We start from the raw sequence: 144179 nt of genomic DNA, 5'->3' as shown, positions 1-144179 counted from the left end.
GTGTGTGTGTGTGTGTGTGTGTGTGTGTGTGTGTGTGTGTGTGTGTGTGTGTGGAGGGGCTAGGAATGCTCTCTCTCTCTCTGTCTCTCTCTCTCTCTCTCTCTCTCTCAAGCATGATTTGATCTTAAAGCTAACGAATTTTTCATCCATTCTACATTCCTGTCCACTGTTCACCACCTCTTATTTACTGAGTAGTGCTTCATCCACACACAAACACCTTTTAATGTGACGCCTTGTAATGTGACCACCATCTATGTTCAGAGTCAACATGCAACAACAACTCTCAGATGGCAGGTGGCAGCACTAGCAGTGGAGGGTATATAAAAAGTGCAGTTGTCCTAAGGCAGAAACAGAGCGATTTACCTGATGTTCAAAAGGGTCTAATCACTGGCTTTTGGGCCAAGGGTGGAGCCATTTCTGAAACAGCTAAGCCTGTACACTGTTTGCATGCCACTGTGGTAAAAGTATACTGTTTATGACAAAATGGCACTATCTAAAATTGACGTCAAGGTAACTGTGGTACACTACAGGTCATAGATGACAGGGATGCACTGACAGCTGCAGAAGTGTGTATGAGCACAGATTTGTACAAGAAAATAGATGTGCAACCACTGAGCAACTGATTACTCAGATGAACGAAAGGGCTACCAAAACAGTGTCTTCTCAACGGCCATTCAGCAAATGAATCTTGCTGCTTATGGGCCTCTGCAGCAGGCACCGGTTCATGCAGCCAAGGTGACTGCTGTCTATTGGCGACGAAGGCTTTAATTTGCACACCAATACTGCAAATGGAGGTCCACTTATGGTTATAGGTGGCATTTTCAGATAAATCATATTTTATGCTCCATCAGAAAGATGGTCATTGATGTGTATGATCAACAGAAGGGTCCAGTCCTGAGGAGGGAGTATCGTGGACTGGGGAAGTTGTCATGGCATTCCCAGGGTGACATCATTCTGGAAGGCACACTGGATCAACACAAGGTATGCATCTGTTCTCGGGGACCAAGTCCCTACATTCCTCATCTTGATGGCACCTATCAACAGGACAGTGCAACAGGTCACACAGCTGTGAGTGTGTGTGCATAGCTCGGAGAGCACCATGATGAATTTAACATACTCCTTTGGTTTCCAAACTCCCCCAATTTAAACCCAATCAAGAATCTGTGGACCATCTTGATCAAACTGTTTGCAACTTGGATCCTCAACTGAGTAACCTAACACAGCTGGCCACAGCACTGGATGATACCACACCCCTGTTGGCACCTTCCAGAACCTCACTGAGTCCATTCTTGCATGTCTGTGCTCCAAAAGATGCTTACTCACTCTTTTGATATGTGGTCACACTAATGCGACAGGATTGAGAATATTACAGGGCACCAGACAAACATACAGTTGCTCCAAATCCAGAGTGAGAAGCAGGTCAACAAAAGTTTCAGAAAAAAAGGACCGACGTAGAAAACCTTATGAACAGAATACTGTAAGCAGAAGTATTTACTTTAATGTGCACATAAACTGCAGGTCTCTCGAAATTGTGTCCAGGTTTTTCCATCATATAAAGTGTGACTGGATTTTAAAACAAATATACTCTTTCTCAAATGTCATATAATTCATTTTTAAGAAAGTCTCTGACAAATAAGTGATGTGACATCACTGCAAAATAGGGAACATGGTTCTAGCTCACACTATAGACAACTTGTGCCGGAACTTTAATGGTAATGCTGTACTTCCATCTATCAAAGGCTCTGCATTTGAAGCTCATCATTTCATACAAATGTATTTTTTTCAAATAGCTTTCCATTGTAAATTTATCTAACTCTACATATGATTTGATTTTGACACAGGGCTATAGCAAGCATACTGTTCATCAATTGCACAAAGATAGTGCTCAATGCTAATTTCAACACTCAACACTAATTTCAACACTATAACGCTATCATAACCACAACAGCACAGCCATTTACAATCTCTCTCTCTCTCTCTCTCTCTCTCTCTCTCTCTCTCTCTCACACACACACACACACACACACACACACACACACACACAGTATTTACATCACTTCACAATTTTATTTTTATCTGTTTCCATGGAAAACAATATATGCCTTAAACAGATGCATAATGTGGGCGTGAACATTCTGGCACAAGGCAGTACCAATGGTACTAATGACTGCTTGAAAAAGTAGCCTCAACAGCATTGTTGTTATTGAACATGGATGCCCTAAATTATAAAATGGTATCGAAGGTACTATTCCTGTTTTTTATGTAACATGTTTTCACTCTTTGTGAGTCTCCATCCTGGTATGTTTGCATTCACGTATCAGTTTATGCTTCAAGTGGTGGTGACAGTGTCACCTACTGGCCACAAAACCAGCTATCAACTGCCGTGTATTGTATGCCTACACAACTAAAAACTGAGGCGAGAGCATAATGAAAGTTTAAAGGATTTGCGAAATCAAAACAGATAGTTTCATGTTGAATGATGGTGTTTCTTGCTACTAATTCCATATCAGTTCTCATAGTCCATTTGAAATTAAAAAAGACCCAGTAGTAAAACAACTGTCATTACTATTTATCTAAGTTTTACTGAGAGATTAATTCTGTGGTGGCCTCCCTAATACGTTTCATTTCCAAAATGAAATGTGACTGTCAATCAAAAATTTCTCAATGTTCTAGCAACAAAGACCTCTGTGCACAGTGAGGTTCTCACGGATTTGACTGATATTTTAAAACCATCTACACAATTCTGTGGGTATCACAACATGCAGCCACAGTTCACTGAACAAAAATAATGATGAGAAACACTTCTCCAAAGAAGTAAAAAGAGCTGTTAATGAAAGGACTTGAACTTTTAACATACCAGCCACATAACCTCACCACTAAGCTACAAGGAAGTTTCAAAAATCAATGTTGTTACTAGTGCTTTAGTCTCCTACTGGATTGCAGGAAATTCATTTTTGTTTATTACTCATAAATGAGAGCCCACCAGTGTAAATGATTGCAGGGTGTCATATAATATGTGGGATCCTACACTACACAACTGCACATGTGGCTCCAGAAAGTCTACCACTATCCTGCGGACCTAGACTTTTAAGGGAAACAGTCCCAGGAGTTCGTACAATAAAAAGTCAATGTTGTTTTCACACACACACACACACACACACACACACACACACACACACACACACACACACACACACACACACACACAAAATTACCATTTTAAAGAAATTAAGACAAAGGGGAAGGCAGTTTCAAAGCACTGACAAACTGAAAAATTTGAAATGAAATTTGCCGCTTTTTGCTGATAGTTTCTGGTGATTTCCCACTATTATTTTTGCAAAAATTCTAAATTATTCTGACTGTTCATCTCACTGATTGAGAGAGAGGGTAGGGCAACTAACACTTTTGCTCTCCTGCGCACAACATTCAGCAATGTTGTTATTTTTCTAACTTCACTCCATTAAGTACTAAACCTTATCTTTCTCTGAGGAGTGAAAAGAGTATCTGGCTCTGCCCACAATGGGACAGGAATCACTTTGCGACTCATAAAAGTATTAATTTGTGACAACATAGCACAACAATCATTTTGCAGTGGCTACATGTGGAATGTTCTGTATTAGATCACCAAGACTGGAAGAGACCAAACAAATCCTGAGCATGCCAAAGTCGACTGACTTGTACTGATCCAAAACCACACAGCTCTTGCTCATCTGTTTGCATTTTAGAACACTTGTAATAAAGTTGCGGCAAAGTTCTTACCATATAGATATTAACCCACGCCTGTGCCAACTGAGTCAAAGTAGCATCATCATCCTTCTCCTGCATGACTTTTAATTCTTTTTGTGCAAGATCTGGGCGATCCATTTTTAGGTATATCTGCAGCATAAGTGCTGAGCTGAAAATGTGGAAACCATTATAAAAACAATATATCGTTCAGCTATAGTTAATTCTGAACACACTTCATTATTGCTTAAAACGCGCAAACTATTATAGAAAACAATCACTGAGTTACAGTTAATGATGAAAACATTTCGGTATTGCTTACCATTCCAAATGATCTGTATTATGCAAGATTCTCAGAGCTGAATCAAAGTTTTCTTCTTCATAATATATAGTTGCTGCTGATATTATGAAATTCACATTTTTGGGATCTATGTTGCCAGATGTTTGATCATCTAACTTTGTTACGATTGAAAGTCTGAAATGAAAACACAAGAAACACAGTAATCACATGGCCGAACTATACTTTCATAAATCTGTTGAGGGCACTAATACAAACCTTTTATGTTTGTCACTGAAGTATTCAGCAAGTACTTTCAGTGGCTGTAGTTCAGCAGGAGATGCTGCACTGATTTCATCGATAACAACACGATACTTCTTTTGCGCTATGTAAGCTCTGTACAAGAAGGAGTCACGCTCAGTCTGCAATGCTGGATTTGACACCTGTAATTTGGGCAGCAATAAATAATCATAATTAAGGAGACATAAACCACCACAATAAAGCTAACTGTTACAACACACTTCCTATTTTACAGAGAGAGAAAAAAAAGTGCTGCACTTTGTCTTTGGGGAGGTAGATGTAAAAGTTTTTAGATTAAAAAGCAATAAAAATAAATTAGTCGTTTTCAAGGTATTAACACTCCTTTCCTTCATTCGTATCTCTCCTGAGTCATTTGTTAGATCAGCTCCAATTTTCTCCAATACTTGTGTCTCTTATTCTTTCTTTTTCGTGCTTCTATTATCTGCCTCTCTTTCCCATGATACTGGGACAATCTAAGACTCTGATAACTACAAATGATATCACTACTTTTTATATCTATAACCCTGTTGCAGTTACATCTTTTATAAATTTGTCACTTTACTTACATCATAATGGACAAATATGTTTAGCAAGTTAATATTCCAATTAAAATACAGTCATTTCATTTGTTAGATAATTACTAAGTGAACGAAAATCCGGGGTTTGATATTAGCTTCTGGATTCACTTATTTGCCACAGTAAAGGTGTAACTTCATAAAAAGATAAGAAATTACATCAACTCACATGGCACCCTTCAACTTTGAAATACAAATTCCTTCATCAAAACACTAAAGGAGATTGGATGCGAATGTGGTGGTGGGGTGCACGACAGAGTTGTGTAGGGGATTACGTCACTCTAAAATTCAGGAGTAAGTAAGAAACACATCATTTTTTGTTTTCTCCAAAAAAATTCCTGCCCCGAGATACAGGCCTCCAAAGATGGCACTGTGAACACCATTCTGAAGACGCGAATTTCGGATTAAAAAAAAAAAAAAAATGCTGTATCTCTGTAACAGTTCTAGATATTTTGTTAGAGTTTTTTTTATTTGGAAGATAAATGCTTTATGATTACAATGGTTTCCTCCATTTGGACATATCTGTCAAAGTTCTTTTACTATCGCATTTTGAATTTTTTTTAAATTTACAGGAACATTTTTTATCAAAACTGTCAAACAAGAAAAGTTAGATTTTTTCTGTTGATTAGTACCATGTAGTACTATATTCTCTGTACAGGAGAGCTTTCACTTTTAAGTTGGACAGTTTTTTTTTTCCCCACTCGAGGGTAATGTATGTTTTCATTGAAGTTATTTCTTACTAATTTCTCTCTTACAATGTCTATTTCTATTGTCTTTGTTGCAGTTATCTCTTTTCACTTTCATGGTTGCAGTTATTTCTTACACTTTCTTGTAGTTTCTTGTCAGTTTCTTTGTCATGGTTGTTCATTGCAGGTTTCTGTATTGCAGTTGTTCAAGGCTAATTTGTGAAAAGGCTTCTAAGAAATCTGAGACCATCCAGTGAGTTTGTGTTTTCATGAGGAATTTGCAAGTTGACATAGTCGCAATGTGTTTTGTGAAAAGGACTATTCAAAATGTCTTCTGACTGGGGTCACAGGAGGGTGAAGTGTGCTGGCTATTTGCATATTGATAAAAGAGTGATATATATATGACAAACAAAGAAACAGACTTTGTTCAGGTTGGGAATAAGTGTTCTCATTTGAAGACTCTTTTCAAAGTGAAGATGTTCCCAGTGACAACTTTGTGTGTTCTAAATGTTTTGGCAGCATAACAACAATGTTAGTATCTGAACAAGATGAAGCCTCCAATGGTGCAAATTTTGCAACAACAGCGGAAGGATTAAATACTGTGCACCAGGCAACTACAGAGGTAGGTGTTAGTCATGTTAAGAAACCATGGTCAGTGAAATCGAACCACAAGCTATATCCCTCAAGAAAGTGCAGAAAAATTACTAAAGCTATGGATGAATACTACAGCAAAACTGACCACACTCTTCAAAGTAGAAATTTCATCTTCAGAAGAAAATGAACCACAGCACTCTTGCACTTCTTGCCAGGAATTTTACACAAATATCAATTCAGCTGTTGAATATTGGGCATCCACATGCAAAAAAGTGCAAGTTTTAACTATTATTCAAAAGATATTTTCAAAGAAAACAATTTTGAATCATGTTCCATCAGTATCAAAGTACATGGTAGACAACTCAAGAAATGAGAGGTCTGTAAAAGGAGTCTTTGGAAGATCGTCATTTTATATGGAAGATAAATACAACTGTACTCTCCAGAGCGGGGGAAAAAAAAAAAAAAAAAAAAAAAAAAAAAAAAAAAAAAAAAAAAAAATCCATAACTGTAACAGTTGATGGTCAAAAAGTTGTGACAGTGAAGAGGTACATGACTTTCAGTATTAAAGGAACTTTTACATTTTATAACAGCAACTCTAAAACTTCAAATATTGGAAGAGCAAAATTTTATGCACTACGACATAATATTAGTTCCACACTCACCCACGGATGCCTGTTTATGTGTGTACTATGCGAATTTTGGACTTTGTGTGGTAACTTTGAAAAACTTAATGGAGCATGTGACATATGACTCATTAGTAATCTGTGACATATGACTCATTAGTAATCTGTGACATAAAGCGATAGACTTGTTTGTTTCAACAATGTGGTGACTGCCCTGGAAAGGGAGGACTGTCTGTAAAGAAGTAGCAGATAACTGCAGAAATTACATATGTGACATGGGCCAAAAATGAACTAATTAAGAAAACTGTTGCCTTTGACAATTTCATTGCTGAGCTTGGTAAATGGTCAGTGAAAGCAGTAACACACCAACATCTGAAGAAACTGCAACAACACCACATTGCATACGTGAAAGGGTGTGTACAGACTGAAGAACTATGTTTAGCGCTTCACTGTGATTTTGCTTAGATCTGGTCTGTAGTTCTCCCACAAGAGGTACAAAGGTATCATAGGTGTAATGACCAGGTTTCAATTTTTACAGAATTGACATATTTTCAAAACAAGACCACAAGTGTTGCAGTTATGAATGATGACACAGGTCACAACTCAACACATGCTTTGCTAGCAATGTGCAAAATTCTTCAACTGCAAACAGGAGCAGAGAAGATCATCACTATTTATGATGGTGCTCCTAGTCATTTTATAAATGGTTACTAGCTGTTTGAATTGAGAAAGTTGCTTGTGCCCACTGACTGGGTATACAGTGCTACTGGTTACGGGCCTTGTGATGATGTAGGAGGCCTGCTGAAGCACCATGCTACAAACAATAATCTTTCCAGACCAAGTACAGTTGTGATTCACAATGCTCAGGATTTTATGAGAGTTGTGACATCTTACACATTCACAGCCCTCATTCTTTTGTCCAAAGAGGAAATCGAAGAATTCCGTCAGCAGAAAAAAGAAGAATGGTCCAAACAAACTATTCACATTAAAGGAATTCGGAAAACACATTTTTGGAGTCAAAGTGATGGCCGGACACTTACTGCGCGCACTTTAAAAGAGCAAGAAAGAAGAAATTTTGTTTGTTCGGCCAACACCTCAGGAACAGCAGGATAATATTCAGATTCACAACCTGAGAAGGGGGATGTTTGTGGCATGTGTACGTATGACTGTGACTGGTGGATTGCAGAGATTATCGACACCAGTTAACGATATTGTAGTGAACTATATGCTACCACATGGACCAGCTGCTGGATATAGGTTTCCAGCTGAAGGACAGCAACACCACCATGAGTGCTCACTTCCTGTTCACAATGTTTTGAAGACTGTAAGTGCTCCAGTTCCTGTTGGTTCAACAGGAAGGTATCACTATCAAAGGAAGATACTGAAGCAGTGAAAAACATATTTAGTTCATTGACTAGCTAATTTCAGTGCAAAACAGACTGCACAGAAGTTGTAAAACTTGAAACCTTTAAGTGTTTGGACCTTTCACATACATTTTAGAACCATTTAAAATGCTTGAAAAATGAGTCTCTTACTAAGCTTTTGAAACTAAAATTATGTTAAATAAGGCTAGGTTTTGATTCTTATGAGCCTGTTATGTGATAATGTGGTAATAAAACAGGTTCTATGTATGACAAACATTTCAATTGTTTATAAAACCTGTTCAATCTAAAAGTGGAAGTTCTCTTTTTCTGGGAATGTGGACTATATGGTTCTAATCAACAGAAAAAAATCAAAATTTTATGGATTGGCATTTTTGAAAAAAAAATCCATAAATTGTCAAAGAAGTTCAGAATGCTATATTGAAAGAACTTTGACAGATAAGTCCAAATGGAGGATTTCTTTGTAATCATAAAGCAATTATCTTTCAAATAAAAAAAATAATAAATCTAGAATTGTTCGAAAGATACAACATTTTAAATTTTTTTGCAAAATTTGCATCTTCAAAATGGTGTGCCTAGTGTCATCTTTAGAGGGCTGTATCTCGGAGCAGAAAGTTTTTTGGAGAAAACAAAAAAATGTGTGTTCCTTACTTAGACCTTCATTTCAACATACGCTAAATCCAATAACATCCAAGACTATGAAAGTAAGATTTTTTCCTAGTCTGCCTGAGTTGATATGGACTATGCCAAATGAACAGTAAAAGTTAGCACCAGTAAACCACAATCTGACAAAAAGGTCATCAATCTCACTTCATGGAAGCTACAGGAAAGTGACTGATTTAAATACTACAGTACTCTTTGATTTTGTTTGATACTTAACTTTTTTTCTCACTACTGTTAACTTTGCTAATAGGTGGATGCAAATGTTTTCCTCTTGCGAGTATTCTCTTGGAGCGTGCAAGTACAATTTTTCTACAAGTTAAATAGAATAAAAGCGTGATGTGTATTAAGAGATTTGATATACTGGAACGCTGGATTAATGATTATCAGAAAGAATTCTAATCACAGTGCAGTTACCAAGGTTTTATGAACCTGATAGCAAATCCACAATTTATGTAGGATTTAGTAAACAATGCAAGAAGGTGCCAATATACCAATGACATCAACGTGGTGAAGATAGGAACCTCAAGACATGACCAATAGATGACTTTTCACTAATCTTTTTATGGCAGTGGACAGTGTTGGTTTCTTGTGGTTGGTGAATATTTCTATTTTCTTGCTACACTAAATTGTAGATATTTGGATGTTACCTTTCTCCATCTGTTTTGTCACACTTGCTGAAAGACTGTTTGCATGCAGCCCGAGAACAATTCTGGATACATGAAACACACTACAGTCAGTGGTAATTATCCACATTTGAAAATGAGTATTTGATCTCCACTTGGTACAACCTGTTATTTTGGGGTTCTCCCTTAGGCTGCAATAGCTCAGGGCTGAGAGATATTTAGTGTAAGATTTAATATTAATGCAGAGTTCTCTTTGCTGTTATGTAATACCATAATGGTACTTTTAACGTGTGGTAACATAGATAGAAGGCCTCTAACGCCTTGTAATTAGTAAGACTATGCTCTCCCTCCCTGCGTCTCTGTGCGTGAGTGTTCTTTCTTTCAGAACGCAATTTGGGAGAACTGCATTTCCAGTGCAATGACACAATTTACGCTTCCATAATTTTTCTGTTGCAGGGGAAAAATGAAGACCGAAACTGAGGATGGCAGGGAAGGAGAGATACTAATTCACTAATCTATTCCAAACTTCATTTGTTAGTAATAGGCCTACCACAACAGCTAAGGAGATACAATAATTGTAACTAAACAATGGGTCAGTGAACTTACGTTATTTGGCGATTCTTTATTCAAGTTTGTTGATGTAAACAAATTCGAGGTAACGTGACAACGAACGTGTCATGAAAAAAAGCCATCAAGACAGTAAAACTCCAGTAGCACACACTGATAAAATTATGGTTTATAGTTATTTGCAATGTGGTCGGGGCGGTGGGTCGATCATATATTAAGTTACATGATTTTCTCAGGTTAAAGAAAACAAAGTCAGGTAAACAACCAGAAAAAGTCTATATTTGTTCTTACCTTAAGTTTCTGAGCTTCATTTATACACTGTTGATAGTTTCCAATGTAAAATGAATTTTTGACATCAAATAATTCGTCTACCTCTCCCTGCTGACGTGCCATTTCAAAACAAATCTCTCGTCACAGACGCTACGCCACCTCTCTGATGGAATCAAAGTATTTACAACATCGGAGCTATAATGGATTGCGATTAGGAAATACGGAAGCAACAACACTAGAACAGCATTTCCAGAACCAGTACTGGAGAGTTTTCTAACCACAATCGGTTTAGGAAATCCAGTAATGGAAGCCCCGGGTAAGTGCAGTGAGTGGAATCTTGTATATATGAAGTGCACCGTTCGAAAGCACTAAGGTGCATTCTCAGCAGCTGCAATCTTTTGAAAGACAATAGTCTGGATCACTTAGCCGTAATTACTCTACGACAACTGCGACAGGTAACTAGTGTTTCGGAATACTACCACTAGGGGGGAGTGGTGGAAGGAAAGTGGCGCAACAAAGTACAATCAAGTTGAACTTTTGTGGCATAAGAGAAATTGCTTTACTGAAAACTGAGAGTTCACACATGTAATTTCAGTATGGCACTAGCTCGGAAGGCACTTTTATTCTATGTTTGAAACTGGCTAAACTTCATCTAGTATAGTGGCTGTCAAACTTTTTTGCTCAAGAGCCAATAGTAACACTGAGGCAGTACCTCAGGCCACACATGTACCAGTCTTATTATTAATTAGTGTTGTTGTTGTGGTCTATAGTCCAAAGACTGGTCTGATGCAGCTCTCCATACTACTCTATCCTGTGCAAGCCTCTTCATCTCCAAGTAACTAGTGTACCCCACATTCTCCTAAATCTGCTTACTGTATTCACCTGTTGGGCTCTTTCTACCATTTTTACTCCTCCCCTCGCTTCCCTCCAGTACTAAACTGGTGATCCGTTCTTTTAGTTAGGTTGTACCACAAATTTCTCTTCTCCCCAGTTCTACTCGGGTACCTCCTCATTAGTTACGTGATCTACCCATCTAATCTTTAGCATTCTTCTGTAGCACCAAGTCTCAAAAGCTTGTCTAAACTGATTAAAGTCCATGTTTCATTTACACATATAGCTACACTCCATACAAATACTTTCAGAAAAGACTTGCTAACACTTAAATCTACTCTACTGGCCATTAAATTTGCTATACAACGAAGATGACAAGCCACAGACGCAAAATTCAACGGACAGGAAGAAGTAACTGTGATATGCAAATGATTAGCTTTTCAGAGCATTCACACAAGGTTGCCGCCGGTGGCGACATCTACAGCGTGCTGACATGAGGAAAGTTTCCAACCAATTTCTGATACACAAACAGCAGTTGACCGGCGTTGCCTGGTGAAACGTTGTTATGATGCCTCGTGTAAGGAGGAGAAATGTGTACCATCAAGTTTCCGACTCTGATAAAGGTGGGATTGTAGCCTGTCGCGATTGCGGTTTATCGTATCGCGACAACGCTGCTCGCGTTGGTCGACATCCAATGACTGTTAGCAGAATATGGAATCGGTGGGTTTAGGAGGGCAATACGGAACGCCGTGCTGGATCCCAACGGCCTCGTATCACTAGCAGTCGAGATGACAGGCATTTTAACCACATGGCTGTAACGGATCGTGCAGCCACGTCTCGATCCCTGAGTCGATAGATGGGTACATTTGCAAGACAACTATCATCTGCACGAGCAGTTCGACGACGTTTGCAGAAGCATGGATTGTCAGCTCGGAGATCATGGCTGCGGTTACCCTTGACGCTGCATCACAGACAGGAGCGCCTGAAATGATGTACTCAACGACGAACCTGGGTGCACGAATGGCAAAACATCATTTTTTCGAATAAATCCAGGTTCTGTTTACAGCATCATGAAGATCACATCCGCGTTTGGTGACATCGCGGTTAACGCACATTGGAAGCGTGTTTCGTCATCACCCTACTGGTGTATCACCCGGCGTGGTGGTATGAGGTGCCATTGGTTAGACGTCTCGGTCCCCTCTTGTTCGCATTCACGGCACTTTGAACGGTGTGCGTTACATTTCAGATATGTTACGACCCGTGGCTCTACTCTTCATTCGATCCCTGCGAAACCCTACATTTCAGGAGGATAGTGCACGACCGCATGTTATAGGTCCTGTACGGGCCTTTCAGGATACAGAAAATGTTCGACTGCTGCCCTGGCCAGCCCATTCTCCAGATCTCTTATCAATTGAAACGTCTGGTCAATGGTGGCCAAGCAACTGGCTCATCACAATAAGCCAGTCACTACTCTTGATGAACTGTGGTATAGTGTTGAAGCTGCATGGGCAGCTGTACCTGTACATGCCATCCAAGCTCTGTTCGACTCAATGCCCAGGCGTGGTTGTTCTGGGTACTGATTTCTCAGGATGTATGCACCCAAATTGCGTGGAAATGTAATCACATGTCAGTTCTAATATATTTGTCCAATGAATACCCGTTTATCATCTGCATTTCTTCTTGGTGTAGCAACTTTAATGGCCAGTAGTGTATATGCGATATTAAAAAATTTCTCCTCTTCAGAATACTTTTCTTGCCATTGCCACTCTATATTTATATCCTCGCTACTTTGGCCATCATCAGTTATTTTGGTTCCCAAATGGCAAAACTCTAATTCCCTCAGCATCACCTGACAATTCGACTACATTCCATTATTCTCGTTTCACTTATGTTAATGTTCATTTTAAGAAATTCCTGCAAGTTTGAGAGAAACTTCAGCAAACTGTAAGTAGTTGCAGAATGATGAGCTAAACTGTCTCCACTAACTTGTTAGTTAGTTATTTAGTTCACTGTTCCATGGATCATTTGCACAATAAATCATAATGATGTGAAACGAGTCATTTTACATTCACATCACAATTTATTTCGCAAATATGCCCATGTGCTAATCATGAACAAGTTTAATATTATTATTATTATTATTATTATTATTATTATTATTATTAAGTATACAGATATGACTTAGTAATTCTTTGTCACCACCTTTAACACATTACAATAATAGCAATTCTCCTGTGGAATAAAAAGAGTTGTCAAGAAGAAACTTTATCAGCTGGCTCTCCTGAACATTTTATATCACTGGTTAAGTGATCAAAATCTTTATATTAGTTATTGTGCACCCTTTTTAATGCTAAAGACCACCTTAATATGCGGTAATGAAGATAATTTTTCCTTCTGGTATTATAATTATGTACATAATTTTTCTTTTGAGTTGCAGTAAATTATTTACAACAAACACCATGAAGGAATAGATACACTGTGAAGCAGCAGTTATAATTCTAACTTCGTAATCAGATGTCTACAAAATGATCCTTGGTGCAAACCACATATTTTTATTGCAATGTGTTTTCAAGCAATTAAGACTTTCTTTCTTAAAGATGAGTTACTCCAGAATATTGAATGAAATATGCAAAATAAGTGATCTCACTCATTTCTCTTCCCAAGATTTTCAGTGATTCTCAGTGCGAACCTGGCTGAACTAAGTAGTTGTAGGATTTCCAAAATTTGCTTTTTCCTGTTTACATTCTCATGCCTATGGACACCTAAGAATTTTGAACTGTCCACACTATTATTTCCTCCTGTGTGGTACAGGTACCAGAAGTGTTGTACCCCGAGAAATGCAGAACTTAATATGCCATATCTTTTCAAAATTGAGGGTGAGATCATATGCTCAAAACCAGTCAATGATACTTTTAAGAACCTTGTTTAACATTCCTTCTGTTGCTGTATGTGTCGTCTGCAAAAAGAATGAATTCTGTTTCTTGTATATTAGATGGTATATACTTTTAAGAACCTTGTTTAACATTCCTTCTGTTGCTGTATGTGTCATCTGCAAAAAGAATGAATTCTGTTTCTTGTATATTAGATGGTATATACTTTATATGTATGAGGAACAATACAGTACCTAAAATCGAGACTTGGAGAATCACATATGTTATTTCTCCCAGTCAGAAGAATCTCCCTGATTACAGTGGTTGAATTACTATGTTCAATTTTCTGCATTCGTTTGGTTAGATAAGTCATTATCTATTGGTTGGCTGTACCATTAGTTCCATAAAAACTTCCGTTTATCTTGGAGAATATTGTGATTCACTCAAATGCTTTAGGCAGGTCATGGAAAATACTAAATGGCGCTATTTTGTTATTTAATACTTGTAAAATTTGGTGAATGAACATGTAAATGGCACTCTTTGTAGAGTAAGTTTTCTAAAATACAAGCTGTGATGTACGAGAATACTAATGTTACTCAGACAAAATACTATGCAGGAAGACATCACTTTCTCAAACATTTTGCTCAGCCTAGATTAGATTAGATCAGATTAATACTTGTTCCATAGATCATGAATACGACACTAGATGTCTGTACAATATATTACATTACACAAAATATTGCATGACACTAATGCTTAAGTTAGTTTTTTTCCCTCCCTTAATTTATGTCTAAAAATTCAGCCAATGAGTAGAAGGAGTTGTCATCTAGAAATTCTTTTAATTTTTTTAAAATGTTGGTTGACTATCTGTCAGGCTTTTGACGCTGTTTGGTAGGTGACCAAAGACTTTTATGGCAGCATAATTTACCCCCTTCTGTGCCAAAGTCAGATTTAACCCTGCATAGTGAAGATCATCCTACTTCTGCAGTTTGTGAAAACTTGCAGAAGTCGACTTGCTGCAGGTGTTTCCACAGCAAATAAATTGCAGAAGTAAGTTCCACAAGTAACTCACAACAGTTTACTTTCCAGTGAAATAGCCTATTCTACACAAGCTGGAGCCTTCAATAACACCACGCAGATGTAAAAAAAAAATTGTCACAGCCACAGTATGGTAGCCTCATTGCACTTTAAAAACAAAGCTGTTTTATTCTCTAATACTTAAAATTGTGTGTTTAACCCATAGACACAAGAACAAATCACTGATCATATGATTTACATATCCACAAATGCAATTTTAACAAAGAATCGGAAATTATGAACAACGTTAAGGGAACATTACGCTCAATGTGGAAATCAAGTACATTATATGAAAGGACATGTCATGTGCTCATACATAAACGCAGTACTATGATTACCACATGTGCACAAGAACGAATTAGTAATAACACTTCCATTTAAATGGGCAAGAATGGAATTTTAAGAAATGAAGACAATTATGTTACATTAAAACTTTATGTTCTGCAGCTGTGAAGTATAGTGCAAAATACATGGTACATACACACATAACATGTTTTCCAAGGCAAAAAATGTAAAACATGATGACATATTGCTATAATGTATTAAATACATTGCCAGAAAAAATTAGTACACCCTTTTAGAGGTTCCCAAATCGCTCAAGATTCATTGCTGCAATGGTGCATATGAAGTGATTACATTTACAGATCAATAGCACAAGGGTTTTTGAAATACGAGTTATCGACCAATGCTGAAACATCCTTCCATGCACAGCAATGCAGGCACTTACTCTAACATTCAGTCGATCATACAGATGGCGAATACTGACCTCAGCGAAGATCAGTTTGGATTCTGGAGAAATTTAGGAACATGCAAGGCAATATTGACCCTAAGACTCCCCACAGAAGATAGGTTAAGGAAAGGCAAATGTACATTTACAGGATTTGTAGACTTAGAGAAAGTTTTTGACAATGTTGACTGGAATACTCTCCTTCAAATTCTAAAGGATGCAGGTGTAAAATATAGGGACTGAAAGGCTATTTACAATTTGTGCAGAAAACCAGAGGGCAGTTATGAGAGTTGAGAGGCATGAAACGGAAGCAGTGGCTGAGAAGAGAGTGGGTTGGGGTTGGATTGTTTGGGGAAGCAGACCAGACAGCGAGGTCATTGGTCTCATCGGATTAGGGAAGGATGGGGAAGGAAGTCGGCCGTGCCCTTTGAAAGGAACCAGCCCGGCATTTGCCTGGAGCGATTTAGGGAAATGACGAAAAACCTGAATCAGGATGGCCGGACGCGGGATTGAACCATCGTCCTCCCAAATGCGAGTCCAGTGTCTAACCACTGGGCCACCTCCCTCGGTAGAAGAGAGTGACACAGGGTTATAGCCCCTGCCCAATGTTATTCAATCTGAATATTGAGCAAGCAGTAAAGGAACAACAAAAAATTGGAGTAGGAATTAAAGTCTAGGGAGCAAAAATAAAACCTTTAGGGTTCACTGATGACATTGTAAATCTGTCAGAGACAGTAACGGACTTGGAAGAACAGTTTAACAGAATGGACAATTTCTTCAAAGGAATCTCCTAAAAAAACGCCGAGTTTTCCCGTCATAGAATTCATATACTGCTCGAAAGATGGGAGAAAGTAGTAGCCAGTGACAACCAGTACTTTGAGTTGTAAATTTTTTTTAGTTTTTCACAATAAAGACACAAACTTCGAGATAAAACGACAGAGGAAAAGTTGTAGATGTAATGTATATTAAATATCGGGTTGCGCTTTTCGTCACAGGGTTATTTGGTAACCGTGATAGCGTTACTGAGATGTTTAGCAAACTCAACTGGCAGACTCTGCAAGAGAGGCGCTCTGCATCACGGTGTAGCTTGCTCGCCAGGTTTCGAGAGGGTGCGTTTCTGGATGAGGTATCGAATATACTGCTTCCCCCTACTTATACCCCCCCATGGAGATCACGAATGTAAAATTAGAGAGATTCGAGCGCGCATGGAGGCTTTCAGACAGTCGTTCTTCCCGCGAACCATACGCGACTGGAACAGAAAAGGGAGGTAATGACAGTGGCACGTAAAGTGCCCTCCGCACACACCGTTGGGTGGCTTGCGAAGTATGAATGTAGATGTAGATGTAGATGAAATAAATAGTACATGATTAATGAAGAATGATTGCAATTTGGACGAGATAATGCAAGTACCTAGGTGTAGGGATATGAAATGGAAGTTCAGATTTGGACAAAGAAAGTGAGAGGTCTTGATTTATTTTCGGAATATTATAAAATAACTATTAACATATGTGACAGATTTATTTTATTAGAATATACTATATGAATGCTGGAACACTGTTGCAGCTGTGGACCATTGATACAAAACTGATGATTATTGACTGTAATGTACCACAGAGCAAGGGAAATGCAGAAAAAACTAACATGTTGCACTGAACCACTGTGTAGTAGCTACTGATGAAGTTGATAGACATAGAATAAAATTTGAAATGTTGATAAAAAGTTTTTCCCCTATGTAACTCAAATAGCTTGTCCTCATCATGATCAGTTACCAGTAAAGAAACATACAGGCTGTTTTCAGGCGGCTTACATGTACTGAAATTCAACAGTTTCAGAAGATATGGCTGTTAACAAATCCTTGGGGTTGTGGATAGCCAGCTAAAATCCAAGCCATGGAATAAATTTTTGTTGCTACTATTTAGAAAGTAAGGAGACGAGAGATGATGGTATAAAGTCTATAATACCGCATTTTTCATCAATCTGTTTTACTGTGAGAATGTAACATTGTTGAAGGTGACCTATCTATCAATTGAGGCCATTAATCTTGGTGGCTTTGTCGATGCTACCTAAGAAGGACAGGTTTGTGCCAGCATCAAATTTCACTCTCTCCCTTCTTTTTCTTCATCACCAATAATACAAAACAACCTTACACTTACAAGCAGCTACACTAAACAGTCATGCTTTATGTATAGCACACCCACTTTTCAAAGGAAAGGTGTCTAATACAAATAAGTAAAGAAAGCATCTCTGATTTAGGCCACTTAAACCCTATCGATCAACAAAGCTATACTACGCTTCAATTTTCATTTCATATTTGTATTTGTATTTATGTTTTGTGCAGTAATTCATTTTTAAACCCTGAAGTAAACAGAAGAGGACTGTAAGTTTGACATGTATATCTGTATATCTGTGAGAGGTATCGTAGCTGCCAGAGGAAAGGTTCGATTTTAATACAGTTTTCTTTTTTTTTTCTTAAATATAAAAACTGGTGTAATCATGATGGTTCTTAACTATGTTCCATGAAAGTCTGTTCAGCTATTTAAATTTCATCAGCCAAACTCTTTATACATGCTACATGATACAGAAGAGCTACATCAAGTTATTTAGTACCAGATTACAGAGCTCAAAAAGAGCTAAAGAGAAGTGCATGAGATAATGTTTATCTTTTACAGTTGACCAACAATGACGATTTTCGCCAGTTTCACACCTACAAAGCAGTAAAAGGATGACTGTGACTTAGCTGCAAAAGATAAATATATGCTCTCCTGGAACTTTTGTACTTGTGTTTGAGGCCTACAATTCAGTACTAAATCAAAATATTTTACCCTAATAGTTTAGGTAGCCTATTGCAAGAGATCGCCAATGGCACCTCAATTATTTCCAACTAGATTTAGAATTATTGTCACTGCTTCCTGTTTACAGAGAGAATTCAGTTGTGGTTCGATTAAAGGGAGTGAACTTCAATTTCCTCTAGAGACTGAACTAAAATTTGTTGTTGTACTTTGCGTAACAGAACATTGGCCTGAAGAAGGAAAATTTAAAAATGTTGAGTCTACAAAAGTTTAGGTAGCTATTTCTGTAGAACTATACAGACTCATGGAGGAAGGTGTGTACACACAAATATATATATATATATATATATATATATATATATATATATATATATATATATATAAGAATAAAACAGATGTCGGTATGGATGGACCACTAGATGACATTGCAATAGGTCAAACTGATAGAAACTGCATTTTTAAAAATAGGTACCCATTCTTATTACATATTAGTATAGTACATAAATAAACATGAATGTTTGATTTGGAACATTTGTTTCACTTTGTGATGAATGACACTGTAATATTGTCACAAATGTAGCAATGCACCCGATAGCACTATGTGCAATTCATTACTTAAATTAGGTATGATAATACGATTATCCAGTCATAATAATTACACAGAAAGATAATCTTGTTAAAATGGGATGTTTAACAGTCACAGAAAGGATAGATATGTTGTTTATTTATGGCTATTGTGATCAAAATGCCCAACAAGCTTGTGTTATGTATGTTTATGGTATCCTGACAGACCAGAAGTATTCAGCAAAACAAGAAGACGCTACCAAGAACTGCAACAAATGAAGATGCCCAAATAAGTGTTTTAGCTGCAGCTCATTATGTGTGGGGATTTTAATATTAACTTCCTGAAAGAATGAAAACATAAAACTGATCTCCTTTTAACTTATAATTTAAAACCTAAAATAGAAGCAGCAACGTGGATAACAGCAACATTGATGCCAACCATTGACCAAATATTTACAAATATCCCATGTAAATACAGTACACAAACTTTCAATACAGGCTTCAAGGATCACAACACACAAATGACTTCTGTAGAACAAAAACACATTGTCAGCTTTCGGAACAGTCTGTATCAGCTGTTGTTAGCAGCTATAATCAACAAAACGTAAATTAATTTCTGTATTTCATAACTATGGAAGACAGGACAAAGTTTATAACATAGCATGTTACAAAGAAAATGTTTTATGCTGATATCGCTAAAGAAGAAGAAATTTCTGTGTGAAGTGTTAAAGCCAACAGAAAAGACCAGATGCTTATTTCAGGGGAGATAAGCATATCCTAAACAAAGTCATTAAAATGTCAAAGAAACTGAAAAATGAGAATTTTGTAAAAAGTGCTACAAACAAAACGAAGGCTATTAGGGACATAGTAAGAAAAGAAATAGGAAAAAATGTGAAGAATTCCACAATATTAACCTACTGGAAAACTCACCCAAAATATAATACCCAAAATCTTTTCAAATAAATGTAACTCCTACTTTAAGGAAGTAGCACAAAATCAAAATACATTCACCAAATGCTAGGAAAGAACAGGTTCCAAACCGTTTCAACAAGCGTCTTTTTTACATCCAATGGATGAGAAAGAAGTATCAAACGCCATTAGAGGACTAAAATCAAAATTCTCATCAGGCCTTGATAACATCCCTGATGAAATTTGTAAAGAAATGCTCTGTAGTTATAGCAAAACCCTCACTGTCTACCGGTTTTTTTCCTGGAACACTGAAAACAGTAAAAGTGAGTCTTCTGTTTAAAAAAGATCAAAGAACAGAGGTAAAAAACTACAGACAAATCTCTCTATTGTCTAGCTTTTATAAAATATTAGAAAAATATCCTATAAGAGGTTGGTTCGTTTTATATCAAAATCACAGCATGGTATCTGTAAACGTAGCCCCACAGAAACTGCCAGATTTGATTTTGTAAATGAAGCCCTGACCTCAGTGGACCATAAAGAGCACTTATCTGCTATAGATTTGGACATCACCAAAGTTGTTGATGTCATAAACCATAAACTACTACTCTCAAAATAGGTAACGTAGGTGTCAGGGGACTGCCCATAAATTACAGCTCTCAATATTGCGATTGTAGGTGTCAGGGGACTGGGACAGAAATGGATACAGTCATACCTGAACAACTGACAACAAATATTGGTGCTTAAATATTAAGAAAGAAACAATACACAAATGTATCAGTCAGGGAAACTGAATATTAAATTTGGCCTGCTCCAAGGTTCCATTCCACACCCAATCTCGTTCCTGCTGTTTATGAATGATGTAGAGTTAGCATCCTCTTCCCAGAAATGTACAAAATTTGCAGAAACCAACACTCTGATAAAAGGAAAGAATATAGATGGACTGGACAATGAAATCAAAGTATGCATGTTCCACATAACTGACTGCTTCTCCAGAAACAGTCTTATCATAAATATAGAAAAGAAAGTAGCTATGAATTTACATACTGCACAAAGGATACACCCTTCAAGCCCTATCATAATGTTACCTGGAAAACAATTAGAAACTGTAAATAGCACTAAATTTCTTGGACTATTGAGCCAAGAAAACATAAAGTGAGACAAGCTTCATCGATAAGAGATTAGGTACTACCTGCTATTGCCTGGGGCAGCTCACCTGTCAGCAGAAGTTACTTTATTGTCTAAAATAAGAATTATAAGGACTGTAGGAGATATGACTACTAGAAGCTCATGCAGGCCACTGTTTAAGAACCTACAAATTCTTCCACTACTTTGTTAATTCATTTTGGAAGTTACATGTTTCATTAAGAAAATAACGGACACTGAAGACCAGCTAGTACAAAAAATGAATTAGTTCATGAGTTCAATAGATGACAGAAAATGGAACTGCACAGTGAATATACAAAAACAAAACTTAGATAAGATGGGCCTTTACTAGTTCGGAAAAAACTTTACAACAAGTTACCACCACACATTAAGACACAAAAAGTTTAACGAATTTTAAACTGGCTGTAAAATATAACTTTTATATAAACTGTATTATACTGTTAATGAATATATACAATCTTAAAGTATTTAGAAGCTAGTGAAGCTAGCTGCTTCTAAAATCTGGATGAGTTCCTGTAGAATACTTCTCAGTAACACAATCAATGTTAGTGTATTTCGTATAAATTGTAAATATTTCCTAATCTTTAATATTGGTGTGTTGTGTGCAAATACAAAAGCTATAGTCATGAAGATGCCACAAAATTGTAAACATTACTCTACCATTTTAATTAATTGATTAACTGTTGTTCATTTTATAGGAAAAGTGTCATGATTTAATGTAAATTTGTTTGCTTTTACAAAAAAAATTGTAAGCTATGATTAATACAATGATGTAAAAATGGTAAAAATCCTCTTGCTGTTATAAGTGAGCCTTGCATGGCTCGTGTTCCCACCATCATGTATTTTACACCCTGTTTTTAATGTAGTTGCACCTTACTACATTAATTTAAATTACTACTGTCACTGAGTTGCTACTTTGCCTGACCGTGAGCGGCGTTAGCAGTGCGTATAGATATATCCCATCTCGTAATATCCTTTCTTGACTGCTATTACTTCCCAGTCATTGTCTGTTGTGGGCATTGCGTCTAGTTCAGGTGGAGAGTTTGGGTCTGCCAGTCAGTTGGAACATGTCTGGAGTGCAGTCCGGACCTGCCAGTCGGGGAGTTCCAATGCGGCAGAAGTGCAGTTGGGTTGGAGTAGTAGTGAGGTCTGCGCCGACATGGCTCGCCCTACCATTGCCGCCACGCATCACTTGAGCCGAGCTATGGTCTTGGTGGATCGTCGGTCGGTCGTCCTACCAGACGACACGTTTGGCTCGCAGATCGTTCATGAATCGGCTGTGTGTGTGTGTGTGTGTGTGTGTGTGTGCATCGACTCCAGATTTGTCTTTGTGTGTGCTTAGTTACTATTGGGTATCGTTCAGGTTTTCGTGCAAGTGTTTGTCGGATTGTGTGTGTAGTTGGACGACTATTTTAGATATTGTTGGCATTCTGAGCGAAGTCGGTCGTTTATTGCGGAAGAGGGAAGTTATCTCCTCACGGTGCAGTCGGCTGCGTCTGGTGGCAGCCCCTGTACAGTGTCGGAGCGTGTGTGGAGCTGCCTGATCGCTACGAGCTTCGTGGTCGTGGTTCACCGACTCAGGACGTCAAAGTTGAGTAGTGGTTTCAACTACCCAAGCCACGACCATTCATGTTGTGGTTGTTCGTTTTGGTGGTTTGCTCTTGGGGAGGTTTTCCTGTGAGCAACACCGAGTGTTTCTGCTGTTGAAATTTAGCCACCATTTGGTGCTATTAGCTATTTTCGTTGACTACAATTCGAGTGCAGCAGTGGAATTTTCTACCTTGTGGCCGTTAGTGTTCTGGTTACCTGCCCTGGGCACTGATGTAAATTTAGGTAGTGTTTATTGGGCGAACTTAACTATATTACCGTGTTTCAAATTCAAGTGTACCAGCGGAATTTTCTGCCTAATTACTGTTAGTGTTGCGGTTACCTGTCCTGGCCACTAACGTAATTTCAGCCAGTGTCCTTTCCTCACCTAGTCGCTGTCCAACATGGTGTGTAATTTTGACAGCTAATACATACTCAATTATGGATTATCACGTTTGTAACCTTCTCCGTTTGAATTGTCATGTATTGATTGATGGGAAACAAGTCGTCTCGGTTGGTCGGTCATGGCTGTTGCATGGTTGGCTTCCATCAGGTCAAGTGTAATTGGGCTCACCACCTGTCTTGCCTGAGTCAATGAGGGCAGACCGACCTCCCTGGAGGCGTCTGAGCGCCGCCGTCTTTATTGTCCTTCCCTCCTGTTTAATGATCTGTTTTCAGCTACTTAAAATTTAAAGCTTATTGATATTTTTCATTTTTTTCTTAAAAATTTTGCAAAATTACTTCTTAAATTTTTCTTTCAAGCTTAAACATTGCGGCCTTCTGCCTTTAAAAGATAATGGTAAGTATTTTAAAAATTTGAAACTTAATTGTGTCCTTCAGCCATTGGTAATGCGCCTTGCATATGTTTGTTCTATCAATTTTGTGTTGATATTTTTTAAAAATTGTTTTATTGCTATTAAGAAATTGGATTTTTATCTTATTGATTTGTAAAGATTTCTTGTTTGAAGGCCTTCAGCCTTGAAAGAGTTGCATTCGGTAAAGGTCTGGCTATGTGCCGCTTTGGTTGTAAAAGTATCATTAAATTGCAGTAAATTACAGTTAGAAGATGAAACTGACCCCAACCTGTTTGGCCCTTTCCACAATCCTAATTACCTCTTCTGCCCAGCAGGTTTAGCGGGTGTATCAATAAGTTATTGAGAAGAGCACGAAGATAGTAATATAAATGTATACATTTGCTTACAGTTTTTGAGAGGTAAACTTATTTATGTAGTAGTAGATGAATATTAATGATCATCACATTAATTCATATTGTCTCATCTCTTCATCTCGCGAAAACTGACTTGTTCAATGTCAGTTTCTAACTATGTACAAAAATGATGAAATGGACCAATAAAACAATCATCAATCAATCAAGCAGCTGGAGAAAGTACTTAAATATAGTGGTTCTGATCAGTGAATGGATATTTATTTACACTTATTTCACCACATGGATGTATTATAATTTTCAGATGCCATATCTGATATCATTGAGAAAAGAATGGCAAACAAAAGGTTAATGATGACTCTAGATGTTCACAAGTTGTAGTGATAAAGTATAATAAAACTGTCCACATGCCTGTTCTATCACGGAAGTGTACATCTATATTTCACAAAAGGAAATGCAAAGACTGTTACAAACAACAAGGGAACTTCCAAACAGCCACCAGTTGTAGTGCTCTTTGGAAGAGGAAACTCTCAAAAAAGTAACTTCCCTCTTGTCACGATTTTATTCCTAAATAAATATTACAAATGGTGGCCACTGACACAAACGAATTTGACAATTCATTTTATTATGTTTTGTGATAGTTAAAAGGTGTGGGTCAATAGAATTTCAAATGTAATAATGACTATTCTTTCGTACCAAGCATGAGCGAAAATTATATAATCATCTGTGTGATAACATAAAATAAGAACTATCAAAATAGTATTTTAAAAAATAATAATAATAAAGTCAAAAGTACAAAAACATCCACACACATCGAATGAGGTGTGTTTCTGTCGCAGCATAATAAAAAAAAAGAGTTTGTAATTCTATCTAACAGCTGTGAATGCTTTTTCCATGTTGTTAGTTTCAGTAAAACTTTTCTGATATTTCTGTTGCATTCCATAATGGCGAAATGGTGTGTGACTAGAACATTCTATTGCAAGTGCTTACATTGTGGAGAGCCTGGCTTTTTACAGATCAGTAATTATTTTGTCACTCCTTATTTTGACACTCCTTAAACGTCTCAACAATGACCCGACTTTCTCTCCAGGACATGCTCCCGTCACAGCCGACCAAATAGCCCACCAGCTTCTCAAGAATGGGAAACCAGACACCAAAATCAGGAAGTAGGAGACCAAAGTAGACAGGATTGACACGAAGAAAATTCAACTCTGACCACCCCTCTCACAATGGCAGATCTGGACAAAGCCATAGCGAAATGCAAGCTAAGGAAGGCCCCGGGCCTGGACGGGATTTTTGTTGAACAGATTAAACACTTTGGTCCCTACGTTAAACAATGGCTACTGAAACTGTTTAACAATTGCATGGAAACATGTCAGATTCCCACAATCTGGAGGAAGGCTTAAGTTATTGCCATTTTAAAACCAGGCAAAAATGCTGATGACCCCAGAAATTTTCGACCCATATCACTTCTCTGCCATATCTTTAAAACCTTTGAAAGAATACTCCAGGATCGCCTCTCCAGTGCCATAGAACCCTACCTAATCCCCCAACAAGCAGGTTTCCGCCCAGGGAAAAGCACTACATCTTAGGTAATTAACCTCACGCATCTGATTGAAGACTGCTATGAGAACCGGAAAATAACTGGTGTCGCCTTTATAGACTTGACAGCCGCATATGACACCGTCAACTTACACCTGCTAATGAAGAAGCTGTATGCCATTACCAGGGACTTTAAATTCACATCTACAGTTAGAAGTCTGTTAGAGAACCGTAGGTTCTCTGTGGAATTCCAAGGGATGCATAGCAAGTGGTGGGCCCAGAAAAATGGTCTCTCTCAGGGCAGCGTACTGGCACCCTTACTTTTAAACATATACACCAATGATCAACCACTGCCAGCTAGTACGGAAAACTATATCTACGCCGATGACCGTGCTATGGCCGTACAGGGTGACTCCTTTGAGGATGTTGAGACAAAGCTCAAGGATGCGCTAGACGTGCTCTGTCAGTACAACGCCGACAATCAACTCAAGCCGATGCCTAGCAAAACACAAGTTTGCGCCTTCCATCTCCGTAACAAGCAGGCATCCCTTAAGCTGCGTGTCTTCTGGAAGGACACACTCCTCGAACACTGCGTTAACCCCAAATACCTAGGAGTAACCATAGACAGGGCTCTGACTTATAAACATCACTGTATTAACACCAAAATGAAGGTGAGCGGCAGAAATAATATTCTTCGGAAAATCACGAACTCCTCCTGGGGCGCAAAGCCAGAGGTAGTGAGGACCACAGCACTAGCAGTTTGCTTTCCAGGAGGCGAATATGCAAGCAGTGTCTGGTACAACTCTACCCACGCTAAACAGGTCGACATTGCTCTGAACGAGACCTGCAGGCTCGTCACTGGATGTCTGAAACCGACGCCAACAGACAAGCTCTACCATCTTGCTGGGATTGCACCTCCTGCAGTGCAAAGAGAAGCTGCAGCTTATAGTGAAAGAGCGAGGGCTGAGATGGCAGAGAGCCACCTCCTCCACAAAACTCAGCCAGCCACCAAACGTTTGAAATCTAGACGCAGTTTTCTCAGAGCAACCGAAGATTTTAGCGACCAACCTGTATCTAGGGTGGAGAGATGGAAGCGGTCGGGAGAAGGGCACTGGATGGAACCAAAGGAAGAATTGGCACCAGGTTACGATGAGGACTGGGTGGTCTGGAAATCACTAAACAGGCTACGCACCAACACTGCACGGTCAAGAGATAACCTTCTGAAGTGGGGATATTCTACTACATCTAATCTCTGCGACTGTGGAGAGGTGCAAACGACCCAGCACATGTATAACTTCCCTGAGTGTACTTCACACTGCACTTTAGAGGATCTGATGTTGGCAGCCCCAAATGCTATCGAAGTAGCCCGCTTATGGGCCAAATGCCTATAACATTTTGTTTCTGTACACACATATTTGTATATATATTTATATATATTTTCATATGACTGTAATTAATTTTTTCTGTGTGCTATTCATTTTTTTATATTCCTGCATCCATGGTGCTTCTGACACGAATAAAAAAAATTGTCATATATGGTGTTTTTGTTTGATTTTTTTGTAAAATTTTGAGTTTGTGTAATTTATTGATGATGCTGTCTAAATTTGCTATATTCGTACTATATCTGACATAGAACAAACAATGAATGAATTGGTTGATGTAAATGCATTAATTGATCAAAATAATTTCACGAGTAGCAGAATCACATAGACAAGTGAAAGTGAATCCACACTCAGTAGGCACGGCTGGCTTCCTTCCCCATCCTTCCCTAATCTGATGAGACCGATGACCACACTGTCTGGTCTCCTTCCCCAAACCAACCAACCAACCAACACTCAGTAGTGTGATAATTTTTCTCACGCAAATGAAGAGCCAATTGTAGCACAAAATCCTCTTGAATCAAATGTCTCAAAAGAAATCCTGACTCAAGTAGCAGGTGACTTATCGCCTCCATTTCTGAATCAAATTCTGTTGCTCAAAACAGTCTTGAGGGAGGAGAAGCAGAGATTGGATATTTCTGTCAGTCAGATACACAGAAAACTAGTAACGTTTTAGAGAAAATTCCCATTACCAATGATCAATGATGCAGCCTTAAATGAGCCAGCTGGTGTAAATTTGCTACTGCAGTATATGTAATGAATGTAGCCTGGCAGTATTCCTTCTCCTTGAAGCTTCCACAAATGGATACAACCATTGTGACACTAGATGCAGAAATGGGATCCGTTTCAAGGTCACTGCTGTGTCCAGCCTTTGGGCACACCACTATTTACAGAGAAGTAAAATACTTTACCAATCGCTCATGACGATTTGACAAAAAGAAGTCTGTGGTTCAGACAGATGAATCTGAACTGCAGCAAACTTCCCAATATGGTACAAAAATTCTCAGAAGAAGTGGGTTTCTTCAAGCTAGTGCTGAAACATGTCAATAATGATTTAAAGAAACTTAGTTATTGCACTGAGGTATGAGGTTCCGATAGTGATACTATTCTCACTAAAAAGATAGTACACCAACACTGAACTTGCCTTGAAGGGCTTGAAAAGCTAATACCTGACAAAGAGGGTGAAATTATTACAAGGGTGGACAATGAAATTAAAGCTGCGGTACAACACATATGTTCTGAAATAGCTTCATGTAAAATCAGTCCACCTGAATCAACTACAGTTGACCTTGGTAATATACACAGAGGTCAGCCTCATTTGTAGGAAGGTTCTCATTCAGTCCACTGATACATAATGATAGAAAAGGAGACACTGGCACATGTAATCATTTTCTGTTGTAATCTACAATTCATGTAGAGTACCAAGTAGAGCCATCTCTTGTCATGCCACAATCACTGGGGCAAGGCTCTCACTTTCATCGGTATTACTCAATGCGAGTTTACTGAAAAGTTTTGCTATTTCAGGTTTTTTTCCTCTGCGACAGAAAAGGCACAGCCTACAGTATTTACAAAATCTTTTCATAACGTGCTTTCTTATAACTGGTTGAGGCCCAGAAGATACGTTATGTGGTAGGGTTTATTCAAGGTAATGCCTTATTTTGGGCTGCACACACAGCCAAGGACAAATTCTGATCCAGTTCCAAACAAGAACGCCATCATAAAGATGATCCTTACACTAGTTAGCAAGGGGGCTTACCCAAGTACTTCAAGCATTACGTCAACAAAACAAAGTATCGGCGTAAACCAACCTCACATGATGATGTCCTCCAAGTTCATATGAGGAAGTTACCAACTAAGAAGACTTAAAGAAATTTGTGCATTGAAGTATTGCCCTACTATGCAAAAAAAGATAAGTAGAGGAGCATGGATAGAATGCAGGAATTATTTTAGTTGTAATGCATAGAAAGAGAATGACAAATGAATCCCAAGTTAGACGCAGTATACAATGGTATTACTTTCTGACATATAATGAAGTCGTAAGGAGAAATTTGTTTTCTAAGAACTTACAGGTTACTACAAATAGCGTATGAAGGTAAACTGCACCAGAAAACATACATGTTGTAAATAAAATAAATTTAAGCTTAGAATGTAAGCGCTACTATGAAATATTTACAGGTATCTTATGGGCAAAATATGTACACTAATCTCTACAAGCTACATATATTATTGTTTACATATCATCTGCTGGGTAAAGGGGATGATATGAATGATTAGCAAATTATGCAACATCACACTATGTAATTTATGAGATAATATTCAAAAAGGTAAGTTTATGAGCAATAGATGTATCAAGGCAGCTTAGGTCAGTACAGGCAATATACTATCTTTTGTTATCTTATTCAAAGATAGCATCACAGAGACCATGAAGATGTGGCACAGCACTGACCTTAATACATCATTAGAGCAATGGCTCCTGTCCAAATTACAGACTATGCGAAGCAGAGGCGATTGCATTGTGTGCCCAGTGGCATCCCACACCATCACACTAGGTGCTGCGGCTATATGATGATAATGAATGCAACCTGGCAATATTCCTTCTCCTCAGAGCTTCCACATATGGATACAGCCATTATGACAATATATGCAGAAATGGGATTCGTTTCAAGGTCACTACTGTGTCCAGTCTTTGGGCACACCACTGTTGAAACACCTATCTCTTGTGACACATCAAGGGAAGCTGTAGCAATGGTCTCTGTTCTGCTCCAGCCATCGTTCCACTGTGCATATTGTCAAGACCATCTACTGATGAACAGTAAGTGATGTGGTGGCAGAATCCTACATAACCAAGCAAACACTACGTCTGATTTCACAAGTGCAACTCACTTGAGGCTGCATGGTGTTGAGTGTGGTCCTTCTGAACCCATCGATTCCATTTCTGCATGGAAGTTGTGGGATCCTGAACAACACGAGCATTGATGTTGCAAAAGAAAAAACTGTAGTCATGCCAGACCTTTTGCTGTCGAATTCCGACAGGTGCTGGTAGACACTTCTCCTTCTTACACAGTCTTCACACAAACAAAATTTAGCACTATTTCTGAATGAGAAATCTATTGTCTCAACTTTCCTTTTATACATAACTAGCTGGGTACCCAGTGTTGCCTGTGTATGTGTTCATTCCAGTCTTCTATTAGTCTGTCTCCACCTTCCCCCTGTCCATTTTCACATCCCCTCTCTCTGTCCACCTCCTCCACCTTCCATTCTCTGTCCATCTCCTCCTGCTGCACTCTGTCCATCTATTTCTACCCCCTCTCTCTGTCCATCTGATCCTCCCCCTCTCTCCTCCTCACCCCCATCTCAGCACATCCCCTCTGTTGTCCCTCTGTCCATCTTCTCCTCACTCCTCTCTCAGTCATCTCCTTCCCCATCTGTCTCTGTCCATCTGTTTCTCTTCCCTCTGTCCAGCCTCTCCTCCCACTGTCCCTTTCTATCTGTTCTTCTTTCCTTTCTCTTTCCTCCTCCTCCTCTCTCTTACCATCTCCTGCTTTTCCTTTTCTGTCCATTTCCCCCTCCCCCTTTCTCTGTCCATCCCCTCCATCTGTGTCCATCTCCTCTTTCCCCCATTCTATCTGTCTCCTCTTTCCCTTTTCTCATACTACATTATCGCCCCCAGCCTTATAGAGTGTTGCCAGTTCCTACCCTTACAGAATCTGTTTCCAGATAGTAGGTAAGATGTGCAACAAGCTCGATCCAGGGGTTTATTAGCAGCTTTTTTGCCTTGGCCTTAGCCGTGTACGTACTTGTCACATAAATGTTTCATATTTCACTCATATCTATACACATATTTCACCTGTATCTCTACAGAATATTGCGCTGCAATTTCGTTTTCACGCAGCTCGAAGTTTATGACGTCATATCTCTTGAACAAAGATTTATGCAATGATATAATGTTGCTCGTACATCCAGTGATATATGAAGATACCGTCTGAGAAAAATGCTGTGAATAGAGTTAGAAGTACAGAAATAATAAATTAAAAAGTCATACATAGTGTGCCAATGTTTTACATCTTGTCAATGTTTATGATTCCTTATCTCCTGAACTACGTACCATACAACCATACATGTTTGCAGATACATTCTGTCGTATGTGAATACTGTGTGAAAAATGTGTGTAAGAAGTAAAAAAGTAATAATTTAAAAGTCCTGCCTGATAACTGATGCCTCTTGCCTGTCACTGCATGAACTGCGAAAATGTAGCGAGAAACTTTTTTCCTTTCATAACATTGAGTGGCGGTAGCTAGAAAGAGCCTCCTGAACGTTTGAAATTACGTGTAGAGTTTGTTCCAAGTCAGTAAGTGCTCTCATTTCCAAATACTGGCTGAATATAGTCTGGCTATTTACGTGTAGTTAGCTACGATACTTTTTCACCCCCATCTACTCCCCTTTGAGAGGGAGATGGTTCTTACACCCACCGTGATTCTTTCCAGACAGTAAGTAATATGAATATGCGCCAAGTTTGGCTGAAATAGATCCACTGGTTATGAGGAAATGTGAAACATATGTACATACATACATCCCCTTTTATCATATGTATGGGAGTAGATAGTGTTACTCCTATCTACTTGGTGGAGTTGCACTGAAATGCTAATGACTTGCACATCCAAACGTGTAGAAAACTTCATACGATTTTAATGGTTGTTGGCTGCCTTCTTCATGATAGCTAGGAGTGTATAATGACTCAGACATATCAAACTGTCATAAGGGAGTAAAGTATTTGCTGTCCTTTTCAGAATGATTTGTTGGAGAACTTTGAGGCTGCTCTTTTGACAATAGTGGCTAAATTAATTGAAAATCTGCAAAACTGGACATCCCTGACGAGCAGTACTAAAGTACCTGATTGGAATCCAACTTTAAAAGATTACATAATAGGCCCTGAATTGATTGTGATGATGCTGTTATATGGCCATCAAAGCTCCTAGACATATCCATTACAGATTGTGTGGTTAGTTATAGGCCGAAGTCTACTGGGAATAGTTGAAAACAAGATAAATATGTTTTCATTTGGTTTTAACGAGCCGCTGGTACATTACAGACGAATATAAAAGCCAGTAACGATTAACAGAACAGTCTCTGTCTACATAACTTGCAAAATACATGCAGTGACATTTCTGAAGAGAAACTCTGAAGAGAAATTGACAATGAAACAGAGCAAGATATGATGTATTGTTTTATAGCTGCTGCTTATGCCATACTCGCTCTTCACAATTTCAGAGAGGTTTACCACGACAACCGCAGAAAACAAAACATCGTGTTTATGTAACAATTCACCTTCTGAATGGTTCATACAAAACTTCTCACTGTACGTAAATTTTGTGTTGAAACACGTTGTGACTGATACTAGAAGAGTATTATTAATCTGTTATGGAATGCTACAGGAACTTTCTTCTTTGGTTTGAGCGCATCATCTCACATTCGCACAAATTTCATTAGATCTTTAATTTCCTATATTAAATGAAAACTGGTTTTAGATCTGCTAGTTTTTAGGTTTTTTGGTTAGTCTTTGCACACAGTCAGCATTGGGACAGGCTGTCAGCTGCCAGCATCATTAACATAATTTTTTATGAGTACCATGCTGTCCATTGTTGATGATTGTGTGATTGTGCACTTCAAGTGATTGGGTAGCTCCCCCAGGTAATTTTAAATGAGTGGCTAAGAAGGTAGGTCTAGAAAGTAGTAATATGTGTAGGGGACGTTGCTGAGGATTTTGTAGGCAGGCTGAAAAGAGTGTTGTGTGTAGGTGAAACAAGTATTACATAAGGCTTTTATGTAATAGATTCGAGATGTAAGTGGCATAACCTTGAATCACAAAGGGGAATAGTCAGGAGCTATAATGGTGGACCTTTCGAACTTTCACAGATGAGCAGCACTATTAAAATGTGAACATTACTACTGTTTTAAAACCCGTCCTTTGTCACAAAAAAGTAGTGTCGACTCATAGATTGGCTGAGTAATGTTAAAATACGGTGTTGTAAAAGAAGGATATTTTACTGGAACGTTTTTGTTGGATGATTTTTAACGATTCTGATACAGATCTAATTCAACAGCGATGCCTCAAATCAGTTTCTTCAATGTTTTAATCAATCAGCTCCATAAAAATCTGTTTACAATAACTGTAAACAGATTATTGATTTAAGACATGAAAGAATTACTGACATGGGTTGCGATTGGTAATTCATTTAAATCAATGGGAAAGCTGAAAATTTGTGCCAGACCACGATTCGAATCCAGGTCTCCTACTTACTAGGAACATGCATTCACCACTGTGCCATCCAGGCATGTGGTCATTGCAACTGCATGGACTATCACAGCATGTCTCTTATCAGATTCAAACTCTCAAGTTAAAATGGATCAAATGGCTCCGAGCACTATGGGACTGAACATCGGAGGTCATCAGTCCCCTAGTACTAAGAACTACTTAAATCTAACTAACCTAAGAACATCACACACATCCATGCCCGAGGCAGGATTCGAACCTATGACCGACTCTCAAGTTACCCACACATTACAAATGTAGTGTCCCTTGGCCATTATCCTTACTACTGACTCCTATAAGAGTTTGAGCCTGGTGTGCATATTCACAAAACAGATCATTGGCTATCCACACATATATATATATATATATATATATATATATATATATATATATATATATATATATATATATATATATATATTAGATAATCATGTCTTTAAAAATTTGGTCAAGTTGTATGGAAACGATATGGTTCAGATATTTTTCACAACTGTATGTTAATTCAAAATCGAAGGCACTGTTGCTTCTATCACTCAGGAGTCAAATGCCTATCATACTCAATTCATGTTTCTTAAACAGCAACAGAATTTTGATATATATACGATTTACATCGTAAATGAAACGAAACGTAGAATCAATTATATTTGTCGCTTACAGCACCATCTACCACAAATGGAAAACAATGCTTTGAGTAAACCATATTGATTTTCTGGCATAGGATACGAATATGCAATAAAATGCTGTGTTCTCATTTCAAAATACAAAGTTAATGCCACCAACACATGAGGGGTGGGTAGGAGGTGGCCAATTTGTGCACAGACAGATGTCCCCTTGTAACCGTATTGTCATATCGCCGGTTTGGTTGTGGAGCATCTTTGCGAGGGGCTGCACTTTTGCAGAGTTGAGCATGGGACTCGGAGCTCTTATGTTGTGTTGTGGGTAGCTCTACATGGGAAGATCATTATTATAGAAGTTCAGTGTTTCTACAAGTGCTATTACAGTGAAGTAATGAGATATGGAAGTAGACTCAGAGAAAAGTGCGTAAAGAAATAATTAAATATGAGCAGTGCCGCCGATAACGTATTTTGAGGATCGGTCCGTTGCTCGTCGTTCGGTACAACATCCATCATCCGCTACATGATCGGCCTCCCAGAATGAAACTAATGTGTATCAGTAAAACAATTACCACAGAGGAGAGTAATCAAGCACCAGTGTGTTGAAGCGAGCGTGAGAGCATGCGTTCGGTCACCGTGTTTCCGCAAAATCAATAATTAGCCGCGCACGCTCGTGCAAGTGAGAACTGTGAACTGTAATGTACCTTTTATGAACAGTGTTATATTATTACAATTGTCAAGAAGGAATGTTACGAGATATCTGTGTGCAAGTGACCGTTTGACCGTTCGGCTTCCACATCATCAACAATCACCCGCGTGGTGTCGGTTACGCGTACGCTCGTCCAAGCGATAATTATGGGCAGATAACCATCATCATTGGCTGTGTATCTATCACTGAAGGTTCAGCCAGAGCAAGGCTGTGAAGTACGTGTGACGGCGTGAAGTACAATAGTGACAGACATTAACGTCGTCATGAATACTGTACAGTAATAAGGGAATGATAGTTGAGGACAGATAATCATCAATAATGTTAATTGGCATCAACAGTTGAGACTTAGTGTGTAAACAGTGCAACCTGCGAATTCCATATCGTCTCAGAATATAATTATTAATATAATATTTTAACGTGAGAGTAGCTACGAATGTTAACAAATGAGAATTAAGACTACTCCGAAGAGAAGATTGGTGTGAGAGAAGAAGCACTACCTTCTTTTCACAGGGCTGCCAGCCTACATCTGTGATACATGCTTCTGCAAAAGCAGGACTGACAAGGTGTTAGTGATCATTTACCCTTTTTGAGGTCGTGAAAGTCGTACGCAGAACTCGTCTTGGACCCAGAGAAGCCTGTTCTTCGTTTCAGAAAAAGAAAATTAGGAATGCACAAGGCAACTCGAATGCTGCTACACGAAACATCCGGCAGTGGAAACTGCAATTGCGTTTGCTTTTACTGAGAGTAGTAGCATCGCAATGTAACCTCCCCCCTCCCTGTCCACAGTACTAATCAGTTAATGTGACAACATGACTGTGTATGCCTAATGAATTTGATTTTGTATATGGCCACAGTGTTCGAAGAAATTTTGACCGTTTAGTGGTGAGAAGTATACAATAAGTCGTTTTAAAGAACAACTTGTTCTGCTCCTGCACTTTCTGTTTACACGGATTTTGTTTAGTACTTAAAATAGTGGCACCACTTACCTGAGATGCAAAACAAAAAGGGATATCACATGACTCAAAGAGTCCATAGCAAAACTAACATAATTAATACAGAAATTAATAATTATTGACATCAGCCCAGTTGTGCACTGCTTGTCCAATATTTGATGAATAATTGGAACTGCAATGAATAAGTAACTGTTTGGCTGTACATGTAGCAACAGAAGGTTGAGGTAAGTTTCTGACAACACAACACGTTTGGAAATAATAATGAATAAAGAAAGTAATTGTCTTATATTGGAAATACTGATATTTACCTATGTTAAGTTGGACAAACACGTTTAAACTCATTATTAATAAATAAATGATTGACTGGAGATAACTCTTCTGTTATGACAGTATTTTAGATTAATGTTTACTAGAGTCATGGACATGGCAAGCTACGTACTTCGAACAGATCGTAATTATTACAAAAATTGACTGGATCAAATAAGGAACTATTAGCTTTCAACAGAGTGACAATGGCGAAACATGAACCAAGTTGGAGCACAATAACACTATTATAATGGAAACAGATATGAAATATGTGAACTTCATTTATTCTTTTCTTTGATTGCCAGTTTCCAGAACTACTAAAATTTTGTTACATTACTTTACTTTGTTTCACTCAATTAGCAAGTCTGACTTTGCCTCTAAACACTATTGAGCAGCACTGATAATGTATTGAGGCTTCATTATGAATCACTTTCCATTGTCATTTTAGAAAACAAAACCCATAACTGGAAAGGAATATACATGTTATGGGACATATCACATTTCTATTTGCCACACATTATCTAAAGATTGACAGAATAAAATAAGTACATAATAATTAGAATAAACAGAATGGGCAAAATATTTAGGACGCACATCTGTATTATAGTATCACAGCAAACGAGGTTATACAGTCATGCCTTCTGTCGATATCCTATGAAACCATGGTTCTCCCTTAAAACGCCACTTTAAAGTATCTGTGCTATATTCCGAACTTACTTAATTCCATTAGCGAGTAAAAAGTCCATCAAGAAATTGATTGTTGGTACTGTGTGTTTTATAACTCGTGGAGTATTTTTACAAACGGATTCGTCGTCGATCGGTGCTAGTACCGAAAATGCCAATTTCAATGGAGAAACAGAAGAAAAAGTTGAAATTGGAAAACAAGTTCGCTGATGAATAGCATAAAGTTTACTAGTAGCTTAACGAAGATAAGTACGATTATAACACTCACTATACTGAGTGCGTCTCATATTTTAATGTGCCTTAAAGAGGGGAATGTGACCTTAAAACGGCCACATTAGAGCTGAGTTAATGGCGAAGATGAACTAATTTATTTGCCTGCGATTTCGTCGTTTTCGCATTGGGGAAGAAGGAACGTTCTACTAAACCCAAGCAGAAATATCACTTAGGTAAACTGCAGTGCTTCATTTAAAGATATTTTGTTACTAGCAAAGCCAGCAATGCTTTGCACTTGCTATGTATTCATGCAAAACAGAAATACGAAATAATCTCCCTCTCCCTCCTCTCTCTATCTCCTCCTCCCTCTGTCTGTGTGTATCTCCTCCTCCCACCCTCTTTCTGGCCATCTCTTCATTTCCCCTCTCTGTGTCTATTCTCCTCCTCCTCCCACTGTCCATCTCCCCTTTTCTCCTCCCTCTAACCTTGTACCTTGTTTATTGTTACTGCCAACGAAGCCTTGACTGGCAACTGAAATAGCTTAAAATGGATGACTAAATCGGTTGGGATCATTGATATACAGCATATAAAAGACCTTCTCTGGTACTGGGTCTATGAGGATAGTAGCGTCAGTGACAACATTTCGCACAGTTCTAATCTGCAAAAGGTTCGGATTTCAAAGTTTTGAATGATTCGGATTGTGTAGTAATATTCTAATCATAAATCTGTAAGACATAAATACAGTCTTCCTGTTTCCTTTTAAAATGGGTTATGAGGAAGAAAACAAAACTATATATACTTTTGTAGACATTTTTGTCTAAAATTATGTACAGGGTGTCCCATGTAAAACCGATACATCTCATTTACTGGTTAATCAGCTCTAGTCCAATTGCCTGTGAAGTGGCAATATTGTCTCAACAGCTGTGTACACTGAATTTTATCGGAAATGTGAATGCAGTTGTGTGTTCATGTGTCAATTGTTGTGGGAAATTCGTATTGCTGAGTTGTTACAGAAATGGGATAGTTTGTATGAGAACAGTGAACTAATATTGTCGAGTGTTACATGAAGACAGGCTCCATCAAGGAATATAAAGAGATGTTTCAAGTGAAGTGTCCTGCTAGGAAACTACATATGACAGCACTATTTAAGGTCTGTATGAGAAACGAAGGGCTGTACAATTCGTTCAGAATGTGAAAGGGTATTGGTGACCGACGACATAGACGCCTTAAACTATAGACAGAATTGAAATGCACATTATGAGAAGTCCCCACCAGTCAGCAAGAAGGTTATTGTAGCAGATTGGTGCATCTTGTACATTGTGTCATCATGTTCTAAAAGATGTGGAATTAAAAGCCTATCGTCTGGATGTGATGCAAGAGTTGCAATTTGAGGACCAGAAAAAAAGAGTTCATCATTGTAACTGGCTGTTTGCATCAACCACTAATGGTTACTTGTATCCCTTGCTTTACTTCATGTCAGTTGTCAGCTTATGTTAACTCCCAGAAAATCAGATACTGACCGCAGGACAACCCACTATACTGCATGAAGAACCTCTCCGCTCAGAGAAGACAGGTGTTTGGTGTGTGTTGTCCATCATGTGTATTATTGGCCCCATAATTTTCAATTACACCTAAAATGGTGACAGGTATCAACAGATCTTTGACTGTTTCTGTGCGCAGTTAACAGATGCAGACAAGCTGTATGCAATATCCCAACAAGATGGAGCAACTGCTCACACATCCCACCAAAGTATGGCCCACATCACCAATATGTTCTCTAAAGACAGACTTGCCAGTAAGGCCTTGTCGTCAAAGGTCCTCTGACTTAATATCGCATGATTTTTATTTATGGGGCACACTAAAAAGCAAAGTGTACGCTGACAGTCCTCGCACAATAGGCGATCTTAAACAGAACATTACTGGTGTAATTAACAACACAAGCATGCACAATTGCAGCGTGTTGCTAGTAACATCATCACACAAAGTCAGCAACATCTGGGTGCCCATGACCACCACTTCCAGCATCTTTTATAAACAGGTAACTACATGTTTTGAACGTTTCTATTATCCATTCATTTTTAGCTGGTTCATTGTTACTTGAATCTCGGCTGTGAGGCGAACTGGTTATATGTGGGACACCCAGCATAAGGTGAAAGAATATGTTTTGGTGAAATATTTTGTCTAATGTTTTAAATGCCCTGCGAAAAAGAAAACGAAACCCGTCACTTTCATAGCACAGAATAGCCTATGACTATCTGAATTTTTATTAGAGAATAGTGTAAAAATTTAAATAAGACAGTCAAGAAATTTCAAGGTTTTTGCTGATAGCTGTTCCATATATATAGCTTTTGCCCGTCTAAATGTTTATTTAAGTGTTGTGTCACAATCTGAAATAAATCGGTAGAGAACTTTTCGACATTTTTGATAAAAAAAGTTAAACAACGGTTTATTTTGTTATAGTAATACACTCATAGATTATCTTGATCTAACCCTTTTTTGTAGAGAAAAAAAGCTAGCAGTTATAGGACATGCATTTTAATTTTAGACCTCAATGAGATAATTCTAGCAGTAGAGATAGGATTTTCGAAAATAGTCCTACTTTGCTCAGTTTAAAAGTGTCATGTTCATAAAAATACCAACTTGTTTCGGAAGAAACCTGCCGATTCTGGTGGGTACTGAGATCTACGTTGTTTTCTTGTGTTAGCATAAAAAGCGATCGCCTATTAGTACGTTCCTAAATCAACATCACCGATGGATTTTATCTTGATTCATTTTATCCATTGTTGCAATAGCACGGCCTCATAAATCTGGGGTGATTTTAAGTGGTCGAAAACCAAACAAAACGTTTGAACGATGTTTGTTTATTATCACTCAACACATACTATAAGCGCAAACAAAACTGACAACCTTCGCGGTGGCTGATGAGAGCGGCGAAAGGCATTCCCCGTTTACGTTCGCTCCCGTCGGCTACTGTGACGTGTCATCATAGTTTGCGATAAACAGTATTGCTCCATTTTAACATGGCTTTGTGATTGTTTACCATTGTACTATTTATTACGACTGAATCGTCTAAAAATGTTGCTAATAACTGACCTAACTGACTAAAAACTGTCCAGATCTGCTCCCAAGTGCCCAACTTCAGCTAAGTCAGCTTCTGTTATTATGATGGTTTGTGGCGTCTGACATAATTACAAAGTGTCTTTAAAGCAAATGATTGTTTGTAGAATTTACAGTGAGAGTAAGGTCCAATTTTCAGTATCATTCTGTGGACCAAAATAAATTTTGGAGAACCTCACAGATCACTGGTTTTATTTGTGTGCTAATTATCTTTATAATATATTGATTGAACTGGTTTGACATGGAGACAGAAGTGCTAAAACACACAAAAACGAAAATCACTGCATATGTTGCATACATCTCGTTTCCCCCCTTTTCTCTGTCCATTTCACCCTATCCCCTCCCACTAAGTGAGGTGGTACAGTGGTTAACACACTGGACTTGCATTTGGGAGGATGATGGTTAAAATCCGTGTCCAGCCATCTTGATTTAGATATTCTGTGATTTCCCTAGATCACTACCAGTGAATACTGGAATGGTTCCTTTGAAAGACCATGGCCTGTTACCTCTCACATCCTTGAAACAATTGAGCTTGTGCTCCATCTTTAATAATTTCAAAGATGTTGGTGTGACATTGAACCATAATCTGCCTTCCCTTTTCCCCCTCTCTGTCGAATCACTCCCTACCGCCTCTCTTTGTCCATCTCCTGCTCCCCCTTTCTTTTTCCACCTCTCCTGCACCGCTCTGTCCATTTTCTCCTGCCCTCTTTCTGCCCATCTCCTTCACCCCTCACTCGATCAATCTTCTTCTCCCCACCTCAGTCAGTCTTCTCCCCCTCTCTGTGTCCACCACCTCCTCTTCACTCTCTTTGTCTGTCTCCTCCCCCCCTCTCTCTCGCTATCTCCTCCTCCTCCTCTGTTTCATCTCCTGCTCCACTCTCTCTGTCCATCTCTCCACATCCCTCCCTCCATCCACTCCCTCTTCTTCCTCCTGCCTTTGTTCATCTCCTCCTGCCCCTCTCTCTATCCATCTTCCCTTTAGCCATCTATTTGTCCATTTCCTATTCCCTCACTCTCTGTCCATTTACTCATGCCCATCAACATCTACATTTTTTACAGTAGAACATACTGTGACACAGGGTGGTTCTCTTGCAGCTTCTGCCTCTGGAGTTGACCAAACATCTCAGTGATGCTTTTATACTTACTAAAAAAATCTGTAACGAAACGTGCTGCTCTTCTTTGGATTTTCTCTATTTCCTCTAGTAGTCCTATGTGGTGCGGATCTCAGACTGACGAATCTTTTGTAAGCTACTTCCTGACAATTCTTCTACTGAATCTCAGTCTGTCATCTGCCTAGCCCACTGTTCTGCAATCAGTGTAAGCATGTTAAAGTAGTCTCTCTGTAAGCATTCGCAATGTATTACATCGTTTATTTCTGGGTCAGTTGCCACTCCCTGTACCAAGTGTCGTTCCTCTGCAGGTCTCCCTGTCTTACGCTACAATTTCCTAGGTTACGACTATCCTGTATACAACAACATCACCATCCCCCCAAAGCTTCATGGACCTTCTGATGTTATCTACTAGATCAGTTACATATACTGTGAAAAGCAATGATCATATAACACTCCCTTGAGGTATTCCCTAAATTACTTCTATGTCTCAAGACTTCTCCCCTCTCTCTGTCGATCTCCTCCTTCCCCTTTTTTCACCCTCTCTACCCCTTCTCTTTTTCCATCTCCTTCTCCCCCTCTCCCTATTCATCTCCCCCTTCCCATTCCCTCTCTCCACCTCCTCCCCTCTCTTTGTCCATCTACTCATCCACCTCTGTCTGTCTACCTCCTCCTCCTTCCTCTCTCTCTCTGCTAACTACCTCCTCCCCAATCTCTCTGTCTGTCCCCTCCTCTCTTTGTCCATCTCCTACTGCCCTCTCTCACTGATCATCTCCTATTTCACCCCACTTTCATCCCAACCCAGGACTCAGACATTACTTCTTTCTAGACAGTGAGTGGTATGTTTACCGAATTTGGCTAAAATCGATGAAGTGGTTTGGGAGGAGATGTGGAACATATGTAAAAACATCCTTTTTTATCAGATCAGAAGCAACAAGGAATAACATTACTTGATAGACTAGACAGAAGAAATTTTAGGCAGAGAATTCGCAAGTGGACAGGCAGAAAAACCGAAGAAAAGTGGAACAGTTTGGTCTGGAGAGAAGGAAAAACCCCTTACTGAAAGAATAAAAATAATGTGGACACAAAGAAGAGCTAAAACAAAACTCTGCAAACACTTCTTGTTGTACATTTCTTGGTCCAGTAGAGGCCAGAAGTGAATAATATACAGTACATTGCCTTTTAATCATGGATTTCAAATTTAGATTTGAGTGTCCCTGTGTTGTTCCCCCATCTCCTGTCTGTGAGGTGAAGGATGGTAGTAGTGGCAATGTCACACTGTTGATATCACCACCCTCACTCCCCCCTCTTCCTCTACTTGTGAACTGGTGGGAGGTAGACTCAGTCTGCACTGAGCTGCTGGAGAGGAAGGATTTATCAGATTGTCCTAGGGCTGTCTCCCTCCTCCACATGTCAATTGATGGAAAAAGGCTGCAGAGGAAGGATGTAAATTATTTATTTGTTTTTGCAGGAAATGTGTACATTTGGGATGTTAGTGTTGGACAGAGAGGAGTTTAATAAGTGTATTACCTGTGAGCATACAGCTGAGGACTGCCCATAACCTCCTACATAAGGAATAGAAGGAGGTGGTAATGGACGTGTGTGGGGGAATACTTTTTAACAGAAAATGTTGATATAGAGGGATGGACTAAAAATGCAGGTAACAACTCATAGAGACTATTTCCTGTGCTGAAGCCATTCATGTTTTTTTTTTTTTAAATGGCCAGTCAGTCAACAATGCAGGAGACAACTTCGTCCTGTTCCATTACCCGACTGAATGATGCAGAGATGCTCTTATTGGTATATGCGACTTCACTGAACTAATTCACAGTGAATGCTAGAGATAGGTTACATTTACCAGGAATCAATAGGAATGCGACATTTCCCGCTCTCCCATCTGAAAATTGGTGGGAGCCAATAGGAACACAGGAATGCTACATCTGGTCAGGTGATCACGACATTAGGAGGGTATAAAATCGATGTAGTCTCAGTCGCATTCAGTCAGTGGAAGAACCACAACAGCAACCGAGATTGTCATCTGCCTCCACCTCGCAGAGTTAGTGTACAAGTGAGTGCATATGGTTTAGATTCATGTCTTTTTTCAACTCCAAGTCTTTGTCTGTGGATGCTTATTGTTTCTTCTTCTTCTTTGTTCAGTGACCTCTAGCATGTCCAGACCGACAGCAACCTCCGGCATGTTGGGACCTGCAGCGATCTCTGGCACGTCTGGGCCACCAGCAGCCTCCTCTAGCTCATCGGGATCAGCAGCGACCTCCAGCCTGGCAGCAGCAGCAGTACCACAGGATCATGTAGTGCACCCAACCAGCATGTTCGGCAGGACAATGAGCTGCCATTATCAATCCCACTTGTCGATTTCTGTAATGAAGACACCCAGCCAGTCCCTACCCTTCAGGAGAATTGTGCTGGTGTCCTACACAAGCCGGTGCAGTTCAGTACTGGTCTATTACATATGCACCATCCCAGAACATTCTGATGTTTCTGCAACAACATAGTGTTAAGATGGCGAATGAGAAGCTGCTGATTCCTCCCAGAGCTCTACTGCTTTTAACTACAACTTATAAGTTAACAGCTAGCAGTTCAAAGCGCTTAAATATTGGCATAGAAGCATCAGTGGACAGTTAGTGGAGTGTTGTTTTAGATGTTGACAGTGCATCATCAAGAAGTGTTAAAGTGCAGTTTACGGAGTTGGAATGGCACCAAGTGTCTTGTGCAGCACCTACTTCAATCAACAGATGACTTCCGAGTACTGCCCACCTTGTTCACCCCCAGACATATACTGTGCTGGCTTGACCCTACCCATAACACCATTGTACGATGGCGTGGCCAGGGTGTATACGAGCCGGGACAACCGGGAGATCCAGGAAAAACCTGGGAATTTTTCATTTGGGAGAAAACCGGGAAAAACCCGGGATATTTTTAAAATTCCGGCTATTTTTCATTGTTTTAGTTTTCAGTTAAGCTTTTGTAATTTTGACTGGTAAGAAACGATACTCCAACAAAGGATAATACTGCATCCCGCTACTGCGGAATAATACTTCAACAATAAAACATAACGAGAGAAAAAAACGAAAATAAATTTGCAAAGGAAATGTGGCATATACAACAACGACACACAGTGCTCATGAAAGAGTCTGCCAATTGAAAATGTGTCAAAGGCTTTGGGAAGACTATGCAGTTCTTCATAACAATAAATTGCCTCCAATGAGTGTGAGCGTGAAGTCGCAACTGTTTACATTCGATTTGTTTTAGCAGTTACGCGAAGGCTCATGCGCATGCGCAGTTGAGTCGCGTTTGAGCAGTAGATTCTCCCGCTTCTGGCTACAGGTATGTGGCTGTTGGCTGTGCAAGCAGTCGCAGCAAGCAGCTAGATGCTACCGGGAAAAGATGGTGCCAAATTCATATTCTTAAGGGAAAAAACTTGTTTCACAAAGCGCCTAGCACCCAGCGCACGTTTGTCTATCGATTACTCGTATGATTCTGAATCGCTTCTCTGTTGGTTTTTTAACTTCTTTGAACACATTTAAAGTTGATTTTTGAATGAATCATAAGTTGATTTTTGAATGAGTGCAAAGTGTACGTGATGTCTCTGTCAGGAGAATCCTCGTTGCATCTAGAAACAAACTTTCCGCAGTCAAAAGGGGTGAGGCCATACGAGCTGAGGGAGTAAACCCGAACGGATGAATGCTAAATCGCTGTCTGATTATGTGGTTGACAGGGTTTGCGAATGATAATCATTGTTATAATTACTAGCGAAAGCCATAGATTCAGACTACCAGATGGAAATAAACGACTGACAGGAATAACAGGTGAGAAAGATTACGTATTATCTTCTCGGTGTATCCAAGAAAATGAAATTTTGACAGAAAATTTTTGGCCAGATCGCTACTCTAGTAAGGACCAGTAGTACAGTCCCCGGCTAGTAGCCACGTAAGTTCTATTCTGAAAGTAACGCGGAAAACGTGTTGTTCGAACACGTATTAACGCCTAACCGAAAAATAATCGCGGGATAACTAAACCTGTGATTCTGGCAGGGTTAGTGAAGTTAATCGGCGAACAAATTTGGACAGCGGCAGCAATAACTACAGAATTGGTGATGACAAGATTGTTTGATAGAACGAGGAAGGAGAAGAAACGGGGACATCACACAAATTATGGAAGAATAAGACGGTTCCAAATTTATATAAAAATTTCGTAATCCTACTTTAAGATCTCATGCTTGAGAAGCTGGTGCGTATGAGTGAAATGTGAAACTATTTCCTAACATAAAGCTTTTTGCTTGTAGTAGGCCTAATAGGCACTTGACATTGGTACTTCGTGGATTATATTCTGTCGTGTTATAAAAATGGCCATTTGTGCCAAAACAGTCTCGTTTATTTGGTGTGTTACAAAACTGCTGCCTTATTAGAAAGGCCTATTTTGTTTTATCTAGCAGACAGTGACAAAATAGACGTAATCAGATCGAGAAACCGCACCAGTCTTGCTTATTATTCGAATAAACAACTTTCTCAGTATTACATAACGACAATCCGATTTTTCATGTAGTAAAATATTTGACGAACTTTGATGAGGTAATAGATTCTTTCACAGAAAGGAAATCACGCCATGTAAAGCTGTAGCAACATTAGAGAGAAAAAAATACTAGGAGTTAAGGTTTGAAGAGATGTGTAATTTCTTGCTTATGTCTTGTCAGTATTGGTTTTATATATCCTATATTTAATGTTATGTCACACAAAACAGCACGTTATTAACTAGTAGGCAATAAAGAGTTCAGATTTTCTGAAGAGTTCTTGTTCTCTCGATTACAAATAGACCTAATCCCATCCGCTATTAATTGCGAGATTTTTTTTTAAAGGGGGGCAGGCTCTCAAACCTGCCGACTGGGAGCAGGAGAGGCACCACAGGGCATTTCAATTTCCGCTCTCCTGAATATAGTATGGACGTGTGGTAGAAAAATGCTTTATGAAGAGGCGTGGCACTGCACTATGGCATACTTAAGACCAAATAATATGTCTTACATTTCCTGGAATACATATGTTTTATGTTTCAGACTTTTCAGAAATCTGTGCGCCACAAGATGAACATCTTTTGAAAATTCGATTTTTTTAAAGTATTGGCCCCCTTCGCAAATGTCGTAGATCCGGGGTTGATGCACAGAGCAGTCTGAGTTATAGTGGGTAGTCTCCACGTGACCCGTGTTTAAATTTAATGATTTGCTGTTTCCCCTTCGTTTACTCTCACGTCAAATGAAAACAAAACAGATATCTGTGGCCGGGAGCTATCAAGTGATTTAAAACACATTCACATTGTTACAGAAGGATGAAATATGTCAGAAGTTTCAGATTTTATTTTATTTTCACCTTTCTGACAGTGAAGCATTAATCACCTTGCGGAACAATGAAGTCATTTTTGTCTGTGCAGTTGACGGACTTTGAGCGAGGGCGTATAGTGGGCATGCGGGAGGCCGGGTGGACGTACCGCCGAATTGCTCAACACGTGGGGCGTGAGGTCTCCACAGTACATCGATGTTGTCGCCAGTGGTCGGCGGAAGGTGCACGTGCCCGTCGACCTGGGACCGGACCGCAGCGACGCACAGATGCACGCCAAGACCGTAGGATCCTACGCAGTGCCGTAGGGGACCGCACCGCCACTTCCCAGCAAATTAGGGACACTGTTGCTCCTGGGGTATCGGCGAGGACCATTCGCAACCGTCTTCATGAAGCTGGGCTACGGTCCCGCACACCGTTAGGCCGTTTTCCGCTCACGCCCCAACATCGTTCAGCCCGCCTCCAGTGTTGTCGCGACAGGCATGAATGGTGGGACGAATGGAGACGTGTCGTCTTCAGCGATGAGAGTCGCTTTCTGCCTTGGTGCCAATGACGGTCGTATGCGTGTTTGGCGCCGTGCAGGTGAGCGCCACAATCAGGACTGCATACGACCGAGGCACACAGGGCCAACACCCGGCATCATGGTGTGGGGAGCGATCTCCTACACTGGCCGTACACCTCTGGTGATCGTCGAGGGGACACTGAATAGTGCACGGTACATCCAAACCGTCATCGAACCCATCGTTCTACCATTCCTAGACCGGCAAGGGAACTTGCTGTTCCAACAGGACAATGCACGTCCGCATGTATCCTGTGCCACCCAACGTGGTCTAGAAGATGTAAGTCAACTACCCTGGCCAGCAAGATCTCCGGATCTGTCCCCCATTGAGTATGTTTGGGACTGGATGTAGCGTCGTCTCACGCGGTCTGCACGTCCAGTACGAACGCTGGTCCAACTGAGGCGCCAGGTGGAAATGGCATGGCAAGCCATTCCACAGGACTACATCCAGCATCTCTACGATCGTCTCCATGGGAGAATAGCAGCCTGCATTGCTGCGAAAGGTGGATATACACTGTACTAGTGCCGACATTGTGCATGCTCTGTTGCCTGTGTCTATGTGCCTGTGGTTCTGTCAGTGTGATCATGTGATGTATCTGACCCCAGGAATGTGTCAATAATGTTTCCCCTTCCTGGGACAATGAATTCACCGTGTTCTTATTTCAATTTCCAGGAGTGTATGTGAAAGCTTTGCTTTTCTTGTAACAACACTATGTATATTAATTTAAACTATTAACTTTCCCTGCTTGTATGTTCGTGCTACGTAACAGTGATGTTGCTGTTGGCTGACTACATCACGTGTCCGATGCTCTGAATATCCACTGTCATCGGCTGGCCAGATCACGTGACATGAGCTACGAACGGCTTACAAAAGCGCATGGAAATCTCGATTTCAATGATTCGGAAAGCAACATGCCGTCTTTAGTGGAATTCCTATGTATACGTTCATAATACGAAAATACGCAGCGTATATGTTGCTGCCGATGATTGATATTTCTTTTCCCCTGAGTTTCGTTTTCTAAAGTGCCGGAAAATTGTACACCCATGTATAAAACCATAACCATTCAAAAGATTGATAAGGGAAATTATACTGTCACCCGGGAGAAAGTATTTTTAACCGGGAAATCCGGGAAAATCCGGGAATTTTTTTTCTTGTCCACGTATACACCCTGCATGGCACTCATCGTGAGATCTGGAGGTTAATCCTTTTATCTGCAACACTCCACCCTTACAAACGTGTTCAGCCTACAGCTAATGCTATCATTTGTGTTGGAAAGACTGAACGAATGGCTGTTTTGTGTTCAAACTTGTGTATGAAGACATTGTGAACTATCTCCATATGTATAATATCCATGCAGATGACTTAGAAAATTACAGTGTCAAAAAAGAAACTAAAGGAACACCGATCAGTCTGAGAGAAGACACGCTGAATTCTGTGTATACAATAAAGCTATATTTGATAAATTCTGTACAGGTGTGAAGACAAAGAAAGAACCAATTGATTTTTTTTGTGTAGTGTACCCACTGTACGCTTGTTAAAATATATAGATATACATATTACTGAAAACCATGCTTTATTTGTTCATGCCGCTCGTAATACTGTTACTGCGACCACTATTTTCACTGCAATATCTAGAATACCGCAGCACCATGCTGTCTGAATCACCTCATCACCACAGTCAGAGTGTTCAGTCATTATTAAACTGAATAATAGACCAACTTTCACGTGTATATATACCTTACGAGCACTACAGCTTAGTTGGCGATTTATACAGGGTGGTCGGAAATTCCCGTTACAAACATCTAGGACATGTAGAGGGTAGTGAGTACATAACATTTTGAATAGGAATCCATGTCCGGAAACGTTTCGTTTCCGTTCTACGACAGTTTCAATTCAGATGTGTACCTCGTCAACGTCTGCTTAGTGCAAGAGAAACGTCTCCTTCCATACAAGCTCACGGGTATCGCCTACTTGGTCTTTCTACGACACGTAATGGACCCGTTCTTGGAAGCTGTGCCATTGAACGTCCGTCAGGAAATGTAGTTTCAGCATGATGGAGCATCGCCTCACTTTTCACTGGCTGTCCGGAGACGTCTCAACAGGCGGTATTCTGAAAGATGGATAGGCCGTGGTGGTCCAACCGCGTGACCGACACGATCGCCGGATTTAACCCCTATGGACAACTTCTTGCGGGGTCGTATGAAGAGCCTAACTTATGAGACACCTGTAGAGACAGAGGAAGATCTGTTGGCACGAGTTCTGGCCGCTGCACAAGACATTGAAGAGACACCAGGTAGGATGGAGAGAGTGTACCAGAACATGCTTCGGAGGTACAATGTGTGTAATAACGTCGGTGGTCGCCACATCGAGCTGCTGTTGTAATGAATCGGTACGTTGCGGCTGGTGCCATAGATGCTGGGTTCTTGTTGTTGTCGACTGATGTAAACTATAAGGTGTCAGTTGTATTGCAATTGCGTAAGTAATAACGGAACGAGTCAGTATTCTTTTCAAATGGACTACAAAAATTGTACTGGGTCACGCCTAAGTATATTCCTCACGTCGTTGTGGATGAGATAATCATCTGCATTGAAACTGTCGTAGAACGGAAACGATTCGTTTCGGGACATGGGTTCCTATTCAAAATGTTATGTACTCACTACCCTCTACATATCCTAGAAGTTTGTAACGGGAATTTCCGATCAGACCACTCTGTATGTTTCCTAGAAAAGTCCATTGCACGCCAAGGCTTGATGTCGGTGTCATAACCTGAAGGCGAAGCATCCTTGACACAAAGATTTTATCGTAGGCGATTGTTCCTGTGATGATGCAGAAAAAGGACTGGAAGAGGAAGAAGAAGAATAAGGAGAAGAATTGATACTCCTGCCTGATAATATATGAGTAATAATTGTAGGTCCATCCAGCTGTGGCAAAACAACTGTTCTTTTGCCACTGCTTACATACCCACATGATGTCCGCGTTCAGTATGTGTGTGTGTATTTTCAAAACCGCTGTTTCAGGCCGAGTACCAGCGGCTTGCCAAAGACACTGCAAGCTGTCGACGGTGTAACATAAACGACATTACGTCAAAGCAGTGATATACCCTAAAGAGAGAGTAAAGCCAAATACTGTGTTCGTATTTGATGATGTCAACTGTGGAAAACTAGTATTAAAGTCTACGATATTTATGTCTTGGTCGTCATATGGACGTTGAAGTATTTTATTTGAGTCAATCATATTCTTCCAGAATCCCGAAACAGTTAATGAGGGATAATTCAGACCTCATTATAGCTTTCAAACAAGAAAGTTTGAATTTAAAGCACATTCACCAAGCTCATGTAGGAACTGAAATGTCATTCAACGAATCTGTAAAGATATTTGGAAATTGCTGGAATCACACACATTACAGGTTTCTTGTTATTGATGAAAAAAGAAAACCTTATGACACAATTTCCAGGAGGTTATATATATATATATATATATATATATATATATATATATATATATATATATATATATATATATGGTTGTGAAAGAGGTGGATAAGTTAGTATTCATCACGCCATGAACAAGTTCGAGTGCAAGCTGGACACTCTACCAGAGAGGATGGGTACTCATAGACAGAGAAATCGTGTATACAAAGATCGAAATTTCAGTCTCTCGATCATGAAGTTAAGGTTCTAGAAACATATATCCAGACCCTACTGAGCCTGATCAACGAAATAAATGCTATGGTTACTCTGCTTCAAAAGACTGTAAATCACTTAACTGTAAAGGTAGATAGAATTTACAGAATATATATAAGTTGCATCCTGCAAAAGAGTCCTCATAGTATAAAACAAGAAATCAACCAAGCATTAGATCATCGAGGCATGGAAATCTGTTTGAGAGAAGTTATGACTGCTAAGGTTAGGACATTTGGATTGAGAGCAGACATTGAGAGAAACCTCTAAACCAGTTACTGAATATCTTGACAAACTCTCAGTGAAATTACAGAATAATGATGGCATTGCTGATTTCATTCAAAAGAGCAGCAATGGACAAAAAGTTCGGTGTCAGTGATGAAAATCCATACATGTTGGGCATTGAGCCTATAAATTTAGAAGAAAAAATAATACGAATAGATGATGTTAAATATTAAAGAACAACTAGTCTGCAAACTTCATTTTCCTAAATCCCACAAAAACTGTAAATTATTCACCCAAAGATCTGGAGATGTATGGTGAAGTACTGCAATTGACTGGTGTACATAGGAAAGTGAGAAGCTGGTACCATGCAAAATACAGAATCATTATAAAACCTGTATCAGGTAGTCGATATAGTATAGGTGATGATATTGACATCCAGCATAAGAGAGCCAACAATTGACTTCCACAGTACCATACTATGACGATCCCAATGAGCTAATATATCAACTATGATTGCTCAAGGCATCAACTGCTGCTGGTAATACTGCTCATGAATGAGGTTGTTTCAATAAGCTCTGAGCATAGAGAGAGAGAAATAATCAAATAAGTATGGAGACAGTACTTTGAGAACTGCGCAAATCAGCACACAAAACATACCCTCGTACGCATGTTATGATTAAAAGTTTGGATGACTTATACCAGGCTGATGTTGTAGATATGTGAGAATATTCACATGTGAATAATGGATTCAAACATATTTTATTGGTCATTGGTACATACTCTAAATTTGTCTGGACATTAACCGTTAAAACAAAAACGGGGAGAGCTGTTGTAGAGGTGTTTGAGCGTTTGTTGCAAACAGGGATGAATCGCTATCTGGACAGACGCCATACTGATCATGGTGGAGAGTTTTACAATAGGTTTTTCAAGAGCATGATGAAGCAGTATGGAATAAACCACTACTCAACATTCACCCATCTGAAGGCGAGTATCATGGAACATCTTACCAGAACAATAAAAACTCAAGTGTGGATGTATTTTAATATTTGTGGTTCATAAAAATGGATGGATATCCTCCCAGAAATAATTGCATGGTATAATTGAACCAAACAGCACAATAAAAATGAGACCAATTGATGTTTGTGACGATGGACTCATGGATATGGTATACTATTGTATTAAAATGCTGGATGCATTAAATAGAAATTTAATGCAGATGATTTGATGCATATCTCAAAACACAAGACAGTATTTGAGAAGTCGTACCTCCTAAACTGGTTAAGTGAGATATTTACATTTTACAGAGTTCTGAGCTAAAAATCCCAGATCCTACATCTTAAAGGAAAGCAGTGGCACTAACGTTGCAGGGTACTTTTGCACAGAGGAATTGCAGAAGAGCTCACAACCACATGTTTTCTCACAGAGCTTGTTATAAGACATCGAGGCATTAGAGCAGTAGTTAAACGGCTTGGTTTTTCTGCAACACGGAACAGCTGGGTTGACACTGACGATTTACTATGTAATGAGGTGTACAGAGCACAACCAGCATAACAGCATAAGATGCATGATAGGAGATACATTATAGGAGGTGGTGGATTTCTCGACAAACGTCTGGTCGATTGTACATTCTGGGGTATAATTACTGTGGACCTGGTTCAAAGCTCCAGAACTGTTTGCTGGTGGTGATAGGGGGATTAACCTGCTTGAGAAGGCGTGGTTTCAACACGACATTTCATACAGAATGTATAAAGATCTCCCAGGACGTCACACTGAAAATCGAATTTTAGCTGATGAAGCAAAGGCGATACGTGTGAGAAAGGATATTGGTATAGTCGTAGGGCAACAGATTGCAGCACTTATAGTTGATAAAATAATGTGTGGTCAAATTAAGTTGGACTTGACTATGAATTTCAAGGAAGTTATGAACGCTGCATATCATGCAGTGACGAAGAAGAAGACAACGATGAAGAAGAAGAAACTAGGTCAACGGTGTTTAAAAAACTGCATCCTGACAGTGCTGTATGCAACTAAAAGCGATTTGAAGCATAAAGGACCAGTTAAATCACCTCGGGTTCTGCCAGTACTCCAGATATCAGGCAGAATTATCCCCTTCCTCATTCCTGCCATAGCAGGTCTCTCAGCAATGAGTTCACTGGCTGCTGGTGCTACGGCTGTTGCCAGAACAGTCAAGTATGCACAGATTTCCCAAGAGCAGCTAGAGAAAGCAGGAAGACATAATCGTATGATGGAAGCAGCAACCAGTGGAAATGACGATACCTGCAAACACACAAGAAAAGACTCGGTCTCTTCATAAACAATAAACAAAGCCCATTAGCTATACTACCGGATAGATTCCTTACAAAAACAGATCTGCTCACGTTTGTTAGGAAGAAATTCAGCATTCTAACATTCCGTGGTGTGTTTTGTGGGATACATTACCAAACACTATATGGAAATCCAGAGAATGTGGTGTTGTAAATTTAGACCTTGCAGAGGGGCCAGGTATCCACTGGGTGGTGATGTTAAGAAAAATACAAATAATGTTTACTAATTCGGCTTATTTGGAGAACTGTAGACACCAAAGGAGTTACAACAATACTTCACTGACAGAAGACATATGTTCTAGAATTTTCATCACTACCCAGACTTTAATACTCACCCGTGTGAGCATCTCTGCATCATGTTCCTCCTAATGTTTACAAAGAAGCATACATTAGGAGGTGTGTAAAGCATCCAATCATCAGTTGATGTTCAGCTGCAATGTTGAATACTCTGACCAGTCAGTGGATATACTTCGTCTCAGTACTATCTGTGTCAAGTGTAACATTGCAACAAACTCCAATCTCAACAGTAGATTGATTCAAACAGTTTACGGATTCTTACCATCGGTTGGAACTGGTTATAAGATCGTTGAGACCCCTACCACCGTTATAAACCTCCAGTAACAGTTCAACTTTAGACTATCTGGAACTGCATATTGTGGACCAGAATGATCAACTTGTCGAGTTTCGTGTTGAGGAAATCATTGTATGACCATGTCTAAAGCACAACCAGCAGTGACCTCGAACATGCAGAGGACTGTCAGTGGCCTTCAACCAGTCAGGACCGGAAGCGATGACAACGTCCTTCAACTTGCTGTGCCAGAAGCGGCGGTGACCCTCAACCAGTCGGAACCTGCCGAAGGCAGAAGCGACGACGACGACCTTCAACTTGCTTGAACTGAAAGTGGTGGAGGCCTTCAACCATCTGGGACACGCAGCAGCCTCCAGCTTCCCTGCGTCCACGTCTTGTCAATAAAGGCAGGATAGCGTAAGGTACACAACCATAGCACACAGTTGACAGCAAGGCACTTCACAATAGAACAGCAAGGTGGTGACAGGTGAAAACTAGAGTTTCTTAAATCAGTAGGTCGGAAACCTCCCAACGACTAACCTGGTAGACTGTGTCACTCTTAGTATACCTCTGGAATACTTCTCGTACAAATCTTATGCTTCAACCACATTTAACAAGAACGTTGAAATTAGAATTGTTATCCAATTCAAGACACTTTAATCTTCCCATGAAAGAGTTTCATATATCTTGATGGATAATTTACGAAAGGGGATGATACTGCCACAGTTGCATCGAACCTTACACTTAATGTATTAGCGTTCCTGTTTCGTGAGATACAGTATGAACAAAATGGGATCAATATTGACTGTATATGCAGTGTAGGCGTAGCATCAACTCTTAAGAAGTACGTCTCTGCTTGTGCCTCGGATCTGAACAACTTAGAAAATGCTGGATGGTTCATAGACGAGCCAGTGGGTAGAACAGTGGACGAGTACAGGAGATTTACGACTAAAACGGCTTATGGAATACTTTGAAGATATGTGGCAGATTGTTATCAATGCTAAACAGGAACTTATTCTGCTATGGACTGCAACTCATACATTCAAGGAACTCATGAGGAGACTGAAATCACCATTACAAAAACAAAATGTAAAATGCCACAAATCACTGTATCAGATAGGAAGTGTTTGAAGATTTTAAAAGTTCTGAATGCCAAATATCTTTACCATTAACTTTCCTTTCATGGGAGCTTTTTCAGTACCCAATTGCTACCGACAGGAAGCTGACAAACATCGGCTATTAAAACCTCTATTCAGTTGGAGACGCCAAGATTCGTCATACTTACGTTTCAAAACAATATAAGGGGGAATTTAGCAGATGATTTCACCAGATTTGACACCTGCAGGTTAACTAATTCCAGTGTCTGCCTGAACTCCAAATTCTACCTGTATGATAATTTACACTTGCAGTGGAATGAAAATGTATACAATCTAGTATTTGACATGTGTGTGAGGTTGCGTACTTCTTACTATGAATATGAAGGATGTCTACTAAGCCCACGGAAATTCAAGGAGATGGCGCCAATTATCGTAACAGGGTGCTCAAGACAGAACGAGATAGTTAAATCTTGCCCCATAGATGTACAAATTGGATTAGAATTTTCAGCAAATTTCCCAGATTACGCTGCAGTGTATGCTCTATTTCTACAAGATGTGTGATTAACTATTGCTCGATCACTGGTGATGTGCAACAAGCTGTATAAATGAACAAGTGCCGTGCCATACCCGGAACATTTCACAATGGCATCTCAAGGTCTGAATATCATTGGAGATGCTCAGGGTTTAATTATGTTGCTTTCAAAGCATACACAAAGATGCTGGTATAATATTAACATTCTCAGCACGCATTGCGTAGCTGAGGTCTTACAAGATGTGAAGTACGCTAAAACATGAAGGAGTGCAAAGTGGTTAACACGTTTCTACCATGGAATTCACTGGGATGGTCGGTTAACCATGTAAAAATAAGGTGACGTCGCTTCGACTATTGGACAGCGCAGATACCATCATCTATGTCAAAGGCGAGAAGAAAATGGCATGGATGTGTCGAATCTTCAAGTTTGTTGCTATTCAAGAGCTGGAATTCTTTGAATGCTTTGCTCTTTGTCAACTCAAGAAGAGGAAGAAGTTGTGTGAAAATAGTGTTATGTCTGCTTATGAAAATGTAAAATTACTTTTAAGTTGGATGAAAATTAAATGAATTCTTACCTCGCAATGTGTGTACTTTCTTCCACACTTTTATAGTATGTAACTTTACCCAGATATCACTTCTGTGGTTCTCCTCAGGCAAAGGAGATCTAATTTGAGACATGTTATCTGTATGTCTCTGGAAGCAGACATGGTTACACGCTAGCTGCTCCCATAATGAAACACATGCTGCATGATAGGCATAATCCTTTGCAACAATTACATATATTTTGTTTAATAGCACTCCTGTTTAGAACTAATGTCATTTGTATCTTGCACATCCCTTATATATACAGCTGGGATAGGTTTTTCTGTAAATAACGACAGAAAATAGGTATTGTAAAGAATTTTTCGTTTATTCAGTTCTCACAGATCAATTTAGTTCTTCAGGTATAATGTGATTCTTGACATACAATTTGATCCTAACATTTCAGTGCATAGATAATAATAAGTATGACATGATACAATCTGGTTCTAATATTTTCAGTGAAGAGATACTTTAAGCTTGCATACTATTACTATTACCAGTAACTACGGCCAGAAAAAACCGTCCACAGGACGCCTAACCTAAGTACTGTTTGAGAATATTTACGATTTTCCGTAGCACTAGTTGACAATTTTTTTTCAATTTTCTAGGTCACAGTAGCATGGTGTGAAGATGTTTACAGAAGCACACAGTGCACGACAGTGACAAAACCATTTATTTACACACACACACACACACACACACACACACACACACACACACACACACACACACATACATACACACACACACATTAGACTGATAACCTTCTTGTTCTGTGGCACAACACCATAAGGATACAGCGGTGTGCAAAGACGTGTCCAGTTCTTTAGCATAGTACCTTAATCTTTACATCGATTGTAGTTTTTCACTCGACTGATAAAGCTATCTATATGCATATAACATAATTTAGGCTCAGCGAAACAAGCTTTTGCAAACTCATAAAGGTATTAGTACATGTGGATATGCACAGGTCTAGTACGTACATCCCCACGTTGATAGGTTCCCTACTGCAGCCTTCGACATCTCTAGCAACTATGTTCTTGTTGCAGATAGTGACCCATTTGAAATCTGGTCTTCCGATACACTTCCTTACACCCCAGCATGATCTAATAAGAATTTCCCAATGTTTTCTCAAATTTTCCATTGTCTCGTCGAAAACTGCACTATTCACCAGTATATATAAGCCTTTTTCGAAATCATTTTTCGAGGATGCCCTCTTTCTGATATTTAAATCAATATATTCCTCCAACCAGGGTGACTGCTTGAAGTAAATAGCACACTTAACTTCAGTTAACTCCATCCCTAAATTGAGACATCACTGGAGGTTTCTATAATGCGTGATGTATCCCTCCTTCTTCCACAGCATTGCCATCAACTTGAGGATGATACAGCCCTGTGGAACTAGTTCCTGTGTACATAGAAATGTGTGATCATGCATACACTCTGGAATTTCTCGAAAACCCCCATTTATGTCCATATAAGGCCCATCATACTCGCCCAAATTTGGGATGATAAACTCCTGCCAAATGTTCACAGCATGTTCATACTCTGTATCCTATATGGTACCGCTTGTAAAGTTACTGGAGAACACATCTATGTCAAGTAGTCTGGTTTTGTTGAGTCCCCATACAATCCAGATACTCTTATGCGAATACCCCCTTCCTTATCACAAGTTGACACTTTGCGTCATCAGTATATGCACCACAGGTAGTTGCAGGGTAAAGTGGGTATCAGTGCATTTTGTTAGTGTGGGTTGCATACATTCAGAGATAAACATGATTGATTTATGACCCCTTCCCCTTAACCTATTCTTTTGTTAATTGATTTATGACCCTCTGGTGATTGATTTATGACCCCCTGAGGATAATCTCTCCTTCTGGGAATCCCCACCATACCTCCACCTACCCCACCTGCTCCCACACCCCTCTGGGAAATCCCCTTGTGAATACAAGCACATCTTTGATATCAAATTAATTGACTAATTAATTAAATTGATAAATTAATTATCCCCTCCCCCTCTAGGATATCCCACAGCCCTTCCCTCCACTCACCCACTCTTCCTCCCCTCCCCAATCTGGAAATTGATGGGAAAAGGTCTCAGTCTGTGCTAGGAAGGAAGGATGTCGTGGTACAAAATTGAAGGTAATGTCAATTACATAGCAGGGGAATACCCTGTTTATTTATAAAATTCAGTTTTCAGTGGTTGAATCTATTTATTTGGCGGGAATACCTCACATCCAGTAACTTCATGTCCTAATTACTTAATTACACTACTGCAGATTGGAGATGTCGACTTGTTGGAAGAATTTTATGTGTGTGCTCCGCTGCCAGAGGACATCCCACCATCTACCTGCCCCCCCCCCCACTCCATCCCTCTCCACCCCTCCCACAAAAAATGTTGGGAAAAAGACTCACCCTGTGCTGGAGAGGAAGAATCTCACGACACGAAATTAAAATCAATGTCAATAATATATTGATGCATATTCTTTACTTAATCAGCTTGCAGGAGACAGGCTCCCCCAATTTGGTAGAGCTCACGTCTGCACTCCCCACCTCCTCTTCACATGATGCAATAACTATAAGCACAGAGGAATGGAATGAAGTGCAGTATAGCGGCCACCATTTGGGGTCTACCACACATGTGTCTGCCATGGAGGTCAAAGACCACCCAGTATACTACACTACTGCCCATTAAAATTGCTACACCACGAAGATGACGTGCTACAGACGTGAAATTTAACCGGCAGCAAGAAGATGCTGTGATATGCAAATGATTATCTTTTCAGTGCATTCACACAAGGGTGGTGCCGGTGGCGACACCTACAACGTACTGACATGAGGAAAGTATCCAACCGATTTCTCATATAGAAACAGCAGTTGACCGGCGTTGCCTGGTGAAACGTTGTTGTGATGCCTCGTGTAAGGAGGAGAAATGCATACCATCACGTTTCCGACTTTGATAAAGGTCGGATTGTAACCTATGGCGATTGTGGTTTATCGTATCGCGAATTTGCTGCTCGCGTTGGTCGAGATCCAATGACTGTTAGCAGAATATGGAATCGGTGGCTTCAGGAGGGTAATACGGAACGCTGTGCTGGATCCCAACGGCCTCGTATCACTAGCAGTCGAGATGACAGCCATCTTATCCTCGTGGCTGTAAGGGATCGTGCAGCCACTTCTCGATCCCAGAGTCAACAGATGAGGACGTTTGCAAGACAACAACCATCTGCACGAACAGTCCGATGACGTTTGCAGCAGTATAGACTATCAGTTCGGAGACCATGGCTGCGGTTACTCTTGACGCTGCATCACAGAGAAGAGCGCCTGTGATGGTGTACTCAACGACACACCTGGGTGCACGAATGGCAAAACGTCATTTTTGCGGATGAATCCAGTTTCTGTTTACAGCATCATCATGGTCGCATCCGTGTTTGGCGACATCGCGGTGAATGCACATTGGAAGCGTGTATTCTTCATCGCCATAATGGCGTATTACCCGGCGTGATGGTATGGGTTCCATTGGTTACGCGTCTTGGTCACCACTTGTTCGCATTGACAGCACTTTGAACAGTGGACGTTACATTTCAAATGTGTTACGACCCGTGGCTCTACCCTTAATTTGATCCCTGCGAAACCCTACATTTCAGCAGAATAACGCATGACCGCATGTTGCAGGTCCTGCACGGGCCTTTCTCGATACATAAAATGTTCGGCTGATGCCCTGGCCAGCACATTCTCCAGATCTCTCACCAATTGAAAACGTCTGGTCAATGGTGGCCGAACAACTGACTCGTCACAATACGCCAATCACTACTCTTGATGAACTGTGGTATCGTGTTGAAGCTGCATGGGCAACTGTACCCGTAAATGCCATCCAAGGTCTGTTTGACTCAATGCCCAGGCGTATCAAGGCCGTTATTACGGCCAGAGGTGGTTGTTCTGGGTACTGATTTCTCAGAATCTATGGACCCAAATTGCGTGAAAATGTAATCACATGCCAGTTCTAGTATCATATATTTGTTCAATGAATACCCGTTTATCATCTGCATTTCGTCTTGATGTAGCAATTTTAATGGCCAGTAGCGTAATTACAGATCACGACCACACACTAGATGTCAGCGTCCTATGATGTCGCCATTGCAGACAAAGCATTGGGTGGCGGCAACTCTTTGATATTAATATCTGAGAAAGTCCTGTCGAAACACATGTTCTCTCTCTCTCTCTCTCAAGTAGCTACTTATTGCCCAGCTAGCGTCTGTCGTGTGCCGCATTAACCCCTCTCTCGTCCTAAACAAAGAAATGGATACTTGTGAAATCACCAGCAGTGATTGTCTTGGAAAAATTCCCTCTCTCTGTCAGACTCATTGATTAATTAAATCGATACTTTCTACATGGCACAGTTTTTACTTGCAAGCTACTGGTGGGTACTAGGACTGGCATGTTTGGTGGAATTCGAACCTGCAACTGCCCAGTTTCGAACCCATCTGTTTTTTTTTTTTTTTTTTTTTTTTTTTTGCACTTGCTTTCTATTGGTGGATATTGGCACAACTACATCGTTTGGTAGGAAGTCCATTACGTTGGGAGTAGTTGAGAATTTCAAATTTCAGTTCAATGACATACTTTGTCTGTAAACAATGTACAGGGGGTTGGATTGGTGTGTGTGCTCGCAGTACCACTAATAGAAACAATAAACTGACCAATCGTGAATTTGACGTCTTGATAGGAAGCAGTGCTATATAAAATGAGAGTTGGCATTTCAAATTTCGACGTGAATTTATATCGTCACAGTTGTGGAATTCCCGACTACTACAGGTCTGCTAAGTGTGTTTTATAAACCACTCAGCTACACCAGGACGAAGAAGCACGAAGTAAGGGTCTACCATGGGATAGGATAGTAATAATAACAACAAATACGGCTGGTTCCGACGGAGGTTCGAGTCCTCTCTCGGGCATGGGTGTGTGTGTTTGTCCTTAGGATAATTTAGGTTAAGTAGTGTGTAAGCTTAGGGACTGGTGACCTTAGCAGTTAAGTCCCATAAGATTTCACACACATTTTTTGAACAACAAATAACACTAGAAGAAAGAGTGAACTGCATTGTATTTAGAGACAAATAACCACGATCCTAGCAGTTGTCACAGCTAGATGCCTGAGATCGTTGCAAACACTCATACATACCGCCCACTCACATCCCAGATGTCCACACGCAGTGCACCTGTCCCATCTTATACGGCCAGCGCCAACGCAGAGGCCAGAGAAAACTGCCACTGTGACTGGAGCTCCAGTCATAGACAAGCGTGTCTGCCAGAGTACACCTTCTGGACATGGAGGGCATCCAGGCACGAGTACAGTGGCAGGAATTCGGATATTATCAGTATGTCCTACGCCAACACTTGGTGGTGATAGATATTGAATCGCTCAGTTTGTCATGGAGAATACACTCAACATATGCGATCCTGGAGACAGCCCAATGACACTGAGTTTTAGTTCTCTATTCACCTGCCCAGAGTGCGTCGAGAGGGTAACCGCAGGGACTTGTCCCCACAGCTGTGGGGAAGAACCGACTAGCTAGCCAGGTGGAATTTTTCTTTGCAACTGCCTTAAGCCGGAAACGTCAATTTAATCCAGTCAACAACTACCTCCACCACCCAGATAGCCAGCACAGTCCTCCTAGGAAACAAGCCATACATTATCACTGTAACTGCAATTAAATATTACGATTTCAGCCCCAGTCTGGTGACATTCGACAATGAATGAAGTATCAGAAATACCTCCTCCTAACGACTGTGGCTCTGAGACAAATTTCACATTGAAATGTCAATATCTATATCCTCCTTATGAATGTACATAATTTTCCATGTAAAATCTTTCATTCTCCTTACGACCATCGATGTGCTGAAATTGTAGATTTTCACATCAGATCCATACCTCTCTTATGTCCGGACATAGTCATTTTCTTTGCACAGGTCAGAACACTGATCACAGTAACTTTACACCCCAAAACATACTTTATAAGCCTGTTGATCACAGCGGATCTATCACACATCCTCTACTAAGTATAATAATTCGCCAATAACTGAATGCTGATGGCACCAAACAACACAGGGCGAAAATTCGTAATGGATGGACATGCCCCATTTATTTTTATTGCGAGTGGTACAAATGTGTCTTTTGAAGAGAGATTTAATCGTTTTATAAGCGATGAGCACGATCGCAACAACTATGTTACTGTCTTGGTCTGCGGTCTTGGTTCTAAAGCCACACACAAGTACTGCCAAAGATATCCATGTTAAAACCTGTACATTCTTTATAAATCGAGGTATGGTACTGCTTCCGAATGAAGTTGTCTTCCACACAAATACCACGCCATTGAATATAGACGATGATCGCGGGAGTCTGTATTAACGGACCAAAAGTGCGGGTGCACGTCGCAAGCGGTGTAAGCCCGTAATAAAATCAACCTTCTCATCGAATTTAGAAAGTGGCTGGGCTAAGGAACGCGATATCAAGCCGATATTTGCCACTATGTCATGTCGCTGCTTGACTCTAATTAACAGCATTTGCAATGCATTCTATCTTGATGCCGTGTAGGTACGGTAACAAAGGTTCTGCGATATATCCACAGGGTTATGGGCAAGGTAGGATGATGGTTGATTGAGAATGGTCACATACAGTAGATGGCGTGCTACCTGAGGAATCACTTACATAATGCAGCGGTACATTGATGTAGTAAGAAATGTACAAAATCCTACGACCAATACACTAGCTTTTGAGGTCTATAGTGTTACGCTTTCTGATAGGAATTGTAACACCATAGCTCTAATACTCCAATGATTTATTTTGGTTTTTGTTTCATTTAATATTACATCGTTAAGCTTCTGTAAATGTTTTTGATTGAATAGATAACACAGAATTGTATACTCCTTTCTTTGTAAGAACTTCGATGTCATGATATGATTCTATGCAGTGTAGTATATCTGTCATTTAAATTCTTTTCCCCATGTGGAGGGAACAAATCTTACTGTATATAATTGTAATTTCTGTGTGAATAATTTTTAGTAGAAATGTCAATATGTGCAAATATTCTGTTTTATTGAATGAATTTGGTTGCTGTTATGTAAACTGCTGATCCTCACTTAGGGTTCTTAGTTAGTTTGTATGTAAAAGGTGTTGTGGTTCCTCTCGGGGACGGAACTGTGTAGCGCGCGCAAATTGTGGTTGGTCTAGGTAGAAAAGGTGGAACAAGAGTCAGTCGGGGGCGAGCCACCAGTCGGTTCCGAGTGAGGATTTTTTCTGCTACTTTCCAATGCCTCGGATGGATGAATAAATAGCTGGAACGACTCTGGAATTGGTATTCATCATCGCCAACACGAAAGGCCAGAGTCCAGCAATTCTGTCTGCAAATCCGCCTACCGACTTCCAGTTGCCACCACATTGCGCAATCACTGTAAAGGAGTGCTATAATAATGTACAGTGAAGGATCAGCTAAATGGATGTGTTAGTGTGGTCAAATATAAGGTAATTTACAACTGAATTTATGTACCTACCTTGATTTTTCTCCTTATCATAACACCTCTCAGGTTCCTCTCCGTTTGAACTAAAGTGATTACCGAGTGTCCCTACTGAAATAACATTAAAGACCAGTGTTTTTGCTCATTAATGCCTCTTGAACATAGTAAAAAGAAAGTTAAAATTAATGATGCTTGCTAAAAATAATTTTCCTAGCAAAACTGCTTATTAATGTGTTGTTGCCCACTTCAAATAAAGAGTTCTTAAGACTGAGGCTTATAAAGTATTGCTTAGTAAATAACCACATTACTGCCTGTTGTAAATCGCAGAAGGTGAGTCAGTATCTTACATATATGTTAATTTTGTCTCTCAATGTAGTAAAAGTGGAAAACTGCAGTGTGTAACGTTATATACTCATGTTTACTAAGTGTTTGTCTCTCTTGTGTATTGGAAGTGCATATTAATAATATAACAGGATCCACAGTTTGCCGATTGTGTTAATGCTGGTAACAAGTAATGCGAAGACCACTAATTATGAAAAACATTATTTCTTTATTCAAATGATAGTGAGAAGCAAGCTGTTAGTGGATTCCAATTAACTTTCATTTTAAATAGTAAAGTATTTAACTGAGAGAGACTTAACCTATATACAGTTAATGATTCTGTAGTGAATAGTAATAATAACGTTATAAAGACCATGCAGTCCGTGTAAGCAGTGAAAGTAATAGTGTGTTTCGGTATCCGTTATAATTTTGCAAATAGTTTGTGCTGCTCTAACTGTTAGTTTCAACCTTACCGTAAACATGTGTGTGTCAGAGTTCACTGCACTCGCTGGTGACAAAGTATGAGTTGTGTTTAACCATTAAAGTTATTAATAACTATTTTCTTGAACGAGAATATTAATCATTCTCTAGCCTAGTTAGGCTGGCGACCATTTTCTTTATCCATTGAACAGTGCAGATAGGCAAAATTTTGTTTGTTACTGTTCGGATATTTACTTTCATTTTCCGATAAGCCACTTCCATTAGGTAGGTCTTTTAATGATTACAGTCACTGATGAATCATAGTCATGACGTTCTCATACCTCTAAACGAGTCACCTTTTTCGGACTATTCTGCTAAGGACCCCATACAGCAAAACTCCAGCGTGGTTTTGCACAGTCCCTCTGCATCTTGTAATAGTCCCTCAGTCTCTGTCCCACCTGGCCTGCAACTTTGTCCACGTGATCGTTCCCATTTTAAGTTAGACCTCTACATCCCAGGGCAGAAACAGGATGAGCTGTGTCAATGTGACAGGACACAATTTAGACTGCTCAATAAAACTTGGAACATGTTGTCGTAGCTCCGTCCGCCATGTACAATGTGTAAGGCCAGCGCTAAATGAAGCTCTCTCCTACAACACAAGGTTGTAGAAAAGACAGTAAAAGAAGTTATGGTGGTGTTTCTTATCGAGGAAATTAGGAAGACTTCACATAAAACAAGAAGAACAAGGGTTTTGCTTCTGCATTCTGGTGCATTTCCAAATCACAGTCAGGTACTGCAATCCAAAGGAGATCTGCATCTCTAAGTGTGCATTAATATCTGTCACCCAAACATTTTATTCCTCCTCATTATTTTGTACCATCCAACAAAGAGAAGCTATGAACTATACTAACGTCATCTGGTAGAGAACTTGATAAGATATTACTGCGTCCCTCTCTTTCAATACATTGAAAACAAATACCCTCTGCTTGCTGACATCGAGCATATATGACGATCCTATTAAATATATACGTATTGGTCCATTGGAGTAGGTGGCCATTGATCAAAGTTGCTTGCACAGACCAGTATAAAGTTCCGTTGGCCATACTCTAGGAGGACCATATCCTACAGACTATCAACTATGAGAGAGGGTCCCTGTGTAGTTCTTTCATAAGTAGTTCTATAAATTGTTTTTCTGCTGTAACACATAAGCAGTGTATGACTACAGCTTTCCATACCACCTACATATTGTTCTTCTACCACGACTTTCAATCTGTATCAGGTGCTAAAGCGAGATTAACACATTTTGATGCATCGACTCACAGAAAGCTGAACATCGCGTGGTGTAAAATAAGCTTCTCCCACAACACACAGAATGGTTTAAATAAAAGACAGCGGAGGTGTTTCTTCTTGGCAAAAATGTAGAATAAGTCACAGTATATGGAAACTGGAAGTGTTTTTGACATTATGGAGCATTTCCAAACAGTACGTGATCGTTGTTTCTGAGTCCTTGGTGGTAGTCATCCTGATCTCCAAGTCTTTGGACACTGTATCTTTCAGTTTCGTATGACTTGCAGTGCATAACCACGTGTTATACAAGGGGTATTCTGCAGGACTTAAACCCATAGAGTATGAATTGTTGTTGTTGTTGTGGTCTTCAGTCCTGACACTGGTTTGATGCAGCTCCCTACGCTACTCTGTTCTGTGCAAGCTTCTTCATCTCCCAGTACCTACTGCAACCTACATCCTTCTGAATCTGTTTAGTGTATTCATCTCTTAGTCTCCCTCTACGATTTCACCCTCCACGCTGCCCTCCAATACTAAATTGGTGATTCCTTGATGCCTCAGAACATGTCCTACCAACCGATCCCTTCTTCTAGTCAAGGTATCAGATAGATGAGACACTTAAAGCAGTAAAGGAGTTTTGCTATTTGGGGAGCAAAATAACTGATGATGGTCGAGGTAGAAAGGATATGAAATCTAGACTGGCAATGGCAAGGAAAGCGTTTCTGAAGAAGAGAAATTTGTTAACATCGAGTATTGATTTAAGTGTCAGGAAGTCGTTTCTGAAAGTATTTGTATGGAGCGTAGCCATGTATGGAAGTGAAATATGGACGATAACTAGTTTTGACAAGAAGAGAATAGGAGCTTTGGAAATGTGGTGCTACGGAAGAATGCTAAAAATTAGATGGGTAGATCATATAATTAATGAGGAGGTATTGAATAGGATTGGGGAGAAGAGACGGAAACGTAGTAGGTGAATGTGGATTGGGGCTAAGAAATGAAAGAGAAAGCCGCCTGATAGAATTTTGCACAGAGCGCAACTTAATCATAGCTAACACTTGGTTCAAGAATCATAAAAGAAGGTATGAATTGTATGCACCATCAATTGTCAATTCCACTGTAGGAGGTATGCGATGATTTTCGTACACCCAGGCAAGCATGTGAATACCGTCAATCTTCCACATTTTATCCTATTTTCATCAGTTTTACGTATTTTCCATCAATCTTTGTAGATGTTTTCCGTAATTTCGACGCTCAATTACTCGAGGATCCAAATCACCACTCTCGACGAGCTGTCACGTCAAGAAAACGTCTCATCGCGCCAGTCTTGTGGTGCTTTCGGCCAATGACATTGCAGCATGGTTCTGAATTTCTGTATCATTGCTAAACCACCACCTCCATCATATTGCGATGGTCATATACATGTGGACATATCATGAACCCTTTTACCATGCCTACATCACATGACACAAATGCTATTTCTTAATGTAGGAAATATTCTCCAGCATAGAGGAGGTGCAAAAACTACATTCCTTAGCCGGAACACTTTATAAATTCGATAAGATTTTGTTATGATTTGCCATCTCTCCCTATGTGAGTGGGAGTCTAAAGTATTTTCGCATTCGTAAGATGAAGTTGTAATTCAACTCTCGCGTCGATTTCGAAACGAGATACACCATCGTTGAACCTATTGGCTAAGCAACCTAAGCAACCTAAGCAAAACTTTATACGGCCTCTCTCTATGCAGATCGTAAGTCTTCCTCTGTCTTTAACCAACCCTCACCGCAACCCTCTCCTCAATTTAATTTTAAACTGACCAGAAGTAGGAGGGTACTACACCTGCTAAATTCGATTTCTTGTGGAGGAACATATCGAGCTGATTTCCACACTTCCATATTTTGCTTTTGCAAAGAGTATAACACCTGTTTCAAACTTACATTGACCGATGCTAGTGATATAGACCGGTATTCTCATTCCAGTACTGCAACTGCCATTCTGCAAAGACAGTTTCGTACCAGTCTTATTCACGTCACCCATCCAGTTACACATGATTTCTCGAGGTGCTTGCATAATGAGGAGTATAGTACTCGTTACTGGTGTATAGTAGATACGAGCCTGATACATTTGAGAGTGTTGTGGTGATACAACAGACGATTAAGAAGAAGAAGAAGAAGAAGAAGAAACGTTTGAGTTATGTTTGATGGAGCTCCAGACAGAAGGAATTTGATATATTTTATGTACATCAGTTGTGCTATCAATTCTATAGCATTTTTGTACTGTTTGGATTCCCTACTAAGAAGGTGCTGGGAAGAGAGACATGATTGTAGAACATTGGCGCAAACGCGTAGCAGCGGTGTTTGATATGTGAAATCACATGCCGTGCTGCAGTAACTATGTGGAGAGAACATACTCTCTTCCACACACAGCTTTTGTCAGAGATTGCAGTACCTGACAAATCCCTGACACTAACTTAGAATCAATGTAGTTATGAAACAGAAGACTCGATTTATGTCCAAGATCTGACTGAGAAATGGAGTACTTCACATACATCTTCTTTTGTCTAGAGGAGGGTGCCTAAATAAGTTTTCAGTCGATTTGGTAGACATGATTCATCACACAAGCGTTAGAAGTTCTCTACTGACTGTGGTATTGCGAGTAGAAAGCGCTCTGCCCTTCGCTTCGAACGCTATCCCGACTGTAACGCATGCTGAATCCATCTTTGAACCCTATCCACGTGGTGGATCCACCTTCAAACCCTAACACAATCCTATCCCGAACCTACTCTGTGCCAGCCCCCCCCCCTCCCCAAGTGAAACTAATACAGGCACACACACATACACATACAAGAAGAACATGTTCAGAAATAACATAAAATCGGTAAAATTACAAAAATTGGCGAAAAATATGTATAAATTGATGGGAAATACGCCAAAATGCGGGGAAATTGAGGGAGAATAAGGGAAGAGAGGGTAGTTACATGCCTCCCTGCCTGCCTGGTGGAGGAAAATTCTTGTACTTCGGAACGAGTGTGTGACAGGAAGAGGAATACGAGAAAAAGTTGGCATGGACACAACGGGAACCAGGGAAGCAGTAATTTATCGTGGACAGCGATAAGACGGCTGGGATTGTTTTAACGTACATGACTACCAAATGTAGAGTAATAAATTTGTATATGTCAGATCACAAGTTCAGGTGTGAGCCCATAGTTATTGGCAACCACCTCACAGATAAAAAAAAGTGTCCTTATCTAAAGAGCACTGTATTACCAGCATGAGGGATGCAATATACAACTATAGAATGGATGGCATGTTTGATCCTGTGCAAGACTGCTTACGTGTCTTAAACTATAATAAACAGTATTACGATGTATTTCTCTGTACTCTCTACCAATCCCAACCATGCGGAATCAGCTAACAAAAAACATACAGAATAGTTGCTGCATGGTTTTTAACAACATTCTGCTGTATGTCTATTGAGGTAATGGGGATAAATGCAAGTTGACTGCTGTCATTGAAGCTTTCATGAAAAAGAGAACCATCTGCCTCTAAATTGACACGGGTCTGCGTTAAAGGATGATAGACAGTAGATGGAGTAATCGGTTGAGAGGGGCTGTAACGAGGTATGATTTAATTGTAGACTGATGATGCGTTCTAGACGGAGGGAGATGATGCAGCAGGTCATTTATGATGCACGTAACCATTTTCTCCATTGTTGTCCAGAGCGCATCAGTTGTGTGGTATAAATTATGATCGATTCATATACAACTGAGTGTTTTGTGTGTGACTTAGAGTGCTATCTACCTGCAGTCGTTCACAGCAAACCTCTCCCCACACAGTCATCAGAGGAAGTCCGATGCATGTGTGATGAATCACATCCACCAAACAGATGGAAAACCTACTTCGGCGCCCTCGCCAATACAAACGGAGATGTATGCGAGGTAGTGCATTTTCCTGCCGCATCTTGGACACAAAAAGAGTCTTCAGTTTCATAACTGCTGTTATTCCAAGTTAGTGACAGAGATTTGTGGGGTACTGTAAACCCTATGTATACATTTACTTGGTAGATGTTACGTTTGGAAGTTTGCGCAGCACAGCATGTAATTTCACATGTCAAACACTGTTGCTATGTGTTTGCCTATTGCCCTTAAGAGGTCAGTTGTTTCATTCATTTCCCGTTACTGGCGATCATTTTATAGGGCTGATGTAAGCATAGCATAATTTCCGAACCGTAATCAGATGTGAACAGTGGGTGCTATATATCTCTGGGAAGCTATATAGTGCATGGATGACAAATAATCTATGATTTCTTTCCTTTGGTATAGAAGGTAGTAGGTTTGCCTTCTTAAAATTCCTCACCATAGTGACTGGAATAGAAAAGAGGGTTAATGTAAGTCATGCGCTGGAAATATATTTCCTGCTTTGGAGTATGAACAGAGTTTCATTCTACATGACTGATATATCGGAAGCCATACTGCTTTAACATGATAGCATGCTTAAGTGTGCGTTTATGTTCTATCATCATTTCTCTCTTCCCACTACTTTCTTGATGTGGAATCTAAACAGTACATATGTTCCACAGAATTGATAGCATAAGTAATTTATTTAAAATGTTTCAAACTCCTTCTGTCTGGAGCTCCATCATGCATAAATCATACACTTCTTCTTCTTTTTAATCGTAGTTTATACTACCACAACACTCTCAAATGTATCAGGCAAGTATCTGCATAACACCAATAAGGAATGCTAAACTCCTCAGCGTGCAAGCATCTAGAGAGTTTATGTGTTATCAGATGGGTAACGTGCGTCAGACTGCAACAGAACACTCTTTGCAGAATGGCAGTTACAGTACTGGAATGAGAAAATCGGTCTATTTCACTAGTGTTGGTCAGTACAAGTTTGGAACAGGTGTTTGACTCTTTGAGAAAGCAAAATATTGAAATGTATTGATTACGTGGAACTCAGTCTATCCTGTTCCTTCATGAGACGTCAAATGCAGTGGGTATAGTACCCTCTTACTTCTGATCAGCTCCAAATTAAACCGAAGATAATGTTGAAGTGAGGATTGGTTAAAGACAGAGGCAGACTTACGAGATGTATAGAGAAGGGCATATAGAGTTTGGGTCGAGATCATTAGCCAATAGGCTCAACGAAGGGGTACCTCATTTCGAAATAGAGGGGAGAGTGCTAGATCTTTGAAACTCCAATTTTACCCTACGAATGCGAGAACACTTTGTGACTCCTTCCCACATAGGGGGGAGATAGCAAATCGTAATACAATCTTATCAAATTTATAAGTATTGGATCAACAGGGGCACCATTCCAAAGTAACGTTATCCAAGATTGCGGCCGTGACGTCACAGACACAACCCTAGTTGAGTCATCCAAGATGGCGACCGTTACGTCACAGACACACCCCCAGTGACGTCAATAAAAATGACGGATTTTGGCGGGAAGTTTGGTTTTTGGTGGAAAGTGCAACACCCCCCACACCCAGAAAATTGGCGGTAAGTTCAAATTCCAACATGATAATGCATCACACCTAAGAAAATCGCTGGAAGATAAGTCACTTGAGGTTTCGCTGCTAATCTAAGAAAATCGCGCGAAGAAGGTCAATTGGGCTACCGCCACTAACCTAAGTCAACCGACCGCCCCTTCCTCCTACGAACTAGCGCCTAGTGTGAATTTAGGCAGTAAACAAAGCTCACTTGGGTTTTCTCTACCAACCTATCAAAATTGTTGAAAAAGAAGCTCACCTCCACTAACCTAAGTCGCCAGACCGCCACCTCTTCCTAGGGGTTGGTGGGAAAAGAACTCAGCCTGAACTAGGCTGATGGATAGAGGAAGGAATGTACTCTATTTATTTTGGAGCAATTTATTTGGGGATGGAGTATATTTATCACAGAACAGGCGTTCTGACATGTCCCACAGTATACAGACCTGCAAGCTACTCCTACATAACTCTTGTATAAGCCTTTACTCACACACACACACATACACACACACACACACACACACACACACACGCGCGCTTTCTAATTGTAAAACAGTAAAAATAACCCATTGCACAGCCTACAGACACGCAAACCACTCGTAAATAATGCAATTCATTTACGACCATAGAGCCAAATAACTCTTAAATAATGATGATAATAATATTAATAATCCATTTAAAGACTCTGCTTGCTAATGGTCAACTGTCGAAATTATATACCAGCCTTTATTTAAAGAAATAGCGGCAACACCATCACCCAGTGTATTCGCCACTGAGTCCAGAGCCCAGCTGACTTAGTTCAGATCTATGCCACTAGAGGACGCTGTAGTGATGTCAGGTGATGACGCCACCTAGTGAGTTTACCACGAGGTCCAGACCCAAAATGTCTTAGTACATTTCGTCGCCGCCAGAGGACGCCGCCAGTTAGACCAGCTGATGACGAAAGTACAGTTATCCCTGATGGCAGTAAACAGTGTGTTCTCCACCAGGTCTAGTACTCAGTACAACCAGCAAAGGGCGCTGTCGTCCTTTTCGTGATGTAAACCAAGACGGCGAGGGATAATGGTGGGAAAACGACTCAGCCTGCTCTGGGCTGCTGGGGAGAGTAAGGATGGAGTGCACTCTATTTATTTTAAAACAACTTATTTAAGGATAGAGTATATCTATGACACACAAAACATCCACCCTCATGTGCCTGGGGTCATGTTGCACAGCCCACAGACAAGCAACCAACTCGCAGTTTCAGTACACAATAGCAAACTGCTCCTACATAATTCTTCACAATGATGTGTAGACACGCTCAGTACTCGTAAGCTGTCCAAATAGCGCACAGCAGAGCCTACAGAGCCGCTCGCGAAATAATGTAATCAACGCGCCCAAGCACAGTCCACCGTCCCCTGTCCAAGTACACAGGAGCTAGCGATAAGTGACGCATCATCAGATGTCAAACCACGCACAGCTCCTGTTCGGCTTCCACAAGCATGAGGAGGCGGTACCCCTATTCATACGTAACACATGAGAAATTCGTATCCGCTAGACACCGACGATGACACGATCGCACATACGGTCGACGCGGCCGTCAACTTTCAAACCATGCATCCCGCAAGTGGTGCATCTCATTCATACTTCATTTCTGAGAAATTCCTATCCAAATACATGTTCATCCAGACACACGTGCTGACGTGATCGGGCGGGAGCGCAGCTGCGAGCTGCCCCCGAAAGCAGACCAAAGTTTTGTGTAGCCACCATTGATAATGTGACAGGACAGGGGCAGGGGCTTATTTACACAGCTATACTGTCATAGCATTCCAAAGCGCGTTCACTCTAGTCTCATATTCGAGGCATCTCCAGGCGCCGCTTGCCTTTACCATTGAAGGCAGAATACTACAGAGCGTGTTCACACACGCGTTTAACCGCACGTACCCACCTCAGCGTGACTGACACATTGCCATCTAAGACATTTTAAATGTTATTCTTACATCACACGGCTTTGCGAAAAAAAAATATCACTAAAGTCCAGCTCTCCGTAATTTTATAGTGCCCCAAAAATTGTCAACGCTCGCTTTCTTGTTATCTCAGCTTGTTTGCGCCAAAATTCCTACCCTAACAGAACCTGTTTACCAAAGTATCGCCCAATCCAGTCTTCCTCCCGGACATAACGTGATAGCCTTCCTGCTCTCAACATACGCAAATGTTCTCACTGCTCCTATATCCCATCACAATCAATGGAGCATTCTCATTGGCTGTTATCGAATTCACCTGCCGAATTAGTGATGCAGCCGGTATCGAAGCATGATCCACTTTTTCTTTCCAATGCTTTCTGTGGTTATTTTGCACAGATCGCTAAATTGCACTGACAGTTAAACACGCAAAGTTGCCTACACTTTATCAAATACATACGAGATCCACAAGAATGTTGGAAGCGAGGAAGATATTTACCAGTGTAACTAAAATGAAATATTACCATTGCTGCTACATTCTGACACCAGACAATGTACAGTTAATGTCTCCTCTTGACGACTGCGCCTCAGTATCTATAGTGCATATAATTTTCCACGCTCACCATTACCAATGTACTGAATCTATACGTCCCTCACGATAGGACATACAGCCATCCTCTCTAGGCAGCCCGTAACATAAACAATAGGAGCTTTACAATGCAGTATATACACAGTTTACACAGTGTTAAGTCACACTAACTTTAAAAAATACAATGTATGCACATTTTACACAAACAGTTCAGTTACCTTTTATATCTGTACAGAACCCGAAAAAGTAGTGGTATGGCCACACTCACACTGCCTATATGTCACGATGCTCCCCCAGTCCGAGGGAAGCACTCTCATCCTGTTCTTTCTTTCTACAGACGCTACACTCAACGGTAATAAACTATTTACACTGATCACCATTTTGCACCGACATCTAAACATCTCAGTGCTGTCTACAGGTCATAAAATACACTCCTGGAAATGGAAAAAAGAACACATTGACACCGGTGTGTCAGACCCACCATACTTGCTCCGGACACTGCGAGAGGGCTGTACAAGCAATGATCACACGCACGGCACAGCGGACACACCAGGAACCGCGGTGTTGGCCGTCGAATGGCGCTAGCTGCGCAGCATTTGTGCACCGCCGCCGTCAGTGTCAGCCAGTTTGCCGTGGCATACGGAGCTCCATCGCAGTCTTTAACACTGGTAGCATGCCGCGACAGCGTGGACGTGAACCGTATGTGCAGTTGACGGACTTTGAGCGAGGGCGTATAGTGGGCATGCGGGAGGCCGGGTGGACGTACCGCCGAATTGCTCAACACGTGGGGCGTGAGGTCTCCACAGTACATCGATGTTGTCGCCAGTGGTCGGCGGAAGGTGCACGTGCCCGTCGACCTGGGACCGGACCGCAGCGACGCACGGATGCACGCCAAGACCGTAGGATCCTACGCAGTGCCGTAGGGGACCGCACAGCCACTTCCCAGCAAATTAGGGACACTGTTGCTCCTGGGGTATCGGCGAGGACCATTCGCAACCGTCTCCATGAAGTTGGGCTACGGTCCCGCACACCGTTAGGCTGTCTTCCGCTCACGCCCCAACATCGTGCAGCCCGCCTCCAGTGGTGTCGCGACAGGAGTGAATGGAGGGACGAATGGAGACGTGTCGTCTTCAGCGATGAGAGTCGCTTCTGCCTTGGTGCCAATGGTGGTCGTATGTGTGTTTGGCGCCGTGCAGGTGAGCGCCACAACCAGGACTGCATATGACTGAGGCACACAGGGCAAACACCCGGAATCATGGTGTGGGGAGCGATCTCCTACACTGGCCGTACACCTCTGGTGATCGTCGAGGGGACACTGAATAGGGCACGGTACATCCAAACCGTCATCGAACCCATCGTTCTACCATTCCTAGACCGGCAAGGGAACTTGCTGTTCCAACAAGACAATGCACTTCCGCATGTATCCCGTGCCACCCAACGTGCTCTAGATGATGTAAGTCAACTACCCTGGCCAGCAAGATCTCCGGATCTGTCCCCCATTGAGCATGTTTGGGACTGGATGAAGCGTCGTCTCACGCGGTCTGCACGTCCAGCACGAACGCTGGTCCAACTGAGGCGCCAGGTGGAAATGGCATGGCAAGCCGTTCACAGGACTACATCCAGCATCTCTACGATTGTCTCCATGGGAGAATAGCAGCCTGCATTGCTGCAAAAGGTGGATATACACTGTACTAGTGCCGACATTGTGCATGCTCTGTTGCCTGTGTCTATGTGCCTGTGGTTCTGTCAGTGTGATCATGTGATGTATCTGACCCCAGGAATGTGTCAATAAAGTTTCCCGTTCCTGGGACAATGAATTCACGGTGTTCTTATTTCAATTTCCAGGAGTGTACATACCAGACTCGCAGGGATATTGGGGCGTCAAACCGATCTCCAACCAGGGAATATATCACCGAGTACCGTCTCGATCTAGTAAACATGCAATTCATGTCCCCCACCATCCCAAATCATCCCCTTTACATCAGCGAACCGAAGTCACTCTCAGAATTGATGTGCAAGGAGAGGCTCGTCTCCCTTCGGCACAAACGAGTTACTGTTTCTGCTTTCTTGCTCGCATACAGAAAGCAGAACAAACACTCTCCGAATGTGGAAGTGACTTGATACAGCCGAATGCAGTTCTGTATTACACCCATCGAACAGTGCTGCATTTGGGCTAGGTGTTGGCAGCTGTGCCACATTTACAATTAATTTTAGAACACAGAACGAGCTGTTATGTCATGATCGCATGGATAGATCTGGCCTAAAATCGATAGAATTTCGAAAAATGACGATGGAATACGTATAAATTGACCGAATATAGACCCAAATGTGGCGAAATTGAGGAAGTACTTTGCTATCTTCTGGTTTGCACAGAACAATTTGTACATGGGAGCAACTATGCGACAACAGGAGGAATCTGGGGAAACGTGGACATGAAACGAAAGGAATAAGGGAGGCGGTCAATTTTTTCCCATTGAGGCATCATTATACTGCATATCTATTGAGGTACCAGTGACTCACGCGAGTTGACTACTGTATTTGATGCTTTTTGGGATGACAGAGAACGATTCATTTCTAAACTTACTTCCATCTGCGTTAAAGGATTGGGATGGAGTTGTAACGAGGTATGATTTAATGGCTGACATATTCATTCTATAGAACGGTAAGTTGGTCGAGGTCAGTGTTTTTTCAAGTGTTCTGTCCGGATGCATCAGTCACGTGACATAGCCCGCGTTCTACTCATATACAGCCACGTTTTCCGTACAGGTTTTAAGGCACTGTCTACTTGAGATCATCAATGGTAAACCTGGCTGTCCCCTGTTGTTCCAGCACTCACTTTGTGACTCTCAAACATAGGGGTGAGGTAGCAAATCCTAATAAAATCTTATCGAATTTATAGTGTGCTGGCAAAGGCATGTAGTTTTGCAACTCCTCTATGCTGGTGGATGTTTCCTACACTAAGAAACAGTATTTGTGTCATGTGATGTAGGCTGTGTAGCATGATTCATGATTTGTCCACATGTATATGACCGTCGCAAAGTAATGGACGTGGTTGTTTAACAATGGTACAGAAATACAGAACCATGCTGTAATTTCATTGGCTGAAAGCATCACGAGACCGACGCGACGAGACGTTTTGTTGATGTGACAATTCCTTGAGAGTGGTGGTTTGGGCATCGAGCAACTGGAAAAATCCGTTGAAATTACGGAAAACATGGAAAAATTACGAAAATTGATGGAAGATAAGTAAAACTGATGATAACAGGATAAAAAATGGTGATGCGTGAAGGTACTTACATGCTCGCCATTCCATTCCTCCAACGATGGAATTGACGGTTGATGATGCATACTACCCAGTCCTGTCACTCCCTGCAGAATATCCTGTTGTGCATGTGCGATTATGCACTGTAAGTCATAAAAAATGAAATATGCAGTGTCCAAAGACTTGGAGATCAGGATGACTACCACTTAGGATACTGAATCAAGTGATCACATACTTGGGTGCAATACTCACCACCAATGTCATCAGCTAGGGATAGCCGTTTGCAAACGCTCCACAACAATGTGGCGAACTCTTCCAGTTTCCATATACCGAGATGTCTTCTACATTTTTGTCAATAATAAACATCTCCGCTGTCTTTTATTTCAACCATTCTATGTGTTGTTGAGGAGTTTAGTTTATACCATGCAATGTTCAGCTTTCTGTACAAGTCAGTGGAAATAGAAATATGTTACTATCAGTTTAGTACCTGACGTGGGCCTTAAATTCATGGTAGAATAAAATGTATGGCTGTGTACACAGCTATAGTCATACACTGCTTGGATGTATAACAGCAGAAAAACAATGTTTGAAACTGCTTATGAAACAACAACACAAGTACCATCTATTGTGACTGATAGTCTGTGGGATATCGTCTTCCTGTAATACAGGCATCAAAACTTTACACAGGTCCATGGGAGACTTCAATCACTGGCCATCTGCTCCAGTGATCCAGTTCATATATACACTCCTGGAATTGGAAAAAGAACACATTGACACCGGTGTGTCAGACCCACCATACTTGCTCCGGAAACTGCGAGAGGGCTGTACAAGCAATGATCACACGCACGGCACAGCGGACACACCAGGAACCGCGGTGTTGGCCGTCGAATGGCGCTAGCTGCGCAGCATTTGTGCACCGCCGCCGTCAGTGTCAGCCAGTTTGCCGTGGCATGGCATACGGAGCTCCATCGCAGTCTTTAACACTGGTAGCATGCCGCGACAGCGTGGACGTGAACCGTATGTGCAGTTGACGGTTTTTGAGCGAGGGCGTATAGTGGGCATGCAGGAGGCCGGGTGGACGTACCGCCGAATTGCTCAACACGTGGGGCGTGAGGTCTCCACAGTACATCGATGTTGTCGCCAGTGGTCGGCGGAAGATGCACGCAGCGGACCGCAGCGACGCACGGATGCACGCCAAGACCGTAGGATCCTACGCAGTGCCGTAGGGGACCGCACCGCCACTTCCCAGCAAATTAGGGACACTGTTGCTCCTGGGGTATCGGCGAGGACCATTCGCAACTGTCTCCATGAAGCTGGGCTACGGTCCCGCACACCGTTAGGCCGTCTTCCGCTCACGCCCCAACATCGTGCAGCCCGCCTCCAGTAGTGTCGCGACAGGCGTGAATGGAGGGACAAATGGAGACGTGTCATCTTCAGCGATGAGAGTCGCTTCTGCCTTGGTGCCAATGATGGTCGTATGCGTGTTTGGCGCCGTGCAGGTGAGCGCCACAATCAGGACTCCATACGACCGAGGCACACAGGGCCAACACCCGGCATCATGGTGTGGGGAGCGATCTCCTACACTGGCCGTACACCTCTGGTGATCGTCGAGGGGACACTGAATAGTGCACGGTACATCCAAACCGTCATCGAACCCATAGTTCTACCATTCCTAGACCGGCAAGGGAACTTGCTGTTCCAACAGGACAATGCACGTCCGCATGTATCCCGTGCCACCCAACGTGCTCTAGAAGGTGTAAGTCAACTACCCTGGCCAGCAAGATCTCCGGATCTGTCCCCCATTGAGCATGTTTGGGACTGGATGAAGCGTCGTCTCACGCGGTCTGCACGTCCAGCACGAACACTGGTCCAACTGAGGCGCCAGGTGGAAATGGCATGGCAAGCCGTTCCACAGGACTACATCCAGCATCTCTACGATCGTCTCCATGGGAGAATAGCAGCCTGCATTGTTGCGAAAGGTGGATATACACTGTACTAGTGCCGACATTGTGTGTGCTCTGTTGCCTGTGTCTATGTGCCTGTGGTTCTGTCAGTGTGATCATGTGATGTATCTGACCCCAGGAATGTGTCAATAAAGTTTCCCCTTTGTGGGACAATGAATTCACGGTGTTCTTATTTCAATTTCCAGGAGTGTACATACCAGACTCGCAGGGATATTGGGGCGTCAAACCGATCTCCAACCAGGGAATATATCACCGAGTACCGTCTCGATCTAGTAAACATGCAATTCATATCCCCCACCATACCAAAATCATCCCCTTTACATCAGCGAACCGAAGTCACTCTCAGAATTGATGTGCAAGGAGAGGCTCGTCTCCCTTCGGCACAAACGAGTTACTGTTTCTGCTTTCTTGCTCGCATACAGAAAGCAGAACAAACACTCTCCGAATGTGGAAGTGACTTGATACAGCCGAATGCAGTTCTGTATTACACCCATCGAACAGTGCTGCATTTGGGCTAGGTGTTGGCAGCTGTGCTACATTTACAATTAATTTTAGAACACAGAACGAGCTGTTATGTCATGATCGCATGGATAGATCTGGCCTAAAATCGATAGAATTTCGAAAAATGACGATGGAATACGTATAAATTGACCGAATATAGACCCAAATGTGGCGAAATTGAGGAAGTACTTTGCTATCTTCTGGTTGGCACAGAACAATTTATACATGGGAGCAACTATGCGACAACAGGAGGAATCTGGGGAAACGTGGACATGAAACGAAAGGAATAAGGGAGGCGGTCAATTTTTTCCCATTGAGGCATCATTATACTGCATATCTATTGAGGTACCAGTGACTCACGCGAGTTGACTACTGTATTTGATGCTTTTTGGGATGACAGAGAACGATTCATTTCTAAACTTTCTTCCATCTGCGTTAAAGGATTGGGATGGAGTTGTAACGAGGTATGATTTAATGGCTGACACATTCATTCTAGAGAATGGTAAGTTGGTCGAGGTCAGTGTTTTTTCAAGTGTTCTGTCCGGATGCATCAGTCACGTGACATAGCCCGCGTTCTACTCATATACAGCCACGTTTTCCGTACAGGTTTTAAAGCACTGTCTACTTGAGATCATCAATGGTAAACCTGGCTGTCCCCTATTGTTCCAGCACTCACTTTGTGACCCTCAAACATAGGGGTGAGGTAGCAAATCCTAATAAAATCTTATCGAATTTATAGTGTGCTGGCAAAGGCATGTAGTTTTGCAACTCCTCTATGCTGGTGGATGTTTCCTACACTAAGAAACAGTATTTGTGTCATGTGATGTAGGCTGTGTAACATGATTCATGATTTGTCCACATGTATATGACCGTCGCAAAGTAATGGACGTGGTTGTTTAACAATGGTACAGAAATACAGAACCATGCTGTAATTTCATTGGCTGAAAGCATCACGAGACCGACGCGACGAGACGTTTTGTTGATGTGACAATTCTTTGAGAGTGGTGGTTTGGGCATCGAGCAACTGGAAAAATCCGTTGAAATTACGGAAAACGTGGAAAAATTACGAAAATTGATGGAAGATAAGTAAAACTGATGATAACAAGATAAAAAATGGTGATGCGTGAAGGTACTTACATGCTCGCCATTCCATTCCTCCAACGATGGAATTGACGGTTGATGATGCATACTACCCAGTCCTGTCACTCCCTGCAGAATATCCTGTTGTGCATGTGCGATTATGCACTGTAAGTCATAAAAAATGAAATATGCAGTGTCCAAAGACTTGGAGATCAGGATGACTACCACTTAGGATACTGAATCAAGTGATCACATACTTGGGTGCAATACACACCACCAATGTCATCAGCTAGGGATAGCCGTTTGCAAACGCTCCACAACAATGTGGCGAACTCTTCCAGTTTCCATATACCGAGATATCTTCTACATTTTTGTCAATAATAAATGTCTCCGCTGTCTTTTATTTCAACCATTCTATGTGTTGTGTGAGGAGTTTAGTTTACACCATGCAATGTTCAGCTTTCTGTACAAGTCAATGGAAATAGAAATATGTTACTATCAGTTTAGTACCTGACGTGGGCCTTAAATTCATGGTAGAATAAAATGTATGGCTGTGTACACAGCTATAGTCATACACTGCTTGGATGTATAACAGCAGAAAAACAATGTCTGAAACTGCTTATGAAACAACAACACAAGTACCATCTATTGTGACTGATAGTCTGTGGGATATCGTCTTCCTGTAATACAGGCATCAAAACTTTACACAGGTCCATGGGAGACTTCAATCACTGGCCATCTGCTCCAGTGATCCAGTACATGTATACATTTAATGGGAGTATTTGTTTCTGATATATCTGAGGAGAGAAATATGGTAAAATCTTATTGAGTTCTCTACCAGGTGACTTAAGCGAAGTTTTCATAGTTTGTAGTTTTGCTCCCTCTGATGTTACAAAAATAGCGAGGGGGGAGGGAGGAAAAGAGAGAGAGAGAGAGAGAGAGAGAGAGAGAGAGAGAAAGAGATAGAGAGAGAGAGAGAGAGAGAGAGAGAGAGAGAGAGAGAGAGAGAGAGAGGGGGGGAGAGACACAGAGAGAGAGAGAGAGAGAGAGAAAGAGAGAGAGAGACTGTGCTCCCAACAAAGACTCTGACACCATTACACTGTCTTGTTCTAGTGTGGTGATCATAGGAATACGATAAAGGTGATTAGGACATGCACAGGGCGATGTTTATAGACTGTCATTCGGTACCAATTAATTGTAGGTGCTATGCTTCTGAATTTCTTTGTGCAGTCTGCATATACTCTCCATGGTTGTGAGTTTCCTTGTGTAAGTTAGTGTGCTATATTTCTCGTTGTGATAACTCGCTACTTAGACAGCGATGGATAGAGGACTAGGCAGCCTTCTAACTATGGAACAGTGCTGTTGGAATGTGATGGGATTACTGGAGAATTAGCAGGGTCTGTGACTGAGTTTGAGGTATCTGTTCTTCCTGCTCTGGCAAACACTGATTACCGTGCAAGAACATACATAACATAAATAAAAAACACGAGTGCTTTTTAATTGAGATTACACTCTTTACTCATTGACAAATATATGATAATGATGATGTGATGGGATGGTTTTGATACTGGGAAGCTATGGTAGGCCATGAAGAACGACTCCAGCTAGTGTGTGTGTGGACATGCTATAATTTTTTTGAGCACTATACACCTATAAAGAATTATCATGGTACTTGTCAGAAGTGTTATGCTGTTGGAACGTAACGTTACTGTTGTTACTTTTCCGACAGTTGCAAATAAAATGATGTGGGTGGGACTATGTCTGATTTTAAGGGGGGTGGCGGAAAATCGCGATTTCAGTACATTGATAGCCATAAGGGACACGAAAGATTGTACATGGTAAATTATGTCCAGTCATAAGGAGGATATAGATTTAAGTTGGAAACTGATATTTCCAGAGCCACGGCGGTCAGGAGCAGGTATTTATGATACTCTACATTGCTGTCAAATTTAGTCAAGATGGCGGAACCACGATGGCGGCCTTAGATGTGGCAATCTCACATGGACATATGGCCGGAAGCTCGAATTTTTGTGGAGAAATACTTCAATTGGGCTACCTCTAATAACCTAAACTCCCCCCAATCCCCCTGCTCCACCCTCTCCTCCCCCATCTGGAAATTGTCAGGTGGGGACTCAGTCTATGCTGGGCTGCTGGAAGGGATGGATGTAAGTATGCATTGTTTATTTAAACAGTTTGAGTTGCTATAGGCAGTAGCTATATCTGGTGTGTTCATGATGAGGTCCGGAGTCGAGCTGACCGAGTTCACAACACTGTCACCAGAAGGTGCTGTCAGCCCTCCCCTTCTCCCCTCTCATGACATAATCCAAGATGGTGGTCTGAGAATAATGGTGGGAAGAGAACTCAGTCTGTGTCTAGCTGCTGGACTGGAAGGACAGATGTAATTTTTGCTGTGTTCAATGGATGAGATGTCTGTGCTGGAGAAGGAGGAGTATATTACCTGTAATCATGCATTTGAGAACTGTGTGAATAGCAATGATATTACGTGAAGATGAATATGCTTCATCAAATAATGAAAATGGGTTAAGTTACTCTTTGTTAACCCATATCGATAAATGCATGTACTGTAACTGTAGCTCATTTGATAAAAGTCTAGTCAGTCTCCCGAAGTGCAAGAGGCAAGACATTCGCACCAGGGTCTCTGTGCCCCGCTGGACGAGAGCAATGTGCTGGGCTCCCTGCCCCAAGAGTCTCCGGACTGGCTTGTGACACGGCCACATGGTAGCAGTAGGGCCATATGCTAAGCACTTCCTATCAGGTTGGAAATACCCGCGGCCTTCCTCCTTCCCATCCCTAGTGCATAGATACCCTTTGGCCATACAACATGAGCTGCATCATGAGTTATTAAATCTGGTATTACCTAATATTGTCACATACAAAACTTGAAGATATCACAGAAACTAAATGTACTACTACACAGAGAGAGAGAGAGAGAGCCTTACAGATGACGGGAGAATATTTAAACAATTACACGCTTTATTCCAAGGAATACTACCACTGTCACACTTGAACATCGACTCTAAAAAGATCGCGACACACTTGTGAAACCGTTCCTGAGAGACTTTGCGCGCTTTATTTTCTGAATCACACTATGCAAGTGGTCGGTTGCACACTGCTATGTATCTGATATCAAGAACTATGCATAAATTCTATGATATTCTGGCAAACCATGTGAAAATTCATGTGTTCTTGTAAACCCAGAGTATGCTGTAGAAAGTATGGCAGTAAGCATGCGAGCAAGCAGGTCAGAGAAAGAAACAATAATGCCTTTGTGCCAAGAGGAACCCGCCCAGCCTTTGTACAACAGTTTAGAGATTGACCACTGTCCATGGAGGGTGATCTGATAGCGCATTGAGCCAGTGTGTGTGTGTGTGTGTGTGTGTGTGTGTGTGTGTGTGTGGCGGGGGTGTCAGTTGACTCGTGGCCACTGTAGTGGACGAATGACCAAAAAACTTGCGTAAATACACTACTGGCCATTAAAATTGCTGCACCAAGAAGAAATGCAGATGACAAATGGATATTCATTGGACAAATATATTATACTAGAACTGATATGTGATTACTTTTTCACGCAATTTGAGTGCATAGATCCTGAGAAATCAGTACCCAGAACAACCACCTCTGGCCGTAATAACGGCCTTGATACGCCTGGGCATTGAGTCAAACAGAGCTTGGATAGCGTGTACACGTACAACTGCCCATGCAGCTTCAACATGATACCACAGTTCATCAAGAGTAGTGACTGGCGTATTGTGACGAGCCAGTTGCTCGGCCACCATTGACCAGACGTTTTCAATTGGTGATAGATCTGAAGAATGTGCTGGCCAGGGCATCAGTCGAACATTTTCTGTATCCAGAAAAGACCGTACAGGACCTGCAACATGCGGTCGTTCATTAGCCTACTGAAATGTAGGGCTTCACAGGGATCGAATGAAGGATAGAGCCACAGGTCGTAACACATCTGAAATGTAACGTCCACTGTTCAAATTGCCGTCAATGCGAACAAGAGGAGACCGAGTCGTGTAACCAATGGCACCCCATACCATCACACTGGGTGATACGCCAGTATGGCGATGACGGATGCATGCTTTCAATGTGCGTTCACTGTGATGTCGCCAAACACGGATGCGACCATCATGATGCTGTAAACAGAACCTGGATTCAACTGAAAAATTGAGGTTTTGCCATTTGTGCACCCAGGTTCGTCGTTGAGTACACCATCGCAGGTGCAGCGTCAAGGGTAACCGCAGCTATGGTCTCCGAGCTGGCAGTCCATGCTGCTGCAAACGTCGTCGAACTGTTCGTGCAAATTGTTGTTGTGTTTGAAACGTCCCCATCTGTTGACTCAGGGATCGAGACGTGGCTGCACGATCCGTTACAGCCATTCAGATAAGACGTCTGTCATCTCGACTGTTAGTGATACGAGGCCGTTGGGATCCAGCACGGCGTTCCGTATTACCCTCCTGAACCCATTGATTCCATATCCTGCTAACAGTCATTGGATCTCGACCAATGCGAGCAGCAAATTTGCGATAGATAAACCGCAATCGCGATAGACTACAATCCGATCTTTATCAAAGTCGGAAACGTGATGGTTCACATTTCTACTCCTTACATGAGGCATCACAAGAACGTTTCACCAGGCAACGCCAGTCAGCTGCTGTTTGTGTATGAGAAATCGGTTGGAAACTTTCCTCATGTGAGCACGTTGTAGGTGTCGCCACCGCCGCGAATCTTGTCTGCATGCTCTGAAACGCTAATCATTTGCATATCACAGCATCTTCTTCCTGTCAGTTAAATGTCGCGTCTGTAGCACGCCATCTTCGTGATGTGGCAATTTTAATGGCCAGTAGTGTACCTAGCGCTGCGAGGAATGTATGTGGTGCATGCGCTCATGTTTTTTGGGATCTGTCTGTCCTCGCAATATATGTACAAATGTCTGGTGGTGGTTTTGTGAACTAGGTCAATTGGACTCTGGATCTTATGGTGAACGCACCAGATGGAGCTACTGCCTATGACAGCTCAAATTGTTTAAGTAAACAATGCATACTTATTTATGTCTGTCCAACTTCCAGATGAGGACAGAAGAAGAGTGCGGACAGGGTGGGAGGGGGAAGGGAGGGTGTTGTGTTAGTAGAGGTAGCGCGGTTAAACTATTTTTCCAACAGAATTTGTACTTCCCATCATGGCATCACTGCAACATTGGCATATCTAAAGGCCGCCACCTTGGATCCGCCATCTTGAATAAATTTGGCAACAAGGCAGAATGGGGCTGTACATACACCATCCCACCACTAGTTTCCATCAATAACTGTCCCACACTGAGGGTATCAATTTAATTAATTAGTCAATCAATTTGATAGAGTGGGGGACCTATTTCCAAAACACCCACAGTGCAGCATTTTGGGAAGGGCTGGCAATTCACCTGGCATCCACTATTTTGTTCAGGACAAGAGAGGGGTTAGTGCAGTTTCTGGTGGCAGGCAACAGAGGCTCTCTGATCAGGAAGTAGCCCCTTGAGAGAGAGAAAGGGAGCATATGTTTTGACAGGAATTTTCCAGGTGTCGGTATCAAGGAGTTGCTGCCATCTGGTGTTTTGTCCAACAGGAAGTAAGTGGAGGGGCAGGGGGTAGAGTAGGAGGGGATTGGGGGGAGGAGGGGTGAGTTGGTTGCATCTCCAACATCCTCTGCTAACTATGTCAGTATCTGCACAGCAGGATGAGCAGCTTCTTCCACTGACCTGGTGCAGTTTGTGTATGTTTGGGGCAAAACGGAAAGTAAGTCTGCCATCAGATTTCAAAGGAAGCTGACATACAGTATCACATATCCCTCCACAGATGACCAGCACATACTAGTCCAGTGCTCTGGGCTCAGAGGGTTGCTGGCAGTTTGGCACGTGTGGTGCAGTGCGGAGCACATGAAGACCCAATTGAAGTTTTTTTGCCAGATATGTTCAGTGTGATGTGTAACGGTGTAATTATGTGAGGTGAGTGTTTTACATTGACATTGGTTTCAAGTTGTTATTGCTTTTGTGATTGGTAAAAAGGAAACTATTCACATATTTAATTGCTTATTTTCAATGTATTTGATGAGAGCTGCATTTTTCAAAATTGAATAAGCAGCAGAGAATGATAAACTTTTCCTGCCAAATAAAGAGATCCAGCACCTGAAAACTTGTAACCAAAATATTATTTTGCTCTTTGCAGTTTAGCTGAATTTCCTGTTGTGTGATCCTTTCAGTCCACCTCCTCAGCACACACTGGTCTGTTTTCTCGTAAATTTTTTCTGTGAGTGGTGGATTGAGAGGGGGCGAGGGGTGGGAGTGGGACTCCCTCTGGTGGCGGTATCGTGCACTAGCTCAGTTGACACTATGCTATAACACACACACACACACACACACACACACACAGAAGTTTTCCACCAAGACATCTCCAGTTTGCAGTGGTATAATTACATAATTAGGTCATTTAGTTGGTGAACAAAGTACTCTTTGCACCTCCCAATCCAACAGCTCAGCACAGACTGGTGGGGGGAGGGGAGTGGAGAGGCTGAGTTTTTCTCGCCAATTTCTGGCAGTGTACCACCAAAAATAAAGAAAATAAACCATCATGTGTCATTCCTCTCCAGCAGCTCAGAACAGACTGAGTCTTTTTCTGGCCAATTTCCAGATGAATGAGGGGGTGGGGGTAAGTGGGGGAGGAGAGGACTGGGCTAAGGGATTTCCCAGAGGTGGGTTAATTAATTCATTGATTTAATTCATTGCTAAAATAGTTTGATACCAAAAATATGTACGTCTCAACAAGGGAGAAGGGGCCAGGGTTTGGAACATGCCAGAAGGGTGCAGGAGGAGGAAGGGGGAAGGTGTGGGGATTTCTCATAAAGATGAGTTACCCCTGAGGATCATAAGTTAAGTAATATAACAATAGGTTAAGGGGAGAGGAAGGGGGAAGCCTGGGTGTTTTCTAGACAGATGGAGTATCCCAAGGGGGTCATAAATCAATTTGCAAAACGATAGGTTAAAGAGAGGGGGTTGGGTGAGGGGAGAGGCAGGGAGTTTCTCAGAATCATAGGTTATCCACAGGGGGTTATGGATCAGTTGACAGAACAATTGATATGGCCCTGAATGTATGATTGCCCCTGAACATATGCAAACAACAAATGGTTCAGAACTCTCTTGGTCCTACTACTGGAGCAATACAGACCATCCAGGCCACCAGCAAGTAGCGAGACAAAGGGCTTGAGCAGGTGCCATGTTACGGACTACTACAAGCCAATACACTAGCTATCTCCAGCAATGTGCCAACTGTGTGCTAGTTCAGGTAGGAGCCACTAGATTTTCAGGTGTGTTTCGTGTCTTTCATTAGAGGGACCTTACCAACGTTACTTAACCGCTGTTTTTTTACGACGTGCTGTTTTGTATGTGTAGAGAAATTTATGGTTTTGTTTCAATATCTTTTTTCTAGCACTTTGTAACTAGGACAATTTTCATTGGTTTTCTCTCATGATATCCGGCTTTTTTGTGTGAGCATTTCATCTCTGTTTTTCGATGTGTCGTGATGGCTGGGTGTTGTGTGATGTCCTTAGGTTAGTTAGGTTTAAGTAGTTCTATGTTCTAGGGGACTGATGACCATAGATGTTAAGTCCCATAGTGCTCAGAGCCATTTGAACCATTTTTTTCGATGTGTCTGTGTTTTAATAGCTGTTCAGACGAAGTTTTTATATCTACAGCAAGCAATGTGTTATTAGAAGAGGTGCGTTCTCTGTCGAAGTTTATCGGATGTTTGTTAAGTATAGTTTGAAGTTTCTCACGATATGCAGTGACTTACAAAGAGTTTGTCGCTGTGTAGGCGATATTAAGATTTTTTCTTTCAATTGTCGATTTTTGACCATTTTTCTACATGTGGGCAGTTTTTTTCATGAGAGGATTGTTTTATAATCCCACCCATTTTAAGGCAGCTGTGTTTATTTGAATTTCAAGCAGCAAGTCTGTAGGGTAATTGTGAGTTCGGTTTCCCCACGAAAATTTAGGAAATTCTTCCAGCAGTATATTAGATATACAACTAAAAGAAAATAATTCCTAAGAGAGTACTTTACATACTTCCTCTCCAGCAGCTCAGCACAGCCTGTCATTCGTGGGCGAGGGAAGTGGAAGTGGGGGAAGGGGGGAAGTGGGGGAGGGGAAGTGGGGGAGCTAGAGGAGTGGGGAGAGTGATATCAATAGTGCAATGTTACCGTGTCTACCCCCATATAGACAAGGTGTGTGGACCATCCGAGGAGAGCTGCAGTCTTGAATAAATTTGGCAAGATTGCAGATTGTGCTGAATTCCATTTTACCCCACTACTAGCACAGGCCAAGAAGTAGCCATGCAAATTGGTCACCAATTGATATTTATACAGGTATCGACATAAAATGCAAAATTGTGTACTTTCGCATCTGATGGATGAATGTTGATGCTGCAAACTTGATCTCACTGCGCTGCTTACAAGGATAGTAAACAGAGAACATGTAAATACCAGGGCATAACGTCTTTTCGAATTTCATGTAGTGTTCTCACCTGCACAATCACTGTGCCTCACAGACAGGTGTATGTACAATAAACACAGATGTCAGAATTTTGGAGAGGACGTGTGGTAGGGCTCAAGGAAGCTGGTATGAGTAATCGACGAATTGCTCCACACTTGAATAGGAGCTTTGCCGCTATCGTCTATGCTGACAGTAATGGGCGAATCTTCAATGGACGCAGTGTGAAGAAGGAAGAAGGAACATAGAGAAACAATAGAATGTGAGGACCGAGCAATCATCAGAGAGGCAGTCAAGCACCGAATTCATCATCATCACCGATTCGACTGCAACTAGTGCTTCATTGACCACAAAGAGCATTAATAGACGGATCACAGAAATGGGGCTGAGCTCAAGCCACATCTTGTGCCGGCTACCACTGATATCTGTACACTAACAAGGCCGTTTGCAGAGGTGTCGGCCACAGTCGGCTTGGAATCTCATTGATTGGAGTAGAACTGTCTTCAGTGGTGAGTCCTACTTAGAATTGAGCGCTGAGCCCAGCAAAGACGTGTCTGAAAACGCACAGCATAGCGTTACGTCGACGATATTTTACGCCTCTTTTAGTGCCCTTCATGGCAAGCCATCCTTGGCTTCCATTTCAGTAAGATAATGATCACCTGCACACGGCGAGTGAATACTTGTCTTCGTGCTTGGCAAACCCTACATTGGCCAGCACAGTCGCCTGATCTCTCGCCATTTGAGAACTTTTGGAGCACTGTGGGCAGAGCCCTCCAACAACCTCGGGATTTTGACGATCTGACTCGCCAATTTGATAAAGATTGACACGATATCCCTCAGGAGGACTTCCGCAACTCCGTCAATCAATGCAAAGCCGAATAACTGCTTACAAATGGCCAGAGGTGGACCAATACGTTATTGACTTGCTCATTTTTTTAAGGTCGTTCTCTTGATTGAATAAACTAGTTTTTCTGAACTGGTAATATTTGTTTGTGCGTACTTGTAAATAGCATCAAATCTACCGATTTCCGCCCCATTCAGATAATTCCTCCCTGATGCGTCCGTTTTTTCCTCTTTTTTTTTCTCTCTCAGAGTGTATGTCGGCCTTGTACACAGACCATGATATATCACTCGGTTCGGAATGCTTTTAAAAGAAAGTGCCCAAAAGTAGGTTGAGTAGCGTTATCATAATTAGACATTGCGACATTAGCTTATGTAAAGTATCTCCCACAAAGTCTATTACTTTTATCGCACAAGAATTGTGGTTATGATGACAGAAAGGTCTTTCTTCTGAAGCATTCGATTCTGTATAGATTGTGTCCTCGAAACCTGTCTTGGATTCAGTGTAGGGACTATTAATTAATAATACTTCGTCTTCACTCACAAATTTTGCTTTCTAATTGCTCTCCAAAGCGTTTCGGAGCTACAACTCGTTTTTCTAGGACAGTATAGACGTAATGGGCCTTATATCCGCTCCAGTTTTCCACTGAACGGTGAAGAAAGACATAGTTGTTATATTTAACGATAAAATGTGTACCACACGCGGGGTTAATGAGATAACGCTAGAGAAAGTAGAGAAATCAAGTCTAGGAACATATTACTTGTATCGATTCCTGGTTCACTAAAAGATCAGAGAATTCAGTGGAATTAATTCACAGGAAGACTCTCCTGATCTCATGGCTAGAATGTGTAGGATTTTCAGATGTGTTTTACAAATATAAGAGAGATGGGAACTTATTCAACTGGTAAAGGATGCGAGTAGGGAAACACAGGGGGTTACGGATTGCGAGACAGAAAGCAAACATTCAAAAAGTTGTAGGGCGTGGTACAGTTTGAAGGCCAGCAGGAATCTATGCATCCTGGGAAGAGTAAGGCTGGATTGGAAAAGACTTTGCAGGCACGGACGATGGCGGATTCGAGCTGTTACTTTTGGCACTTACCTCTGCACAGTAAGCCGCAGGACTTTCAAGAATCAAAAGATCGTGAAGAAAGGTTCCTGCTTATCGCCAATTTGACAGTAAAAAGGAGTCGTGCCAGTTGAATTCGAAGGGGACAATGAGGCATAAAAGGACGCTAAATACTCTTGCGCCCAAACAACGACTATATAGCGTCGACACACTTTTTCCACCGATCATATTGTCGACGGTACGCAGCAATGTTTTTAAACACTGTCATTGGCCACAAGTGGAGCGATATCGCAGGTTCTCCACATATAAGCAACAAAAAACTCCTTGGTGGCAGTCTTCGAACCATGACACAACGGCGTGTACTTTCACGATTCGGCTCCGCGATACTTCTATTCTGCGCCTTGCAGGTCAGTACCAGTTGCAGTGAAACCTCTTTAAGTCGAGCACTTGAATTTTTATGAGAAAGTGATCGTTTGGAGGGGTGGTCTTCTTGAAGGGTGGTAAAGATAAAATGTGATGCTAAACGTAGCCATTTAAAGACAATTAATGACAACAACCGCTACAATGAAAAGCAAACTCTCATAATGCACTAATAGCCATAATAATAATGAGTACGTACCTAATTGTTTTGGATATTGTACTATTGTTTCATTTTGTTGAGACCAATAAATTGTTTTTGGACGTGTTTTTTCTCGCATTTCTATTCTGCTAGCGCAGATACTTCAGTAACGTAGAGATGAAGTGGCTTGCACAGAAGTACACTCGCGTGGAGAGCTACCTCAAACTAGTCTTAGGCGTGAGACCACTACAACATATGGTCATATGACTCTGTAGGCTCAAATGATGTACAAATTACCCTTCCTCGTGTTTTAAGACATTTGATACTATATATGTAATAACACTAATAACTTTGCATTACTTTTCAGGTGGAAGGCGCTAACGATGGGGCGATAATGAAACGGTTCTTGAGCTACAACAGAAATCAAGTGGTGAGTGAAAGTGTAATATATGCTTGGTTACCGTCTGATCGTCAGTGCTTAAGTCCGCACAGGCCGGTGAATTTTACGAATGGGAGTCACGAAATCACTAATGTTTGTTTGCATATATTACTAAGAATTTCGCAAAATGTCTTCATTCACGAGCTGCTTTGGCTTCTTCATCCATTATATTAGGCTTTATAAGACCACAGGAGAATGAGGTTATTTTGAGCTCTTTAAAAGGTTGCTGGTGGGGCTGTCGGTTTGAAGAAATGAAGTCGCCCATTCGCCTTAGAGGCAGAATTAGAACAGAAATTATTGTAGTACGTAATTACAATTACATTTATTTGGTACTGCTAAAAATGAGAGTGATTGTAAATGAAATGGTAGATGCAACTCTTTCTGATTTTTTTTTAATAGTGGAAGAAAGCCAGAAATAGCGGTTCAGTTATATATACCGATAGGGGCTGACTTTGAGAATACCAGAAAATTTTTCTGCATACTGGGCTTTCATGGCTAATCCTATTATGATAGGCGACAATGTTGACAAACTTTCAGATGGTATAAGAAACTAAGCTTCTCTCCTCTAAGCAGCTTGGAAGATCATTTGTGGAATGTCGACGAAACCTGCTTGATGTTTGTCGTCAAGCCCAATAAGGTTGGAACTGAGATCAGAAAGAAGTCCTTATATAGACATAGCTACACAAAACGGGGAAGAACTATGACTTTGGTAGGCTGTGTAAGTGCTAAAAGCAATTGGACGACCCCATTTATAATATTCAAAGGTTCTCAGCGTAAAAATTACGACTGTTTATTTAATACCCAGGTTCGCCTTCCTGGAAAGGGGTGGATTACTAAAGCACTGTTTGCTGAATGGTTTCAATTTTTTCTTGAATCTCACAGAACAAGACCTGTGCTATTGCTGACTGGTTCACACGGATCACATATTTCTGCACTAGTACTTAAGGTTACTAGTCAAAAAGATATCTATTTACTCACATTTACTTGTCACACTACCTACGTGCTCCATCCTCTGGAAGCTGGCATTTACAAGACGCTTAACAGTGCTTGGAGAGATAAACTGCACGATTATATGACAAAAAACCCAAAAGGTAGACCATGTAAAAGAAACTTCCACATCATCTTCAAGGTGCTTTTGTAAAAGCATTGTCCTAGAAAAACATAAAAATTCCTTCAAGTCTTGTGTAATAAAACCTTTGAATCGAAATGCGATTCCCCTAGAAAAGCTGGCTCCTTCCGAGATTGACAATCCTGATCCGCAAGGTAGACCTAGCGGTTTGTGATGCAAGCAGATTATCAAGTGAGAATTCGAAGACAGATGCTACTGAAATACTACCAACTCCAGCAACCTCATTATCTCCAGTTAATAGTTTCCTACGAACACCTGCAGTTAATGTACGAAGGAAAATGAAAAGAGCAAGAGCTGTTTACCCAAAGCTTAGACTCATAAGAGGATGTGAACCCAGAGCTCTAGCGCTGAGTAAGCCACGAACCAGCAAACTAAAAGGAAACGCTATTAAGGATTCAGCTTGACTACTGCAACAAAAAAAAACAGAAATACAAAAAAAAGTGTTGACGACTGGATTTGTGGCACGTGTGAAAGCCAATATTCAATGGACGAGAGAGGAAAACATTGAAAGAAATCAGTGCAATTCTCAGTCTGCCTACCATGTACTGTGACAGAGTGAACCGGCAGTGGGATGTATTTACACGTGTGACCTCTTCAGTTTCACCAGTGAGTGAGATAACATTTTTTGGACAGGAATAAGTAGTCTAGTCTTTTAATATGTGAGGTTAAATTAATGCTATCCAGTTCTTTTTCTTTAATTTATGATAACTTTGAACCTGAAAAATTTATTTGTATGTGAAATGAAATTATTTTTATAGAAATTTATTTTTATTATAAAATCTAATTTTTGCTAATCTTCTTGGCCAATATGTTTCTGTCAGTCGTGTAAAAGAAGTTCAAAGAAACAAATAATTTCATCATATTTATAACTTACGTTAATCTATCATCAAATTCAGACATCATATCACAAATCTAGCTACCTTTACCATCAAGTTAAGTACCATTGTTGTGTTTTAATTTAAATACTCTCAGTTCCACCAAACCGAAGCCAAACACTATGAAATTGCTATTATTATATCACATACACATAAACCTAAGTCGTGAAAGCATTTTCTGCAGGAGTGTAAGGCTAATCAGCTAATTATTTATAGAATTACTGCTAGTACATGTTGCGACTACCTCGACCGAAATGTGTATAAGACTGATTTTAAAAAAGTGGAAAAAATGAAAACTTTGTACTTGATCTTTATTGGGTAAATTACGTAAAAATGTTGCTTTCAATTTGAACTGAACCGGCTTCTTATTTGGTTCTACAGATTACATTTTGTACAAGCAGTACTCTAGTAATATAGGAGTAACCAGTGAAAGACTACTGTAACACAAGAGCATTTTACATTATATATATATAGTTCACCAGTGCACCGTGAATATCAGGTATCTGGTAAAATATGAAATCTCCAACTTCGCTGTGGCAGGAAAAAGATCTTGCAATAATGGGTCCAACGACAACGGAAGAGAATGGTTCAACGAGACAGAAGTGCAACGCTTCCGCATATTGCTTCGGATTTCAATGCTAGGCCATCAACAAGTGTCAGCGTGCAAACCATTCAACAGAACATTATCAATATAGGCTTTTGGAACCGAAGGCCAACTTGTGTACCTTTGATGACTGCACGACACAAAGCCTTACACCTCGCCTGGGCCTGTCAACACCGACATTGGACTGTTGATAACTGGAAACATGTTGCCTGGCCAGACGTATCTCCTTTCAAATTGTATCGACCGAATGACATGTACGAGTTTGGAGATGACCTCATTAATCCATGGACCCTGCATATCAACAGGGGACTGTTCAAGCTTGCGGAGGCTCTGGAATGGTGTGGGGCATGTGCAGTTGGAGTGATATGAGACCCCTGATATGTCTACATAGGACTCTGTCAGGTGACTCGTACGTAAGCATTCTGTCTGATCACCGGCATCCATTCATATCCATTGTGCATTCCGATGGACTTGGGAAATTCTAGCACGACAATGCGACACCTCACACATCCAGAATTGCTAAGGAGTAGCTCCAGGAACATTCTTCTGAATTTAAACACTTCCACTGGCCACCAAACTCCCAAACATAAACGTCATTGAACACATCTGGGATGCCTCACAACGTGCTGTTCTGAAGAGATCTCCACCTCCTCGTACTCTCATGGAATTACGGACAGCCCTGCAGGATTCATGGTGTCAGTTCCCTTCAGCACTACTTCAGACGTTAGTCGAGTCCATACCATGTCGTGTTGCAGCACTACTGCTTGCTCGCGAGGGTCCTACACTATATTAGGCAGGTATACCAGTTTCTTTGGCTCTTCAGTGCATTGGCCGTTGTTTTGTCCAAGACGGATCAACAAAGTGACAAATGGCTCTCAGTGCAAAGTATGCTGAGTTATGTTGTTTGAGTAGCTGATCAATTTGTTCAGTCCATCCAAAATGATTGTCCGTCTGATTGTCTAGTAATTTTATAGGTGGTGTTTCATTTATTGTCTGATTGTTAAAGAACATGAAGTATTTATTTTTTTCTGAACCTAGATAATAAAAGATTTTTGAAAAATATACTGTTACGCTATTTGCTGTGAATCATTTGTATATTTGGTTAGTGATTGTATGGGCTTCATCCTGCAATGTGTAGTTCGGCCCTAGAGTAGCCAATTGCTCACAAACAGCCACTGATAATATATTTATAGAAAAGTCCAATGAACAAAATTATATTACAAAACCAATAGTCAATGGCCTCTCAGACCATGACATGCAGTTCCTTCTGTTAAATGTATATACTGAACAGGATATAAAATCTGTTAAATCTGAGTTCAAGAGGGTAACCAATAAGCCAAAAATTGGTTATTTTAGGACATTCATCAGAGACATTCACAGGACTGATGTTTACAGTGCTCATGGCATGAATTAAAAATATAACACTTATGCTAATAAAGTGCTTACCTTATTCGAACGCTGTTTTCCCCCAAAACTTACCAAGGTTAGAGCTAAGTCTACAAAGAAGCCATGGATTACTCAAGGAATAGGGGTTTCTTGTAAAACAAAAAGAAAACTGTATATGTCAATCCGAAACAGTATGATGTTGTTGCTATAGCACATTGCAAGAAATACTGCAAAATATTAAAGACTGTAATATGGACATCAAAGCAAATACATTACAAGGAAAATATAGTCATATCAGATAACAAAATGAAGACAATATGGGATATAGTGAAGGAGGAGACTGGAAGAACCAGACATGAAGAGGGACAAATAGCATTAAGAGTAAATGATACATTAGTGACAGATGTGTATAGTGTTGCAGAACTTCTTAACAAACATTTTATAACTGTTACTGAAAAGATGGGGTTGTCAGGTTGTGTAGATGCTGCTATGGAATACCTCAAACCAGACATTTCAAGTAACTTCTATAATATGAATTTGACCCTCACCACCCCATCAGAAATAATGTCAATATAAATCTTTAAATATCACAAACATCTAGTGCGTATGATGAAATATCAGCAAAGTTAATTAAAGAATGTGATTCTGAGTTAAGTAACATATTAAGCTACCTGTGTAACCAGCCATTTATCAGTGGAATATTTCCTGAATGGTTGAAATATACTGAAGTTAAGCCACTGTTTGAGAAAGGTGATAAAGAAATAGCATAAAATTTCTTCCAATTTCACTTTCGCCAGCCTTCTCAAAAATTTTATAAAAAGTAATGTACGATTGGCTTTATAACCATATTATCTCAAATAACATACTGTCAAAGCTATAGTTCGGATTTCTGAAGGCTTCTGATATTGAAGAGGCTATCTACACTTACAGTGAAAATGTGACCAAAAATTGCAGGCAACTGGCATATTTTGTGATCTGTCAAAGGCATTTGACTGTGTAAATCACAATAACAGGAAATGGTACAAAATGTTTCAGATCTTAAATCTCTGGAAAGAAACAAAGGGTGTTATTAGGAAAGAGACATTGATCAAGCTATCAGGCATCATCCAACTGGGAAGTAATTACATGTGGGGTCCCACAAGGTTCCATTTTAGGGCCCTTACTTTTTCTTGTGTATATCAATGAGCTTTCATCAATAACATTACCAGATGCCAAGTTCGTTTTGTTTGCCGATGATACAAAAATTGTAATAAATAGCGAATCAAGTGTAGTCTTAGAAGGTTCAGCTAATAAAATATTTGTGGACATTAATCACTGGTTCCTACATGCAGTTCAGAACTTGTAAGGGGTGTCCCACGAGTATATGTCTAACATACGATGACAAGCAGAGAGAAGAAGTGGACAGCATGATGATAAATTCAACTGGGAGGAGCACACCACAGAACTGCTGAAGCGTCTTAACAATTCTCTATTTGCAATGCGAATTGTGTCAGACATAGGGGATATAAAAATGAAAAAGCTGGAATACTATGCTTACTTTCATTCCATAATGTCATATGGAATCCCATATGACATTATGGGGTAATTCATCAACCCAAGCTGAAGTTTTCTGGGCACAAAAACGTGCAGTAAGAGTTATATGTGGTGTGAACTCAAGAACATCCTACAGAAGCCTGTTTAGTGAACTAGGGATACTAACTACTGCTTCCCAATATATTTATTCCTTAATGAAATTTGTCACAAAATATATATCACTTTTTCAAACCAACAGCTCAATTCATGCAGTCACTACTAGAAATAAGAATAATCTCACAAGAATTTAAAGTCACTTAGTCCTGTACAAAAAGCTGTCCATTATTCAGGAACCCACAATTTCAATAACTTGCCAGAAGCCATAAAAAGCTTACCAACCAATGAAATTCAGTTTAAGAGAAGCTTAAAGGATTTATTGGTGGCCAACTACTTCGTAATGGGTTCATTGTAAATAAGTGTGTGTGTGTGTGTGTGTGTGTGTGTGTGTGTGTGTGAGAGAGAGAGAGAGAGAGAGAGAGAGAGAGAGAGAGAGAGAGAAAGAGAGAGTGTGTGTGTAAGTTCAATCTAACTTCTGCACCATTTCACTGCAGTAATTTGTTCATTGTAAATAAGTATTATAGTAGTTGTATTACACGTTTATTACCTTATAAATAAATAAAATAACTTTTTTATTTTAAATTCACTACATTAGTATTTGTAAAATAATTCTTTCATATAGTGTTCATTAAAAAGTGACGATCATTCCACTTGGGACCTGTGGAATGGTACATTAGCTTAGTTGTTTGAGTTGTAAATATTTGTCATCTGTTGTTGTTTTTCTGACATACTCTACATCCTGGAGGACCTCCTCACTACGGATCATTTGGAATGAAAGTAAATCTAATCTAATCTAATCTAATTTGATCAGAATGAGATATTGACGAGGAAGGAACTCGGCCATGTCATTTCCAGGTAAACCATCTTGGAGGTTTCCTTGAGTAATGTTCAGGAAACACAGATAATCTAAATAGGATAGCGAGACAGGGATTTGGACTGCCATCATGCTGAATTCGGGGCCAGCATCTCACATCCAGGCTACCTTGCTCAGTGAAATAGTCACAAAACTATTGTGTTGACATTACCAATTTTCTTCAAACGGTTCCTGCCAGAGAAGGTTCTTGAAATTAAAAAGATCTTTGGTATGGAACTGCTGCGGGTACCTCCAGCGTGAGATTATCTGTATTCTGTACAATTTGGGTATGAAATCTGTCAAGCTTTCGCAGCTAGCTCATAAGTGTGTTGCTAGTCGTTAGTAGGCATTAAGTTTCTCTAGACGCAGAAACGAAATACTACGAAGCTTAAGGACAAGATATAGAAAGATAACATATTAACAACCAGGTGCAATCGAATTAAATTGCTGGAGGGTGTTGTGCATTCGTGCACAGAAGGCTGGGTGTCTCATGACGCGAAGTGAGCTTGGCTATAGCGCCAAAATGGGGCTGATCCCGTAACAAAGGAATGGGAAAAGACACTGTGTGTGTGTCAGCGAGCGGTCACAATGCACTGTGATGGTCTTCTTCATTACAACCTGACATGGAGATAACATTTGGATTACTTCATATGGGAAAATAACACCAGGAAACCGGAAGAAGGACAACGTGTGACGAGCGTAGCCCAGGAGATCGGGCAGGCCACTATGACCGAGCGGTTCTAGGCGCTTCAGTCTGGAACTGCGCGACCGCTATAGTCGCAGGTTCGAATCCTGCCTGGGCATGGATGTGTGTGATGTCCTTAGGTTAATTAGGTTTAAGTAGTTCTAAGTTGTATGGGACTGATGACCTCAGATGTTAAGTCCCATAGTGCTCAGAGCCATTTTGAACCAGGACATCGGTATTTCCAGCAGCACATATGTGGGGAGTGTTGCGAACCATAGGCACTGCTGCCTGTGGTAGTCGATCTTGGCCGACTACAGCAGCTGACGAGAGCTACCTTGTGCAGCAGGCAAGAAAAGACTTATGTCAAACAGTGAGTGCTTTTGCAGCCACATTTAACATAACTGTAATGCACGCAGTCTCACCCTCCACAGTGGCACGACGACTGCACCGGGGTGGTCTTTTATCCCTGACAACCAGTTCGTCGTGGTCCATTGAGACCCGCACATCGGCGGCGCCTTTTGCTATGGTGTCAAGAGCATAGTGACAGGACCCAATGGGAGTGACGTTGCGTGTAGATTCAGTCTGAGCACAGATTGTGGATGTACCCTCATATGGCGAAAAGTGGACACATAATGCTCCTAGAATCATTATTGTTTTGGTGGTCCAGTTGTTACGGTGTGGGGAGGCATAATGTTGCATGGGCACACTGACCAACAAATCTTTTAACACGGCATCTCACCGGTCAACGTTATTGTGATGCTGTACCCCTATCCCATGTGCATCTTTTCAGTGGTGCTTTCACTCAGACTTCATTTTTATGGATGGTCGTCTACAAGCGCGTCGTACAGCACAGGTGGAGGTGTTTTTGGAACTAGAGAATATTCGGCAAATGGAGTAGCCTAGCCTTTTCCGCAACTTAAATTCTATCAGACATCAGCGAAATGCATTGAGGAGACATATTACAACACGTTTATGTCCTTAGTGACCATTTAGCAGTTGTCAACCATGCTGGTGGAGTAGAACGTCCTACCAAAAGCACTGTTTACCAACATTGTAGCCAGCCAGCATGGAAGCACGCTGCAGGGCGAGCATTGTCATATGTGGTGACCACACACCATATTAAGAACCATGCCCCGTCTTTTGTAGTGTCCATTGGATCATCGTAAACCCTTATGATTTCAGTGTAATTATTGTCTTTGAATAAAGTTTTGCATACCAGCGTATGTCTTGTACATGACCACTCATGTTTTATGGAACGTGCAGTTGATAGAACAAACCCTTATGTGATTTCAGCATACTTACTGGCACAGTTTAGGCAAGCGGACTGTACATACATAACCAACCACTGGTGAATGTTGGGGGAACTTCTTACCATATTTACCAGCTTTCTATCCTATTCCATTTGTGTACGGAACCCGTATATCCTGTATAGTTGGTCCCACAGAACCCCCGGCTATACGAACTCTTGCTGGACCGCTGACGCAGAGACAGCTATGAAATTCATCCAGTTTCTAGGAAACTGTTTCGTGAGCAAGTTTGTTTCTTCTGCTTCTTACAGCCTGATATCTTCGCTCTATATCCGACTGAATTTCTTTTCGTTGTTCGTCATGTTTACTTGCTGTATCACTTTTCAGTAAATCACTACACGAAATTTTATTGAGTGTGCAGAGATGTAGTTCATTTTAGGCAATACATTATTGCATATGAAATTTAGTCAACATATTGAAATTGTTTTTAAAGTTGAGGGCAGAACGATAGTTATCACCGTTCTTGAGATATGGGATGATATGTCGGCGGACGGGTGGTCACGTGCGAATCGCTCGCTATGTGACCGATACTTCGCCCTGTTCGTCGTAAATCATGTCGTTGTATCAGCCCCAAATTTCGTAAACGGCTCAAGATATCGAAACGCGGTTTTTTGCAAACGACAGCTCTTAACGAGTCACGTATTTTGTCGCATGTTAAGTATTAAAAATCTATTTATGTATCGAGATGTGAAAGTAACTATAGTTTTTCACTATGGATCAATGGACTTTTTTTAATAGCATGTGAAATGAGAATTACAGCGACATGGAACACATTAATGTTTACAATATTCTATATAGACCTACAGAAGTTAAACCGAAATTAATTTACTGGTATGTCATGAGATGCAATCTGCAAAGTATCCACAACTATTGATTATTTAGTTTTTTAAGTATCAAACGCTTCTTTCTTGCTGCAAAGTATTTTATTTGTGCCAGACGCGTTTCGTCCTTTACTTTAAGGCATCTCCAGTGGAATCTAGAATGATTCAATTTTGATTTGGTATGGGGTATTTGTAGATTATAAAACAGTTCACGTCTTTTTTTTTTTTGCATGAATAAGTGATCGCTTACAGTTAATCGAGTCACATACTGGAGGTCACACTAAAACTTAACTTACGAAACATAAGCACACTTTCACATTCGAAGGTTTTACTTCACAATTATTGGGGTTGAGTAGAATTATTCTCCTGTCACTAGCTGTAGACATTTTACTGAAAACTCTGATTTGAAGTCATAACTACAATGTATTCACTTTATGCCACTTCCTATTTAGTTTGTTTCTCTACATGTTGACAACCTAAGGAATAATCTGCTGAAAAATAAATCTGTTGATTTCTGTTCTCCTTATATCTGTAAGTGTCTGTGACTAGTCACTGCGAGTTATACAAGGTTGAATGTGAACGCAATAGCTGTCAGAGAGGGGTTGAAAGTTTTGGTGTTCAGCTTATTTGAATCTTGGTTTAAATTATATGTGGAAAGACAACTCACTACTTCCATTCAGATGAAATAGCAGAATACTACTTCAACAGATGATTATTATCGGTATATTAGTACCCAAACCCCTTCACCTCACTCTACCATAAACCCCTCCACAAAAAATTTAAACCAAAATTCGAATCAGCTGAACACGAAAACTTTCAACCGCTCTCTGACAGCAGTTACATTCACATTAAACCTTCTAGAACTCGCCGTGACCAACTACACACACACATATAACCAGATATAAAGAGCACAGAAATGAACAGATTTTAGTTTTCAGTATATACTTCGGATTATTGGCAACATGTACTTAAACAAACCAATTAGCGGAAAGAACATGAAAATTGGGAAGAAAATGGTTCGTAAAGTGAAAACTTGCTTATGTCTCGTGAGTGAATTGGATGAGAGGAAACGCAGATGACAGCCAAAAACTTGATTAGCTCTAAGTAATCACTTATTCATGTAAAAAAAATTAGAAGTGAACTGTTGTATAATCTACAAATATCTCAAACATACCGCTGGAAATGCCCTAAAAAACAAAAAAAGGAAAACGCACCTGGTGCAAATAAAATACATCGCACCAAGAAAAGGGCGTTTTTTATTTACAAAACGAATACTCTGTGTTTGCCATGCCAACAAACTTGTCGTTAATCATTTCGTCTTGCCTTAAAACATTTTATTTATTTGCAGCGTTTAGAATACTTTATAATGACATGTAATAACAACACATTGCCAATTACTATTTCCAGCATCGCTAAAATAGTCTTTATAGAAAGGATATACAGCCTCTGTTAAGTAGATTTCTTTTACCGAAAGACTTTAGGTCCCAGATGGAATCTTTGTGTCAAACACCTTCGATTCAGAATAAAGTACCAGATACACTATTCTGTGCATCGTCTTCAATATCCATAAAATCTCACTGATCCCAGCCTTGCAAGTAGTTATGAAGGACCAGTCATAACAACTGGTTTCGCAGTTACCACTTTAGATGTTATGAGCCAACTGCCGATGCGATATTTGGTTGCAAAAATGGCGCATTTATTTTCTGATTAATCTATTTTCCCGACATAAACGGCAATTAAAAATAGTTTCACACGACGTTAGAGCATCCTTTAATATGCCTGAAAATGGACACGGTACATTTGAAGCCAGCGGAAAAGCCTCCACTGCGCAAATTCGTATGGCAACATATGCAGAACTTTATCATTTGCTGATAGTCGCCATAAGAAAACTGTGTCAAGTTGTAACATTTCCTAACACAAGGCTATTTGCAGTAATGGAGATGCGTACACAAGTACATCACAAGTGATATGTATTGGAAACTATATTAAACAAATAGTACGCAACTGACCTACCTAATCAAAGGTGATGATATTTTTCTGCTGGATTGCAGTAACAAGAAATACAATTCGTCTCACTTGTTGTTTACTGTGGTCTTCAGTCTGAAGACTGTGTTGATAAAGTGCTCCCCAGTACTATCCTGTTTAGGCCTCTTTCATCTCTACGTAATTACTGCATCCAGCACCCATTCGAATCTGCTTACCTTTGGCAGGCATTGGTCTCTCCCTACAATTTAGCCTTCATGACCAAGCTGACGATTCCTTGATGCCTCAAAATATGTCCTGTCCCCTGTTTTAGACAAGTTATATCATGATTTCCTTTTCCTCAGCAGTTTAATTCAGCATCTCTTCTTAAGATATACGATCTACGTATCTAATCCTCAGCATTCTACTTTAGCACCACATTCTGAAAGTGCCCATTGTCCTCTTGACAGAACTGTTCATCGTCCATGTTTCAGGTACATCCAAGTCTACACTCCACACGAATACCTTCATAAAATACTAACCAACCATTTACTTCTGTATTCGATATCAACAAATTTTCTTTTTCAGAAACGCTTTTCTTGCTATTGGCAGTCTGCATTTTATGTCTTCTGTACTTCAGCCTTTTCGCTTACTGCTTCCCTTTCAAGTCCTTAAAGTCTGCAGTTTGGTTTCTGCACAAGTTGTAGTTAATTTTGTGTCTTGTTTTATAGCCGATATCTCCAGAGCTTCACAGAGAATCTTTCAGTTAAGATTATCAAAATCTTTCTCTAAATATACAAATGTTATAAACATAGATTTGCCTTTCTTCAGTCTGTCTACTAAGGTAAGTGACAGGATTACTATTGCCTTGCGCTTTCAGACGTTTCATAGGAAACCAACTTTGTGCTCATGTTAGTTTGTATAGCTACTCCCCTTCGCCTCTCTACGTTATCCTTCCACCTTCTAGCCATCTCTTCTTTGCTTAGTTCTGGATTGCCAAGTGAGCCCTTGACAGTTGCTTCTCTTTCGAGTAAGTTTTCTTCTTTCGTTTTCTTATTGACTTTCGGGATCTATGTTTTCCAAATGCAAAATCGCAGTTACTATTTTAGACTGTCTGTCATTGCCATTTTTACACATCTCTATGCCCTATGACGTACTTCATTTGCTGCATTTTTTTGTTTTCCCCCTTTGTCAATTAAATTCCATATATTGTGTTTTATCCAAAGATTTCTACTGTACCCTTTCACATTTACATCATCTGTTTCCTGCATTAATTCTTCTCTCAAAGATATCCATTCGTATTGTATTGAATTCCTTTCTCTGTTTCAGTCAGCCGTTGCCTATTGGTCCCTTTAAGATTATCGAAAAACATTGGGTCTTAACATATTCAGTTCCTATGTCCTTAATTTGCTACCGTTTACTATATCTTTAGTCGTAAGCTGCAGTTCATAACCTCTAGATTATCGGCGGTCTGCGTCTGCACCGAGAAATGTCTTACACTTTAAATCTGGTTTCGAAAACTCTCTACCAAGTCTGCATCCTTCTTTCATGATTCTGAAGTAAAGTGTTGGATGATTACATTAAGCTTGCGCAAAATTTTATCAATGTACTTCTCCTTTCATGCCTTTACCCAAGCCTATGCTTTCCTACTATTTGCTTCTCCTACACTTGCCACCGAATTCCACGCTCTCATCACATTTTACATTTTTGTCTCGCTTAACTATCTGAATAATCTCTTTTATCGTACATGGTTTCAGTATGTTCATCAAATGTGGTGTAGGTAGGCATGTAAAATTGTATCACTGTGGTGTGGGTGTTAGCTTTTTGTTTATCTCGGAAATAATAAAGTTAATGACAGTTTAGGGATGGAGCTGATTTTTGTGACACTGCTTCACTGATAGTTTCGATAGCCGACACTCATAGAGAGGTTAAAATACAAGATCTTAACGTAGCAATTACTGAGGGTCAACGGTCAGACATTTTTCACTTATAAATAAATGACTACCACATAACAACTATTACTAGAGTAAACTGCGTTTAGACACTGCAATTTGCATTACTAAAAGCTGTTGCTAAGGTAACAGTAAGTTTCTGCTCTGGAGCTACCGGTTTCCTTAATGAGATAGTGAACAATCAAATCTGTTCATGGTGAAGTAAGAAAACGTGAATAATGAAATATGTGAAAGAGCACATCGTAAAGAAAATAAAAACAGATATGTCTACACCCAACTCCGTCTTTCTTTCATATAGGTTCACAGTATAGTTAAAGGCACTGCGCGTTTCAGTGAGTCCTGCCGCTAACCTGAAGCCAGCACGTCACAGCGGAAAACGTGCAGCGTGCTGCACTTTAATGGAAATCGGCCTTAATGCGCAGGGCAAGGGTTGCCTACAGCAGGCTTCATGACGTGTGTTTAAAGTTTAACTATTACAAGAGGTTCAGACCAACAGAGCCAAGTTTGACGTTATAAATTGCACCTATATTTTTCATTACGTCAGAAAAAACATGCATGCACCCTACAAAAGATGATGTTCGTTTACTTGCAGGGATTATATGTTCCTGCCCATTGTGCGGACCCTGACATGAGTACATCCCTGATCAATTGCATTTTTAATATTTTGTTTCATTTCGTAAATACGTGTGGTGGCAAAGTTAGATGGGAATCTCTCTCTCTCTCTCTCTCTCTCTCTCTCTCTCTCTCTCTCTCTCTCTCTTTCTCTAGGGTGAATACTAATAAAACTGACAAACTACAGGGATGGATTCCTGACCGGGAATGGAAGAAAGAAAGTGCTACGAATAAGTGTGCGGAAATATGGCATTGCCGCAGTAGCGCTGACGAATGAAAAGCTCCTTTGACCATGTGGCGTGTGTTCCTTGGGTGTTGCAAGCTGTGTAAATGACGCAGCGTAGTGTAAGCAGCAGAATGGTCCGATATTCGTGCTGGGAACAAGCTGATATGGCGTTTGTGTACGGCCAAGGAGATGGAAATGGTCGAGAGGCAGAATCCGATCCTACAGATCTGATGTACGCGTAGTCCACCGCATCCCTGCACGTTCGTCTCTATGAAAGGACCCATGATTACGCCAACGCCCAATAAGGGCTTGAAATGTTGTGGAATGTGGTTGGTGTCTGTGAGGTTACTTGTTTTGGTATAGCCGTGCTGCCTCTCGACCGTTTCCATCTACTTGGCCATACCGAACACCATTTCGGCTTGTTCTTGACATGAATACCGGACCTTTCTGCAACACACAAGGAACACACAACACGTGGTGAAAGGAACTTTCATTCTTCAGCACCATCTACTGTGGTAACGATGCATTTCTGGGGACATGTTCATAAACATTTTTCCCTCCATTTACAGCCAGGAATCCGTCCCTGCAGTTTGTCCGTTTTTTTAAATGTTCACTGCAATATGCAATAATCATGTACAGAGCTATTATTGTTGTAATATTCAAAGCGAAAAGGTATATTGGTATAACATTGGTCTTTGAGGAATAATCTGTGTGGTAATAAACGAAAATCAGCAAATGAAACATGTAAATAAAGGGTATAGGAACATTCAGAAATTGCAGACATACCACTTCAATACAAATGATAACATAGTGTCAGTTCCACCCACATGAACCATGGACCTTGCCGTTGGTGGGGAGGCTTGCGTGCCTCAGCGATACAGATGGCCGTACCGTAGGTGCAACCACAACGGAGGGGTATCTGTTGAGAGGCCAGACAAACGTGTGATTCCTGATGAGGGGCAGCAGCCTTTTCAGTAGTTGCAGGGGCAACAGTCTGGATGATTGACTGATCTGGCCTTGCAACATTAACCAAAACGGCCTTGCTGTGCTGGTACTGCGAACGGCTGAAAGCAAGGGGAAACTACAGCCGTAATTTTTCCCGAGGACATGCAGCTTTACTGTATGATTAAATGATGATGGCATCCTCTTGGGTAAAATATTCCGGAGGTAAAATAGTCCCCCATTCGGATCTCCGGGCGGGGACTACTCAGGAGGATGTCGTTACCAGGAGAAAGAAAACTGGCGTTCTACGGATCGGAGCGTGGAATGTCAGATCCCTTAATCGGGCAGGTAGGTTAGAAAATTTAAAAAGGGAAATGGATAGGTTAAAGTTAGATATCGTGGGAATTAGTGAAGTTCGGTGGCAGGAGGAACAAGACTTCTGGTCAGGTGAACACAGGGTTATAAACACAAAATCAAATAGGGGTAATGCAGGAGTAGGTTTAATAATGAATAGGAAAATAGGAATGCGGGTAAGCTACTACAAACAGCATAGTGAACGCATTATTGTGGCCAAGATAGATACGAAGCCCACACCTACTACAGTAGTACAAGTTTATATGCCAACTAGCTCTGCAGATGACGAAGAAATTGAAGAAATGTACGATGAAATAAAAGAAATTATTCAGATAGTGAAGGGAGACGAAAATTTAATAGTAATGGGTGACTGGAATTCGAGTGTAGGAAAAGGGAGAGAAGGAAACATAGTAGGTGAATATGGATTGGGGCTAAGAAATGAAAGAGGAAGTCGCCTAGTAGAATTTTGCACAGAGCACAACTTAATCATAGCTAACACTTGGTTTCAGAATCATGCAAGAAGGTTGTATACGTGGAAGAACCCTGGAGATACTAAAAGGTATCAGATAGATTATATAATGGTAAGACAGAGATTTAGGAACCAGGTTTTAAGTTGTAAGACATTTCCAGGGGCAGATGTGGACTCTGACCACAATCTATTAGTAGATTAAAACTGAAGAAACTGCAAAAATGTGGGAAATTAAGGAGATGGGACCTGGATAAACTGAAAGAACCAGAGGTTGTACATAGTTTCAGGGAGAGCATAAGGGAACAATTGACAGGAATAGGGGAAAGAAATACAGTAGAAGAAGAATGGGTAGCTCTGAGGGATGTAGTAGTAAATGAAGCAGGCAAAAAGGAATACAAACGTCTCAAAAACGAGATCGACAGAAAGTGCAAAACGGCTAAGCAGGGATGGCTAGAGGACAAACGTAAGGATGTAGAAGCTTATTTCACTAGGGGTAAGATAGATACTGCCTACAGGAAAATTAAAGAGACCTTTGGAGAGAAGAGAACCACGTGTATGAATATCAAGAGCTCAGATGGCAGCCCAGTTCTAAGCAAAGAAGGGAAGGCAGAAAGGTGGAAGGAGTATATAGAAGGTTTATACAAGGGCGAGGTACTTGAGGACAATATTATGGAAATGGAAGAGGATGTAGATGAAGACGAAATGGGAGATACGATACTGCGTGAAGAGTTTGACAGAGCACTGAAAGACCTGAGTCGAAACAAGGCCCCCGGAGTAGACAACATTCCATTAGAACTACTGACGGCCTTGGGACAACCAGTCCTGTCAAAACTCTACCAGCTGGTGAGCAAGATGTATGAGACAGGCGAAATACCCTCAGTCTTCAAGAAGAATATAATAATTCCAATCCCAAAGAAAGCAGGTGCTGACAGATGTGAAAATTACCGAACTATCAGTTTAATAAGCCACGGCTGCAAAATACTAACACGAATTCTTTACAGACGAATGGAAAAACAGGTAGATGCAGACCTCGGGGAGGATCAGTTTGGATTCCGTCGAAATGTTGGAACACGTGAGGCAATACTGACCTTACGACTTATCTTAGAAGAAAGATTAAGAAAAGGCAAACCTACGTTTCTAGCATTTGTAGACTTAGAGAAAGCTTTTGACAATGTTGACTGGAATACTCTTTTTCAAATTCTAAAGGTGGCAGGGGTAAAATACAGTGAGCGAAAGGCTATTTATAATGTGTACAGAAACCAGATGGCAGTCATAAGAGTCGAGGGGCATGAAAGGGAAGCAGTGGTTGGGAAAGGAGTGAGACAGGGTTGTAGCCTCTCCCCGATGTTATTCAATCTGTATATTGAACAAGCAGTAAAGGAAACAAAAGAAAAACTTGGAGTAGGTATTAAAATTCATGGAGACGAAGTAAAAACTTTGAGGTTCGCCGATGACATTGTAATTCTGTCAGAGACGGCAAAGGACTTGGAAGAGCAGTTGAACGGAATGGACAGTGTCTTGAAAGGAGGATATAAGATGAACATTAACAAAAGCAAAACGAGGATAATGGAATGTAGTCAAATTAAATCGGGTGATGCTGAGGGAATTAGATTAGGAAATGAGACACTTAAAGTAGTAAAGGAGTTTTTCTATTTAGGAAGTAAAATAACTGATGATGGTCGAAGTAGAGAGGATATAAAATGTAGACTGGCAATGGCAAGGAAAGCGTTTCTGAAGAAGAGAAATTTGTTAACATCGAATATAGATTTATGTATCAGGAAGTCGTTTCTGAAAGTATTTGTTTGGAGTGTAGCCATGTATGGAAGTGAAACATGGACGATAACTAGTTTAGACAAGAAGAGAATAGAAGCTTTCGAAATGAGGTGCTACAGAAGAATACTGAAGATAAGGTGGATAGATCACGTAACTAATGAGGAGGTACTGAATAGGATTGGGGAGAAGAGAAGTTTGTGGCTTAACTTGACTAGAAGAAGGGATCGGTTGGTAGGACATGTTTTGAGGCATGAAGGGATCACAAATTTAGCATTGGAGGGCAGCGTGGAGGGTAAAAATCGTAGAGGGAGACCGAGAGATGAGTACACTAAGCAGATTCAGAAGGATGTAGGTTGCAGTAGGTACTGGGAGATGAAGCAGCTTGCACAGGATAGAGTAGCTTGGAGAGCTGCATCAAACCAGTCTCAGGACTGAAGACAACAACAACAACAGTGTCAGTTATCAGAAATTTACCCTAAAACTCAATTTTTACGACTCAATAAGGTTGGCACTACACTTAACTACATTCCAGCCCACAGGTTCTGCACAATCGGCTGCAAAAAATAACACAAAAATAAGAAACAGGCAGGTTGTACAAACTAAACAGGGATTTGATGCTTGCTTGACTAGGAACTTCATTTTCCAGATGATGAGAAGATAGAGCAGTTTTTTTATTGTTATTAGATCTTCAGGTCTAGACAAACGTAATACTTCGAAGAACTGAAAGAGCTTCATACTTGCAATCCACTCAGTGGTACAAAGCAAGGGGTGTTAGAGTTTAGTGCCCCATCGAGATTAAGGCAAAGGACGGAGCAATGTAGTGGCTAACGTCTACACAAAGTAACATCTATATCTACGTTTTGCACGCCACCATTCGGTGTGTGTCGATGTATATCACCATCATTTCTCATATTTCCTATTGAGTTCCCGAATGGTGCTTGATAAGAATGACCCTCGATAAAAGTGAGGGAATTTTTCTGATTTCCGAATGTCTGCCTTCCTACTTGACTGGTCAGCACAGACGGCTGCTATACAGATGACCCGCGTACATGCTATACAGATGACCCAGGTACTGCCAGGGGAGGATAGGAATGGGATGCATTCAGCCTTGTGATTCCAACTGAGCAGCTACTTAAATAAGAAGCAGTGGCACCAGGAGTGCTAAACTGCCAACGACCAGCGCAGTCTACTGATCCCACGCCCCACCATACCTCAGTCACATGACGCCATTAGCTGATGGCTGACACGGCAGTTGGTCAGGCCCACATGATTCATCTGTGGCCAGAAGGATGGTGCTTTCCATATGGGAAGAATCAACGTGTCAGCTGTCGTTTCTTGGCATGGGCATCCTCGAATTTTTAACAGTAAAGACTTCATTTTCATGCAAGTGCCATTTGAGTTGGATGATCTCTCCTTGCACTTACGAAACGAACCAATGACGAAATGCACTGCTCTTCATTGGACCTTCTCTACCTCTACCATTGATTCTACCTGGTATGGGCCACAGATTGACAACCATTGAATCTCTGCCTGCACCTTCCACCAATTTATAGGTGTTATGTTAACACTTGAACATGCTGGAGTTCAGATGGCGGACCCTGAACCGACAATCCTTCCTCTGCAGATCTTCCTACATTTCCTTACAGCTGTCAATGTTGCGAGTGTCTTATATAGAACAGCATTATCTGAACACACCAATAGTGGGACTAGGAGAGTGTCGCCCCACTCCATTGTTATCAGATGTATCCAAGATGGCGGCGATGACGTCATCCAAGATGGCGGCATGTACACTTGGTAACAGTGCATGATGTTATCCAAGCTGGTGGCTGTGACATAATCCAATATGGCGGATTTTTGTGGGTAGATAGGTCAATTGGGCTACATCTGCTAACCTAATCTCCCCCCCTCCCCTGCCCTCACCCAGAAAATGGCAGGAAATTCAAATTCAATCAGGACAATGCAACACATCTCTACTAACCTAAGAAATGGCCAGAAGATAGGTCACTTGGGCTACCTCCACTAACCTAAGTCATCCGACCACCACCTCTTCCTAGAAACTGGTGGGAAGTTTGAATTTTGGAGGGAAGATAGGTTAATTGGGATATCTCTACTAACCTAAGAAAATGGCAGGAAAGAAAGGGCAGTTAGGCTACCTCCACTAACCTAAGTCATCCGACCACCAACTCATCCTAGGAAATGGTGGGAAGAGGACTCAACCTGTGGCGGACATAAGCCTGTATTTTGCATGCACTATTTATTTAAACAATTAGAAGCATTACCACCATCAAGTGTAGTAGCCATGGGATTCAGAGTCCAATAGACCTAATACACAGTACTGCCACCAGAGGATAGTCTCATCCATTCCGTTCCATGATGTAATCCAAGATGGAGGTCTGGGAGGGGGGAAATGCCGGAAAACAGTGTGGTCGCCATGGGGTCTGGAATCCAACTGACCTAGTACACAGTACTGCCACCAGAGGGCAGTGTCGTCCATTCCGTAACGTATTCTAAGATGGTGGGTGGAAATGGCAGGAGACAGTGTGGTCGTCATGGGGTCCAGAGTCCAACTGACCTAGTATACAGTACCGCCACCAGAGGGTGCTGTCATCCATTCTGAGATGTAAACCAAGATGGCAGTCTGGAGGGGTAAACGACTCAACCTGCGCTGGCCTGCTGGAGAGAGGAAGGGGTGCACTTTATTTATTTTTGAATAATTTATTTAGGAATGGATTTTACATAGTATATTAATCACACTGATACAAAACACACATGTCATGCTTGGGGTCACGCCACTCAGCCTACAGACCTGTAAACTACTTGTAACTTACTGAAATAACGCTCTGCAGACACGCAAACAGCTACTAAATTTCTAGAATGAAATTTTCACTCTACAGCGGAGTGTGCGCTGATATGAAACTTCCTAGCAGATTAAAACTGTGTGCCGGACCCACACTCGGACTTGGGGCCTTGCCTTTCGCGGGCAAGTGCTCTGCCAACTGAGCTACCCAAGCACAACTCACGCCCCGTCCTCACAATTTTAATTCCGCCAGTACCTCGTCTCCTACCTTCCAAACTTCACAGAAGCTCTCCTGCGAACCTTGCAGACCCTGTCCATTAGACCGCATAGGAGGCTACCGCACATGATCTCAGAAGTCGGGATGCACCGGCAGCTGCCAAGCCATGCACAGGTGCTCGTTCAGGTGCCTCGAGCGTGAGGTAATGGCATCCCTTTCATACTTGACACCTGAGAAATTCCTCTCGAAATACGTGATCACCTAGGCACCATTGCTGACGCGACCGGGTGGGATCGAAAACCTATTTGCAGAGCGCAGACACTCCAATGATGCGTGCATGTTGACGCAGGTGTTGGTTGGGTCTATTTCCAGGTATACAGTTAGAGTTGTTCGAGTGTTATAATGACGTCACAGAACTCCAAGGCGCGCTCACGCCGGTCCCATACACGAGATGTCTATGGGCAGCTCATGTGTTTGCCGTTGCTGATGCAATACCTGCAGATACTGACATCACAGAATAGCACAGGCTGCATTGTTCCTAGTGATCCTAACTGGGCATGCGAACTGCATCTAGCTGTGCACAGGTACCCAGTGTGGCTGATGCATCTCGTGAAATGTTCGTCCTGTTATCAATATACGTCTCAGAAACGTTAAACATTCTCACTACTAGAAGCCTATGCATGCTCGCGAAAATACCGTTTATCATAGAAGCATTCCAGTTGTTCGGACAGAGAGCACTCTTTAAGCACAGACGTGGGAGGGTGGGGGGCGTGGTGGGGGGGGGGGAGTTCAGAACAATTACGCAAACAGATTTCGAAGCACTGTCTTAGAGAAGAGAAAAAAAGGTGGCCGGAATTTTCTATATCCTACAGCTAACAGCTACTGGTCTGGAGATGTCCTAATGCCACAGTGGCAGATGAGTGACAGCATCCCTGCCAGAGAAGTATGGTCCACTTCAACTAGTCTTTGAACACTTGCTTTGAGACCTGGACTGTCTTTGTCAGAATGTGTCCCTTCTACAACGTGATTTTCTCATTATGTGCATTCCCATCAAATCAGGAAGAAGTTACCTTGCAGTCTCTTACTACGGACAGTGTGCAGTCGTTCACCTAAAGCTCGAAGTGCCAGCCGTGGTGGCCAAGTGGTTCTAGGCACTTCAGTCCGGTGCCGCGCTGCAGGCTCGAATTGTGGATGTGTGTGATGTCCTTAGTTTAGTTTGGTTTAAGTAATTCTAAGTTCTAGGGGACTGATGACCTCAGACGTTAAGTCCCATAGTGCTCAGAGCCATTTGAACCATTTGCAAGCTCGAAGTCTGCAATCCATTCCGGATGTTATAATTTCCATTCCTGCTCTCTTTTTTCCTTCATAAATTCAACAAGAGAGAGTTATGAATCGAAAAATAGTTCCAGGCAATCCCCGTGACGTAACCAACGTACTTTTCAGTGGTATACGAGGTCACCATAATCTTCGTTGTTCCATTGAAAGCTGTTCATCTGACAATGGAACAATGCACACGGTTCAGGAATTTTGTTTTTCGTACCACCATTTTCTCCATGTGTTCCATGCCTGCAAATTTAGCACAAGGGGCAATGTACCGAACAACGAGCCTCATCTGTCGATCGTCATGATAGATAGATAGACTGCCTCTTTTTGTGCAGACATCGCTGGACCTGTGCGTGTTTCACACCACGAACAAATAGCGAAGAATAAACAGTGCTGACACCCCGATTTTGCCGAATTTACAGCGTTGTGCCGTCCGGCAAATGCCGCTCCTCAATACCAAAAGAAATGTGGCGGCGTTTCGGGTATTTCCGAGAAGGACCGAGCGAAGCTGTTTGAGTGGGCTAGCCTTGGTCCGCATTCGACTAGCACACACTGCACGCGTGAAGTTTGGCACGCTGTGGCTGATCCTGCCAAGCCATTCATTATCAAGTGGCCAACAAAAGTTCTTATTAATAAATGAGTACTTGTTAACGGCCTAGGGCCCGAAACCGGTAGTGAAGATAAAAAGTTTTTTTGCACCCGAAGCCGCCATTTAATAAAACAGTTGCCTGAGATGAGGAGCACGCTGGACAATATAAGAAGTTTCTTGCATTGTACTCCTTGCGCTAGTAGCGGCTTCATTTAGCATTTCTTTGTCAACAAACCTTTGAGTTCCCTAAAATCTGTGTAGCAAGTTTCTTTACTTTCTAGCAATTTTTTTGCTAGCTATTCAACCACGACAGGTCTTTACATACCTCGCAACCATGATCACCACAGGTAAGTCTAAAGCACATCAAACAATACTGTTGAATTTTATCCATTTCTTTGTTCCCAGATACAAATGACAAATTTTGACTGCCATATAGTACAGACACAACTAAAACCATGGTCCCAAAATGAATTTTCACTCTGCTGCGGAGTGTGTTCTGATCTGAAGCTGCCTGGCAGATTAAAACTGTGGGCTGTGCCAGTCGTTCGCCTGAGCTCTTTGCACTTCGCAGACAATTGCTTTGCCGATTGAGCTATCCAAGCACGACTCAGAGCACATTCTCCACAATATCATTCATTCCAGGAGTACTAGTACTGCAAGATATGCAGGAGAACTTCTATGAAGTTTGAAATGTGGATAAAAGTACTGGCGGAAGTAGAGCTGTGTGGGGAAGGGTGTTTTGAATCGTGCTTCGATAGATCAATCAGCAGAGCAGTTACCCGCGGAAAGCAAAGGTCCCACTTTCCAGTTCCAGTCCAGAACACAGTCTGAATCTGCTAGGAAGTTTTAAAACCATAGTTTGTGCTATAGTAACATTTGCAGCTAGTATTTTCAAACTTCATTGAACATAGTTCTATACAGACATCAAGGACGTTGTTCAGACGTTAGTTTGTCACTGCGAACAAAAAAGTATTTCGTGATAAACATGTTATGGGTTATTTATGCTTTCGTAGTGTTATGTACGAGTAGCGCAATGCCTCGACTGAAAAAGAGTAGGCAAGATATAAGATATGTTCTTGGTTTTGGAAAGTTCGCTGATTCGATAGATATAATTTATAGAAACCATGGAAAACGTTAAGAAGTAAGGTGAACAGAGCTTTGAACCCAGTTCTCCGTTATGAAAGTCTAGCGTTTTGATCATTATACCCTTCATTTGGTTCCAGTGCTAAAAATATAAGTGTTACGCTATGTTTGGGCAAACACTTACAAACTAATTTTTAAGTGATGTTATTTTATTATTCTTAGATAAAACAATAGTAGATTTCGTTTATAATAGTACCTTGTGTATAACATTTTCTTTCTATGTAATTTATAATTCCACAGATACAGATAAATTCTGTGAAATGAATATTTTTGGTCTTGTGGCAACATAGTCTCTCTCGCTATCATTTTCTGGCAGAGGGATGAACGTTTTCCAGTTCCATGGAAACATCAGAACGTGCTTGCCTCTAATTATAGTTACCTCGAATTATCATTTTTAGTGAAGTGTCTCAAACAAATTTTTCCTCTGCGCAGGGCCAAAAACTACGGGTTGCGAACCTGAAATACAATCGATGCGGTCCAGAAAGTGATCCAGGTCGACTGGATAAACTAGAAATAACGTCGACGCCCTCAGGTGACGTTCTAGTGACGCTGTCCGCCTCTACTGACGTGGACTTGGAGCCTCCGGTACAGGCGAGTAAATGGCCACAATGAGGTTGCATCTGCAGAAAAGCATATTGCCAGTGTTTTCTACTTCTTCTTATTGACTACTTGGCAAAAGAAGCAACAACTGACGAATACTACATAAGTGTTCCATACAAATGCATGGGGAGATCTGGATAGCAAAAGAAAATAATTGTCTTAAATGTTGTCATACTGTATGTCGTATCTATTTAATTGCATGTCTCTAGATCATTCTGATTTAAGTTTCCTGATCTTCCTGTTTCTGTTTATCGTAGCACTTCTAGAGTTGTTCATGAATTTTTCGCCTTTACTTTCATTGTGGCTATGATGGCCTGCCATGTTTTAATTAGTTTCGTCATTGTTCACATACCACTAGTCTTCTGTGGAACTGAGGTTACTAGCACCTACTGGTTCTTTTATGCCGACCAGTGGTCGCTGCCTTGGAGAGTTTCCATTTTGTCTTATTCTCTTTTAAATATTCAGTATTCAATTTCACCACACAGTTTAGATTCTTCTTTATCTTCTTGTAACCCATCATATTGGAATTGATACTTCCTGCGAATTTCGTCTACACAAGCTCAGAACCTTTTATCATAAACACAGTCGCTGTACCGTCGATTATAAATTGTATATTTTTTTCCCTGCACTTTGCTAGTTTATCTTTAGTGACGTGAATTAAGTCGCTTACAGTTCGTTCCACTGTTATGTATGGTCCATCCAACATTCAACCTCGACATGTGTGAGTGCATACGAGGAGATGTCGACAAGTAATGCAACATTCTATTTTTCTCGGCCAGTTTCGATTAAAAACGTGGAATTTTTTGTAGGACATCGTAGAATATTCCCGCTTCAGCCAATAGGGTTTCTTGAAGTTCCGATAAACGACGACGCTTTGCTTAGTCTTCAACATGGCGTCCGATGACGTTGTGTTACGTCACTTTGACGTAGGGTTCTCCTCACCTAGCGTTAGATAAATGCTGCCCAACGGGAGGTGCGTTCCAGAGAATTGTCACTGAGTTTCTTTCGGTGGAAAACCAGAGTATCGCAGATATCATTCAACTGTATAATGAGCACCGAAGGACCGTATCTTCGGATTTGGTAGCGCGTTATGAGGTTGATCGAGAAATTTTTTGTCGAACATCGTCACAGGTGATGAAACATGGTTTAATCACTTCGAACTGGAAAAAAACGGCAATCCATGGAGCGTCACACACGACCTCCCCTTCAAAGGGTAAAATCATGTCGATGGTGTTCTGGGCTGCGAATGGGTTAGTCTGTTTGATGTGCTCACTTATGGTGGCCAGAGATGAGCAAAACCGGTCATTTCAAAGATTAAATCGTAACTTCTCACTCACTGGAATGAACTATCGTCTTTTCATGACTCACCAGTCATCATTCACTTACAAAAATAAGTAAGAGGAAGTCATCGTGCCTTTCTAATTCAGGCCATTATACCTGTATTTTTATCTGATTTAGTCCTGTTTTGAAGTAATAAGTTTGTGTTAGGTTCCTTGTAGTTTTGAAATTTAAATCATCTGCATTTCATCTGCTGTAAAAATTAAAAATATTGCAACAAAATCTTAAATATTTTTATCAAGTGGGAAAATTTTAAACATAAGATTAATTCTTGTTATGTTTTCATACTTTTATTGGAGACAAAGTACAGTATAAGAAATGTAGCTAATTGTAATTTATTTAACTGTGTGTAGTCTTCGCTTACAATCAGTATAATGATATATGTACTGTAGAAGGGAAAATAAATCAGTACTATAATTTATAAATAAAATTTGATCTGTTTTTCGGTGAGTGAGTCAGTATCTTTTCTTGGTGCATATTTATCCTGCTTTTGAAAAGTTACATTCACAGAGCACTGTCATACCTGGGAAGCATAATATTTTCAGAACCGATTGATACAGTATGGGGTACAGGAATTTTTTGGTTTCCTGCAAGTTCAAGGGATAGCTGGTTCTAGGAAAATATGCCTGAGATAAATATTTGTCTAGTTCGATCATCGCTGAACATGACTTCCTTGGAGCTGAGAACACACTCGAGAAAGCTGTTAATATTTTATTCACAAAAGCTAAGGGATATAATCTGTTTGTATCATCAAGCAAAACATAAGTTAGGTCTTTCATGGGCCAGAAGCCAATCCCTAGAAATTGATAATAAGTGATCATCTCATCCATGACAGAAATGGATATACAAAAGAAAGTAGAAAAATGTAATTACATTCCCAAAAAAATATAAAGAACGTTCAGAAATATAGTAAGAAAGAAAACTCTCTGTATGTTCTACTACACTATATTGGAAACATTTATGACATTTGGAAGTGAATCGTGGAGTGTAACAAAAAGAAATCAATAAAGAATACATGCACTGGAGATGTGTGCCTAAAGAAGAGTAGTTGGGTACACACTGTCTTACAGGAGGATGAATACTGACATCAGAGAAGGACAGAGAGAGAAAAGCTTAAACGAAGAGATCAAGGAATACAGGGAAAACCAAATGTACCATGCCATAAGAATGGAAAATGACAGAATACCAGAATTATTGATAAATTAGTATCCAGTGGGCATAAGGTCTTTAGTAAGAGAGAGAAAGAGGGGGAAAGATCAATAACAAGAGGCTGTAACAGGCAAATACCCAATACATGCAGATAAATGAAGGAGATGTCTCATATTAAAAATATGATTTTTTTAAGTAGCAGTTATCCCATAAGTTTTGAAATTACATTTAAAAACCTGGTGTGATTTAAGACGTGTCCTGAAAGCATTAATCTGATCAGGTAAAATAAATTATATATATATGCACTATCATATACACTGATCAGCCAGCACATTATGACCACTGGCTTATTATCAGTATAAGCCCGTCCAGACGATAACAGCGTCACCTGGCGAGAAATGACTGCTAGTCAGACACACATACGTTGCATTTAGTATCAGTGAGAGCACTGTCCATTTGTAGAATGAGAAAGGTGCGCAATCTATCTGAGTTTGACCGTGGGCAGAGGACAGAATACAAGGACGTCTGAACACACAGTGCACTGAACACTCCTAACAATGGGACTCTGCACATGAAGATCCATGCATGTGCCAATGTGAATACCACAACATCGGCAATCTCGACTGAAATGGGCACAGGACCATTGGCAATAGACAGTGGCACAGTGGCAGGGCGTTGCATTGTCTGATCAGACCCGATACCTTCTTCATCATGCCTATGGGAGGCCATACATGCATCGTCTTTCAAGACAACAGCTCCTTGACACCTGCACTGCGGGCAGAGAAAAGCTGGCTCCATTATACTCTGAGGAACACTCACATGGGTGTCCATGGGTCCAGTGGAGCTCGTGCAAGGTACCTTGATGGCCAAGGAATATTTCACACTGACTGCTGGACATATACGTACCTTCATGACAATTGTGTTTCCTGATGGCAGTGGCATGTCTCAGCAAGGTAATGTCACAAGGCCAGGAGTGTGATGCCTGGCATGAACCCAATCTAAACTAAGGCGCAAAGTTTAATTTTGCGCTCGGATACGTTTTCGCTAGAGGCCATGTTTTTCAAGTTCTTCAAGGAAAACAAACAAAAGTGACCTTGAAACATCCCCGCTGTACTCATTTCCTACCAGTCAGGATTTCTAGTCTGCAGTTCATAGTCCTCCCACCTACCCCTGTACAAAAATGTGCTAGCTACACTAGTTATTGTCCATATTCGATCCTTTTTGGTCTTCATTGACTAGGATATTACGTCATGGGGTTAGTCAACATCGTTACTTTTAACTTTCCCACGAGAGTAATGAAAGAAAAAAAGACTCTTGTAAACGTTATGCAGAAACTAATTACTTTTACAGTTCAATGTAAACTTAATCCTTACAAGCACAGTAGTTTCGTAGTAAGAAAGGCAGACAAATAAAACGATTTGGTACGCAGCTCCACATCCTCTACTCGACTGTGATACGTTGTAAACAGTTATCGTTACACACTGAAAGTTTCCTCTAAAAATATTCTTTTGTTTAATTTTGTTTTGAACTCATACTGTCTTTGTTGGTTGGTTGTAACTTTGCTGTCGTTTAGCACTGGGTGACTTTGTGCATTTCCAGCTGCGAGAGAAACCAAATATATCTGCTTGCGAGAATTCAACGTGAGTTTAGCCCTGTTTTATAGTCTTTCTAAAAATGTGCAAGTGACTTAATCCTGAACTTTTACTGTTAGCTTCTTTAGTTAAACAAAGTGGTCTCTGTGCATTGATAATCTGCCTACTAATACTGCTCATGAAATGGCCCCTGTGCGTTGATAATTTTTCATAACAAACTGATCATGAAATGAAAATATCTTACCTCGAAATGTAATTGCTTAGAAACGTGGTGCTTGCAGCTCTCTGTGCGCCAGCCACAAATTTCTAACTACAGCTGCTGAGTGCAAAGCTCCAGACGACAAGTAAACTATTTTATACACGTCCTTGAGTGAGACATTCCTTTAAATAAAAATGACTTGGATCGCGGATGTGGACAATGCTATTAGGTGAATTATTCCTTTAGCAAACTGTTTTCGAACTATCTGATATATTAATTGTATGAAATTTATGTTACAACATTTATTAATATTGAGAATGGCAACATTGAAATCAAACTCTTACTTTCCCAAAAGTTAGAGAAATAATTGATAAACACAAAAAGATACCTTACACCGAAAATTACACAATCTTTAATGAAAAGTCTGACGTTTCCTGGTATGAATGTGTCATTCAACAATGGAGCCTAACTATGCAAGACTGCAGGGGCACTTCTTCCCTCTTCGTCCACCTTTTTAATATTCTGACATATCATCTCATCTCATTCTAAATTACTAATCGAATTTTTCTTTTCAGTTTCGCAGATTTCAAATACAAATAATTTTATTTAAACACAGATGTACTTAACTTTCCTTCTACATTTGCTTAGCGTCTGTCTCACAAGCCTCTAATGATAGAGCTCCATTGCTCCTCTTTGCCAAGCAGCGATGACAAAAGCAAGAACATCTTCCAGCGACATAATTGCTCTGACCAAAGGCTGCACGCGAATAATAAGCGAGTCAAAATTGCCACTTAGCGTTTGAGACATCCATAGTTCATACAAATTCCAGAAATGCAAATAACAAACTTCCAATAGAGCTGTTTCAACGCAGTGTTGTCTGCGTTAATGTAGTTTTCCGAAGACCTTTTCTTTCTTCATTTTCTGTTCTTTTCATGGTGAGAAAAACCTCACACACTAGTGACATATACAAATCCATTCATGAACATGGTCTATAGCGCATTTTTTTGCAGCTTGGGAAACGTTTCCTTCAACATGTGATGTGGGGTACTATGGCAGGGTGCTGCAACAGTACCCTGCCACAGTATCTTCGTTCTGCTCACTAAAGTCCCCAGAGAGAAATTTTGAATCAGAGGAGCTAATGCTCCCTTTTCCTGAGTCCACCGATCACTCACTCCTTGAAGGATCTAGCTAATTGAAGCAGTTCAGGAGCAGATTGTCCAACTCTAGGTGGAACGATCGACTCTGAACTGTTATTGTGCTACCCTCACAGAATTGAATAAACGACTTCATTGTGTTCATCAACACAGAAATACAGACAATCTTCTCCTTCTCCATGACAACACAAGGCCTCACTTGTGTCTGCACACTCAAGAGGAACTCACAAAACTTCATTGGACTGTTCTTCCTCATCCACCCTACAGTCCAGATCTCGCATGTTCCGACTTCCATTTATTTAGCCCAATGAAAGGCTCCATGGGAAGCAGTACATGGATGATGGGGAGGTTACTGGTGCAGCAACACGTTAGTTCTGATGTTAACGTAGAAACTGGTACTATGTGGGCATACAGAAGCTCCCAGTAAGATGGCATAAGGCCGCAACAATGAACGGAGATTATATTGAAAAATAGGTTGTAGTAGCCAGAAAGTGAGGAATAATATGGTGTATTGTAACCCTGAACAAAACCAACTTGCTTTAAAAAAAAAAAAAAAAAAAAAAAAGTGTTGCATTACTTACTGAACGCCCTTATGAATTGGGTACAACATGGAAAGGAACTGCATTTTTCACAATCCGCTGAAATATTTGCACGGAACATTCCCCTATCTAAGTATTACGAAAAACACAATTGCTGCATACATAGCACAACCATACACGCTACCGAACGAGGTGGCGCAGTGATTCGCACACTGAACTCGTATTCGGGAGGACGACTGTTCAAACCTGCGTCCGGTCATCCTGATTTAGGTTTTCCATGATTTCCTTAAATCGCTTCAGGCAAATGTCGGGATGGTTTCTTTGAAAGGGCACAGCCGACTTTCTTCTCCATCCTTCCCTAATTCGATGGGAATGATGACGTCGCTGTTTTGTTCCCTCCACCAAATCAACCAACCAACCAATCATACAAACACATGGTTCCAAGCACAATATGGAGAGTGTGCACAGAATAACGTATGCAGGCAGCGTAGTAGGGGAGGAGATAACGCTAGTGTTTTGGGTTACGTTGCGTATGGCCACGGAACAGTGAATGAGGTGCAGTTCAATACCTGAAGCCCACTTACAAGTAGAACTTTTAAGCTAGAGTTAGTGAGTATGCAAACAGGTGCATTAACAGGCTATGCCGGTACGACATTTTGTTTTTCTGTTTGTATTTCTGTGTCGATGAACACAATGAAGTCGTTTCTTCAATTTTGTGAGGGTAACACAATACACTTCCGAGTCGATCGTTGCACCTAGAGTTCGACAAGTCAGTAGTCACTGACTAGAGAACCAGATAACAAAATTAGCACACAAACAACTGTGACAGCCACTTCTCAACGGCGAAGTGCACAGCTCAGAAGACGACAGCTAAGGGGCAAAAGGGTTGGACTCACCCAGCGCTGTTGTCGAGAATGCGTTTCTAAATAATTTTTTTTACTACTGATAGCTGACGCAGCAGACACTATGACTGACCAACTCTGCATTACAGCGGTTGTAGAATTTTAATCCATGCCATACACATTCACACAGAGACAAAAAAAAGGCGTCTCACTGAGAAGGAATTATACGAATAGGACGGAAATCGATAGATGTAATGTACAATTGCTGACAAACAAATGATTGCAGTTTCAGAAATGTTGGATGATTTATTCTAGAGAAAGAATTTCACAAACTGAGCTAGTAAATAACGCATTGGTACAACTCTGGCCCTCATAAAAACAGTTACTCGGTTTTAGGATTGATTGATAGAGTTTTTGGATGTTCTTCTGAGGCATATCGTGCCAATTCTGTCCAATTGGTGGGTTAGATCGTCAAAATTCGGAGCTGGTTGGCGTGCCCTGCCCATAATGCTCCAAACTTTCTCAATTGGGCAGATGTCTGTCAACCTTGCTGGCCCAGATAGGGTTTGGAAGGCACGGAAACGAGACGCAGATTCTTGTGTCATTTTCGAGCTGACATTATCTTGCTGAAATGTTAGCTCAGGATGGCTTGCCGTGATGAGCAACGAAATGAGTCGTAAAATAGCATCGACTCATCAGCTGTGCTGTAAAGATGTCGTGAATGACAACCAAAGGAGTCTTGCTTTGAAATGAAATGGCACCCCAGATCATCACTTTAAGTTGCCAGGCTGATTTGTTACATTTATCAAGCCAGTAGCAGTCTAAATGTTCTTTGAATCAGGTTCTGAAATTTCTGCCTGTTTGACCGATATAATAAATGTAACAAATCAGCAGTAGCAACTTACATTAACGACACAGGCCACCATTTGAAAATCGTAGACAACCTCGAAATTTTACGCAAAATAGGAAAAAGTAAAATAATGGATATCATGGAAGAAATGGAAATTTTCCTACATAACACAAAGCGTGGAAATAACATTCGTAATGAATTAACCGAATTAAAAAACTCAAAATTCTTCAGCAGTCTTAAGCCAGTTCTAACTCAGTAGATTCAAGATATGTCAATGTAAATAATTGACTACAAATCTGTCGGTACCAAGAATATCGATAAAAAACCTTGATAATCGATGCAGACTCACATGCTACAGTCCGCCATCTTTTGTTGTGTGTATAACATCGAAGCAATTTGTGCTTGAATTACGTTGGCAATCAGCGACATAATGTAATGTGCAACAGTGTAATGTCAATCAACAGCTCCGCCATTACACCAGTGATGCAAGTGAAGCAGCAAGATCATGAAATTATACGTGATCAACTGTCATATACATAAAAGCCTTTCATACTATTTTCGTAACAAGTAACTGCTGCAAATCTATCTGCATCCTATAGGCTGTGATATACATAGTCAACCACAAACAAGAAAACCAGCAGAAGACATCACTGATTTAGATTTCTAGCCATACACTGCCCCCCTGCTCCCCCCCCCCCCCAAATGCCACACCAGCAGCTATAGTAAAAAACAATGGACAGAGTGTTCTAGATAAATCTAGTTTAAGACTGTTTATTTTTAAGTGACTGTAACTTATGTATGTATGTATGTATGTATAAACGCCTGAAGATGAATAGAACATGTTCAAAAGGCTTTGCATTATGTTAGATTAAGCATAAAATAAAAAGTGACTGGTAGCAGAAACTTGAAATAAATAATTACTTAAACCTAACTAACGTAAGGACATCACGCACATCCATGCCGAGGCAGGATTCGAACCTGCGACCGTAGCAGCACCGCGGTTCCGGACTGAAGCGCCTATAACCGCTCGGCCAAAGCGGCCGGCTGTCAAGCTGTAAGGCGGGCGACAGTCAGGTTGGAACCACACTCCTGTCCAAGTCTTCTCCAGTCACGTCCTTGCTGGTCGTATTGGCTCAGTTCGAAGCGGGACTCATCACTGAAGACAATTCTACTCCAATCAACCATGTTCCAGGCAGACGACGTGTCTGAAGACGCCCCTGGCAGCGATGAAATACCAGTCTGATTGCCCGAAAACCAGGAATGACGCTCTGAGTTGTTATTTCATAGGTGGATCCCTTTGGTTGTCATCCGCAGCACCCTTACAGCACAGCGGTAAGTCGTCGTCATACACGCCCTGTTCTGTTGCCCTTGATGGAAAGCCACCCTGGGCCTACATTTCCGCAATATAATGCCCGCCTGCACTCCGCGAGAGTTTCTTCAGCTTGTCTTCATGCTTGCCAAACCCTTGCTTGGCCAGCAAGGTCCCCTATCTCTTACCAATTGAGAACGTTTGGAAGCATTACAGTTAGGGTCCACCAACCAGCTCAGGATTTTGATGATCTAATACACCAACTGAAGAGAATTTAGCACAATATTCCTCAAAAGAACATCCAACAACTCTATCAATCGATCTCAAGCCGAATAACTGCTTGCATAAGGGCCAGAGGCGTACCAATGCACCATGCCGCTGTGGCCGAGTGGTTTTAGGTGCTTCAGTCCGAAACCACGCTGCTGCTACGGTTGCAGGTTCGAATCCTGACTCGGGCATGGATGTGTGTGATGTCCTTAGGTTAGCTAGGTTTAAGCAGTTCTAAGTCTAGGGGACTGATGACCTCAGATGTTAACTCCCATAGGCTTAGAGTCATTTGAACCATTCGTACCAATGCTTTATTGGCTTGCTCAATTTGTAATACTCTTCCTCTTGAATAAATCATCCAATTTTTCTGAAATTGTTTGTTTGTACATGTACATCAAATCTGCCTGTTTCTACATCAGTCATATAATTCCTCCGTGGTGCGTCGTTTTCTCTTTTTTTCTTTATTTTCTTAGAGTGTATTTATTGTCTTGGGACGTAATATAGGTGTCCTATTACTTGTAACATACACACAGACTCCTAACCACTGAAACTTTGACCTCTTACTAGGAGTAAAACACACTAGCTTCTATTATCCACGATCCCATCCAATCAGAACAGTACGTAAATTTTACTAAGCTTATTTAATGTGTGAAAATGAGAAGATAAGAATTTATTGAGCAATATGAACTTAGAGATGTCTATTGAACACTAAGGAAATATGAGCTTCGTAACTTAACCTCTATGGGACAAGGGGGACCAGTGAAATCTTCTGAAATGTTACTTTTCACTTTCAATCACCATTATACAATGGTTTTAATGTTTTCCCTGGTTATCCCCTTATTAGTGCAGTATTTGGTTACTAAGCCTCGTTTCGATCTCTAGAAAAGTAATTTGGTCATTACGTTGCTCATATTAACTCAACCTGTTAGCTTTTCTCCTATTGATAACTATGTCAGCACCTTTTGAACCATTTTCCCATCCTATTATTGTTACCCTGTTATTATCTGACCAGAACTCTCTCTCTCTATATCTTACCCTTTCTCCTTACTAATCACTACTATATCTAGGTACATACTTGCCATATCTCTTTCTATAATCTTCAGTTCCACCACAACTACCGAAAATTGTAATGTTCCACGCTACAATTAGTAGAAATTAAGACACAAAGGAATTACAGACTGCGGCTTTAAGTGGACATTGATTTAAATAAACGGGAAAAGTTGAAAATTTCAACCGGAGTGGGGTTCGAACCCGTGTCTATTGCTTCTTCGGCAGATGCTCTGACCAGTAAGTCATCCTGACACAGTCGTCATTGCAACTGCACCGACTACCCTAGCAGGCCTCTCGTCAGATTCAAATTCTGAACTTATCCACACATTGCTAATGTAGTGCCCCTTGCCTATGATAGAAAGAACAGACACCACAAACATATAGTTAAGGCGAAGACTGCCAATGATGTCTTCGGTGCAGATGCACTCCAAGCTCGAACCTTTACGGAAATGGGTGAAATGCCGTAAGTAACAAGAACAGTGGGCAAGGGGCACTACATTAGTAGTGTGCGCAAGTTTGCGCCTGGAATTTTTTGCAGAAGGAGTGGCCAAATAAGCGTATTTTTGAACTCTGAATATCTTCTAAGTGCACTTTTTGGTGTTTTTCATTGCTTTTTGCTACCCCACGCTGTTGATGGGTGCTGATTATTCCTCATTTTTACCATTTAAGCACCAAACTTGTACCCATTTCCATGTTTCAATCTATCATTTTCAGTAGATTTTTTGCAGTTTTAAGATAATGTTCCTTAAAGTAATTCTAGTGATGGTATAAGTTACTTACTTTCAACAGTCATTAGACCCTCTTAATTCCTGAATAGAGCAAACTTGCAAACAGCAATCACTTTATATTTATAATATTTTGCTCTTATTTTCGCCATAATAGTACGAAAAGGGGGGGGGGAGGAGGGAAGGGGCAAGAAGCGGAATCTGGAGTATGGAGTTTTTATTTGTATGCAGTGGTATCTCGTGCAAAATATTACCAATGTGCTACTATGTGGTGACCTTGATTGGCAAAGGCAGTATTTGTAACTAAACTGGATATATTAAATTTGCATGAATTCTTTACAGACGAATGGAAAAACTGGTAGAAACCGACCTCGGGGAAGATCAGTTTGGATTCCGTAGAAATGTTGGAACACGTGATACAATACTGACCCTACGACTTATCTTAGAAAATAGATTAAGGAAAGGCAAAACTACGTTTCTAGCGTTTGTAGACTTAGAGAAAGCTTTTAACGATGTTGACTAGAACACTCTCTTTCAAATTCTGAAGATGGCAGGGGTAAAATACAGGGAGCGAAAGGCTATTTAAAAATTGCACAGAAACCAGATGGCAGTTATAAGAGTCGAGGGGCATGAAAGGGAAGTAGTGGTGGGGAAGGGAGTGAGACAGAGTTGTAGCCTATCCCCAATGTTATCCAATCTGTATATTGAGCAAGCAGTAAAGGAAACAAAAGAAAAATTTCGAGTAGGAATTAAAATCCATGGAGAAGAAATAAAAACTTTGAGGTTCGCCGATGACATTGTAATTCTGTCAGAGACAATAAAGGACCCGGAAGAGCAGTTGAATGGAATGGACAGTGTCTTGAAAGGAGGATATAAGATGTACATCAACAAAAGCAAAACGAGGATAATGGAATGTAGGCGAATTAAACCGGGTGATGCTGCGGGAATTAGATAAGGAAAAGAGATGCTTAAAGTAGTAATTGAGTTTTGCTGTTTGAGGAGCAAAATAAATGATGATGGTCGAAGCAGAGAGGATATAAAATGTAGACTGGCAATGGCAAGGAAACCGTTTCTGAAGAAGAGAAATTTGTTAACTTTGAGTATAGATTTAAGTGTCGGGAAGTCACTTCTGAAAGTATTTGTATCGTGTGTGGCCATGTATGGAAGTGAAACGTGGACGATAAATAGTTTGGACAAGAAGAGAATAGAAGCTTTCGAAATGAGGTGTTATAGAAGAATGCTGAAGATTAGATGGGTGGATCACATAACTAATGAGGAGGTATTGAATAGAATTAGGGAGAAGAGAAATTTGTGGCACAACTCGACTAGAGGAAGGGATCGTTTGGTAGCACATGTTCCGAGGCATCAAGGGATCACCAGTTTAGTATTGGAGGGCAGTATGGAGGGTAAAAATCGTAGAGGGAGACCAAGAGATGAATACACTAAATAGATCCAGAAGGATGTAGGTTGCAGTAGGTACTGAGAGATGAAGAAGCTTGCACAGGATAGAGTAGCATGGACAGCTGCATCAAACCAGTCTCTGGACTGAAGACCACAACAACAACATATAAATTGAACTGTTTAAATGTATTTAAATTTTAAAATTAAATCGTTTAATACTGTGATTAATGAAATAAAATAAAGAAACTATGATAGCAACAGGAAACGAACCTGAATCAGTGTGTTTGTCCATGTGTTTGTCCACTGGGCTACCACACCAACATGTGAACCGATGCTCAAAAAGTCCCCCGTGGTCTACACGTAAACCCTTAGTGAGCGTTTTACCTTTTCCTATGCGTCACTCAGTCGCAATATTCCAGGAACTTGAAAGGTGCATCTACCTGCTTTTACTGACATAGTTTGATCCATATCAGTGAGCCTCGTCCCACATCCTCCTATTGTTAGTAGTTCTAACTAACTCTTTAAATCCCACTTTCTCCTCTAAAGACCTGCTGTAAAAGTTACTCTTTAGCAGATCATTTACAGAAAACACTTTCATACTAAATTTCCTCATACACTTGCTATTTGTTTACCGCTATCTATAGCCTTTGACATACAAGAGTAGTAACCACAAATAAACTGAATATATTAATTTCACGTACATAAACTGAACTTTTTAAATATATTTAAAATTTATAGCTGACAGTTTGATGTAACGAAATGAAAAGCAACGAGTTGCATAAGAGAAATTTAATTTATTTACCAAATTAGGATATTGAGTGCCCCTCTTCGGAAGGTTATAACTATCTCATTATTTGCGATAGGTATAACCTTCTGAAGAAGGGCACTAAGTTCCGGAAACCGGTAAAGAAATTAAATCTCTTATATACAAATGATTGCTTATTATATCGTTATATACAGCTACAGTTGCTGAGGATGGACAAAATACTGATGATTTAACATTGTAAGGAATAAAAATAAAATGAAAAAGTAATGCCAGCAGCACAACACGTTACACGCTCTTACAAAGAAAAATACTCGGTGCCGTTAGCAACGTAGGAGTCATAGTGTCGGAAGCGATGACGTCACATCAGAGCATGCGCGGTCGAAAGCAGACAGTTTTTTGAGTTGATAGCTGTGCGGCTACCATCATTTCTATAGTCGATACTGATTACTAGTTATCATGGCGAGAGTGCAACAAAATAAGTTTCTGTTCGTTTTATTTGCATACTAGCATGCTCTCGAAGAGAATGGTGCAATTTTAGTGCGATTTCCGGTACGCATTCGAAGAAAAATGGATTATTTTTAGTGCGATATTTACAGAGTGCTGTAACACATTAGCACATGATAACCTGCTGCCACTGTTCGTGTGAGTGGATAATTACAAAATTCTATGGGCTATGACAAGCATTTTGTGTTCCCTGTAAGTGATAGTTGTTATAGCATGACATGTTTCGAAACTGACTGACTCAGTTATATAAAAAGTGTCAATTTACTGTAATATTACGGTAGGGAACCTTCTTTAAATTATGAAAAGCTGCTCACATAGCAATAACAATGTGAAGCAAATCTGTTGGCTGTAAATTAAATAATTGCAAGTGCCAAGTGAATGCTGTTTATGAATTATCATTATGGTAACATTGGACAGTGTCCTCCTTCTCGCTCTCGCTGCTTCTACAATGTGAATTCGACTGTTAGTGCTTTTGCTATGTCCAATATTTGCAGGCTTTGTCTCTGAATACCTTTTGTAGCTGCGAGATTGTGATAGCAGAGATCTTATGTGGGAAGCGTGTTTTCTTAAATCATACTACGTACTACAAAATATAGGCTACAGAATTGAATCTTCACCTCATACCGTGTGAAACCCACGTAAACTAACAAAGTAACCTCTGTGTTTGAAGAGTTTCGTGGAAAATATTGTTAAGTATGCCAGTTCAGCAAGAAGGAGGTCCGAATAGATGAAGCTCATGTGATGGGGCAAAAATGGCTAAGGAAATTGCCTGTGTTCTTTTCACAGGAACTATAACAACATTCGATTTAATCGGTTTCGGGAAACCACAGAAACCTAAATCTGGATGGCTGGACAAAGATTTGAGCTCTGCTGCTGTCGAATGCGAGTCCATGCTTTCATCAATGCATCATTTTGCTTGGAGATGCCTCTTCGGTTTGTGATAAGATTTTGGAACTGATTGAATAATTCATTCATATTACGAAGATGTTAGCCTGCTGTTGTGCGTGATGACATAGACCACATGAGTCCTTAGAACTACTCAGGACGGTCTTCGATCCATGGACAACGATCTTCTCCAGACGCCATTTTACAGTGATGACTGGGTAATGCCGCCACTGGTTGGGTACATGAAGGTCACAATGGACGCCAAAGGTCACTTAGAATACCTGTGCCAGAGACACCATTATGTGATATTTGTTTTCATGGTTCCATTAGCCTTGCAACACAGCGACCTTTCCTATATTATGTTCTTAGAAATTAATGCCACATGTCATCATATGAAGCTACTATTTTACAACCGTCTATTCCCCAAACAATGCGCTGCGTCCCACGAGAACACATTTGCTGGCATAACGTTGGTTTCCTTCGGTTTTGCTCCGGGAAGACTGAGTGGGTGTTTAACATATTAAATATTAGTTCACTTTATTACGATGTAGACATGAAGTTTTACGTAAGATTATATAATCCATTTCCAAAGGAATTCCTTAGTATTTACAACTGTCTTTCAGTACTGAAGTATCACTTGATACAGGCAAATTTATAAGACTCTTCACTTGAAGAATAACAGGCAGAATGTTCACATTAATTTCTGCCCAAGACGCTTAACACGCTGGTGGCCTCTTTAAGACGATACTGTCATCTTGATCGTTGACTGCAAACTGGACGAACGTTCCTTTACTCAGCCGTAAGCAACCCATTCATTGCGGCGGCGTATGGAAGCTCTAGCTGGCGCGGCTATACCGGCATTTCTCATTCGTCGGTGCGGAGAGGTTTTGTTGAGAGTTGCCAACTTTACTTTCCCAGTCCGATCTTTGGACGACGCCATAGAATGTGCTCTAGGTTACTAAGACAGGATGTATGTAGGTCCTGTGGCATTCTGTAGGTGACAGCTTTCATCAGTCTTCTGCTACAGAATCACATCTTCACCAAATGTTGCCTCACGCATCTCAACGGCGCTTTTCCCATCGCCCTTGTTTGCTGAGTATATTGTTGCATGAATCATTGTTTGTTTGTTGACTTGAGAGTTCTGACCAAACCTTCATGGTTACACTGACATTGAAGCCAGAGAATCGATGCTCTCAATTCACAAATCTGACTGTCTGAGGATGAAACGACTGTTTCTTTCTCCCATTGTGTGACACACTTATTTATCCAGTCCCATATGGGGAAACAAATAACGCAGGGACAAAGAGGGAATCACCTTTCTACATTCAGTGATTTTTATTCCAGTGCCCAATAGATGGCAAACCTAGTAACTTGTTTCCACAAAGTTACCCAGAAAGGTCAAACAGGTCAAACAGATCAGAGGACGAGCCATAATTACTAAAATGGCACTATCGCTTAGAAACTTGTACGCAGAACCTCCAAAATATCTTATCAAGTCTGCTATGATTTGTCTATGCCATTTCATATTCTATGTGAGGTTAACAGTAAATGTTTCTCTGCATAGGGCGAAAGATATGTACCTGTAACTCACAGGATATTTACTCAGTTCTCAAAGTAACTGCGCTTAATCTCCAAACCATTACAATCATCCTAGAACATTTCAGAATATTTATTGGTAACATTATACCCTTATTGTAATTGTCAGAAGATTCATGTCTTTACTGAATACTAATATTGTTGTTGTTGTTGTTGTCTTCAGTCCTGAGACTGGTTTGATGCAGCTCTCCATCCTACTCTATCCTGTGCAAGCTGCTTCATCTCCCAGTACCTACTGCAACCTACATCCTTCTGAATCTGCTTAGTGTACTCATCTCTCGGTCTCCCTCTACGATTTTTACCCTCCACGCTGCCCTCCAATGCTAAATTTGTGATCCCTTGATGCCTCAAAACATGTCCTACCAACCGATCCCTTCTTCTAGTCAAGTTGTGCCACAAACTTCTCTTCTCCCCAATCCTATTCAATACCTCCTCATTAGTTACGTGATCTATCCACCTTATCTTCAGTATTCTTCTGTAGCACCACATTTCGAAAGCTTCTATTCTCTTCTTGTCCAAACTAGTTATCGTCCATGTTTCACTTCCATACATGGCTACACTCCAAACAAATACTTTCAGAAACGACTTCCTGATACATAAATCTATATTCGATGTTAACAAATTTCTCTTCTTCAGAAACGCTTTCCTTGCCATTGCCAGTCTACATTTTATATCCCCTCTACTTCGACCATCATCAGTTATTTTACTTCCTAAATAGCATAACTCCTTTACTACTTTAAGTGTCTCATTTCCTAATCTAATTCCCTCAGCATCACCCGATTTAATTTGACTACATTCCATTATCCTCGTTTTGCTTTTGTTGATTTTCATCTTATATCCTCCTTTCAAGACACTGTCCATTCCGTTCAACTGCTCTTCCAAGTCCTTTGCCGTCTCTGACAGAATTACAATGTCATCGGCGAACCTCAAAGTTTTTACTTCTTCTCCATGAATTTTAATACCTACTCCAAATTTTTCTTTTGTTTCCTTTACAGCTTGCTCAATATACTGATTGAATAACATCCCAACCACTGCTTTCCTTTCATGCCCCTCGACTCTTATGACTGCCATATGGTTTCTGTACAAATTGTAAATAGCCTTTCGCTCCCTGTATTTTACCCCTGCCACCTTTAGAATTTGAAAAAGAGTATTCCAGTCAACATTGTCAAAAGCTTTCTCTAAGTCTACAAATGCTACAAACGTAGGTTTGCCTTTCCTTAATCTTTCTTCTAAGATAAGTCGTAAGGTCAGTATTGCCTCACGTGTTCCAGTATTTCTATGGAATCCAAACTGATTTTCCCCGAGGTCGGCTTCTACTTGTTTTTCCATTCGTCTGTAAAGAATTCGTGTTAGTATTTTGCAGTTGTGGCTTATTAAACTAACTGTTCGGTAATTTTCACATCTGTCAACACCTGATTTCTTTGGGATTGGACTTATTATATTCTTCTTGAAGTCTGAGGGTATTTCGCCTGTTTCATACATCTTGCTCACCAGATGGTACAGTTTTGTCAGGACTGGCTCTCTCAAGGCCGTCAGTAGTTCCAATGGAATGTTGTCTATTCCGGAGGCCTTGTTTCGACTCAGGTGTTTCACTGCTCTGTCAAACTCTTCACGCAGTATCGTATCTCCCATTTCATCTTCATCTACGTCCTCTTCCATTTCCATAATATTGTCCTTAAGTACATCGCCCTTGTATAGACCCTCTATATACTCCTTCCACCTTTCTGCTTTCCCTTCTTTGCTTAGAACTGGGTTTCCATCTGAGCTTTTGATATTCATACAAGTGATTCTCCTTTCTCCAAAGGTCTTTTTAATTTTCCTGTAGGCAGTATCTATCTTACCCCTAGCGAGATAAGCCTCTACATCCTTACATTTGTCCTCTAGCCATCCCTGCTTAGCCATTTTGCACTTCCTGTCGATCTCATTTTTGAGACGTTTGTATTCCTTTTTGCCTGCTTCGTTTACTGCATTTTTATATTTTCTCCTTTCATCAATTAAATTCAATATTTCTTCTGTTACCCAAGGATTTCTAGCAGCCCTGGTCTTTTTACCTACTTTATCCTCTGCTGCCTTCACTACTTCATCCCTCAGAGCTCCCCATTCTTCTTCTACTGTATTTATTTCCCCTATTCCTGTCAATTGTTCCCTTATGCTCTCCCTGAAACTCTGTACAACCTCTGGTTCTTTCAGTTTATCCAGTTCCCATCTCCTTAATTTCCCACATTTTTGCAGTTTCTTCAGTTTTAATCTACTAATAGATTGTGGTCAGAGTCCACATCTGCCCCTGGAAATGTCTTACAACCCAAAACCTGGTTCCTAAATCTCTGTCTTAACATTATATAGTCAATCTGATACCTTTTAGTATCTCCAGGGTTCTTCCACGTATACAACCTTCTTTCATGATTCTTAAACCAAGTGTTAGCTATGATTAAGTTGTGCTCTGTGCAAAATTCTACTAGGCGACTTCCTCTTTCATTTCTTAGCCCCAATCCATATTCACCTACTATGTTTCCTTCTCTCCCTTTTCCTACACTCGAATTCCAGTCACCCATTACTATTAAATTTTCGTCTCCCTTCACTATCTGAATAATTTCTTTTATTTCATCGTACATTTCTTCAATTTCTTCGTCATCTGCAGAGCTAGTTGGCATATAAACTTGTACTACTGTAGTAGGTGTGGGCTTCGTATCTATCTTGGCCACAATAATGCGTTCACTATGCTGTTTGTAGTAGCTTACCCGCATTCCTATTTTCCTATTCATTATTAAACCTACTCCTGCACTACCCCTATTTGATTTTGTGTTTATAACCCTGTGTTCACCTGACCAGAAGTCTTGTTCCTCCTGCCACCGAACTTCACTAATTCCCACGATATCTAACTTTAACCTATCCATTTCCCTTTTTAAAATTTCTAACCTACCTGCCCGATTAAGGGATCTGACATTCCACGCTCCGATCCGTAGAACGCCAGTTTTCTTTCTCCTGGTAACGACATCCTCCTGAGTAGTCCCCGCCCGGAGATCCGAATGGGGGACTATTTTACCTCCGGAATATTTTACCCAAGAGGATGCCATCATCATTTAATCATACAGTAAAGCTGCATGTCCTCGGGAAAAATTACGGCTGTAGTTTCCCCTTGCTTTCAGCCGTTCGCAGTACCAGCACAGCAAGGCCGTTTTGGTTAATGTTGCAAGGCCAGATCAGTCAATCATCCAGAGTGTTGCCCCTGCAACTACTGAAAAGGCTGCTTCCCCTCTTCAGGAACTACACGTTTGTCTGGCCTCTCAACAGATACCCCTCCGTTGTGGTTGCACCTACGGTACGGCCATCTGTATCGCTGATGCACGCAAGCCTCCCCACCAACGGTAAGGTCCATGATTCATGGGGGGGGGGGGGATACTAATATTAAGACTCTCTTTTTAATCTCAGAACGATGCTTGCATAGAGCTTTTCTGATAAACTGAGTGTTCTTCGTTTTTACTCACTGGTCACTTTGTGTCTTCGGCATACAGCACATTGTTCACCTTTTTTTGTTATTATTTATTCTGAATGCAGTATTTCTCTAGTTTAGTTCTTCCTAACATGTTTGAGGAATTGAATGAGTAGTGTTGATATTTACTGTCAACTAATGTACAAGTGTACTATTATTACCGAAGGGACAAAATCACTCACAAATTTTTATCCTTTATACACTTGTGCAGACAGTACATTGTATGTGGTGAGGCTCTGCTGACAAAAGAAACTTTGAAAGAATTGTTGTTTCTTGTGTTCCATTAATAACGGATCTACCTGTAGTTCTTTGTTGTGTTAATGACAATCACAGCAGAAATAAAGCTATTACAGTACAGACGTACAGGCAGAAATAGGCCAAAGGGCAGGAAGTACTAAAGAAGAGGATCTAAGAAGTGATATTCGACTGTAATGCTTTCTCTGTTGCTGCAAAAAGTCTAATAATTAGCAAAATTACTTTTACGTCTTATATCTCAGTCAAGAGTTAATATTAGAAGTTTTTGGTTCATGTAACTGTATCTTTTCATTTACCTAGTTTAATGTTCCAAAGTCGTAAATTAAAAATTAAAATCTAAAAACAATAGGTATCTTTGTTGTGGTATTTCATCAACTCACTAGTGTACCAATAGAAAAAGTCTACACTGCTTATTACTGTTTGAGACAGAGTTTTAATAAAACTCATATTGCCCTTTACACATTTATAATCAAAATTTGTTGCATCAGACTAACACAGAGCTAATGTGATGCACGAAGTTTTGTAGCATCTTTCAGCGGCTGTTTGATAACAATTACTTTTTACAGGTCACTGTTGAGGTGTATAAACGCCTTTTTTGATCATGGGTCAGGATTCCCTGCCTCAATAACGTTATAGGATCTTGTGTGCACAACGACGTCTGCCAACACGGCTTCGAAGAATGCCCCTTCGAGAGCCTGCGAAATAATAACGTCCCGTGTCACTGCCCAATTGCTAAGGTGAGGGACACTGCCGAGATATCACATACAACTGAAGAACGGTAATGGAAAACGTTCTAAGTTCAAAATTTGACATTCGCCAGGAGAGTAAAAAAATAATCTATGTCTCTTTGTACATATCTAATCTGTATCGAAAAACTTGAGAAGCTATTATGATAACACAGATGGTCACCACATCACCCCAAAATATAATGCGACAAATTACAAAGTAAATGCTTTATTAAGAATGTTCTAAATGCGAAAGCAGGAAACTGACTGATTCTAGGTTCAGATAAGAAACTTTTTACGAGTTGATTCTTGCAAAGCAGAAAACAACAAACAGCTACTGTTAATGATACTAATTATTTACACCAGTAGTGCTGATACCGGTTTCGAACCATCGTGTCCATCTTCAGACGTCTGTTTACGTTTATATTACGTCTGTTGCTGTTTACATTGGTTGTTGCTTTATCGGCAACTTACGTAAATATCAATGTACATAATGTAAATACGAACAGCCGTCCGAACGCGAACCTACAGTATCGTAAGAAATCGGCAACTGCTCGTTTTGTGTAAATGAATAGCATCGTTAACAGTAGATGTTTGCTGTTTTTTTTTTCTTTGGAATAATCAATTTGTATTTCGTACACAGCCATGGACTGAAAAATAGCACACGAGTCAGAAATGCAGCCTTAGGCTTTTAAGTAGTAGAACTGTAGTTAACAAAAACCACATCTGATAAAAAAAAATTGTGACTCCAGAGGAAAGCACAGCTTTCCGCAAAGGCCATTAGCCATCTACTGACGAATATTTCAAAGACTTTCTCCATGGTTTGGCATCTGGATCAAGTTTAGAGACATGCAGAATAATACCAAATACGCACTAACACTGACAACGTTTTGTGGAAAAAATGGCTCTTAGAAAGTTTCCCGTTTCCTCTCTTCAAATACGGGCATAAGTGCAGATATTTTTATATATGGCAACTTAATACGTAGATACACCAGTGTGTTGGTTATTTTTTGTCCGTACGGAAGAGTATTCCCACAAACATGTAAAAAACTTATAATGCGACCTGACTTTTCTGCATAGCTGTAACTGCACTGTGCCTATCAATATAAACTAACAATTTGGCGTCCACGTGTCCATAGTAAATATCTGATTTTCTGCCCAGCGGAAAATAGGTATTACTGACTTGCTCTTGCTATATGTACTTGGAGGTACTAACCAACCAAAAAACATACTACTTCCTATAGTTGCAATTATTAGTCTGCAAATGAAGTAACTTCTGATGTAATGTTGTTCAGTATACCGTCTTCAGTCACCAATAGAAATATCTGCCCTTATTCCTAATATCCCCTCTGTATATTAATGTCACGAAGAATTACTACCAATTTAACAACTTTTGTTATTTTTGCAGGGGACGTATGCATTCAACCTAGTTGAGATCCCAGCTCCTCGAATTCCCCAAGCGAAGATAGTAGTTGGTGATTATAAAGCGCAGGTTGTCGTCAGAGCCCACAACACACAGATCGCTTGTTACAATGGTACTGCCACTGTGGAAGCTCTCAGCCAGTAACTCATGGATTTATTATTATATATTTTTTTTCTACAATCACGCCTGATTTCGAATTGGCTTTGTCTACCGTTCTCTAGGAATAAAGTTCTCTTTTTTACATAGAAGATTTCCGATATTTATAGAGTTATTTCTGTTGTGTGTAAACAAAAAATGAATTTCAAAAACTACTACTCATCGTGGGGAACGCAAACGTATCTGGTATCTGGTAAGTAAACTTTCGTGCTATTTGAACGCTGATATATCTTCGCTAAGCGAATGGCTCTTGTCCTGTTTTCAGTTTACCAATGCAATGTTTTCCAAATAACAAGACAAGCCGTGCTACTTTACAGACTCGGCGAATGTCACGAGAAACAATTTTTCTTTCACTATAATACACAAATAAGTACAGCTGGTCAGTGCAACATTGATCACAAGAAATCGTGTGTTGTGATACTGAGACAGTGATAAATTATGCTTTAATTAACGGGCAAGAAGCGAATGTGTACCTTCATTCGAATATAGCTTCTGTTTTCATAAATATAATTTAACAGGAATGGTTCAGATTTTACCCATAATCCCTGCAATAAAGAACAATAAAGTTTTAGGATTATATAATATCATGAAGCGCAGACCCACAAGGATTTGTAACACAAAGTCGCTTTAGACGAAGTACAAAATTAAATTTTCAAAGAAACAAAAATTTGATTTCCATGTTTGTTGCAGGGAAACTATCATGATTTTGATATTGCCAAAACAAAAGCATATACGTCGGTATATCGTGTGTAAAGTGAAATACAGTGTTTATGAGTGGAATATTCCAGTTTTATCTTGGAAATATTTCTGAGAAGCAAAATTAAAAGTTTTACGTTTTTATTGTTGCTTTTCTATACAGCAGTAGACTGACTACAATCGACAAGGTTGAGTTTTCATTGAACACATTTATATGGTAAATGTTTTTTGCTTCCTCGCTGTCGATTATTTATGATGATTATCAGTACTATTTTAAAACATTTCCTGTTTTTGTTTGTTTAACTGTGTGTTTTCTTTTAAGGTCAGGCTGCCTTGAAATTTTAGCACCTCACTTACTTCTATGGCTAAGAAAACTTACGCTCTATAATTAATGTAATCAAGTCAGTGCATAATTAAATCACACAGCACAACAATTTCGCTTTTTCGAGTTTTTAATCTTTGTCATTGAATTTACTTTTGCTGCAAATCAGTCTCCCTATTGACAGATGTGACAGACACCAGTGCAGTACAACTGCAAAAATCAGCGATCGTCATGCATTGTCTGATTACAATACATGGAATGGTAAGAATAACATTTAGTATATATAAGCATGCAGTATATACTCTATTACTGAAACTTCCTGGCAGATTAAAACTGTGTGCCCGACCGAGAATCGAACGCGGGACCTTTGCCTTACACGGGCAAGTGCTCTACCATCTGAGCTACCGAAGCACGACTCACGCCCGGTACTCAGCTTTTCTTCTGCCAGTATCTCGTCTCCTACCTTCCAAACTTTACAGAAGCTCTTCTGCGAACCTTGCAGAACTAGCACTCCTGAAAGAAAGGACACTGCGGGGACATGGCTTAGCCACAGCTTGGGGGATGTTTCCAGAATGAAATTTTCACTCTGCAGCTGGTATATCCGCGCACACTCCGCTGCAGAGTGAGATACTACAAATAGTTAGCTCTGAACTCCTCCCCTTCCCACCTAAGAAAATGGCGGTAAGTTCAAATTTTCGCAGAAAGAAGGTCACTTGGGCTACATCCACTAACCTAACAAACTGGCGGGAAAATATCTCACTTGGGCTACCTCCACTAACCTAAGCCATCCAACTGCCAACATTAAAGCTATTTGGAATATATTGTAACATCTTCAGATGTAGAATTTTATGGTGAGAAATATGCTATGTATTTTTAATCTGTTTATATAATATGTGGACAGTTAAGCTTAGTTTGTCAGTTGTGCACCATTTTGCACCTTGAAACAGAAAAAAATTTGGAACATGGGATACTTGCAAATGAACTGAGTTTCTTTAAAGCCTCAACAATAGAAATTTGTGTTACTTAGTAGTAGTTTCAGTTTCAAAGTGTATTTAACTTGTAAGTGATTTTTGAAAATTCTTCTGCTTAATTTAATTTCGCTTACTGGTTAGTGATGTGCAACAGAGTAATAATGTAACAGACAGTCGATTAAAAGCGATACTGGCAAGATTTTCTCCACTGCAATACTTGTCCCAAAGTACATGATCATGTACATTTTTCACATTTGGAAAAACCTTAATTTCCAAGAGTATGAAAATGTATTAAACTTGGATTAAAATCTGGCCAGAGGTGAAGGTATGAAAAGTGTTCCAAGGTTCAATACTGTTCTGCAAAGGTTAACAAGTTTTTCATCAGGTATAAGTTGACTTTTTTACAATTCATCTGGGTGGAAACAGATTTATGGTGTCTTAACCATTTCTATAAATATTTGATGTTATCAGTATGTTGATAATCCTAGGTACACTAGCGACATATGTTACCACTGCAATTCATTGATAGGACAACTGGAAAATACAGCTGTCGCTGAAATTATGAATGTTTGTTACAACCAAGTTCTGATAATGATAAGCCAATAATTAACCTTGCCTCCTCAGAACTGTCGTACTTCAATTGAAATGTTCAATTCCATATAAATTACGACTTGATTTATTTAATTTTTGTCCTTTAATTATACAAGTATATTCCACATCTAAAGATAATTTTGCATATATTTGATAGCCAAAACACTACTTTTCTGACAATATAATTTTATTTTTCATGTCGATCCGTTTAGCAGCATCGATCTCAAACCATGAAAATTAGTAATCACAATTGTTAACTTAAATGAGTTATACACCATTTTACAATGAAACTAATATTACTATTCTTAATTTTCATGTAAACAAAATTTTAGTTTTCATTTCTAATTTTTCTAATCTTATTACCGATAATTGAATCGAAAGACAGGAAGCTTATAGTTTTTATATTCACGAAATTTGCAACCTTCGTTTGTAATTATTAGGCATATAAGTTATTTCCAGGAAACATTACGTAAATTATAGCTGAAAAGTAATTTCAATCAAGACAGTCATAATAAAATTCATTTGAACTACATCCAGTTCGAGAAGGATCTGGCAGCTATGTACGTAATACTTATGGAGCTTTTAGGCGCCAAACGCGTCATAAGAGTTCCGGTTGTAGCCGAGCTCGTTCAATATAACTATCAAGTTATTCATGTTTTGTTGAAATGTTGTATATTGCATTCACTTAACAATTGATGTAATAAGTGTTCCAGATACCACACAAATCACCAATATGCATAAATACATCAGAAGACTAGATGCAAGAGACACAAATACCGGAACAGTACCACAAATACCGGAACAGTACCCATGCCAATACAAGATGATTCCGTCTGCGATTCATAATAGGTAGCAAATGTCATATTAATAAAATGTTTTTTTTCATCATCATCATCATCATCATCATCATCTCTGCCTTTTCCCATGTCACGTGGGGTCGCCATTGCTTTGCTGGATGCTTCTCTTCCATAAATACCTATCCAGTGCTTCTTCTATGAGCCATCATTTGTCCCATAGGTCTCCTGCTACCTTGTTTTTCCATCTCAGTTTCGGTCTTCCTCTTCTCCCTGATCCTTCAATTTCTAAGTCTTCAACTCTTCTCCCCATGTAGCACTCCTCTCTTCTCTGCATGTGTCCATACCATCTTAGCCTACTTTCTTGGATCTTTTTCCCTATGGGCCCCACTTTCACTGTTCCCCTGATGTACTCATTCCTTAGTCCGTCCCCGGTAGCTCAGTGGTCAGCACAACGGAATGTCAATCCTAAAGGCCCGGGTTCGATTCCCGGCTGGTCGGAGATTTTCTCCGCTCAGGCACTGGGTGTTGTGTTGTCCTAATCATCATCCTTTCATCCCCATCGACGCGCAAGTCGCTTAAGTGGTGTCAAATCGAAAGACTTGCACCTGGCGAACGGTCTACCCGATGGTGGCCCTAGTCACACGACTCATTCCTTAGTCTACCCTTTCGTGTTACCCCACTCATCCACCTTAACATTCTCATATCAGCCACCTCCATCTTTTTCTCTTGGGCTTTTGTAATTGGCCAAGTTTCTGCACTATACAGAATCGCAGGCCTCACCACAGACTTGTAAACCTTTCCTTTCATTCTACAGATAACCTTCTTTATCACACAGTACTCCACTCAGTTTCCACCAGTTCACCCATCCACTATTTATCCTGTGTTGTATTTCGGCCTCCAATTCTCCATCACTTTGCATGTAAGAGCCTAAGTACTTAAATTTCTTGACCAGCATCAGTTGTTCTCCTTGCAGGTTAATATATAGATCTTTGGCACCCTTTGTACACATTTATTCTCTTTTCACCATGCTAATTCTCATTCTCCTTTCCTCTAGAGCTTTTCTCCATTGTTCAAGCTTGTCTTGAAGTTCCTCCTGCGTGGGTTCATAGATTACATCATCATCAGCAAACATCATGTTCCAAGGTGCCTCTTTTTTCATATCTTTGACTAGTACATCCATGACAAGGTCGAAGAGATATGGGCTGACAGCAGATCCCTGATGTAGTCCTACTCTCACTGGAAATGCCCTTGTTGCACCTGCATTGCTCCTGACTTTTGTCATTGCACCTTCATACATGTCTTCTACCACCCAGATATATTTTTCGGGCAGGCAGGAAGATCTAACTTGTAATGTTCGGATACAGTATTACTGTGTCCAGCTTGACACAAAAAATTCGTTTAAATTTCTGGTCATAGCGTTGCAAAGCGATATGTGGTGGAACGAGCATATAAAAACTGTCTTAGAGAAGGCAAATGGTCGACTGCGGTTTACTGGGAGAATTTTAGGAAAGAGTGGTTCACCTGTAAGGAGAACGCATATAGGACGCTGGTGCGACATATTCTTGAGTACTGCTCGCGTGTTTGGTATCCGTACCAGGTCAGATTGAAGGAAGACATCGTATCAGTTCAGAGGAGGACTGTTAGATATATTACTGGTAGGTTCAAACAAAACGTAAATGTTATGAAGATGCTTCCGGAACTCAAATGGGAATCTCTGGAGGGAAGGCGGCGCTCTTTTCGGGAAACACTATTAAGAAAATTTAGAGAACTGGCATTTGAAGCTGACTGCCGAACGATTCTGTCCCGCCAATATACGAGGGTTGATTGAAAAGTAATGCCTCCACCAGTTGGCAGCATTGGTATGCGGCAGGTACTGGCTTGTTCCGTTGCCTCTTCTCTACAGCTCCCGTTGACGGGAAGCCTTAGCATTGAACGGCTGTGTTATTACTGTGTAAATTATGGAACCCGGCGCAGACGGTCGGTCAATACGATTTAAGCAACGTGCAGTCATTGAATTCGTGGCAGCAGAAGCTGTCACCCCAAAGGAGATTCATCAGAGAAATAAAGTATTTTATGGTGATTGTGTTGATGAGAGTACGTTGCGTCGTGGGCGAGTAAGTTGAGGCGGGAACATCTGACCTGTGCCACAAACAAAGAGTGGGTCGTCCTGTGACAGCAACCACAGAGTTTCACAAGCAAAATGTTGACAGATTGATTCAGAACGATCGTCGCATCACTCAGAGAGAAATTGCAAGCACAACTGGCATTTCACAAGAACTTGTGGGTGACATTATTACTTTGCTTGGCTATAGGTAGGTCTGTGCCCAATGAGTACCCCAGATGCTGAAATGAAGTGCACAGACTTGACATTTGCCAGGAACTCCTCGAGTGTTACGATAATGAAGGTGACGCCTTTCTCCATTCATTTGTGACTGGAGACGAAACCTGGGTACACCATTACGACCCAGAAAGGAAACGTCGGTCTATGGAAAATCGACACAAAGACTCGTCCCAGAAAAAGACGTTCAAGACACAGCCCTCAGCTTTAAAAATCATGCCACAGTGTTCTGAGACACAGTTGGTGTTATCCATGGTGATTTCGTTGATCATGGAACAACAATAAATTCAGAGCGTTGCATCACAACGCTGCGAACTCTGAAACGACGGCTAGCAAAGGGCCAAAAGGAAAAGGGAAACGTTTTCTTGCAGCATGACAATGCCAA

At 40.7% G+C, this 144179-nt stretch overlaps 2 protein-coding genes across 2 annotated transcripts in view; one reads left to right on the top strand and one right to left on the bottom strand.

Annotated features, from left to right (window-relative positions):
- LOC126281839 (coatomer subunit epsilon) overlaps window positions 1-10711 on the bottom strand; it is a 23778-nt gene extending 13067 nt beyond the window's left edge. The window contains exons 1-4 of the mRNA XM_049981090.1: window positions 10305-10711; window positions 4280-4443; window positions 4046-4198; window positions 3760-3895 (exon numbers count right to left, since the gene is read on the bottom strand). Of these exons, the coding sequence (XP_049837047.1) occupies window positions 3760-3895; window positions 4046-4198; window positions 4280-4443; window positions 10305-10406 (555 nt within the window). The 5' untranslated portion in view covers window positions 10407-10711. The remainder of the gene's footprint in view (window positions 1-3759; window positions 3896-4045; window positions 4199-4279; window positions 4444-10304) is intronic.
- An 80247-nt stretch (window positions 10712-90958) lies between these two features.
- On the top strand, window positions 90959-138168 carry LOC126282001 (uncharacterized). The gene is made up of 5 exons (XM_049981388.1): window positions 90959-91025; window positions 91545-91607; window positions 115697-115855; window positions 136342-136512; window positions 137909-138168. Exons 1-4 carry the CDS (start codon window positions 90963-90965, stop codon window positions 136372-136374), a joined length of 318 nt encoding a protein of 105 aa, XP_049837345.1. The 5' UTR covers window positions 90959-90962; the 3' UTR covers window positions 136375-136512; window positions 137909-138168.
- Window positions 138169-144179: the final 6011 nt, after the last annotated feature.

Source organism: Schistocerca gregaria, chromosome 7 (assembly GCF_023897955.1).
Source record: "Schistocerca gregaria isolate iqSchGreg1 chromosome 7, iqSchGreg1.2, whole genome shotgun sequence".
In the NCBI taxonomy this organism is placed as follows: domain Eukaryota; kingdom Metazoa; phylum Arthropoda; class Insecta; order Orthoptera; family Acrididae; genus Schistocerca; species Schistocerca gregaria.
Note: the sequence above shows the minus strand (reverse complement) of the source record. Positions and strands in the feature narration are given on the sequence as shown.

Bases quoted from the DNA above. Each gene is read 5' to 3' on its own strand.
- LOC126282001 (XM_049981388.1), top strand. From the start codon at position 90,963: ATGACACAACGGCGTGTACTTTCACGATTCGGCTCCGCGATACTTCTA. The intron at 91,608-115,696 runs GTGAGTGAAAGT...TCCTCTGCGCAG, and splicing joins GCTACAACAGAAATCAAGTG to GGCCAAAAACTACGGGTTGC. The intron at 115,856-136,341 runs GCGAGTAAATGG...TACTTTTTACAG, and splicing joins ACTTGGAGCCTCCGGTACAG to GTCACTGTTGAGGTGTATAA.